Here is a 106,577-nt window from a genome sequence, read left to right on the forward strand (position 1 = left end):
GCAGCAGAAGCAGCAGCATGCTTATATATGCAGCATGCAAGAAAAAAAAACACCTTATCATATTCATCATTTAACGTATGTCTCACAGGAACAGACAGAAAATGCTAAACTTCGGTGTTGGAGGTAAAAAGGAGCCTTTGACTCACATAAATCTTAAACGAGAGAAGAAAATGCATGACAATTAAAGGGACAATTCACAAAAAAGATGCTGGTGCTTGCATGATGGGAAGAAGATGTTTTACTTTCACTCAGATGGAAGAAACTGCAGCATTTCTTTGGCAGATTTTAACAGTTAATTTGAGTCACTGTACCTGCAATGGTTAGATCTGACTGAAGTGTAGATGTTTAAGGATAACCAGGACTTTAAATGGTTGTGTTCAAATTTCATTTAATGCTGGTTCGATGCCCTTCTTTATCTTTTCACCATTTTAACTCATGTTGTATTTGCAGTTTTGTAAATCTTAATGTCCGTCTGTGTTACTCCCTACTCTTGTTGGACCGCCCTGTAGGAAGGTTGAATAGATTAATCAGTGAAAAAAGTATTCCATGTTTTTGGAGCTTTAGTCAAACTAGGAACTTGAAGTCAGGATAATTCAGCATCTGTTGTTTCAGTTTTTACCATTCTTTGAACAAAAGAAATGTAAAATTAAATCACTGGAGAAAAAAAACACTAAAACAAAACGGCAGAGTTCTTACAACTGAAAGTACAGATAATGACAGCAGCTTTGTGGATGTTTGGCAGCCTTTGATAAGACACTTGTTTAGTGATCTAGTGCAAAGTGGCACATTGGACTACAAGCCACTGCATTTGCTTACACACCACAGTATACAATAGGGTAGTGTAGACATGTGCATTATACAGTATGTGTCCTCTTGGTAGTAGTGAAAGAAACACTCATCTTATTTGGTGTTTAGATGTATTTTTCTTTCTTTCCCTTACTTTTTAAAGCCCAGGGACTGTATTCATTAAACTACTACCAAAGAGGAGCTTTTCAGTGCCTTAGATGGCTGCAACGCAGAGATAGAGGTGAGCATGCACCTTCTGAGACACATTTTGACTGTACAACTTTTTTTTTTTTTTTTGAACAGGATCTCTGAAGCATGAATCAGAATACAGTAGTGGTAGCTCACTATTTGCAGCTGCTGCTTTCCTGTAAGCTGTTCTCCAAATGCACATTTTATGGGATGTTATGGCACTTTTTGTCTTTTCTTCCTTTGCTCATTCCTCAGGGGTGCAAGCAGAAAGAATGAAACTGGTACCGATTTAGTAAATTTCTTGTTTCATCTATATTTATGTATCAATTATGTTAGATTGTTGTTAGCAAGTGTTAGCCATTACTAAAGATGTTTAAAACTTTACACAAATGATGTTTATATTTTCTGAAAATTCAAACAATAGTGATACTGTAGGCAGTAAAAGATATCACTCAGTGGGGCAGATATGTGTAGATGGTGCAGTCACAACAGATACAAAAGAGTCGCACTGGTTATATTTCTGTAGTTTTATTACAACATTTGTTTTCATGTCTCAAACAACACAAAATTTTATCTACAAAAATGCACAGAACTGTGCTAGTTTAATATACCACAGACTCACAGTGGCAATGAGACAAATTTACATGACCATACACAACATAATGTGCCAGTACCGTGTGTATGCATTTACAGATCAGGGTGCTTCCAACAGCCCACCAGTGTGTAACTCATTTAAAATGGATTACCTCTTTGTGAGACCTTATGAGAAAAATAAGGCTTAAAACAGAGGCAAAATCTCAGCATTCAGAACAGCTTATTTCCACATTTCACTTTCCAAATGAAGAAACAGTCTTTTGTGCATTCTCAATGCTTTATACACAGGTGAGTGTTGGAGGCCTCCCTATGGATATTTGTACAAAAAAGAGACAAAAGACAGAGATAGACTGCAGTTGCCAAAGGTGGTCCTCTCAGAGAGACAGAGAGGACAGCAGTCACCAAACCGCTGCCAGTCTGAGGCAGAGATTCTGTACAAGCCCATCACTCATCGGAATCACATAAGTGTCTGACCACTCTGTCCATTGCGCTTCGCCCACATACATACACATGCTGTGCTGGTTAATCACTGCTTACAGTAACAAGACCTGGTATTTTTAAGAGGTAGGGTCTGTCCCCAATGACACTCAAAAGCTCTTACTTTCTTCAACAAATAAAATAAAACACACAGAACAGAAAAACAGAAAAATATAATATAAAAACTTCTGACAAATAAACAAGAGATTTAAAAAAAAAAAAAGAAAGAAAGAAAAGAAAATCATGAAAACAAACTAAGCCAGTGAGATGCTCTTGGTCCAGTCTGTGTTACATTCACACTCCCTGCCCCAACAGTTTCTGTGCCATAGCACCTGAGTTGTTCCCAGTTCTCACATGGTTTACCTCACCTAAACAGCCGATGTGGATCACAGTTTCCTCAATACCTCATGTTAGATGATGAGGGGCATACATGGCTGCCTGTGTACAATGAATGTATGTCACAATTTGTTGTCTAACAGTTTTCTATAGAAGGTTACTCAGGCAACAAGGTCCCCATATTAGCTACAATTTTCATCCTATATTCCCACCATTTCGGAGATTTCAGTGATGCTCAGTTATGACCTCTGATGCAAAAACAGTGTCATACATCGCTCTAACCAAAAGCTTTCACTGTCCTTGAGGATCAGTACTGCAGCCAACTTCTGATGGTGTCTGAGACATGGTAGTACTATAAAAACATACAGTATCTCAGTGCTGAAAAGCAGCTCAGGCAGAGATAGCTTAATTTTGAAATCTAGAATGAGATGAGAAAATGAGCGATGCGCATCTGTTTAAATTCTGATGTTATTTGTTCTAAAAATGACATTTTGTAGTCAAGCTGCACCATACTGACGGAAAATTGTATTACTGACAAAATGTATCACTTAAAGATACAAATTGGAGGTGAAAACAAAACATTAAAGGGGACCTATTATGCTTTTTTTAATGTTCAGTCATATAATGTATATAGTGTTACAATTCCGGATGTTCATACTAAACATGGTCAAAGTGTCAAATAACGAGGTGAACATATGTAGAAGTGATCCCTGTGAGCAAAAAGCACAGGCTTCAGACTGCTCTGAACACTTGGTTTCAAACGGTTTTTTCTACTTGACTCCATTCTACCATGACTCGAGTCGAGCTGGCACGCTGATAGTGTTTTTCCATTACACAGCACTGCAAAGCACTGTGGCTATTTCTGCTTGTGCTATTCCTCCCTGCATTATTTCTAACCGATCCCCTGAACAAAGACTGACGACTGGATTTTAGTGCTGCTAACGAAGCTCTGCTAATTCGGTGAGGAACAAGTTTAATTTCCTGTAAAATCTTGACAACAAAAGTCTCCCATTATTTAGTCATTTCAACGCTTTTAATATGAAGCAGTAAAGCGGGAAATGTTGGGTTTGCATCAGCAGTAACTTAACACAACTCCAATACAGTCAGCCAATCAGAGCAGAGTGGGCTCGTTGAGGGGCTGCATAAAGGGCCAGTTTAAGATATACAAGGAGTTTTTTAAAGCTACTCCAGTGGAGTTGAAAAATAAAAATATAGAAATGAGCATAATAGGTCCCTTTTAATCCAAAAGGATTTTGTAAGTTTAAATAAATCTTTCTTTTGCTTTGGACTTGATTTGAAGCCTTCAGGAATATTCTCTCACCTATCAATGCATCAAGTATTTCAGCATCTTCTTAATCTATGATGGTGCCCACTTCTTCATAGCACCTGTGCTGATTTGAGGTCAGCAGATACCTATAACACTTGGAGATTATACTGTAAAATAGACAAGCTACATGTAGCTCCAGTTTTTAGCTCTCAGACTTCCTGTAGAGTTTATTGTCAAACACATGTAAACAGTTAATATATGAGTTCTGTCTTTAAGGTGAATGGATTTGGCTTCATTTTAAAAGAAGTCTAAACTAAATACATTATCTGGTAGAAAATAAATATGATAGTTAAATTAATATCTTGCACTTGGGAAAGTTACAATCAGCCTACATGTATCTCCACTGCTGATGCCTGGATACTGAGAATACTCAGGTACAAGGAGAGAAGTGAGACTAAAAACTCAAGACAAAAAATTGGGAGCCCCTGCCCTTTGACCCCAGCCTACATCATCCAGTGAGCACCACAACTATTCTCCATAGAGGAATCCAACCAGGGGAATCCTGGGATTTGTAGGGCTTGAATGGGACCATGTGGCAAACACAAACATGATGTCTGGCAGCAGTCTTTTTTAACAGCAATGCTGTGTTGCTTGATGATAGAAGTTTGTTAATCATTTAATGACCGTTCTTTAGTCAAAATAGAAAAAAAACTTTTTTTTCAAATATAGTTAGATATTTATTAGATGGCCATGAACTACATGCCATTTTTGAAATAATGTTGCTGTAAAGCTCTGAGTGACAAAGAGGATGGGAAACAATTAAATAAAAAAATATTTTATATCTTGGACGTCATCAACCATGCAGGCTGGGCCCAGATCATTTCAGAGATATTGTGTGTGTGTGTTTGTGTGAGAGCTGGCAAAAGTACTACATGAGGGTCATGCATACAAAGACCTCCATAAAGCACTATTGCCCCCTGTGTGGGCGCATTGAGAACTGCATTTCAGCAGCAGTCCTACACCCAACACACACACATACGAACCCACCAGCGGCACACATCCTCATAACCACCACAATGGCAACAGAGAGTTCTGCTTGAGTTTATGTTGTGTGTGTGAGGTTTATGAGGATGGTCAGGCACACAGCTGTTCTGTCTCACATCCACAACGTGTGTGCATCATGAGGGTCCATGACTATTCGAATGTTTCCCCTGCTGGTGGGATGTGTTCAGGAGCCAGAGTCCGGTTGAGGCCGTGTCTCCTCTGATTGGCTCTGAGTGTTCTGTCCTTCTTGTCTCAGCTCCTCCCCCAGCTCACCCATGTCCATTTCTGGCAGGTTCTCCTCGATGGGGGCTGCCGCTGCGTCCTCACAGTACACACACTCCTGAACACACAGACAGACAGACAGACACAAGCTGTTAGTAACTATCTCTGCTACTATAGCCTCAAGCTCACATTTTTCTCCATGGTTCAACCAGTACAGGCTTGGAAGGATGACTGCTGCAGCCAATATTGAACATCTTTAAATTTGACCATTTTCATACTTTTTTTTTCATTAACTAAGAATGTTGTTCTCGTCATCACTACAAATGGGAACCACTGGTTTAGTCTATACTGATTCAGCAAAAAACTATCCCTTGTGCCTTTAAATTACAGTGCCTTAAAAAGTATGTCTTTGAAGCCAAATATAGAAACTTAAACTTTTAGAAAGCGGTTGTCAATTACTCCTGTTATGTGTAACAATAGTGAATAATAGTGAATAAGAAAGGTTAGACTGGGTGAGATCTGTGTTGATGTTTAAGACATCTAAATGATCTCTTCTCACTGCTGCAGATCTACAGCCCTGTTTACATCTGGTATTAACATCCGTCTCAGGTGATCCGATCACAAGTGGACAGCTCTAAATACAGGTGTAAACGCACCAAAGACGCATTGAGGACGGATTGAGATCCGATCACTCAGACCACATTCGGAGGTGGTCTGGGCCACATGTGGCCACATTCTTTTAGTAGTGTAAATGCAATGCGTCCTGGGCCACATTGAAGGACCGCCTACTCAATTGACATCCTCTATTTTCCGGCAGACTAGACACAGGACCCTCTGTCCAAAGCTGCTCAACTTGTTTGATAAGAAAACAAATAATTTTGTTTTTCATGTGAATTGAAAACGTAACCCACATCCCGTTTTTTGCTGTTTTTCCCGGATCCCTAACCGGTTTCCCTCTTCAAATCGACAATTAGAATAGAAATTAAACCATTTATTTTTTGCTTGTCTGTCTAAAAAAATATTTCAGAGGCGAAACGTAGCTGGATAGTTTCTTCTGTCCTGTCAAGTTGATAACAACAGTTTTTAGTTTTACTGCGCTGCTCAACATAATGGAGCTCAGGATTTATCAGGACGGCTGCTTTGGATGTGTAAAAGAACATGAATTAATATTAGATCCTGACCGATGCTGATGGAGATTTAAATAATCAATGAAGTTATGCTGTTGTGTCTTGTGTGTAAGTGCACACAGTGTCTCTGAATGGAGAGCTGCGGAGAGATCGCTGCATAACTCGGTTCGGTTAATAACGATCGAATTTTTAGTTTATTTGCATATAGAGAGGGGAAGTGAGATCCGATCACATGTGGTCACTCAGGACGCATGTGGAGACGCATGTTAATACCAGGTGTAAACAGGGCCTATGAGACACAATGTGTGTGTTTGTGTGTGTGGTTCTCACCTTCACATTGATAGCAGAAGGTAGACCCCCCCTTCTCATCCAGGGGTGTTCCTCCACTAGCTCTCGTCGCTGGTCGGAGGAGAAGTGAGGCTGGCTCTTCTGCATTTGCCTTAGCCTCTCCTTGTCTTCCCGCAGGACCTTCTGAATGTCCCTGTGGGTCAGAAAACACAGATACAGTTGACCAACAAGACTGACACATTCATTACATAGTTAAAATAGAGCATATAAACAGGAACAAATCTGCACACTATCAGTATGAATGAAGAAAATCTAAACAAGGGTTTAAGACACAAAAAATCTACAGAAGAAAAAAAGGCTTTATATGCTGTTGTGTTGTGTTTCCTGCTAAAATAAAACTTAATTCCACTCATAGACTCACCTTGATGGCATTTGATACGTCATCATGACCTTGTTGTCAGCATTGGCCATCAGTAGCCAGAGGGGCTTCTGGAGGACGTATTTGATGAAATGCTCTCCCTCTTGTGTTGAGACCTTGGCCTGCGACTGGCCATCTTCACAGTCTCCTTCGCCTCTTGTCTTGGCTTTGGCCTTGGTCTTTGGGTCGTGTTCTAGGGAGTCAACACTGCCGAAGTACTTGCTGGTGTTGCTGCTCCCTGTATGGAGATTAAGAGAGACAGAGAAACAGTCAAAAGCAAAGTAGTTTCTTGTGCATGTGTATCAAATAACAGAGTAAATGATAAAAAAAGTTGTAGGAGCTTGGGAGTAAAGATGTAGAAAATGTTTATCACATCAATCAATCAGAAACTAGTGGCATCACGCATAAACAATCCAAGTTAACTGAGAGGAAAGAAGCCAGGATGTTCCTCTACTGACCTGTTCTGCTGCCCGAGGCTCCACTAGCTGAGGTACCACAGCCATTACAGCCTGAGCCGGATCCTGAGCCAGATCCAGAGCCAGACCCTGAGCCCATGGAGCCAGAGGTGGCTGATCCAGTGCCAGAATGGGAATCCTCCTGCTCCTGCAGCAGAATGTCAAGCAGGTCACAGGAAGAGGAGTTACCATCACTGTGAGCCCCATCTCCTGGAGACGCAACCTAAAAGACAAGGCAGCAACCCATCAGAGATAACGCCACACACATCTCTAACACACTGTGGCAGGCTTTATGTAGAAGCGGTGGTGTGTGTATACTGTATCAGTGTGCAAACAGCTGTATAAAGCTCTGATATTACATCCCATTAAACTCTGATCAACTTCTGTAAAACTATGAACTCACAGATACTGTCTCCCTCCATCAGTCGGTTTCTTGGTTTGTGTCTCTCACCTGTTGGTGACTTTCAGGTTTGGCTGTGGTTCCGTTCTTCTCCCCTGCTGCTCCCACTGCTGTTGTGCTGTTCCCTTGGGCTACAGCAGGGGGCGCTGTGCTGTCCTGACGTTCCACTGAGCGCTGTCCCTCCTCCATGCTCAGCAGATTGAGCTGCAAGGGCGAGCTGCACCGCGACTCAAACAGTGGTGGTGATGTCGTGGGCTCCCGCGCCCCAGAGGCTGGAGTGGAGGAGCGGGACGCCGCCCCCTCTCGGGGCTCTATGGCCGAGGTTTTGGGGGGCTCAGAAGTTAGGCTGTAGGGGAAGGGCTGAGCTGGATAAGGGGCTTGAGTCACAAACTGAGTCTGCACTGGGAAAGAAGGCTGAGCAGCGAAGGGCTGCTGAGTAGTGTAGGCAGTCTGTGTGGCCTGGAAAGGCTGCTGGGTAGTAAAGGGGGTCTGGGCAGCCTGGAAAGGCTGCTGGGTAGTAAAGGGCGTCTGGGCAGCCTGGAAAGGCTGCTGGGTAGTGAAGGGTGCCTGAGCGGCTTGGAATGGCTGCTGGGATGGAAAGGCAGTCTGCACAGGGAACGGCTGTTGGCTGGTGAAGGGAGGTTGTGTTTGCATGGTGTAGGCCGGCTGCTGGGGCTGAAACGGCTGCTGGGTAGTGTATGCAGGTTGTGTCTGGGTCTGCTCAGGGAAAAATGTAGGTCTAGGAGCAGCCCCCAGCTGGCCTATCTGACTTAACTGTCCTATTTGGGGGAAGAGGTAATTTGGCAGCACTAAAGCCACCACAGGTGTAACAATGGGGGCGGGGAATGGAGTGGCGTTGGGCGGGGCTTGTGTGCTCTGTCCCTCTCCAAAGCCTGTGGAAAGGGAGGGGTCAGGGCGGGGGGCCTGAGCCTGGGCGGCAGGTGCTGGGGGGTAGAGCGGGTATGCAGGCACCATGGCTGGGTAGGACACGTTAAAAGCTGACATGGATGCTTCGGACGGGGACCACGAGGTTTGGTTGAGACCCTGGAGAGGGGGCCGGGGTTTGCGGTTAGACACAGCACTGTCCGACGACTCAGGATGCTTCATGCGTGGCTTCTTGGACTTCCTGTTGCGGCTGCCCTTCTTGGCAGTAGTCTCTGGCCTGGTAGCACCCTGTTTGGCAGCACCTCGCTGTCCAGATGATTCTAAGATGACACATGTCAAACAGGTCAGAGGGTTTGTTGTTCAGCATTGACAGTTTTTAAAATAAACTAAAAGGAACATACCTGGTTATAATTATTTTTAAATAACCACTAATTTAATTACAGTAAATTCACAGTAGAGGACATTCAAGTATGGAAACAGATACAGCATGAAACCTTCAAATTGTCTTGCTTTTTATCTTGACATTGCTGGTGGCCTAAACTTTTACACCTGTATACTCCCCATTTGTAAAGAAGGAGTTTTAATTTTTGATAAACTACCATCTATAATCGTCTGTACCTTCAGCATGGGCTGGCCCTCTATGCTTGTGCAGATATGTGGAACAGTCCTTCTGTAAGGTCCTGGCGCTGTGGAGCTCTCTGCAGCGGTTGAGGAAGGCCTGCTCTTCTTTCTGGGTGTGTGCTGCCAGCACCTGCTTGGTCAGTCCCAGCCTCTTATAGGCCTCCTTTTCCTGGCTGGGCGGAGACACCACGCTAATGGGCAAAGGTGGGGGTGCCGGGCTCCCTGCCACATCCTCGATAATCTCTGTCAGATGGATCGGAGCAATAATAAGTCTAACAGAATTTATATTGCAACAGCTGGATTAAAACACACCTTGTGCCATTCCAGCTGTGTGTCTGTATGAAGGGTTTCAAGATGACTTCTATAAAAAGAAAATTGGACATAAAAACTCACCAGACTCTGGCTGAGGCTTCTTGTCTCCCACATGGACGATGGTGCTGCTGTAGCTGCATTGCGAGGTGATGGACACGACACTCTCAGCCTTGCTGGGCAGCGTGAGTGGTGCCAGGGGGCCTCCCACCACAGCAGCTGCCCCAGATGGAGGCTTCTTAGGTGCTTTCATGTTTGACAGGCCTGGCTGGGCATCTAGCATCAAAGGATCTGGATGGGGAGGGAGAGATCCTCTGTTAGCTCCTAGCCACAGATGACCACAGCTCAAACATCCTAGATTGTGTGTGACATGTGGGGCACTAACAAATGATGTGCACATGCCTGTGTTTGCATCCGGAGTCACTTGCAAGCCGTCCACTGAGCCCTTCTTGTCATCATCAGAGTTGGAGGAAGTGGTGTTGGAGGAGAACTGGTACTTTCTCTTCACTGTGATGGGGATGTTACAACTCTCCAGGTATCTGAGAGATAGAAAGAAGGGTTGAATCAGAGAGTGCATGTTTAGTATGCGTTCATGTGCACAAGTTTTAACCATTATTATTCATGTATACACACACAAACTTACCTGATGACACTGTCGAGGCAGCTGATCTGCTGGTAGGAGCAGACAGTCTGGTCTTTGCAGGAGAAGTCCTCCATGCTGGCTGCAGTACCGTCTCTGGCCTGCGGAGGGGGTGCTGAGTCCTTCAGACGCACTGCTGGACTCCTCTGAGCTGCTGCAGCTGCTGCTGAAGACAGCCACCAAAAAATGCATGTGACTATTTGCACTAACATACGTATGTGTGTGTATTCAACTTGAGCTTCTGTACACCCCAAGGTGAAGAGTTTGATTTGACTGATGCTTACAATATACAGTATGTGATCCTGGTTACAAATTCTAACTGAAAGTGACAACAGAATGAAGAAGTTTTGTGTTATGTGATGTTAAATTGAACTCACTGTCAGTAGTCTTCTTTGGTTCGGGCTTGGATGGAGACGGTGAGGGTGAAGGGGGAGGGGAGCGCAGGCTGACCTGGGAGTCTTGGTTCTTCAGCATGTGGACTCCCTTACAAATCTCCTGGAATGTCCTGGGAGGCTTGGCCTTGCCCGTCTCCTCCGCTGTGTTCCCCGTTGTGACGTTCCCGTTGCTCTCACTGGACGAGCTGATGCTCACCAGTTGTTCATGGGAACCATTGCTGCCATGGCTACCATAACCGCTGGAGCCCATGTTGTGGACCGGCTGAGGGAAGAAAGGCTGTTACAGAGACTGACTCATGTGTGTATGAAAGGTGAAAGAGAAAGTCTGGTGTGTGTACATACTTGGAGTAGGAGCCTGTGGATCTGTTCACTAATTTCCTGGATGTCTGAGTCCATGATCTTCCCTCCATGGAAAGCTGGTGCTGCAAACACATCTTCGTTCACAGGACCCCTGAAACACACACACCATGATCATCAGATATGTTTACACAGACAGTAGTCAAGACTAATGACCAGAATTTATATTAATCATAAACATGCTCAGCAGAGATAAACTGTGAGCTTGAAATAAAAACACTTAGATTTATGATTGAGTTAAAGTGAGGGTAAGAGCGGATGTTTAGGAATGAATGTACAAGTGTTTTCAGTTCTTCACAAGTGTTGCAAATATACAGTATGTGTCCAAGTGTATACTCACATGCGGACTTTGTGCCTGCCAATGACAAAGGAGACCTTGCGGCTCCAGGGGTTGACAAAGCTGGACCAGCTGGTGTCGGTGGTGATATACTCCCCATTTCTTGCACAGAAACGGATGGAGGAATGGTCAAATGGCTGACCAGCATACTGCAGGACTGTTGGTAGAAGAAGGCAGAGAGTGTGTGAGAAACAGAGAGCTAAACAACATCAACAGTATGCTACTGATGTCAGTTTAACTAAACAATAACTATTTAACTAATGGTTTTGTAGATATTAGTATTAACTGTAGATACAAAAATGTTTTAATTAAGAAGATCAAGTGATTAAAAATGATTCTTACTCTTGCGATGCACAGCCAACATTAAGGGTCGGTCACTTGGGTGCAGATTGAGCAGCACGGGGGTCCCAATCAGGTCCTGAGGGAGGAAACCCAACAGAGGAACAGCCCTGATAGAGAAACAACAACATGTTATAGATTTAATTCACAGCACATTTAAGACTGACTGCAACTTTCCTGAACTTCATAGTTCCATGAGTTTTCTATGCCATGAAAACTAATTTAAAACTTTTTTGTATTCAACAGAAAGCACAGTCGCACATACTCACATATGAAATAAGACACTTTATTAAGGCTTTTCCACACTTACCTCTCATCCACATCCTGGAACACACAGTTAGGTGTGTGTGTGGTGGTGAAGATACGTTTGTCTGTAGGGATTCTGGGTGCTGTGGACAGACAAAAGAAGACAAAAAAACTCATTATTATAATGGTAATCATTAAAAAAAAAAATCATAAGAACCACTAATGCCTGGACTATGTACACCCAAAGATGTGAAAAATGAAACTTTACCAACTCCAACTAACTACAATTAACAAATTGTGTGAAATGACTGCCATGCAGTGTTTAAAATATTGTCACTGCATGAAAATCTTCTAAACACCTTAATCAAATTCAACTGGTTCATTATAGATTGCCCAAATGACATCTCCAAAGACTAACCAACAGGATACCAAATGTTTAGAGCACCAAATATAAAACATCAATTACCAAGTGTTATATGTGAGACAGTATAAAATGTAAAATGAACACTAAAAATGTGTGTGAAACCATGTATTTGTGGTCACGGGTCTCACCTTCATAACCAGAGTGCACCCTCTCAGCCAGCAGGAGGCAGCAGAACTGTTCCTCAGCCAGCTCAGGATCCTGGACTTTCATCAGGTAGGGAGTCATACGGAAAGGATAGTACTGGAGATCCCCTTCACGCTCCTTACCACCACTACAACACACACAGACACACTATTAATCATTTGTGTTTTTCAGATGAGTTCTGCAATGGTTCCATGCTATTGGAGTATCACTTAAAGAGGCCTTTGCCTGAATCTCTACTTTTATCCATAAGAAACTGCATTTTCTGTTGTTGTAGATATGAACTAAAGCAAAGACACATCAAAACCAGAGATCCAGTGAGTCACCACTATTTCATTTTAATTTTCAATCCAGGGAAATATTTTAAAAGTGATCAAATACTGTGCTTAGGATAAACTCCAGTTTTTAATGTTTCCTTCATGACTTTTAAATATATATCAAAACTGTATACTAATTTATCCAAGCTATACCTGACAAAAACATCCAATATTTAAAAGGCCAACAAAATGCTCTGAGCTAAAACTGTAGCTGTAAGTTCCCATCTGGCCACTAGATGGAGATAAAGGTCAAAAGCTCACAGCTGCGAACTTCCTCACTCTTCTCAGTCATCCTCTCTCCTGCTCATCAACTCTTTGCTGACTCAGAGCTTGTTTGAGCAGGAAACTATGGATCAGAGAAGCTGTTGGCTGCTGCCACTCACCTGATGCGGCAAAAGAAGGATTTCTCCTGCATGCACTCCGTGGGAGAAGACTCTGAATAAGACAGAGAGAGAGAAGGAGGTGGGGAGAAAAAGAGGACAGGATGAATATCTCATCAAATGCATTAGATTAAATGGACTTTTTCCAAAAGGCCATCTGTTAGTCATCTATATTCAACGCTCTGGTGACAGGACCTGAGAAGTTTGTCTATCATCCAAACAGGGAAGAGAGGCAAATACAAGAGTTTTAAAACTCCAACTTTAAGACAGGTTAAAAAATATTTTTACATAAAGATTTTAGTTCAGAGATTGCTGGTACCTGCTCCGGTGCACATGCTCCATGACGGCAGGCGGTAGGGTGTGGTGAAGCTGTAGAACATGCTAACATCCTGAGGTGTCAGGAACTCCACAAACTTGGCATTGTTGAACACTTCAGGCTTGCAGTTCAAGATGGACGCCGCCTGGTCTGAGATGTAAACAATCTTCCCCGTGATGAGGGAGACAGCTACAGCAAATATATCCTGCAGGTAAAAAGATTTTAAAAATTGACAGTTAGGTAATTTTTAATTTCACTGAACATGAAACTGCAAGTAAAAGAAAAAGATAAGCTTGGCTCCTTGAGTGAAGAAAATTATGACTTTTGTCATAAAGTTAAATAATTCAAATAATCTCATGGTATATATGATTTATTTTTACTGCCAAATTGAATTTTAAGGAAATCAAAAATTAATTTGACTTGAATTTTCTAACCTAAGGAGACAAATTAAGATGAGTCAGTTGTGATATACATCACTCATTTTACAGAACGGGTTTAACATCATCAAATTTTAGCTTTTGAGATTTTTTTTTTGCTTTGCTTTTTATTGAGCACAATCTGATTAACACAAGGAACCAAAACAAGACTTATTCGTTCACACATCTCCCACCATTATTCACTTGCAAAAAATGTGTGTTATCACCACAGATGTGTTATTAGATATTTAGGATGCTAATGGTGTTGGAGGTGCATTGTGAGGTGGAGAGCGAAGTACTTACAGTGTTTTTGAGGGTGTATTCAGAGGTGATGCTGTTGATTTCCTCGATGGTGTAGGATGATACGTCAAAACCTGGTGGCTGACTGTCATTAGTCATCAGCATCTGGTAATATTCCTCATTGGCTGAAAATCAAAGAAAGAACGGATTGATGCACAAATCATTTTGCATATGTGGTCAGGGGATATTATACTTTACTAAGCGGCATGCTTCATTTCATAACCAGAAGACCTCATTTGTAAAAATGTTCATACATTATTCACACTTAAAACCGCAGAACATGATTAAGAATGTATGTGTATTTCCCAAGACTGGTTTAAATGTCACAAATATTCTGAATAATCAAAGAAAAATGTATGCATGTATGAGCACGTGCATGAAAAAAAAGGCCAAAAGAAGCAAGTCTTACCTTTCACCTGCTTGACACATCGCAGGGCATATTTGAGCGTGTTGACGGTGCTGGACTTGCCCTTGCTCCTCTTTTCCGACGGCAAGTGCATCTTCAGCTCCTTGAGGGTCTTAAAGAGCTCCTTCTGTGTCTTAGCTTTGGCTGACTGTTCGCTGCTGCAGTGCATGCATGAGACAGATACACATGACGTCAAAATGACAAGGTCTTACTAGTGCTGTCATACTCTCAGAAGCACAGCTTTCCAGCATGGGGGAGCAGAATAGGAGGGGGTAGCTAACGGTATGTAAGGGGATGGGGTATGAAAGGATCAATTGACACTGGGATGCATCTTCTGTGGATCTGACTTCAAGAACTCAGCTTTCTACTGCTGCGTTCAAGTACAAAACTCCCACTGACAACAGATTTGATGTCTATGGAGGAATAAATAAAGAATCTCCTCTTTTGACAGTTTATTATCAGTTGAACTTTATAAAAAGGAAAGGGAGTGTATCAAACCATGGCTCATTAATTGTGAGATGACTGTGAAGTTATACCCCTGACATTAAGACAACTTATCATAAATCACTGCAGTGGGGTTTTTAGGGTGTGTACTAACCTGCAGCCGCTGGTTGAAGGGTTGTCCTGCTCGGAGCTCACCAGACTAAAGGCGTTGGAGCTGCTTGGCGGCGAGGGGCTGTGAGAGTTTGAGCTGTAACCATAAACAACATGTAATGTTATTGAAGAGGGTGTACAGGAAGACCACAAAACTGAGCATTATGAAAGAACAGTTAGAGCTCCAAAACAAAGGTAAGACAAAACACATTAAGTGAGTCAAGGACTTGTTATAGAGTGCCAGACATACCATCTGTATCCCTTTTATAGAGTCTACACAATATGATCAGCAGCTAACAAGGAGCAAACCGGTGGGTCAACAAACATTTCTATTCCTGGATAAAAACAAGTAAGACAGCACAGGTCAGGGACCTGTGGTGCACTGCTACATGTACACAACCCATTTTCTCATAGTGTGCTGTTTCATTACAGAGGATAATTTCACTCAAAGAGAATATTTAGAAGAGAAAATTGTGAGAAGTTCATATTTTTTATTCTATTATTCAGACCATCATGCTAAGTCCCCTCTACTGTCTCCATCTTGCATCTTTCCTCTCCTTCTTACTCCTTATCTCTTGTCTCCTCCTCTCATCATGTATCAGCAGCTCTTCTGTTACAGAGTTTCTGCCAGTGTATTGTAAGCCCGGCGGGCTGCCTGCCCAGAGTTGACCACTCGCTTGGCCTAAGCGTCAGGGAATTTTTTTAGTATGTATTTTAAGACGTTTTCTAAACTTACATGTATTACATAAGTAGCGTAGCAACCTGCCTGCCATCCGGAGAGAGACTCACCGGGAGCAGGCAGAGCAGGCAGAGAGCGGGACAATTTCTGCCGAAAACAAGCACTGAAACCCGGGGAGACAACAGCAGCTGCTCACTAACAACTACGTGTGTTTACAGCAGAGAGCAGGAGGGAGGACAGATCTCTCACTCTGCTACTCTGTGCTGCGACTCTGCTGCTGCTGCAGACGGTCATGGAGCAGACACTTTCATTTTATGATTGTAACATCCGTTGTCTGACTATGTATTGATAACACGCTTAGTATTTTACAAATTAGAGTTTTTTTTTATTTGATAACTGTGGGCACTGCTACGCGAAAATGAAGTAAATGGGTTGTATTTCTATTAAAAAAAAAAGCAAAACGGCAGTGGGCAAGTAGTGTAATGGGTGTATGTCTGAACACTGTGTATTTCCCCCTCCAGCCATCTTTAAGGTGGTATGACTCCCTGTTCATCTTCTTTCCATCACTTGTCTGTCTGCAGTTTTCTCTCTGGTCCAACAATGTGACTGATAGTTTTCATTTTTATTCTCTGAGGGGTTTCCACTCTGAGAAAGAGTCTGAATTTATTGGTGAACAGGACTCAAAGGTCAACTTGATAAACTTTTACTTTACTTATACATAGATCGGGTTGATTTCATCATTAAAAAACTGCAAAAAACTTCTGATGAGACACAGTTCGATTGACTCCCTTTCGACTGTAAAACTGATCCGTTGGTTTTTCCATTCACTTAGCGTGTGTGTGCGTGTTCATACTGCAACAGCATCATGGCTGTGCTGCCTGCTGATCAATGAGATGACCCAACAGAGGTGTAATGTGAATTCATGTATTCAACTATCACTGCCCTTTTTTTCGCTTGAGCACCTGCCTCCCAAAATGTCTGTGCACGGCAATGCTCACGGATATAAATGGAGGTAGGGAAAACATTAGCGCTGGTTATGTAACAGCCGACCTCCAGTTGGTGTTCTGTTTTCTTCAGACTCAGATGAAAATGATCGGCAGACAGATGTAGAAGGGCACGTCCCTCGTATCTTTGAATCTGATATGGTTAATCAACAGAGAGTAAGCCCCAGCTAGCAAGGACCACATTACAGCTAGAACCCAGAAGTCTTAATAAAATGATGCAACTATCATCTCTGTTGGGCTAACTGAGCGTTATTTCAATATTTCGAATATTCCATATGATTTATCTAATAACACCTACAGAACTGACAATTCTTGGATAATCCACTTTGTTAATGAGCCTGCATCATTTGTTCATTATTCCAGCATAGAAATGTTTTTCCTTATTATAATGTAATAGCAAGTTATCTCTAAATGAAACTATGCCAACAGTTATGTTGTTTTCTTCCAGTCTGTTGCATAATCAGGAATAAAATACCTGCTTCGTTCCTCAGTCTGAGACATTCTCAACAAGACTACAACAATGACTCACAGCAACAAATGACTCACACAGGAGAAAATGGCCTTTCTATTACATTTAATGAACCTTACTTCCATGAACCAGATGGTCTGCTCCCCCATGGTGGTGGGAAAAAACTTGATTTACCGTGATTCAGTGCATTTGATGTGCTCTCACCTCTTGTTGCTCCCTGACGACTCCATCAGAGCAGAATCCTTGCCGTTGCCGTTCGAGCTGCCCACAGATTCATTTCCGTGGGACTCATTGCCATGCGACTCGTTGCCATGAGATTCTGTCCCACTCCCACTCGAACCACTGCCACCCATTTCTACATCCTCGTGTAAGGTTGGGCGTGGCCGCTTCCTGTCATCATGCGGGGAGCCCGGTGAGGCTGGGTGCTCATGGCTGCTGTCGCTCCCCTCAGAGGCTAAGCCTAACTCCGGTTCCAGTTCGACCCCGTCCTGCCCGCCACAACCCTCGTTGTAGCCGCTGGCCATGCGGTGCAGCTGGCTGATGGAGCCACAAGGAGAACCTTCTTCTTCCTCCAGCTGGAAGCCGACCCTCTCCCGGTTTCGTTCGTGCCCGTCCAGGGTTGAGTACGGGTAGTGTTTTGGATCGCTGTCCTCAGACATTAGACAGGCCACAGGGCAAAAGCTGGGAGATTAAGTTACCTTCCACATGGTAACGGCAGTAGACACTGGGATGCAAATGGAGTTGATGCCTCAAGAGGGATGATCTAATCTAAAGGAGGGAGAAAAAAAACACAGGTGAAATAACTCAATATACAATACAGTGCACTTCCACAGATAGTAGATCAATAGTAAAGAGACAAGACGAGATCAAAGTATATAGCTGGACCATGTATGAAACGCTAGAGGGCTTTTAATTTCAAACGGATAAGAGAAGTGGCGGCATTCGGCTGACCAATGGTCTAACTTCATCACTCAGTCAGTCGCTTAGTCACGGACCTTCACATTTATAAGGCTGACCCCGCTGTTGCGATCCTACCAACAAGTCCTAAAATTAGAAGCAATCAATGGAGATTAGAAGAAACCATCAAATATACGGTGGCCATCACTTTTATCTGATTACCATTGTAGCCTAAAGAAAAGGGCACAGCAGCACAGATAAATGGATCTTGTTGTGCTACACACACATACACACACCCACACACACCAAGCCTGCTGCCATCCGTCCTTCAAAAGGTGTGCACAGCAAATAGGCCGCCGTTTGCCCTTTCTGGGTGGATTTAAGCCCCACACCAGAATGATCCGGTTCAATTTTTCAAGAGCCTTTTCAGATGAAAGGTGAGTTGACGGATGGAAACACAGCTCTGAAGACATAACACAAATAAAAACCTTCACCTTGCACAAACCAGCAGGACAAATTTTGGAAAAAATCATTTATAGTTTTGACGTTGTTGTGCACCTGTCTGCAGCAGCTGTTCTGCAAACCAACGGCTTTGCCCTTCACAAATAAACTAATAAGCAGGCGGAGGAAAAACTGACAATCAATTCCAGGGGAGAAAATGGCTCCACCTCACAAATAGTAGTACTATCATTATCAATCAATCAAGTGTATTTGTCACATGTAATCATATAAAGCACAATAACAGATGAAATGCCATGGATACGGATCCCACACAAACAGATGATAAACAGATGTGATGATGCATTGTCTATGACCACTTAGGTCTAAATCAAATAAATGTAGCCTTACGTAACAGTGCTGCTGAATTGACAAGCAACATAAAAAAAGATACTTCTGCGTACTTCCTCGAGCAACCTTTACCTCCTTTTCACATCCAGTAATTACACAAGTATCACCTTTAAAGATCTGTGTGTTACATGTCACAGTATCTTGGTAACATGAGCATCCACATTGAGGTTCAATGTTATTTGCTTGGGGCTAAGCACAGTTAAATAAGTCGCTATCACAAACATTTAGGAATGTTAAAAATCTTGTTCTTTAAAGGAAACTTGATATAAATATAACAGAAACAGTTTCCATCAGCTCTACAGCCTCCTCCTCCTCTTCCTACGCCCTCCACAGCCTTGGAGTGTGTAACAGCAGTAGTTGGAGCTATTTATGTCTGTTAAAGCCCTATTAGGAAATATTGGCAACAGACACAGAATCCAAATCCAAACTATTTCACTGTTTTTCAGCTATCCAAGATCAGGTTGCAGCTATTTATGTAAGCATTCAAATTCTGCATATTCTTTGCTCTTTACATAAGCTGTTTTACATAACTTCTCCAAGTTTTAAGGGAAGGTTTTGTCATGTTTAAAGATCTAGCAAAAATGTAGCAGGATTTCCAGCCACACACCCACTGCTACCGTCGGAAATGACCCACTCCCGAGTCAAACTGAGTCAGTAGCCAAGCGCTCAGAGGGGACTTTCTATTGGCTGCTTCAAGTAACCAATCAGGAGAAAGCGGGGAGTGACAACAGGTTAGAATTATGTCAGCCAATCGGGGGCATTCAAGGTTGATCGCAGGTTATAATCATGTCACAGAGTCTTATTATTACCTTTTGCACAGAGAAAAAAAGATGATAACTAAATGAATAGTATGCTTAGACTTCTGACACAGCACTTTATCACACAAAATCCTATCACTGAATTCTTAAACTATCAGTGAGCTTAGATGAAACAGTAGCTGTAAACTGCATGCAGCACGACAGAGTGTTAAGGCCTTGAACAGCCAACAGTAAAACAAAACATTTAAAAACTAGGTTAACATAATAAAACTGTTACCAAACACAAAATATATCAGGGACTGTTGCAGAAGAATTGTTGCAAAACGGTCTATTAGCTCACTTCTAAATCACAAAGCAGCCATGATATCGGCTGGTCTGTAACAGCAATAGAAAACAAACTCAAATCAACAATCATGAATTTACAGCATTTTTAAGAGTTTTCAAACTTTATAGGAACATGCAATAAGGATATGAGCTTACCAGAGAGCCCTTTCTCCATCAACATTACTGAACAGACAAGCAACCGAGATTTAACAAGTGCTAAATATTTTTCCCCCCCAAAAAAATATTTAAAACTCCCCAAGAAACGTGCACATAATCATGTAACTCAGAGCACAGAGCAGAAGACATGACATAATGAAACTGAACTCCCACTGCCTCCAGCTCAGCGCTGTTTCACCCAGAGTGCTGAAACACCCAACACACTAGCACAGATCTCAGGCATTATACAACGCTGCTCCAGTCACATGGATTTGGATAAAGTGCAGCACAAAGCAATTATAGCCTTGTTTCATAAAACCACATGCTTTCAACTGTATCCAGCTACTGTGCTTCTGAAGTCCATTCATCAATGAAATCACACAAGCAAATGCAAAAATAGGAAATCTTACAGTTTATATTAAATAGTTGTCTAATCTTAAAGTTTACACAGTCCAGTGAAACACAGGGGGAAACACATTAGTCTGATGTTATCAGAAGAGAATAACTGCAAATATACTACGCATATGCTGGAATCATTTGTGGGTAGTATTTGAACACCTCATGTTTAGGTTTATTCCGGTATTTCACTGATAAGACATCACAATGAGTGACATCAGATGACTGTCACTATATACTACACAACTTACTACGTTATTACTTATATACCATATGATTGGTGTCAAGAGTAATGACACTTAACAGTCAATCTATTAAGTAACCTCTTAAGTGGTGTGATATAAAGTATCTTCTAGGGAGCTGGAACAATGTTACCAAGAGTTAATCACTATTTTTGCCTTACAAGAAATCTTCTAGTTAACCTTCTGTGGGGTCATATGAAGGCGACCTGTGCTATGTGCACTTTTCAGGAGTCCATATAAGTTCAAGGTACCAGAGGTCTTCCAATGAAGGCTAAATATCAACATGTATATCATCTTAAACTCAACCACCTTGTAGTGAGGTGATCATGTCGACCTAATATTCAGTGTGGCAGGGAGAAAGTCTCCTATGCCTCTAGGGAGACCTTGAATGATGGTAAGCTAGAAATAAACCTATAATATATATATCCTTTACCAAACCAATATTAGTAATATAGTCAGATTCGAACAAAATCTACCTTCAATAGTGAAATACAGCAATTTTCTCAGTTGTACTACTTGTAAGAATAGAGCTGATGTCACAGCTTTCCTTGAGCCTCAAACTAACTACTCATTTTACAAACCAATGATTATATTAAAATGTATATTATGTTTCATACATAGCCTGCACGTGTGTACCTTAGGTAAAAGGATAATTCAATAAAATAAAATAAAACTATATTTGTAATGGGAACAAACATCCCTTCCCCCATCTAACTCCCATTGACCTGCTATTCACAATCCACACACACGTTGACCTGCAATCCACTGCACGGTACACTGACACAGTTATGTAAAAGTAACGTTAGGCGATAAAAAACCTGAAACAAAACACCAGCCGCTTGGCACAGAGATGCCATGTCACAAAAGCGGGCATTTTTCTACCTTTACCGGTGGATAGAAAAACCTGGAACCAGTAAAATTGGTTATAAAAGTAGAAGAAGTAGAGCAATCAGAATTGACGCGCATGCGCAGATCGAGTTAAGTTATGCAACTTATTTTTTTGCGCCCAGCTTTTTCATTCTTACTACAACTAAAAAGGTACAAATTGAGGAGAAAACCAACCTGTGCTGTCGAAATAAAATATCACCTCTCGGGATGTCCTCGGTGTAAAGTAAAAGCAAAGCCGAACAGTGAGTAGAAACATCCAGTAATCGTCAATGGGTGCCTCAGTTCAGTCGGGTTGACACAGTACTGTGCGGTTCCTCCCCGGCTCACTCCGGCATCAACCTACCAGCCAATCGGCGAGCTCGGCGCATGACCTCAATTCAGACCCCACCCACAGCGTTTTTCAATTGGCTGGAAAATACGAGTTACCATGGATAACATGACGTAGTTACAATAACTGGAGCTCATTGGTCCAGAGCGCTGTCCGTCGTTTTATATAAACAAGGCATCCACTGCACGTGGAATCCCATGTTGTGTGTATCGTGCAGTGTGGGGCTGGATAGTTACGACTAAGCGGAGTCCCAAACAACGTATCGAGTGTTGAAATTACATAAATGCAAAAGTCTGAGGAGGAAACAACCAGGAAACGATAAACCACACTAAATATAAGGCTAAGATACGTTTAACTTGCCACGACTTTAACGTATGCGGCGTAAGAAAATTATAAATAAGATGACATAACTCCTCGGCGAGTTATTTGAAGTGAGGGGTTTAACAGACAGACATGGCAACTGAATGACATTTTACAATTAAACACACGCTCTTATGTTTTTTTTCTGTCAAAGACGTCTGCAGAGGAAAACGATGAGCGTACAGAGTATCTCGAAGCGAAGGAGCTACTGTCACGGGTGGTATAGCAATACATGTTTTCCATAGTTATCTGCGTCACATCTCTTATTGCACTGCAGCAGTGATGCCGTCTTTCTTTAAGCACGTATAAAATGTTTGCCGACATTATGGAGGTTTTGCTGTTGGAGAGAAGAAATGAATTAACTATACAAGTGTACATTTGTGATTGTAGTCTACATTCAAAGTAAAAAACAAACAAACGGAAAAGCCATATGTTTATTTGACTTCCGATCCTCCCCCCATCCCCACCCCTCTTGCTTGCATCATCAGGTACTGCCTAACACTTTAGAGGGATGAGATTTTACATCCTCCTCCTATTCCAGATTGAAGCCTTTGTTGGACAGGCTGTTATGTTGAATGGGACTCTTGCTTGTTGCCTGAGTTCGTCATGAGTGGCTGAGCCTGGAGAGCATAAACTGTGTTATTTTCACATGCTGGCATGGCAGCCACAACATCATATTTCCCATTCTCATGCCAAGAGCCTCCATATAATAGCTTCCTGCAGAAATCTGGACTCGGGTTCTCTGAGTAAGTGCCAGTTTCAAGTGGCAGCCACACACCCCCGCTGTCTGCCTTATGATGCTTAGCATCCACTCACCAGAACATGTGAGAACCAAGTCTCTCACATCCATCCTCCCTCTCTCTGCCTGCACTCATCCAGCACTTACAATGGCTTGTATGATATCACACTGAGATCCTAATACTGTATGAGGATCTATCGCTGCCTTTGTCTTGCTTTATTGTGTTTTCCAATATTTCCCAGAGAGCCTTTCAGCAGCCCCCATAGGAGATGGGTGAACTTGGTGCATTCAGTTATGGGTTGAAGTGTAGGTGGACAGATTCAAATCCTCAACAGACATCACAACTAAGAGAGTGAGTGTGGATCTGACACTAAAAAGATTGCTTCCTTCACCATCCTTTTTTTAACCACACACACCCCCCCATTTCATTTGCTGACTGTGAGATCCTCCAGGTGGGTGGAATTCCCCCAACACTTATGAGTAATGATGTGGGTAGCTTATTCTGTGAAGCCCAGGAGCTTTGACTGACAGTCATGATTATCATGATGACCTAACCACAAATCCGTCATTCAAAGCATATACATCCCCACATATGTTACTGCGCATGCATTAAACTGACTTTTCCCTGGTGTTATGGTTGTGCACTATGGAGCTCAGTGTACTGAAGAAGTCACATAGAGTCTGACGGAAATCACTGGATAACATATGATGCAATACTTCATTTCTTTCTGCTGTAAGAATGCTTGTATATCCTACAGAAGGGCCAGAGGTCTACAAAACAGCATCCCTGTGCTGATGGGGATTAACTGGCTAAAGGTATTTACATCAGTTGGATGGCACAAGTAAAAGAAAGCATTAAAAAGGTAAATTTCAATTTGATTAACAAATCTAGAGCCAACAAGTCATATATTTTGGCTTCTGAAAACATGTTTAATGCCATGTTAAATGCTAAAAGATTTGCTTGTGTATTGTTAAAATAGTTTGAGGTTGTTATTTTCATTCATGCAACCTTATATTCTCCTTAATGTTGAACCCCAATGCACTCAATGGAGACTTGAATGTGGGTCCTTCAGTTGAAAGATGTTCATCCTTCATTTCATCACCCTGCTTCCCAGATAAAAAGGTGGTTGAAATTAACAATAGAAATGAATAGAAAGCAAATATTTCAAGTGTTTGTGGCCTGAATTATGTAGTATAGCCGTACTGATGAATCCTGGACTAATCTACTTCATTCATATTGAAGCATTTCTGGAATAATTTGTAGTGGGTATTTCATGGCACTGCTGCTATGCATTAGCATATATTAGTGTCAGCACCATGTGGCTCTTGCTATAATTGTGTAGGTGTGTTCCTGCACATGCAAAAAGACCACTTTTCTAAACAAAACAAAACAAAATAACCCAGCATGTAATGTATGAAATTTCCAAAAGTAGGCCAGCATCAAATATGTGAGTCACTGGAAAATAGTGCCATGGGTGCGTCAGTGGAAGTACACAGCCAGTTAGCTGGTCCGTCCTTCAACACCTGTGTGTTGGATGCAGTTATCGTCTGTAATCATGAATGTTAAAGTCCGGAAACATCAGCCACCTGTTGCAGTCAGTGATGTCAGTGGGTGAGTGTGGAGGGAGCAGTGAGGAAATCACCTGCATACAAACCCATAGTGAAATGAGAGATTTTGATCAACTCATATTCAGATGGTGAATACACACATCCATGTAATTATGTTTAATGCTGTTTTTCATCACTGCCCTTTATTTTCTTTTCAGATTATTTATTTTACTGACATGTAGGACATATTTTATATTCCTTGTTTAAAGGATATCTGCCACTGTGTCTGTGTTCCCTGTGAACAATTCTTCTACCAGGTTACTGTATTATGTAACTACGGTGAACAACACACATATTACAGATGATTCACACTGTGCCATGATTGTGGCTTTGAGTAACAGAGAATCAATAAATGATGACCGCTGAAAGGTAGAGACTTTGTTAACATTCCCCACAGCGTGAAAAGAAATACATTTCCTGAGTCATACAAACAACAGTGGAAAGAGCACTTCTCAGATGCTCCTCAGATGAAAAACAGCCTGCACACAAAGGAGCTTCATGATGAAGAGGTTGGTAATTGCAAACATCCCTTTAATTCTAGTCTAGAGATACAGCAGGTCATGGAGAAGCCAAAAACCCGCCAAAAACCTCTTTGCAGTGGGTCTGGTTGCTTGGAGAATATTGACAATACTGAGTAGCTTTTTCAGCAACTATTGTGTGTCTGTTTTCAGCTTTTTGTACGTGCCTCATGGCAGTAAGCTATATTTTATGTTCTTGGTCAAATAATTTCAAATTATATTCTCATTCTAAAATAACACATGCTTCTGCCTGTCTGTGGTATCGTGGATCCTCTAACTGACCACTGAGGCTGACTGAGGCTGTGTGACCTGAAATAACAAAGCAGATACTGAAGAGGGGGTCAGTACGTGCAGATGCAGTATCATTTATTGACGCTCATTTTTTGCATCTTAAGAATCACAACAAAGTTGTCATTGGACTTCTTGATTTTGTCATTTGGGTAATGTCTTAGCCTCAAAGCAGATAATTGCACAGAGATTTTAATGCGCAATGTGATACTATAATATAGCAAACTTTAAAGTGCTGTCTGAAAAGAGGAGCAATGAAAAGAAGAGCGTATGAACTGGAATGAATCCCTCTATTTGGCAATGATGCTGATTATTCTCTCTTGCGCAGAAAGCAGGCAAGAATAGCAGAATATATTTCTGGCTTTATATCAATAAGAATTCATCGTAGTGCTCAAAACAGAGACAAAATCCATGGTGTTGCCCTGAGTAGGTGCACAGTCACACAACCCACATCTAGAACAAGAAATAGACCACAGGCGGAAATGCAGCGCGGTGGAAAATAACTTTAATAAAACTCCTATGAAAACAAACCAGCAAAACAATAAAAGCCTGTACATTTGACAATATCCAGTGTCTGAGACTTTTGAAGGCTAGTGGTTCTAACTACAGCTGCATCACACATAAACCAACAGAGAAAAACCATTATAGGCTTAGGCTTGAGCCCAAGGTTTTATATAATAAGATATGGTTCATATACTCGTTTACGGATATTGCACAAAAATCAAACACAGATGCAGATGCTGGAGGAGCACCGTATGTCGAAACGAGGAAGTAGCTTTGCATCGCAGTGTAATGTCCCTACTGATAAATTCCCGCCCACACAGGCCCCGAACTCCGCCCACACCTGCTCGTATAAAAACAAATACACTTAAAAAGAGAGCGGCACATATTTGCACATTGAGACATTCAGAGACAGATAATTAAAAATACAGTATAAACAATAAAATAACTAAACATTTGCTTTTTGTTTTGGTCCTAACATGTTAAAAGCATCAGTTATTTCTCAGTGAGTTTATTTGTCATAGTTGCTAGCGTGAGTTGAAGGGCGCTTTAAAAGTCGGACATCCTTTTAGACTTCTCGGGGTTGTGATAACTCACAGATGATAATACTTTGTCCAATAATGCTCTTGATGTGATGTGTTTCAAAGAAACAATGCACATTGTCATCTCAAAATAAAATAAACAGAAAATAAAGTGTTTAGTTAATTAAAAGTCTATTTGAAATTTCTCATATGTCTTTCTTTAAACGTTCCAGTGTTCAATGGTCCAAATGAACTGAGATTCAAACACTGGACCAAAAGGCTCAGGGTATCCTTGACTCTAATCGATCCTTCTCTTTCATCATTATTCCCTCACACAAGTTTGCTTTGTGGACTAATAAAGTAGTCTGGCACATAGAAGTCTCATGATAAATTCTTAAATGGCAAAAGAAAAAGAAAACTCATAAAAAAATACAATCTTCCCGCAGTTTTGAGGCACACTTTGAGGCAGCGGGAGCGAGACTATTAAGTTGCACTTCCTGTGGGCGTTGTGCACATGATGGTGTCGTTTTAAGACATGGGGGTCAGACGTTTTTTTTGTTGTTTTTTTTTGTCCATTGCGCCTTTCCACACCCATCTGTTATCTCCGCTGTTCTTTAAAACAGTTCAGGGGCGTGGGCAAACCATGTGCCCCTTCAGAGTCCATACGAGCCAAGTTTCAAGTCCACTTGACAGAATTCAAGCGCATCAAACAACTACAGCGGTTCAGCCCGCTCTGTGGGGACAGTTCTCCTCTGAAGGTTTAGTGTGGGCAGAGTGGGTGCTTCAGTTCCCTTCCTTTGGCTGTGTGCTCCATCAGCTGTTGTGCCTGTGCAAAACGTGCAACGACTTTACCCACCATGATTCCTCAGAAATGTCACAAGACCATGAATCTGGATTTTCAGGAGGCACCATGCTAGAGTGATGCAAGGTGAGGAGGGGTACAGTAAGTATGTGTGCCGGGTAACTGTTTCAGAGAGTAGATATACTCTGCGTGTACAGTATATGGGGGTGAATCTCCTCATGTTTGCGATATTCTGCTAGATTCCCTTTAAATACGGGTGGCTGTCACCCTGTCTCCATAGCACACCTTGGCCCTCCCACACACTCATACACTCCTCCGCTGTGTCCTCTTGGCCCCTGGCCCCTGGCTTAGAGGGGTCGCAGCTGCTCTAGGAGCGGTTGTCTTTGGCCACATTGTGGGCCATCCAGTTGACTTTGGTTGTCCAGCTCTCTCTCAGGGCCTCATCGAACTTCTGGCGGAACTGCTTCAGCGCCTCGTCATCCGTTTTACCCAGAGCCAGAGAATCCTGAGGAGGGAAGGGATGTGGGAGAGGAAAGGGAGGGTGGAGAAGTGATGAGGAAGTTCATGAAATGGGAAAAGAGGGAGGGGGACATTGGCGATCAAGCGTACACTCAAACCATTTCTGTGTATGTATTCATTTTTTTCTTCCTTCTCTACAAATGAAATAAACTGTCCGTCTGTCTACTCTTGTATTGTCATCTTATTAGGACAGGCTTGTATGGAGATGCATCAAACCTAGTGACCATATGTTTCTACCTTCTAAGACTATTTTCCCCATCATTTTTGAATTTTTTTTTTGAAGTTTTGGAAATCCTCTCAAGAACTGCAAGCCAGAAATGTTGGTTGGCATGTTGTAGCATAATATGCATATTAAGATTTCAAAAAAACAAAGTGACATTATTAGCTTCTTTATTAATATATTTTTTAAACTGTAAAATTATTTTTAAAAATATGTAATTTTAAATTCACTCCTACAGTATCTCCAAAGCAACATGTTGCCATGCTGAGATTGTTGGAAAACACAGATATTTAAACTGTTATAGATACATAAATGTATTTCTATGCTTGCTGGACATTTTCTGCTCTAGGACTCATATCTGCATAATTTCTAACTATCATTTTTGATTGTATAAAAGACACCATTTAACACCAGAATATGACAGATCCATCAACTTAGTATGTCACGACTTAGTGATGGACTACTGGGTTTGTTAAAAAAGTTAATTTTAGTGACTATGCAAAACTACACTGAAAAGCCTATTTTCTATTTAGTCTATTTACACAGAGAAACTTTCCACTTTCAGCAGATGAATAAACTCTGCACAGTGAAGAACAAACCACTTTCTTGAGTGGAGGGGGACTTAAAAAAACATTTTGACACATAAATTTGACAGGTACATCATGTATGTATGTCATGTGACTTTCCGTTTGTTCTTCCCGTCACCTTTTCTCTTTGCAGAATTGAGCTGTCAAATAAATGACGCTAAAGAGATGCACAAAAAACAAACTAACAGATGCTCTGTGATGTGGTTGGCTGGTAGTTTGAAAAAATCTGCAGGAAATTCTAACTTATTGTAGAGAAATCATCACAGTCTACGAGGTGCAGACTGTAAGTGAGGCACTGAATATCATGTTTTCTTTCACATTGAATGTATGAAGGTGGTGTGTGCATGTATGTAATACCTTTAGGTACTGGATGTCTTTGACTGAGGTGAGCTCAGGCAGTCCAGCAGTAAGCATGAGGGCAAACAGTGTGATGAAGAGGTTCCCGTTCTTCCTCAAGATTAGATAGGCCTCCTCACAGTACTGACGGAAACTATTAACACACAGACATATACACAATTTGTTATATTTGATATATACAGTATATTGTCCACAGATATTTGAATTCATGATAACGGTCACAATGTTGTCTTGGTGATGCCTCCTTTTATCAACAGTAAAAGTGTCAAAACATTAATTTGCTTCAAGGGTTCATGTGAAGGTCAACATGTTAAAACTTTTCTTCAAACATATCTGCAGATGTATGACTGAGCTAAACGAGATTACTCACTTACTGTTCGTAATAGATGACATACACTTCCTTTACGCTACTAGGTTACTCATTGCATCTCGACTGTTTGTCAGTGAAATGTTTGCATAGATAAAGGGAGTTTCACAGAATTTGTTACAAGCTGTGACATTTATTATCTGCTGAACTGCATTTTCTTGTCATGCAAGACATACAGAATCACCATGTTTGCTTATTTGGTTTTTGAAATGTTGTTTGATAAGTTTAATAATTTGTATATTATTATTTTAGTTTATTTAAGAGCAGATATTCTTGACTATTTAAATAGTTAATTTGTCTTTGTTCTTGTGCCTTTTTTCCGTTTTTATTATCAGCAGCTGAAATTTCCAGTTTAATACATAATACCAGTCAAGAGTTTAGACACACCTTCCTGAATGAGAAAGTGAATTCTTGAATGAGTTTTGAATGTGCAGTGGGTTAGAGGGTGCGTTTCCACCTGGGTAATCCTGCTGTCATAAAATGATTTTTTTATCTGCATCTGATCTCAAATTGGTACACAATGTACTATTTCTTAGAACCACACATACCACATTTACTGACGCAGTAACAAACCACAAGTGTACTTCCCTTTTTTTACAGATAAACAGTTTTGAGGATGGCGCTCATACACTTATGTCAGACAGTGCATGTCTAAGATAAATCTCCTCCATGCTGCTCTTCACCAACAGCCAGTTGTGAAGCTTAGTGAGTGAGTATTGTAAAGTTACGCAGTCAGTGCAAAAACATATTTAATGTCTTAGTCAGTCCCTTCAGACCCAATCCAGCGCACCTGCATCTTAAATTCAGTGTGTCATGGCTTGGGCAATGCTAACAAAACATTAACTAACATGCTGCTGTGATGTGCAAAAACACAAGAGGGTAGCTATTTCACAATGGATCTGCACCTCTTTACTACAAATCAGTGAATGATGTGGTTGTTTGGATTACTCCTGAATTGTCGTAACTTCAGCTACAGCAGCTGTTGATGCTTCACAGGACTTGTCTCCAGATGTCTACTCTCTTGTGGTACAATTATGAATGTAGGTCATAATAACAGAGTACTATACCACAAGGGTATTTCCACTTTCGTAAAATGATTTTTCTACTTGTTCAATCACTGATCTCTACTTGGTAAACAGTGCACACTGCTGCAGTGCTGCTATGTGAAGCCAGACTTGCACATGCAGCGCAACATGTTGTTGAGGCTTGAATATTTTCAGGCTCGTGATCACTTCAAGAATGATACATCTGAGTTTGGTCAGTTTATCTGTATCAGGGAATGACTGCTATACAATTAGACCAACATCACAACTATGTTGGCATATTTGTAACCTCATTTTATACCTTTTCACATGAGCTATCAGGCAGCATTACACAAGGGTGTTTTACAGGATCATTTTTTTTGTAGAGAAGTGAAACAACAACAAATGTTACATTTTTACATCCAAGGAGACATTACTGTAATTGGTGAGGTTTTGCTTTCTTAAGATAAGGGCCTATCTAGGCTTACAGTATTTATGCTGGTTTAGCACTTAAACGTTTTAAAAAGTGTTTGTACAACACTAAACGAGACTGGTAAGAAAGGATTCAATCTTTTTAAATTGGATTGTCTAAATTTTACATTAAAATTAAGTGGATCAAACCATATCTGACTGATCCAAAATCTACATGGAATTTCTCAACGTACTGTATGTGTTTATATCAGTTCAGATAAAATACAATGTAGAGAAACAGTCTAGGATGCTCAGTTTTACTGCAGTTGTCATTGGTGTTGAATTCTAGCTGGTCACATTTCTCCTTAGTGAGACTTGCTGGCCAGAGCTTAATCAGTGCTTCAGTCTCTACTGCCAACTGCTGGAGGATGAGTGTACTGCACTGACACACATTAAATCATGTCAGATGCATGGACTTCCTGCTCTTTAAGACTGTAATGCTCTTTAAAAAGATCCAAGTCAAAACATTAATTTGCTTCGAGGGTTCATGTGAAGGTCGTGCAGATACAATGCCACTGCAAACAAAAAAGTTTCTGTGAAAGGAAGGCACTGCTAGCTGTAGTCTTTATAAAAACAAACAAACAAAAAAACCCTTTGCTTTCTCTGTCTTGCTAGCTTTGATATCATCTTTGCAGTAGAAGTACTCTTAACCAAGTAACAGACTTAGATCCTGTGTTGTCTACGTCTGGTGGATTTTCTTAGCCGTTATATCCACAATAACACCCTTATTAGTCAGCTGACAGTCAAACCAGTAGTTGATAAGGTGCATTAAATGTTATTGGCATTTTAAAATTATTAAAATTGAATTAAAATTTGAGTGACAGGCCTATTAATAGCAACACAGTCAAATGTGTCAATTGGATGAAACATATGAAACAGGTTGATTTAACTGGATAGAAAAGGGTGCCTATTTTTATAAATCATTACAATGGCTGTAGTTCCAAAGTAGTCGTATTTAAAGAATGGTATATATGCATAGAGAGACAGAGACTTACTGTATGATAAAACAACAAACAAAAAGTGGAACAAACCTGCCAAATTTTTCTGTGTAACCCGTCTTTCCCTGTTGTATGACGTGGATGAAGTCGTGTGTGAGGATAAATGGCACACGCTCCCTCTTGATGCCAAACTTGGACTTGAAGTTGCCAAGGATGTGGCCAAAGTCTATGTGGAAGAGCTGACAGGCAGACACGAAAGCCAAACAGTGAGCATCATGGAAAAAGGAAAAGCAGACTGGAGCAGACTTGTAACAACCCAGTGTGGCAACGTAATGTAAATACTTATAAAATATTTATCTAATCAGATGATTTGTGGGCTTTCTACTGGCCCGTGGATAATTTCAACAGATAAAACATCTGTCCAACCTGTCCAGTACTGCGGACCATGATGTTGTCACTGTGGCGGTCTCCGATGCCCAGGACGTAGGTGGCTACACAGTAGCCTGCACATGACAGAGTGAACTCCTCGATGGCCCGATCAAGAGCATCACTGTCGGTACACAACAAAGAAGAAGGAGGGTTAACTGACTTCACACCTCTTTTGAGCACCTGTAATAGTTGACATATCCTTGCCATTACTTAATGGTTTGTTTAAACACCAGACACCATCATACCCAGAGTTTCTCTCTTTGAGCCAGTTGAGCAAAGCATCCTTGTTGAAAGCGGCAGCTGCTGCCACGTTGCTGCTGGTCAGCTGGATGTTGGCAATCGTGTCTGCCGATGACACTACCTCAATCAGCCCTGCCCGGTCACCTGTCGCTAGGCAACCATACGGTACGATCCTGCATGATATTTAGAGAAGAGAAGCAAAGAGCTTAATGGTATCAAATAACCAACTGTGAACACATTTATCGTGGAGTATGTGGTAGATAGATAAAAGAAAATGCCCAAAGGCAGGAACACAAAAACACATTATTAATTGCCCTTTTTCACATTCACACTAACTGCCACAATTTCTGCTGTTTACAGAGGAGAATATAGTAAATGTTTATATTCACAGTCAGTAAATTACAACTACTAGTTTTGCACAAATGCACCATTTCCAATTGTGTTCACACTTAATACAATCTGCGCATACGTACAGTAAATATCAGATGTAGTAGTGACAGATATCTGATTTTTGTCAATTTATTTCAACACAAATACGCAAAACAGTCCTCAAATCTGTGCCACATACGAGCAGAAATCTAAATTGGGTCAGTGTAAATGTAGCTGTGTGTGTGAGTGTTGCTCTATATCCGATTCCAGTGTTATGCATTTCTGAGATTAAGATATTAGGCTATGGTTAATTTGGAGGCTCATGCAAACAGCACTCCTCCGGGTACAATCCCCTCTGTCAGACAGTAGAGACTATTATACTGTTTACAGTGAGCTGTACAGATGGGGACATACAATGAAGAACTATGGTGATTACATGATGGTATGCACCAATGCAAGATGATGATACATTTTCTATTTCATTCACTTAAACTGAATTTATTAACTGTTTCCACAAGATGGCAGTAGGTCTTCATTTTGCAGGATGGAGAATAACAACTCTTAAAAGATAACTAACATACTGAACATACTGTTCCCCCAGTCTTATACACTAGACAGCCATGACTCAATGCTCAAAGCTGACTCAATTTCTAGATTTTATTTGCAGTTTGACAGAGGTGTAATGGAAACCAAATGCCTTTAGGGCATTTCTTACTCTACTTGACGGGTGTTAAGTTTAAATCAATGAGAAAATGATTAGAGACAGCCAACAGGTATACATGTGGTGAAACATATTATCAAGAAATCCTTGATAGCGGTTTCATTACATTGTCCAAACCTTTATTCTATATATCCCATCACTGTGTCTGAACTCTGAACCCATTTCCCTGTAATCTGAAGCACTGTCCTTGAGCTCAACTGTCAAAACAACCCCCTCCACTGCTCAGCTCCAGATGTGTCAGTGTATGACAAAGGCAGAAAAAAGGTTTGCAAAAGTGCCAACGTGTGGATTTGATTAGGATGTAATGCAGATATTGTATGTGTGTGGGAGAGTGTGGAAGTCTAGGGTGTAAAAGGGCTGGAGGTCAAACTAGCATGAGGTAATTTAGTGTCTCCCCTCCTCTGCTGCTCCCCACCAGAGCTTCCCCTTCCCCACAGAGAACAGGAACAAACAAGCTTGACAAACACTGACTGTTTAACGCACACATACACATGCTCGCGCACAGACATGAGCACAAAAACAAAAACTCACCTGAGATCCAAATTAGCCTCCTTCCATAGCAGATCCATTAACCTCAAAATCTGGAGGGTTAGCATATCTTGTCGTAGATCTAAGAAAAGACAGCGAGGAAGAAAAGGGACAGGGAAGACAAGTTTTTGTAATTTCAAATGAAAATATTTTGCATTTAAAAGCAAAAAAACTTTTGAAAACATGTCAGCAGAGTTGACTTTAAAATTCTGGGAAGTGGTTTAATTGCCTCCTCCTTCATGACCTTGTATCTCTCCCCCTCCTTCCCAAACCACCCTACCCCTTTTTTTTTAATTCCTCCTACCGTCTCCGTTCTTGAAAATGATTCCCAGGGTGTCTCCCCCCAGCAGCTTGTTGTTGTAAACAATCCAGAGTGGCTTCATCTTAGAGTCCATGTACCGACATCTCTCCACACTGATGGGAGAATGCGAGAGATAGACAGGGAGTGAGGCAGAGAAATAGAGGAGAAAAAGTTAAACCTGATCTAAAACCTAGACCTATGTTTGGAATAGAGATTTCCATATAATCTGGCTGAATAGTAGTGTTGTCTTACTTGATGCCGGACAGCAGGACATTGGGGTTTAGAGGGGAGTGCAGGTCCGACAGAGTTTCTGAGTAGCCGCTCTGCCTAAGACAAGTCATCATAGCCTCCTTGGTCAACATTGCCTCCTTGGTCTTACTCCGAGCGTTCTTGATGGTTCCCAGCTTAATTAGCTCATTGACTGACTTTAGCTTACTCAGGGCTTCCACCTGGTTGAGTAAAAAAAATAAATAAATAAATGTAGAAACAATATTTCAGAATTACAATGGTTTAATGTGAAGTGATAATGTGACACTTTATGTTTTCCTGGCAGCAATGAAACATATTATATAATTTACATCATTAATATCCTTATTAATCAGCAAATGTAAACAGCACAGATTCACAATACTGAGAATATGCACACTCTACCCTTATCAAACTGAATCAGTGATGTAGATCTCTGACCTGCTTTTCAAATACAAAGTAAGTGTGCTTCACAATTCATGATTGAAACCAGCTCACAAACCCTAAAAATTATTCATTCTGGTTACTGACAAGTGAGGACATTCTCCTTAAGCACACAATGTCAGCATTACAATCCTAAGCCAGCATGTATGCTCTTCAAAACAGGAAGTGGGCAGATAAATGACTGGGCTGATGAGGAAGTAGGAAGAAGCTCCAGAGGAGTGACTGTCAGAAGCAACAGTGTAAAGGGCAAAGGTCAGAGGGCAGGAAGGTGATGCTGTTGTTGCTGTGACGGGAGTTGACAATAGTTGACTTGTGCTACTTTGGTCCCTGAGCAGGGACTAGTAGGTTTAAAGCCCAAATAAGACATAACCTGTTAAGGCAGGCCAAATTTAGAGAGAAAGGAACTTCTACTTCACAGAAATATATCTACAAGGAATATACTGGAAATAGATTGTGATTTCTTCATTTGTTGGTGAGATTACATGTGCACAAGTGACAAGAAATAAAAAGACATGGTTTGTGGTGTACCTGTTTCTTTAGAACCTCAATATGAGGGATGCTGCCTCTACAGTAAGCTTCTAGGATGAGGGCAAACTGGACTGAAACAGCTGGCATGTGGATCTCTGACCTGTAGGGGGCAGAAGAGAGCAGGCATGGTAAGGAGAAGAAACCCCTCTATAGACTCAAGTTGCTCTTTTTAACAAATGCTTTCCCTTTCTTTCTCCTGTAAAAGTAGACACACAGACACATGTGCTCTCACACACACCGTAAATGCCAGAAGAGGAAGTGTCCTATCTTGCGGTTCCTCTGGGCACGGTCCAGCAGGAAGTGTGTGAGGGCGCAGTCATAGTAGGGCTCATAGCGCAACACCTGCACCAACTGCAGCAAGTACTGCGACAGCTCCTCATTACTGGTGAGAAGAGAGAGGGAAAGAAAACAGGGAGAAGAATGAGATGTCTTTTACCTTTCACTTTCACTCATTTTTTTTAACTTTTGAACTTCAACTATAAAATGATCATAGAATTGGCTGGACTATTTCCTCTCTTCAGGAAAAGACAGATTATCCACTATCCACTGCATGAAAGCAATTAATGTGTTTTCTGATCAAAAAGAAAGAAGCAGGTGTACTGGATTACAGTGGAAGATACACATGCAGACTGGCTTGAATATGAGGCAAAGAAAAACTGAGGAGATGATTATGTATTATATAATATTTATGTGTGGGTGGATACATGTGTTTACCTCATATCACGCAGACAGCGCACAGCATATTCTCTGACATACTGGTCAGGGTAGTTGAAGTCCAGAAGCTCCAGAGCGTCTCTGGGACTCAGTTTGGGCCAAATCTGTAGCAGTGCCTGCAGCTGAGAAACACACACACACACATGCACACATATACTCAAAAACCGATAACTTATGAATATGTGTCAGGTTCAAATTGTCCCTTAAAAGTCAAGATAATATTAAACTTTTGAGAACAGGATCAAATATGAATGGCCTGTCTGTCTCAAATAACCAAATTTAATCCAAATCAGCTACTTGAATGAGAAAACTTCCCTCACATTTGTTGCATCACTCTGAATCTTTGCATGAGAGTGTGCACGTTCACATTGACTAGAAGAGCTTAGACTCTTGGCTTAGACTTGCATGAAGAGGTGGAATTTAGCAATAAAAACGTGTTGATCTCATACAGATAACATTTCACCCACAGCACATCATTATAGTTTGGCACTCAACCAAACTGTAACAAGAAATATGATTTCACTTTTATTTTTTATTCATCTCTAGTGTCAAATAAGGCATTGGCTAACCTGGGCCATGTCGTCATGTTTGCTCCATTTGACGGAGAGTAGCAGCTTAGGCAGTGACTGAGGGAAATTTTCACGACAGTCGTAACGTAGTGTCCAGATCAAATCCTTCTCATTCTCACACAGCTGAGAGAGCGGGTCCCGCTCCATGATCTCCTTTAGCTCTATATGGAACTTCTTACCCCCGCGACCCTGAGAGAAATGATGGGAGGAAGGAGCATCCGTTGGGTTAGGGATTTTGAGAAGGAGAGGATGTAGAGGAGAGATGAGGTGATGAAGAGGAGATGAAGATAAATAGGAAACGGAGCCAAGGAAGTGACAGGACATGAGAGGAGTAACAGCAGTAACTGTACGAGGCCACAAGATGGCAGAAGTGTATCAAAGTATGCCCCAATTTTTTTCAGTAACTGTCTTGAATGTTCCTCTCAATCCATAAACCAAGGACTATTATTGAATTGTCTGTTTATACCGAGTGTCTGCTGTTTGATTCTTAAAAGGACACAGGTGCATTAAAGAGCCAATGATTTAAATGTAAACTTGGTCTTGATATGGTGAGGTAAAACAGATGCCAGGCCAAACTCATTACGGAGGAATAACATTAGTGAAGTTGTGTGGATCTGTAAACTTATGCACAAATTGACATACTGTAAAAAATAAACAGTAACTTGTAGTCAGTGCTAATCCATAGTTTCACATGAGCACCTCACATTAAAAGGCTGCGTTCAGGCATGCCCTCTACATAACACAAGATTATGTAACCGGCTGTAACACGCCCAGGAGTGGGTTTTCAGTTGAGGGGCAGTGAGACAGGAAAACATACAAGTAATCTGATTAGAGTCTCTAGTTTTGAAGGGGATTGGAATATTTTGCTGTTACACCCTGCCAAAGTGATAACAATGGGTTTCCTAGGCAACAAGCAGTGTGTGCCTACTTGAGAGGTTATACTTGGTATGTGTATCTGTGAAGAGAGAGAAATAACACTGCATGCTAATTTGTGTCACCTGACACTGCAGGTTTATTTGTGTCACCTGGTTTTCACCTGCGCTGCACTTGTAGAATGTGACTATTTTGGTATATCTACATAATTATCCCATACTGTTCATCAACTCACCATAGATGCACAGTCACTTGCTCTGGCGATCTCTGCAGCTTTTTCCAGTATCTGCAAGAAAGTAAGTGAGCACTGTATGAGGGAACACTAACTGATACATCACTGCCAGAGCACATTAAGCAGGCTGAGCACGTCCTGATCCTCTCGTGCCAACAGCCACCACTTCATCATAATCACTAGGTACCATTATGAAGAGCACTAAGCCACTGCGATGACAAATTCAACTGCAGTAAAGTCTTTAAAAAAAGGGCCATAGAGGTCCCATCCACTTTTAAGTTCAGACGTAGAGTGAGTATGGCACAATCATAGTCAGCTTTCACACGTTTGTGTGCATGGCTGCAGAAATTATTTTTTCAAGCAAATGAGATATTCAAGATTACTGGCATGTCCAACTGTTAGCAAAAGGTATGTCTCTAGGAGTGGAAGCAAAAGAGCAAACAGTACAATGTCTGACTAATGTCTGACCTTGTCAAAGGGAGGGAAGATGATGGGTTGTGACGAGTACTCTGGGAAATGGATGTGCAGTGCTGTAGCGTTCTCGGTATACGGGTTGGTCTGAATGGTTCCTATGGGGTTCAGCATCTCTTCAAGTTCATCTGTGCAAGACACACACAGATACAAACTTGGTTGACATTCATCTACTGCATGGTGGTAACTCTAGCTTAATTGTATTAGTAGAAATAAGGTAAACATGAGAGTGGTGCGTATACCAGGAAAGGAAGACCAGCAGTGCAGGATAATATCTCCAGTCTTCAGCTGGCCTTTGTAGTCAAACACCATAGTGTTGACCCAGGCTATAGGGTAGTGCTGGTTCACACAGAGAGAGACATTTTTAGTCAATGATACTATAAAAATAGTGTATATATGCACAGTAACTAGGTTTGTGAACGAGCCTGTTTCTTACCACTTTCCCTGCTTTGCGGATGGTCTGGTACTTGTTTAGATGGGCGTTTTTGGTGGACTTCTGCTTCTTCACCTTATCCATGACAGCGTAGATGGCGAAGCAGAGGCGGGTCATACGGGGCAGGTCAGAGACAGAGATGTCAAATTCAAGCGTGCTGTCCTTCCATGTGTGATCTGAGCACTTGCTGCTCTCGCTGCTCACCGCAGGTTTGCACAGCAGCTCTGTGCCATGGAAGAGGCCTGCTCTCACCTGGACCTGGGTGGATGGCAGCACAGGCATAGTGTCATTTTGGTCCTTGAGTTAAACTTTGTCAATAAACTTCAGTTCAACTGGCTTTTGGCAAGGCTTTATGAAAACAAAAAGGAAGATCACAACCTGCGAGAATAAAATAATCGGAAGTATTTCACAGCTGCTTAACACTCAAGCCAAAACATTTTTAAATGAAAATTATTTTTTATGATATAATCTTGTATGAACTCTTAACATTACTTATCTGACTGACAATCTGTAGCTGGTGATGACATGTTTGTGTGTTACTACTGTAAATGCGAAGCCGTGTTGAAGACATGGCACAACTGTGTTTGCAGCTTTTGAGTGTGCACAACAACATGAATGACAGTTTGATGGATGTGTACAAAGCAGTAGTTTACCTTGGCAGTATCCTCCGCGTTCACTTTGCTGCCTTTCACAAGCACTATCTTAAATGGGAAAGACACGTCCCACACATATGTCTGTACTTGCTGCGGAGGGAAAGTGAAAGGAGAGGGAGAGACTTGCAATAAGTGAGCAGTATTTGCATAATGTGCTGTAAAAATATGTACTCCAACACACTGCTTTTTCACAAGCACCCTTTACCGGCACACACTTGCTCATGCACACACACACAAACACACAAACAATGTGGGGGGTCAGGCAGGTCATACTGATGTCAAGCCAAGTGGATTTGCAAGGGTCAGCAGTCAGCAGGACAAACAGCATCACATGACACCTAGAGCCTATGAACATGACTAACTAGCATACTTCCTGCTGTTTGCTGCCTCTGTGTGTGTGCTGATGTGTTTAAATGCTCGTGTGAGTGTGTGTAATTCGCCTCTTGTCAGATAAGACGCTATATTTGTGTCTGTCTCTACTATTACAGGCAGAAACAAGAGCTCAATATATTGTATTGTAAGAAAACACCCTGTCCCTCTCTTCTCTTGCTTTGTTTTGACCAATTATCAGAAAGATTTCCTACAAGAGCCCAAGAGCAGAGAATCCAATAACAGGTTCATTTCCTGAAAATAAATCTCACTTCCTGTCGGCCAATGACACTGACAACAACCTTATTACTGTCTGATGAGAATCCCTGTCCGTTTCTGTTTTTTGTGAAATATCATCTTGTTTTAAATTCCAGTTAAAATCCTGGCAGATAAATTTTGAACAAGCTGTAAACAGGAGAAAGGGTTTTTACTGATACCATAAAGCTGGATGTTGCAGTAGTTCAAAATGATAAGTCAACTGATTGGTTAAGCAACAGAAAATAACTGGCAACAATTTTGATAAGTGATTAATCATTTAAGTCATTTCTTTGTCTTGTAGGACAGTAAATTGAACAATTTGGGGTTTTGGACTATTGAGAAATTTTGATGGACATTTTTCACTATTTTCTGATATTCCACAGACTCATCAATTAATTGAGAGAATAATTAGTTGCAGCGCTAACCCAGTTTATCACCTTATAAGTACCCATGATTTATGCTTTAATATTAATATATATTAATTAATTTATCCAGGGTCATGGGGGGTATTTAGATGCTTTTTAGCCCTAGAAGGTGCCATCTCATATTAGATGGATTTGTAAAATTATTTCATGTTGTTAGCATTTCCATCTTTGCTTGTCAACTTCACCCACTATATCTTGACAAAATGTTTCAGTCATTTTACAGTATGCCTGCATTTATCATATGATGATATACAGTGATTAGGACACTTTGTGTCCTTGAGTCATATTATCCACTGAGTATGAATGTACAGATCAACAAAATGGGGAAGTGAGATGAAACTGCTGGTTGTTTTTACTGTAAATGCACACTTAAATGTTAGATCATAAAGTGGGAACGGTAAGAGCAAGTTGTGAAATAATGGTTCTGACACTATTATGATAATATGTCATAAATGTGATGTGGTTACATTTCATATGATGATTCACACCTGTAATATTTACAGACCCTCTCTCAGCTGCACATCACAAGGTATCAACAGTCAGCGTGGCATCAGACAATTAAAACCACAGGAGACACTCGCTAACGAAACACTTGCTTCAATCTGACAATTAAAATGTGGTTGCACACAACAAGGAATGATGTCACTTTGCACCTGACAGGATCAGCAAGGAGCTAGCGATGTTTTCTGACAATGTGACAAATGCTAAAGAGGTCAAAACTCCAGCAATGCTTGTAGTATATAGAACAACTTAATTGTTAGACCAACGCGTTTTGGCTTGACGCCTCCATCAGGGTCATCGTCAACGTGGCAAATGCTGGCGGAGCTGTGCAGGCTTGTTGCGACACACTCGGAACACTGCCTCATAAAAGACGGATGGCAGCTGCCAAGTACATGTTTACTTGGTAAACCTGCACACCTGCCTTGTTCAGTGCAGGTGAATCAAACAAACTATGGAGCTTTTGCTATTTTGGTGAAACAAGAACACTGCTCAGTAAACACTGGTGGATATTAAGTGACTGTTATCTAGAGTACATAGGAACATTTTAATATGTGCATCTAAACATCAGTTTTAATCAAATGTTATCAAATTTGCACACTTGCATGTATGTTAAATACAACAGTGACTGACAATAAATTTGGCAACATTAATAATAGTATGTGATAAGAATTTGAACAAGTGGACTTCACCTTAGCCACTGAAGACTCAAATCAGTTGACCTGCATATGTGGCTGTTGAACAGACTAAACTACCACAGCAAAGAAGTGAGAGCCACATTCATTCCCAAGGCCACACACTTTATTCTCATACTAACCGTGGGAACCCTTCTCTTGGGAGGTAGTGGTAAAGGTGGGTTGGAGGACTTGCGGCTAACCACAGCTCCGATGGCACAGATTTCCTTTTCAAACATGGCCTTGACGGTGCTGGTGTGGACCAGGGTGAGGTGTGGAGACTCCTTGGCTTGCATGCACGTGCGGATGTACTGCACACAAGACAGGACAGGAACACTTTTTAACTGTGTACATTTTTAAGCCTTTTTTCGTCCTGTGAAAAATATGTTTTGTTCATACTTCTGTTAAAATTAAACTTGCACTAGGTTGATATAAAATCAGGACACTCAGTAACAGTAACACACAGTAGTGTGCAAATGCCTCTCTGTTAGAAATAAAAGTGGAATGGCTTTTCAGAGAGAACCAGCTAAAGTGCTTTAAAGACGACAGGAAAAAAAAAAAATAGGTGAAATTTATGCACAGCTTATAAGCATACTTCATCAAATTAACATGCAAGGCTGCACACAGACAGGACCTGATTCAGCTTAAAATACCTTGGCACTTGACTTAAAATCACTCATTTAAAAAAAGCAAGACAAGTGACTAACCAGAACATAGCTTGCGGAACTTAAGATGCATACATTTACCTACCGAGGCTACAAAACTCTGCCTTCATGTCTAGTTGAACTCATAACAATATTAAGCCTATTGAATCTACAAACAAACACTCTCAATTTGTTGGGCTTTAAACTGAGGAAATCTTAAATTCCACAATACCTCTCTGATAATAAAGTCATCCCTCGTGTATGACTTTCATTCCACATAAAATCCAAAGCAACAGGTTCACTATACTTGCACTGGGACAAAATATCATTGGACAGAGAAGAAGCAGCACTGGTGAAACAGTGAGAGCATGATATACATCACTTTACTGCTTATCATTCATTCTCTCCTAGATCAGAATCTCAGCTCGAAAACAATCACTTTCATCACAATAACTGTTGCCATTAAATGTCTTCATTCTGTATGCTAATGCTATCCTGTCTATATAACTTGGTTTTCTTATCTCTCTTCTTATGACAGTTACTTGCCAGCATACTAATGTATGCTTTAACTGCTTTGGCTCTTTCTATGCTTCTTGTGGTTCAATGCAATCTTGCTGCTCTTTATAAGTGGTGTGTTTGTGTGCTTATTCTTATGACCTTTTCTAAATGTGTCTATATAAATATGTCTATTGTCTGTAAATCTGTTTTTAACAGCTCTCTCCATCACCCCATCATAGTACTGCAACTGAAAACTAGCCAAATGACTGATACTTTCACACTTACAATCTTGACTAATGCATTTTATTCTCCAAGATAATATTGTGATAAAATGTAAAAAAATCAAACGTAGAACTCTAATGGCAAGAGATACAATGGAACAACTGTAGACACTGTCCTAAATTGCAATGGCTAATTTAAGTGAATAATAGAGAAAGAGCCAGCTTCTGGCATGAACAGAAAGTTCTTTTTTTGTGCCTGATTCACATGTAGGCTTATCTGGGATGCTTGAATCTTTTCCAAAACAGCTGAGACAAGTAACGCGTAAACATGCATACTGTAAACACACAATCAACCATCCGAAACCATTACCAAAAACATTTTTGTTGAGCCATCAGCTATGAGGTTCAAGCCCATTAATTCTAGTTTATATCTAAACTTTTCCCAGCCAGACATGACAACGTCGTTGTTGGAATAAAAAAAAAAAGTTTTGATAGCTCAGACTGTTATTGTCAAACTGATATAACATTGTATGACATTTTAAGACTTATTACTATATGATAAGCATAGATATTTTGAATCCAAGGATAGAAGACAAAATGTCAGCCTTTTAAGAGGACTATCTCTCCTCCATCTGGTTATGCCAACAATACTGATACAGTAGATAAAACATCAAAGTGAAGGATTATAGTATTGTCTATAAATCACTGATAAACAATAATCCCCACTGTGTTTACAAGGTCAAGGCACTGAAAACAAATAAAAATGCAATCACCTGTATAAATCAACTTCAATATAATGGTCCATTATCTGGATGTTTTTCAAACTGCTTGTGTAACATTGAATTTCTTACAGTATGCAGAGCAACCTTGCCCACTGTGTAGTCACAGACCTTGTACTGAATGAGAGGTTGGTCTCCACAAAGGAACTCCAGGCAATGGCTGACCCTCAGTACGTACTGTCCCCTCCACGCCTCCTCCTCAGGCCCATGGGTGGTCAGCCACTTCCTAAGGGCCAGCTCCATCAGCTCAGTGGGGGTGCAGGATGATGGCATCTTCAGACTGGCCGAGTCCTGCCAGAGAAGAAAGGAAGACGGAGACAAAGATTGATGATACAGAATTCTAAAAGAAATATAAGCAGCTAAGCAATCTTTTGTGAGAAGTCAAAAGTGGACTAAAGGATGTTAAAAAGCAGATGGGGGGGTAAACATGAGAATGCACAGACTCTTGATGACCCTTGCTGCTGGGTCATATCAGAACGTGTGAGACGTGTTCTCCATTTGTTTACTGATCTTAAGACATATTGTGTGTGCAAACAAGAGGAAACAAGCCATACTGTAGCTAATTAAATATAGGCATATGACATAGGCACAGTGATGTGTGCAAGGAATAAACACACATGCAGTCACTGGGTTCATATACAAGTGATCACTTGGACATGTGTGCATTTGTGGCAGAATGAAATCACACTCCAACAGACTGTGAACTACGGTGCGTGTAAATGCATGTGAGTCCTCCACACATTGCAACAGCCAGTCTAATATGTTCTGAGTGCAAGAGTGAGGCTCACTGTTTCATCCTATTTATAGCTGAGTACTGACCTGATACCTGAGATGGAATTATAATTTCCTGGAGGTTTAATAAAAATGTCATCCATTAATAATTAACGACAGAAAATATTCCATGGCTACATTATGGTGGAACTACAAAACCAGCAGCTCATGCAGGACATATCTTGAGAGCACACATTTTTTTCCTAACTTGTTCAACATTATTTTAAGGTTGAAATTAGATTTCAATGCTAATACAATGAGGGACCAAGTGAACAAGACTAAGTTTAACCAGTGAATAATCCTAAGGATATCGCTTAAAGGAAGGCTCACCATTGAAACTTGGACATATTCACTTTACAACAATAAAAACGCCACCACACTTCCTGTCTATAATGTGGCTTATTGTGTCTGACCTCCCAAATAAGACTTCCTGTCTATGTCCACCTGAGCACAGTGGCACAGATGGCCTGTTTCTGTGTATGTGCATGTGTGCGTCTGTGATGTTGACCAAAGCTTATATACACAGGTCTGCAGGGACATGACCATCTGTTTTATTATTAAATAACATCTATAACAGAGGCAAAGAGAAAGATACAGAGAGACAAAGACAGATGGAAGGAGACAGACAGCGAGTTCACAGAAGGAGAGGGAAAGAGGTTCATTTTAATTAGCGTTTGGGTCCCTTGAGCTGCCATGCTAATGTGTGTGTGTGTGTCCGGGAGGATGGCATAATTTCCCTGATAGTTTTGACCCACTTAGTGTTGTCACATGACTTGCTAGTGGGCTCAGTCACGTGACTATTATGGAGCTGCTAACTGTGAGCAGAAAAAGAGGCTGAGCTACAGTGCATGTGGCTGCGCTGGTGGAGTCACATGGCTGCTTTTGCCACTCACACAAGGTGGTTTTGTCTGCCGTAGTGGTGCCGTAAATCACACTGTTATTCTGAGCTCATTATGTATGCAGAGATGTTGTGCAGTGAGCATGTTATGGTTTGCATTTCCAGTTTCCCTGCATATCATTTTCCCTCATTGAGTAAAGCAACTATGATTTTGAAATGTGTGGTGGTCTCCTTTGTTTCTAACAGAAAAATGATGGCAAGAAAATAGTAGTAATGATTTTAGTAAGAATATAAGTTAGCCATTATTCTCTTGTAACTGCTAGCTGTCTACAGAGAAGAGTCTATATCCCTTACAGCAAAATGTAATCTACATGCTTCTTTCATGGTCCTTTTTATGTTTGATAAAGGCATTTTTAAAACTTAATTGTGTTTGTGCAACTGGGCATTTGGGAATAACCACAGAGCCCTATCATTTTGTAAAATGTATTAGTTATCAATATTAATTTATTACATTTGATATTTATTCATATTGAGTGCTATCTAGTATCAAGGTCTGAAAAAAAAGAAATATTCCTAAATCCCATCCAATCAGTATCTTCCTTCAGTGAGTTACAAGGCACAACAATTGTCCTGCAGTGTTTCCCCTATAATTGTACAGGCCTGGCAGGCCGCCAGGCCAACGAGAACCCCCGCCAGGCCAAAAAAAAATTTTTTTCAATGCCAATAATAACGCCAAATATCCATTCATTCATAAATCAACAGTGTTTGGGAGCCTCTGTCAACCTAGGGGAAACACTGTCCTGGGTGTTTGTGATAGGCAGTGGACTTGTATCTTTCAGAGGCTTGTGAGGCTTGCTAATAAACTACATGGTCCTCATACACAAAGTTAATCACATTTAATGTCTACAAGGGTGGGTTCTTTATGAGATAAAATAAGGATGATTTTCAACACAGAGAGTCTGGCAACTGGTAAGACTGTTTTCACAGAAGACTGCAACAATATTGTTGCTAGCTCATTATCACTAGTTTCAAGGCTGACATTAAATGAAATGACATAGGATGTTTGACAAAGTTGGTGGAGTCAGCTGCAACTGTCAGAATACACTGAATGCAAACAAAAAGAACATAAACCAGGCTCAATGGCCCATCTATCTATTCATCATCAGACATGAGGATAGGGGATGCCCAGCAGTTAAGTATCCGACCATGAACCACGATGTCCCCGGTGTATCCGGTCAGGGACCTTAATTGCGTGTCATTCCCTTTCTCACTATCCTCTTCATCTGTCATCTCTTTACTATGGGCAATCTAATAAAAATAAAATGCTCAAAAAAGAAATAAAGAAAACTCAGGATGGACTTTGTTAAAATAATTTGAACTGACAACGTAAGTAATTTAAACATAGTTGTCTGGTTAAGGCTTACTTGTTTGTGGTACAGAATGTGACCAGAAATACCGTCCCGTGGTTGTATGCCTCCGCCAACCAGTTTACATCCATGTCTGTCCAGGCTCATATAATATTTGTAGTGAAGACTTTGAAGGAATTTAATAAAAAGGTATTAAGTGTATTTTCCTTCTATGATTCTGATAGAACACAAAGTTGTAGCCACGACAGTAGACGATGCTTCAGATATGGATGTTGCTGCAAAGAAGCTACAAATACTAAAACGTGGATACTTCACACACATCTTCAACTTGGCAGCACAGAAGATCTAAACAATCAACAGTTTCAAGGTGGGAACCAAGATTAGTGTCACCCATTCAGTATCCGACCAAATGTGAAATATAGTCACAATCTGCCTTTCTGTTCCTGAGTTATGGTGTTGAATAACGGCCAGAAAAGTGTTTTTGCAGAACATTATGATGTCACAGTGAAGTTGGATATAAAATGTCATCACATCATAATTTTATCCTATTAGACATTTGTGTGCAAATTTATCATAATTAGCGTTGGAATTCTTGAGTTATGGCCAAAAATGTGTTTTGTGAGGTCGTAGTGACCTTTGACCACCAAAATGTAATCAGCTCATCCTTGAGTGCAAGTGGACGTTTGTGTCAAATCTGAATAAATTCCCTCAAGACGTTCCTGAGATATCGTGTTCATGAGAATGGGACATATGGACGTGCATATGGACAGACCAACAACCCGGAAACATTATGCCTCTGGCCACGGCTGTCGCCGGCGTGGAGGCATAATAAAAACGTTGTATACATAATACACTGGGTTGAAATGTTGCTTATGATCATGAGTTTGGTGTTGTGCTCGTACTTCTTGCCAGGTGTGGAGAGGTGATAACAGTTCACAGTTCGCTCATTGCATCATAAAAAAGTCAAACAGTCTTTATTTATAGTTTTAATCTAACTCCTAAATAAACCAAAAACATACTTGGTCTTGATCTCCACTTACTAAGCCACTATAGCATTGGGTGACAGACTCTCACCTGAGACTGGTCAAAGTGGATAATGACTTTCAGGTCTGCAGGCCGATCATTGAGTCCATCGGTGATGGCTGTCCTAGCTGCCGGCTCTAGCTGCGGAGAGAAGCAGGCCTGCAGCCACTCCGCCCATGTCATCATCTGGACACGTTGCATCCTCTCTTCACTGATACGAAACATCTTACTGCGAAAGTCCTTCACCTCCTGGTCATTTATGCCATCGAGTTCATGGAGGCCTAATGGAAGGTTTGAGAACAAAAAAAATAGTTGCTGCATTACTTGAAGTACATCACAATTTAAATTAAATGGACAGATTAGATTACTGAAACTACTTCTAACAGGTAATTTGTCTGATAATGTGCCTTGAGAAAAGACATAACAAAAGTTGTGATTTACAGTACCAATCAAAAGTTTGGACACACTTTCTCAGTCAAGGGAAAGTGTGTCCAAACTTCTACTTATTCAGCGGGTTATTTGTGATCTCATGAAGCTGAACGAGCTCTCAGGTGAGAAAAGGATCCTGTATACACAGGATAACATGCTTTAAAGCACAGGATTAAAGGTTCATGTAAAATGCACAAACACCTGTGGGACACTTGATGTCAGACAGTTGCACCTGGTGGTAATGAATGTGTAAAAAGGATTACAAACAGCACTCTCTCATGGGATTAAACCACAACCTCCTCATATTTACACTGGTACTAAATGCCAGACGTATGAACTGCTGTTTGGCTGATTATATTTTATCTTTTTGCTCCCCGTTGAGCTTTTGTCTCTATTTTTCAAAGGGGTGCTGCACAATACTCTCTTGGTAATGAAAACAACATGTTGACATTTAAAGCCATTTAACATTCATATGACCCTCAGCTTTCAAAGAAGGGCTCTGGACCACATTAGCTGCATTGTGTGAGCTGGTCTGTGTGACTGTATTTCTGGAGGGTAAAAAAACATGGTCCGCCCTGTGAGTGTGTAATTGTTTATTACTGTGCACGGCACGAGGTAGGTGTGTGTGTTTGCGTGGGGCTAGCCAGACGTGCCTGTGGGGTTCCTTTTGAAACGCTACTTTACTCTGACAAAAGCCTTTAAAAGATCATGTCAGACCAAAGTGGAGCCAGGAGGGGAGGATATCAATATCGTCTGAGTCTCCTTCAATTAGACTCAGAGCCCCTTCTCTCCCTCGTTCCCTTTCTCCCTCTGCAGAGGCTTGCTGTGGTTAAAGGACTTCCATAATCCTGACTATCTCAATGAGAAGAGAGATGGTTGTGTGTGTGACTTTTTAGAAAGCAAGAGGAAGTAGGTTGTTCTTTTTAATTGTGTTTTTGCGTAATTGTATGTAACTGTAATACAATATGAATTAAGTGTGCGTATAATGCGTGTGTGTCCCCATGTATATGTATTGATTCAACTACATATCTGCTGTGATCAAAGTCAATGCATTATGATCTTTTGTGTCAAATTGGAAAATGTGTTACAATAAAACATCATTTATAATAAGTTAAGTAAGTGAGTGAGTTTTCGTGCATTAAATGTATCATATATTAAATCTATTCTTCCGAGCCATTGATTGACATTCTGTCAGTGAATCTGACTTTCAACAAATGTTTAATTACTTCACTGGACTGGGCCTTTCTGTAGTAGTGATTGATCACCTGTGATCCTCCTAAAGGCCTAATCTTCACCAGAGATAACACAAAGTGACAGCTGATGGAAGACATATCAGGAAGACGTCCAGTCAATCCTCACGCTTCTCTATCAGACAGCTTGGCCACTGATAGGAGCCAGCTGCAGATGGGCCTCAGCTCTGATGGCTCGGATGAATGTGCTGAGTAGGGAAGCTACTTAGTGTACTGGAGGAGGTGGTTAAGGCTTGTTGTGCCCGGGGAATGATTTACTGTCCCATTTACCAACTCTCAAGTGCTTTTTTTTTTTTTTTATTGGGAATGCCAAACAAGGACAGTAAACCAATCAGTCAGAGAGGGAGTAATGTGTTTGAGAGCTTGCATGATATTCTACCTCTTTCATTTTTTTTTTACACGTGTCACAGCATTTAAATCGCTACAACTGTAAACATGAGCAACAATTTTTGAGAGTGATGCTGCCTCACCCTTGCCAATGAGCACGCCGATTTTGGAGTCCAGCAGGCGCTCTGCTCGGCCACAGTTGCGCGTCACCAGTTTGAGGACCGGCAGGAAAGGGCGAACGTCGCACAGTCTGCGAGTTTCGTCCTCCAGTTCTTCGTGCACGGCTGCCTGGTTGACACACTCGAACATGTGGCTCTCCATCTCGCCCAGGGCGGGAAACAATGGGAACGTCTGAGCCTGCTTCCATAAGAGCTGGAGGGGAGAAGAAGAATTTACTATGTGCGTGCACTTGTTTGAGGTTTCACTGAAATGCTTTTGCACTGCAAAACCACGGGGAGTGTTTTTATTGTCTCCAGTAGACTGAATTAAATAATTCCAACTTTGAGTAAATGCAACTGTAATAAAGCTTTATGGACATGCATATATGAGGTTATCTAATGGTGTTTGACAGGGTTTGACAAAGCAAGGCTTGACAGTCTTCTAACCCTTGCATCAACACTATATGGCTTCATATGGAGCCTAAATAGGGCTTTTGTTCTTTGATATTTAAACAGTATCTTAAAACTAAGAAGAATAACATATAATATGATGGTATATATTGACTTAAGTGTATGTTTCATGATCAGGAACAAATATGACTCATGGCAACATGACACAGCGTCTGAGTGAGCCAATCAGGAAATGAATAATATATCCACCAGCCGATCCTGGCATGATTCATGTCCCTGTGCCCCCACTGCCTGATCACAGGGTTGGATGTCAAGGTATGTGTGCTCATCTGAGGTTATGGAGCTATGCTGCAGCGTACTGGATCAGGACACATTTGCCCTCCCAACAAATACATGTTTCTCTAGGAACACTCGTGATTTTTTTGTTATGTTGATCCCATCTCCTCCAAAAAAGCATGCAGGATGCTTAGATGGCGTTATTATTTGATTGATTATTTAAATTTAATTACCTATTAACATAATTTAGAAAATTATTGCCATAGTTATTTTAATTTTCCACATGTTAACAAGTCAACAGTTTGGAAAATGTAGATTTTCAAATGATAACTCAGTTCCATAAAACATTTAAAAATGTTCTGCTTTCTGGGAAACCTTAGAGTATTTATTAGAATGAATGAAACACTCTCTTTCATAATGCTGCTAATCTTGGCTGTTTGATCACTGATAAAGAGTCTGGTACATAGCTGTTTGGAAGGCCTGCAAAGGTTAAAAGAATCTTCTAACCTTTGGTTAAACTAATACCCTACTTGACAACCTCACCTTTGTCCTTTCTTTCATTTTCTAAAAAAATCTCACTCTCCCCATCTTCTCCCTGTATTTTCTTGCTTCAGTGATATATAATTTGTCAAAGCTTTTATTGGTTCTGTACATGTTTCCCTCAGGGAATAAAGATCTCTCACATGTACATGCCAACAGACATCTTTTATGCATGCACACCCACATATACATTTATTCCAATGAACTTAAAGGCCTGAACATGGCGAAAATTGAGTATCTATGAATGTCAGTGTGTATCTTTGGTCACGTTACAGGGCTGATAAAGCCAGAAGTGATTCCAAGCAAGCGGCAGACAGACCTTACTTACAGATAGACTGACTTGTTTACTTGCTATTCAGAGGAACCTCTTGAGGCTTTCTTGAACAGCGATTGTCTAGGGAAAACATGTTTGAGGTTGCGTGCCCCTATGTGGGTGTTTTCCAAGTTGATCAAAAGAATCTTTAACATCATCTGTGAGAAGGTTGTGCACCGAGTAACCAGAAAATAGTTGGGCGGTACATTGTACTGCAGTTCATTACAACAGCCCTGAAGACGACTGTCAGTAATAAATAATACCTTTGTGAAACCTTAATTATTGTTGACACTCTATCAGAGGTTTGGGGTCCACTCAGAACTAATTTTGAGACTGTAGATTGTAATGTATTGGATCGCATTATATTGTAAGTTTGTTTTTCTGTATATGTAAATGAGATGGACAAAATATTACAAAGCTACTTTCAATATAATGCAGTCTGATACAACACCACCACAAAGTTCAGCCTTAAAGTAAACCTCCAGTAAGGTAGTAGTTATTGCAGGGATATTGTATTTCATTGCTGGGATATTGTATTTCATTGCCTTGCATCGTACAGGTGTTTCCATTTTTCTGGTCACTTGGTGTAAATTGATACCTAAATAACATCACAGGGGCCTCTATTACCCACACACATCAATAGTAAAATTCTTATTTCAAACATCTTCACATTAACATGTAGTTTGTGACACTTTGTAAACAAGTAATTGTTAAGTACAACAATTTCTAAAAAGGCCCATCAAGTCTGTGACTTGTGACCTCTACTTCACAGGATTAGCTGCAGTCATGCATGATGTCATGAGCTATTTGCATCCTGAGAGCAAAAAGTATCTGCAAACAAAAAACACTCATCCAGCCACAGTAGCCACCTATCAAAACAGGCATTAGATAATGTCTAATTGAACAGTTGTGTGACTGCGTCTGTTTACTTGTAAGTATATGTGTGAGGTAGTAGACTGTAGGACAATAGACCTAGAGGTGTGTAAATGTAATCAAGTAACTAAAGGATACACAACAAGCAAATACATTCATCTAATCTCTAAGTTTTTTCAGAACCTATTAATTGTCAGTTGTGTTGTGACAACGTAGCTGAAAACATCTCATTTTGCCAGACGTTGCTAACATATGACTTTCCATAAAACAGATGCTTAGATGCCAAACCTGTGCTGTCACCCATTCAGTGCCACTCACCAGTTTGATGTGTTGAATGGTGGCCTCGCGTGGAACGTCCATCTGGATGTAGATACCGGTGGGCAGCAGAAAGTCCACAGTGATCTGGTCTGGAGCGTGGCCGGCCAGGGGCGAGTGGGCCGCCCATATGTCCAGGAGGTCTGTCATGGCAGGAGGCATGGCAAGGGACACCACACACCACCTCAACCATAAGGACCTGGAGAGTCAGAGGAGAGAAACAACAAAAAATTGTGTATTGTAAAAGACTAAGGAAAAGATTAAGGAAAGATATATTTGTTCTCAATAGGTCATTCTAATGATTGAAGGGTGTAGTTTTGGGGTAAGTTAAATCAGCCTTTAAAAACTTAATTACATAGGAGAAAATGATAACTGAGGTTACAGAGATGACAAAAACAACAACTTCAGAGCTAATAGAAAGTCAATAATACCATGACTCATCCATCGTCTTTACTCACAGTGAGCTCACCCTAAAGGCAAACATGCTACATGTAAACATGTTAGCAATCCAATGTTCTCATGACTCACAAATGACCACCTCAGTGCAGTATTCCAGAAATGCCATGAGGCCATTCCTCAAAACCAGCTCGGAGCAAACATCATTAGGCTAATTCAAGCCTGGTTTAAACAATCACAATAACTGCATGCACATGTCCGGTCTCTTAAACTTATGAGTTTAAGAGACCGGACAAGTCAAACACAGATAACATCAATTCACACTGAAGAGGAGAGATTTACAAAGATAGTTGTGATGTGTGCTGTCACAGAGTAGAACATATTAAACACAAGCTTTTTCAGAAATAAAGATTTTAAATTGAAGATTTGACAAAGCTCAAAGACTGGTGTCATCCTAAAAATGATGTTTCAGCTTCTGTGGTTGTTCAAACAATCCTGGAATATAAAATGCACAATTTAAATATTCATTGTAAAGCTATATCAAAACATCCATCGTGCTGTTGTTGTTTTCCCCACATGCAGGCCTTTTTTCTGTTATTCTTTTAACAACTAGTTGATGGTGCAACTGTGTCCCTATGGGGGCAGCACTGTGCTGAGTCCAGTGGGAGGCTGGTTGGCTTTAACTTGGGTGAGGGCCAATGCTCAGAGGAATGCCCACTAAGCAAACAGAACAAAAGGTCAGCCTTCCCTCCCCTCATCTGACAATCTGGTCCCCCCGGCAGAGAACACACACACACACACACACACAAAGAAAACACTTACACTTATAAACGGACAATGCATGCATAAAAGTACACACTAATAAATAAGTACATCGTCTTCACACACACACACACACACACACACACACACACACACACACACACACACACACACACACACACACACACACACACACACACACACACACAGAGGCTGGTGCCAAGGTAATTATCAAGGAAGGCAGGAGGGGTTTACACTGCCACAGTTCCTCTCTGTGTGTTCCAAAACACCAGAGGAGTAAGGCAACTTCTATCAGCCACTCACAAATGTAGCAGCCTTAAATCTCAAAATCCAGTGTGTACAATGTGACAGTGTAAACATGCAATTCAAGGACAAAAAGCAAATTCACACGTGTGCACATACACACAGGCACGCTGAAGCGAGTTCCATTGAGCTGTAGTAAGTGGCAGGACAGCTGGTGTAAAACAGCCCACAGCCTGGTTTCCATTTGGGCTCCTGCCTCAACCACAGCTGTATCGTCACATCACTTCCACCTGCCTTTTTCTCATTACCTAGTCATCAAGTGGCCTAGTACATTAACTCTTCCACTAGGCCACAGGTCCATCTCCATTTTGTCTCGTTCCACCCATTAAAAATGACAGCCCTGATTGCCTCTAATGGTCTTCCCCCTCTAAGTTAAGTGCTTGAGCTACCAGCAGATGAGCTGCTGTTATGCCACGTGCCTCAGCATGGTGCAATAACTGTGGTGCATTTGGAGCCACGATCTCAGACACTTAACATTATCAGCCATGCAAATGGAAACAATCTTGTGTGTGTTTTTCTGTGTGCCATTACAACTGTAGTTTACTGCCTGAACATCACTTAAAGGGAGTTTTCTATTACTGCCGCATGTGATAAGGGTCGGTGAAGACAAAATCAGTTAAACACAACCACACAAACACTACACTATACAGGAGTGTTTATGTATGAAGTCCCCCCTACATACACAGCACAATGTTTTACTCACTGACACAGACACACACACACTTCCAGGCAGCAACAGGAGAATACACACAACAACACAAGAAGCTACTCAAATGAGCAGTTAGAGGGCAGACAATGGCGAGCCTGTAACGTCACAAAGGTGCAAAGTTACACACATGAAAAGTAACAAGACACCTGGCATGTCTGTGTGACGCACTGACAACATCGGCTGATGAAGGATGGATGAACAAGATGTGCACAAGTACGTGTGAACGCACGTCTATGCATATAAACGTTTGTCTCATTAATTATGGGCTTCAGGAATGACGTTTTCACACCAGACAGCTTGAAAAGTGTCTCATCCTGCTGTGATGCCGGCACTCCGCCTCTCTCTCTCTCCCTCTGCTTCGCTCTCTGTCTCTGTCAAACACACGCACACACACGCTGTATATTCACAGGTGAGCAGGGTTATTGAGGATGTGGTGGCAGACAGCCAGAGGTCTGCTGCTAGGTCAGGTTTCAGCAGCAGGCTCAGTCAGAGGAGAACAAGTGGGTTTGCAAGATCAGGGAGAAAGAGAGAGTTTCATGTGACAACAAACAGCAGAGCCTGAAGGGATCCGTCCAACATTAGCAGAAGTAAACGATGCATCACTACGCTGCCTCCACTCCATGCCTCCCCAGGCACACTTGGATGACCGTCTGTGTTTAAAGGAGCAGAAATATGATCCCATTTATATGTGCTTTGCTTGTTTTTTGTGCAAACTGAGGCTTATTTTATATTTATGTAACAGTTACAAAAACAACAGTAATACAATGCAGAAGCTGAGATTTCATGTCTACGGTTTCTTTATGCAGAAATGTGTCCTCGCTTGATTCCTTTCACAAACTCAAAATACAGCTGCCTGGGATGAAGAAGAGAACTGTTATCTGTTCACATCTTTGAATCTTTATGTCCTCTGATCAAATATCTGCAGATGCACTGGGGATGGGTGTGCCGGTAAATCAAAGGGATAGCTGGGAGATCAGAGGGATGCACACCTGAGAGACATACTGGTTTGATTTGATGAAAATGCCATTGGCTGTCAGTGGTAGAGAAGAACACAGAACAGCATATCCTTCAACACACAAGCCAGCCGTGAAAAATCACACCTCACTTAATTAAGACCAAGCAAATTGTTGCTCGCAATGGAAGAAGTTCCTCTGAACCAGTGACAGGGACATGTTGTGAAAGCTTTCATGCCCAGATGCATTTATGGTTATTTAAACACTGGTGTTACTCAGCACTCTCTTTCTAAAGCTCTCTCTGTCTGACAGTAAGAGGCCTGTGAGGCTCTCCACAATGGAGTGTGTGTCCGCGCGTCTGTCTGTGCGTGTGTGTGACTGATTGAAAGAGAGGGGCTAACATAAATGGTATGTGTGTGTGTCTATGTGTGTGTGTGTGTGTGTGTGTATATATAAAAAGGTCAGGCCTGATGATTAAGGGTCCTGTGACACATTTTCTTCTACACTGTGCTAAAAATAAAGTTCACAAGACCTCTTCACCTCCCCACTACAAACACTGTACTCCTGCAAATGACCATGGAGACATACACACAGGCAATATCTAGACTGCCTGAGTCAGCGTTTCCATGTGTAGGCAAGCAGAGTGTGTGTGAGTGTGTGTGTGTACAGTAAGTGTAGGCAGGAGGTCTATATGCAAAACTGAAAAAAATAGAAGGCTTCAGCTCTTATGGCTTCATCCAGCACATCTTTCTGTATCAAAACAAAGATATGTTGTTAAGAGGATACTTTCACAGTGTCTCAGAACCAAAAAAGAACTGTCTATATTTGTAAGTTTGAAAACAAGTAGTTGATTTATTGATTAATCAATGGACAGAAGTTGTAATCAACAATAATTCTGATAATCTGTTAATCATTTAAATCATTTACCAGGAAAAAAAACTGTCAAAGTTTTAACTTACTTTGTTTTAAACTTTGACAGTTTTCTCTGTTTTATATCATTAAATATCTTTTAGTTTTGGATTGTTGTTTAAACCAAAAAAAAAGCTATTCAAAGATGGTATTCTGGGAAATTGTGATGAAAATTTTTGAGTTTACTGACATTAGACATGACTGACTGATTAATTAACTAGAAATCTCGCATTTTACATCCATGTCTGTCCAGACTCATAATATTTGTAGTGAAGGAATTTAATAAAAGGTATTAAGTGTATTTTCCTTGTATGTGTTCACATGCTTGGCTGATTCTGATAGAACACAAAGTTGTAGCCATGACAGTAGACGATGCTTCAGATATAGATGTTGCTGCAAAGAAGCTACAAATACTAAAACGTGGATACTTCACACACATCTTCAACCTGGCAGCACAGAAGATCTAAACAATCAACACAGTTTCAAGGTGGAGACTGAGATTAGTGTCACCAATTCAGTATCTGACCAGATGTGAATTATGGTCACAATCTCCCCTTCTGTTGCTGAGTAATGGTGTTGAATAACGGCCAGAAAAGTGTTTTTGCAGAACATTATGATGTCACAGTGAAGCTGACCTTTGACCTTTTGGATATAAAATGTCATCACTTCATCATTTTATCCAATTAGACATTTGTGTGAAAATTTGTCATAATTAGCGTTGGAATTCTTGAGTTATGGTCAAAAACGTGTTACCACCAAAATCTAATCAGTTCATCCTTGAGTCCAAGTGGATGTTTGTGTCAGATGTAATGAAATTCCCCTCCGGCGTTCCTGAGATTCTGTTTTCACGAGAACGGGACAGACGGATGTTAGTACGGACAGACAACCCGAAAACATGACGCCTCCGGCCACAGCTGGCGCTAGTGCGGAGGCATAAAAAGGCAACAGATTAATCAATAATGAAAACAATTATTAGTTGCAGCCCTAATTTTATTAATCTATGATATTATAATGGAACAATCAAACCAACAACTGCTAGTGTCACCACAATATATGTTTCACTTTCAGCCACTAACCACAAATATAACACAACAAAGCTAGCAGCAACGGTACTGTACCCACACTAGGGGTATAAATGTTCTGAAACCGAGACCGAAACCGCAACACAAACATCCACGTCTCAAGATGCTGTTTCATCTTCCATGTCGCAGCCCCTCCCCCACCAACCAACCCGATGCCACTGCTGCATCTGCAGCCTGTTGCGCTCTGATTACGTTACTAATGTAACAAATCTTACATAACCTCCACGAAATGACTCATTTCACTATCAGAATTTGATTCATTGGCCTGATAACATTTGGAAAGTCTAAAAAGCTGCACGATTAAATTATTTTATCCCCATTCAAGTTAGCGGAGGGATAACCAGAAGTTAGCCAGCAGAAGTCTCTGGTGTGGATTACTGTAATATAGGTAATGCTGTAACATTACCCCCCCTCCCCCACCGAAAAAAAAAAAAAAAAAAAAAAAAAAAAAAAAAAAAGGGTATGAACCGAACCATGGCTCAAAAATCAAGAACTGAACTGAACCAAACCATGGATTTGGATGATTAATAAAAACACAGCACATAGACTACTTGCTGAGAAGTTTTATCAGTCAGATTAATGACCAGATGTTCATATGTAGCTCTTTTAATTCAGGGTGTTTGTAGCTCCACAATTGTGTTTAAATCTAACTGAATACTGGTGTGTGTTGGCCAGCATGTGTGTGTGTGTGTGTGTGTGTAGGTTAACAGAAAAGCTGTTAAGCTCAACAGTATGTGTTTGTCTAGCTGGTGTGTGGATAAGCGGTCAGCTGGGGTGTGTATCTTTGTACTGTGTGTGTGTGTGTGTGTGTGTGTGTGTGAGTCACCAGTCAAGTAACACTAGCACTTACTGTATTTAGGAGTGGACGTAGGTGGTGGCTGTAGACGGTAAACACACACTCAAGTGTCATCTGTGGCTGGGTCAGTGACTAGACATGTTTGTTTGTGCATGTATGAATGTGTGTTTGTACAAAAAGACTAATACTTGTACATTTACGTCATCATTTGCCAAACCTGCTTAAAAGCTTAAAAAAGAGTCACTGTGAGACATTTTTGCAACTTCTGCTATATTTTGCATTTCCTTCATTTTCATTATGTAATTCACACCTTTTCATGCTTCGATTTTTAGATCTTTGCTGCATCCTCTAACTATATGTTTTTTCAATGCCCCAGTTCCTCCACAGGGATCAGTTTTATCTGATCTTTCAAATCCAATCATCGTCTTCCAAAAACGAGGCTGCATCACGCACAGACTTCCAGCAACTCTGGAACTGGAAATGAGGAAGTGTCTTGAAACTGAATCCACTGCAAAAATATTCTCACAGCCACTAAAGAACAAACCGTCTCCATGCAGACTGTTATCAGAGAGGAAACGTGAATGAGGTGATGAAGTGGGAGTTTGTGTATGTGTGTGTGTGTGTGTGTGTGTGTGTATTTCGATGTTTGTACAGAATTGTGTTTGTGAACCAACTGCGCCTGGACAGCTAACAGCGCTCCACCATACTAACCACCTCCAGGGACACAGTGGCAAACACCTACTTCTCAGACAGCAAGCGATGACACCATGAAAGGAAGTGTGATAAATAACCAGAGCAAAAGTCCCAACCAGTCATTCATAAAAAGGTGATGAACTCTGAATCAGAAGCTGAGCTGTTATTCTAATTCCTGAAGGCTTATATTTTTGGTGTTTACTGTGTTTAAGTCAAATCAACATGATCTTATCAGATGGTGTAGAAAAAGACAAAATATCTTTGCATGGCTTGCGTGCAACATACTGTTTGTTTATGCAAATACACAGTTAAACAGACCTGTTACACACACAGTACCAGTGTGTTTCATGGGATATAAAACTTTATTTCAGCTCATTTTTTTCATTATGGCAGAAAAAGGTTAATGATGGGTGCTGGTATCACAAATCTAAAAGGTGTGATCAAAGTCAATTTCAGAGGCAGCATTACTGAAGCAAAGCCAATTCCTCACTTATCCTGAGCCTTAATGACTCTACTCCATAAACATAAAGAGAAGCAAGTAAAAAGAAGAGAAGCTGGAAGAAAATAAAGTACTGGAGTTCACAGAAACACAGCACAGACACACTGGCGAGTTACAGCTAACGTCAGTACAGTCAGTACTTTGGTTGCTTGAGGGGAATAAACACAGACTGCTGAAACATTCCAGTGGTCAAATTTAAGCAAATTAATGCAAGAAAATTTGCTCTGAACAAACAGAGCAGAGTGTGGATAAGGAGGCGGTACTCTCTCTTTCCATATTCTGATGCCTCATGTGCGTTTCTGGGGACAGCAATGTGTGTCTGTAGGCTAACATGATAAACTAAGATGGTGAACATGATAAACATTAACACTGTTATTGTTAGCGTGCTGATATCAGCATTTAGATCACAGCACCTCTGTGCCTAAGTTCAGCCTCACAGAGCCGCTAGCGTGGCTGTTTTCCAGCAATCTTCTTTGTTCTCCTAACTGGGCTCCAGCTCCATTCTGGGCTGAAGGATGACTCAATACAGCTAGCTAGCCCCCAACCTTACTGTTATTAGGTAGATGGGACGGTGTTTAAGTTTTCACCCAGCATCACTGTGACATCACAGTGATAACTTCATTATGTACAGAAACCTTATATATTGGATGTGACATTTTCACTGACACGTTTTGTGCTGAGCAAAACTAAACGTCCCACCGCATTTACAACAAAGATGTTATAATTCACTCACAATCAAAGTGACATTTGCAGCATCACCATAAATCCACTGTGACGCTGCTCATATCCAAGCCACGGTGGTGTTGTTACATCACAGGCAGGAAAAAAACCCACCACATATCACGAAAGATACATCAAACTACTTCAATAGTCATATCTTGAAAATCTTTTGTGACAACTATGCGCTAAAAGTACCTATCTGTGTCATCATGATGAGTCACTGCCAGATAGATTGTGGCAGTTTGAATGACATTAGTGGGTCTAATGTACGCTCCTTGTCATCCATTTATCCATCTGCATCAGGAGGACCAGGTCATCAGCTGAGTGGAGGAGGGACGCAGTGAGACAGACAGAGAGGGATCAGGAGAGGAAGGGCAACGTTAATAGATCCTTTTCATGTACAACACAGATTGCTCTCACATGTTATCCCTCCAACAATACTCACTAATGGCAATAAAGGAACACTGTTTGTATGTCTGTGAGTATACTGCAGCTGGGACTATTCATTTGTCGAGGTGAGTATAATTCAAGACAAAAATCATGCAATATTTGCATGTCCAGTGTTTACTAGGGCTGCAAATAGCAATTATTTTCATTACGGTTTAATCTGCCAATTATTTTCTTGATTGAAGAAAATAGTGAAAAATGACGTTATTATTTTCATTGTATTCAAATGTCTTGTGTTGCCCGATCAGTCCCAAACTCAAATATATTCAGTTTTGTATCATGTATGACAAAAAAGGGTGAAATCCTCACAGTTGAGAAACTAAAACCAGCTAAATTAATCAACTATCAAAATAGCTGCACAGTTTCTTTTCTGTCGATCGACTAATTGTATATCACTGCTTCACTGGCTGAACCACAAAAGTTGATCAGTGATGCCGCTAAATTTTTTTCTGACAATTGTGCACTTAAATTTATGATACTATTCCAAACATGATAACATCATACGATTGCTGCTGCACAGTTGCAGATCCGCAAACACTTAAGTCACACATCATACTGATGAAAGAAAAAAATAGCTTCCATAAGCATGTAGAAGTTTCAAGGGGTATTTGTGTCTATGTTTACAGGAACTCTGAAAAGAATCCACTGTGGTTATAACTGTGAAGCTTTTGCGTGTTACTGTAGCAAAAAAAGACACTTTTTCTAAAGCCCTGTATTTTTTTATAGTAACTTCCCTAAATGTATGTGTCCTACTGCCCAGAACTACTCTCCATGGCGTGAAACACCTTCCAGTTATGTCATATAAGAAGTTGCGCCTATGACAACTGATGGAAAACACCTGCAGTGACATCACTGTGTGATGCGTGGCCTGAACATGCTTGTGATGGTGCCTTCAACAGCATATTCAAAAGCAGAAAACACAATCATTCACCACTTCTGAAAAGAGGACAGGCAACATTTTGATATTAGCTGCCTCGCAATGGTGTTGTTGAGTTAAACCACTTGAACACTGAGCATGTTACGTTCTCAACTTCCCATGTCGAAAAAGATGATCTCACAAGTCCCATTTACAGGAAGTATCAGTCTGAACCTGCCTAGAACATATCCTCTACACTGACTGCGTTATGCATGAGTGCATGTGTGTGTGGTACTAACAGCAGCGGAATGTCAGACTCATCACACATGGGTTGAGTTGGATAGATAAAATCTTCTAGCATAGTAATTATATATCACCTTAGTCTTAAAGTAAATTATGATATTAATGCAAAAATCCTGTAAATCCAATATTACAACAAATCAATCCTACCCATTGATCATGTAGATATTATACTCATTATGGATGAAACTTCAATTCAGCCCTTCTGGTTCGTCTGTATTTGCTTGTGCTCGATTTTCTGGCATGTGGTGCTCCATGCTCCACGTGCTGATTGGAATTATAGTACTACTAATACAATAACTCCATAATACATTTCCCAAGATCATGATGGTGTCAGGATACAGGCAATTTGTGATACACAATATATTGAACAGCAACTGAAGACATATTAAAATATCTAACTGAAGGAGAACATAACCTCTAAAACGGCAAGAATGAATTCTGCTTCATTTATTCACTGCATCAAGAGGTGCTTTCAGTTTATACACAGATGACAAAGCTTCTCACAAACACAGTCAAATAAACCAGAATTACATTCATATTTTTATTGAGCGTTAAATAATAGTTGCAATGACCAGATGAAAAGTCACCATGGCTCAAAATTATACTTGATGTTCAGTAACACAGTATCTGTACTCATCTGCCTTCAGAATACAGTTACGTGTACACATGAGCCATCTATCAAATGTCAACAGGCGATAAACTGGTAGATCCTGAACTGCCAGAGAGCAGTTCAAATATCTGTAGCAAAGGAAGGATCTCATTATGCCTCAATGTTGCCAGAGATCATATTGGGACATCAAGTGGTGCATCAATTATGTAGCACAAGAGAATATATCACAATATCATGTTGAATGGATTATTTGTCCCAACCGATACATCCTGTGTGCTTTTGGTTTGAGAGATACAAAGTAAGATGAGGTGAGGGCAACGAATACAAGGAGCAAATTGGGAGTGAATGGCTTTATTAGATAATAAGAATAATGATTCATTAGTGACCATGGTAAAATACTTTCTTAGAAAAAATGTCAATTAGCTTACATCTAGAGAAAGCAGCAAAGTAAAATATTACAAGGGTGCAAATTAGCATTAAAGAGTCATAATCACATTGTTGATCATTGAAGAGTAATTTGATATGCAGTGGATACTAATTGTTGTGCAGATAGTCTGCATAATAAAGATGGATTATGAGTTCTCTGTCAGTGTGTGTGTGAAGAGGGGGATGAGAGGACGGTCATTCTTTCTGGGCAAGTGTGATGTCCCACAGAGCCTGATTCACTTCAAAACACAAGTGTGGAGAAGCACACAGGCTACACACAGACATAAATATGAGTAGTGCTAGCATGAATCTCTCCATGACTCGACTGTCAGACTTTTCACGCCTCCCTCAGAGATGAGAGCGAATGAGGGGACGGGGAGGATGATTCAAGATGATTGGAGAAGGAACGTGTCAGGAGGAACGGATGAAAAGATGTTTCAAGTTTTCAGGAAGGGAAGAAGGAAGCAAATGATTAGGTCAGGTGAAGTATGAATGTGAGGTCATGATAATGTCAGAAACTGGAGGCAAAGTTTAAAATAGAGTGGAGGGAAGTGACAGAGAGGAAGAAAAACAGACAGAGACAGCAATTTGTGATAGATATTGAGAGAGAGAGAGGGAGATAAGAGAGGGAGAGAGATGGAAAAGGCAAAGTGTGATACAATGTGTGACTGTAGTGGGTGGACCGAACTGGGCTGGGTGTCCACAATAAGCCTCTGTTTTTGGCAAGTGTGTGTGCATGTTTGTATGTGTACGTGCGTGCCAGCGAGGACAGTCCCGTGCCCTGCACAAACACTGCCCTTGTATTGCCCTTGCCCCCATCAACCCCTCCTTACAACATTTCTCTCTCTCAAACACACACACACACACACACACACACACACACACAGACACATAAAGCCCTACCAGCTTGGCCTCACAGACCAACACACACACATACACACACACACACACACACAGAGCTCCCATAAAAACACTGAGGCTGGAGGGGGCAACGGGGTCACATGGCACTAGTCACACAGTGCCCCCCTACAATAAAGAACTACACTCACATGATTTACTGTATTTTGCGGTGTGAGATCAACCTTCAGGTGGCTTACTCACACCTCCAGTAGCTTCCGTAAACACACACAAGGGTGAAACTCAAGGCACATGTAAATAAGCTGCTTTTTTTAGTCTAAGCACTACTGATGAAAACCAAACACACCAGCGTTCCTGACAGACATGGAAGCAGAGAGATATCCTCGACACCCAAACATGGCTTATATTTACCACACCCTCACTGAAAAGCTAAAGGCTATGCAAACTCTTATCACAACAAAAGGTCTTTATTCAAAGTGACCTCAGATACCCACTCACACCACAGGCTAAAGGAAGCCTTGCAGGTAAAAAAAAAAAAAATAAAAAAAAAAATCACATGCAAAGTTTGCCTTGCCAATCTGATTCTGTGAAACAGGAAATTAAGACGTTGGATGCTCTGGCACATCCACACACAGACGACTAATACTCTCCTTTGTTTTGACTGCTCTTGACAATGAATCAAATACAATGGAGGCGACAACCTGCCAGCCATTGACTGACATCTTTGAAGATTTTCGCAAAACTCCTCTATAAATACACCTGATGTCATCGAAACAAGAACAAAAGCACTATTTTGAATACTATATAATGGGCTACTTCCTTGTTCCTCTCTTTAAAAAAAAGGGATATTTGAATAACTGGAGCATTGGGGTCTGAGCTCCTCCCTCCTTTTGCCTCAGCATCCAGTGATCACAGACGATACGCGCGTTGACAGGAGGTGGCCAATATAGTACTTCCTGTTTTGATGTGGAGTAGGATCGTGCACTAACAGCTGCTGTATGAGGGTGACGTAAGGATTAGCCTTTGTTCCGTTTGACACAACAGCCTCTTTTTGAAAAAAGAACAGAGGAAGCTTTCCTTGGAAACTCTGACAAAAAGGAAACAATGAACAGCTATCATTAGGGGGTGAACATGTTGTGGGCATGTTTTTTTTATTTGTTGAGGTCAATATTTTTCCATTCAAAATAACATTAACCTTTCTTATGACTACCTACTTAACAAGTACTTATGCAACCTATTTTTAATGTCTCAATTCAGTCCCACATTATCAAAAGATACCACCAACACCTAAAAAGCTGACAACACTACAGAAAATATTTATGACTATGGCTGCAATGATTATAGTCTTGATCAATCCACCAATCGCTTGTTCTGTAAAATGTCAGAAAATCACAATTTCCAAAAGCCCAAGTTGACCTGTTTGTATTGTTTGTTTTGTCTAACCAATACTGATATTAGATTGTAGATATCAGATATTTAATTCATTATTGTTTAAGGTGCTGATTATGCTTTCAATTAATCATTTTGTTTGTAAAATTCTGACAAAAGAACCAAAACCCAAAAATGTTCAGTTCACAATCATAGAAGAATTAGAAAACCAGCAAATGTTTACATTTGAGAGACTGGGAGCAGTGAATTTTTGGCATATTTGCTTAAAAAATGCCTTAAATGATGAATTAATTATCAAAATTGTTGTTTATTTTTAGTCAACTAAGTGAATAATCAACTAATTGCTTCAGCTCTGGTTTCAAGTTAAAATGTACAATTGTCAATTTTGGCATTATTATAACCACAGTGTGTATTTTGACCGACCCTCTTCAGCATTGCTACTGCTACACGGGGGCACAACCATAATTCACATCAACAACAGAGGACTCTCATAGAGCGACGTGAAAAACAAGTTGAGCAAAAGAACAACAGAGCTGATTGAGAGGTCTTTTGAGGTCACTGTTAAAAGCACAACACGCTGCAAAAGGATTCTTCAAAAGTGGAAGTTTTAAAATAGATTTAAAGAAAATCCCAGCCTGTCACACAGTCACACAGCCGCTGATTATGTCGTGAAACAGTGGAAAGACTGCGAGAGATGGACAAAAATAACACTGAGCTGCCGTGAATGTAGCGGGGATGGCTCCCACACACACTGCTGATTTTTCAGTATTGGTCTCTCAACATCTTGCCAAGCCACCATTTATCTCCCTCATAAACAAAAGGGCCACACATTGGCCCTGAATGACACACACACACACACACACACACACACAAGCCTAGAAATGGGAGACGTTTCTTGGCTCTGGCCATCATCTCACTATAGGGGTGACTGGGTTGCTAGGAACACTTAGCTGCGGTAAATGCTAGGCTGATGTTCGCCTCTCCAGTTTATACATCCATCCATCTGTCTGTGCTGCTCGCCTCTACACACACGCTGCCCCTGCCGCAGCGTCGCTTTCTGTTAAACTTTTAATACTGTACACACAAGTTACACGCAACAATCAATACCAAATATAACGTCTTATCTTTGTTATCTACTCCATCTAAAGACACACACAAACACATCTCTTGTTACCGAAGACAGGAAATGAGATGTAGCATTTATTGTATTGTATAATTTGTTAATTATAGCAGCGCACGTTCTATTGTCCAGCTGAAAACACAGTCTAATCTAATTTTACATAACCTCTGTAATAACTCTGGTAGCACAAGGATAATGCCCAAACACACTCCTGAGAATGCACCAAAGGGCAGGGCTTCCTAGGATTGTGTGAGTGAGAGAGTTACGGTACACTGCTTAATGTTAATACCAAAACCAAGAAGGAGAATATTCATTTATGGGAAAAAAGAAACTAGTCACACACACACGTTCCTCATTTGGCTTCTTAAGAGAGGCTATGTGATAATCTTGGGAGTGCCATTAGAAATCCCTCTGCTCCGAGGAGATAATACGGTTGTGTTGGTGGGAAGAGTCGGATCACCGGAGACAGAACATAGCATGAGTAATTGAATCAAGCTATTTTTCCAAATTTGTGTAGGAGGTGAAGGAAGAGGGGAAAAAGACAGAGAGATAGAGAGAGAGAGAGAGAGAGAGAGAGAGAGAGAGAAAGAGAGAGCAGGTGGGAGGCATCTGTACCGGTTATGGGTCACCGGTACTGATTGACAGTAGGAAATGTGGTTGTCAGGCTTATAGATGTCAAAGCTGCACCTGTACTGTACTATTGCATTTATAGCGGCATTACATCTGAGAGGAGGCGGAAATAAGACGATGTTTACTCTGTGCCAGTATTTGCTGCAGCTGGCTCACATACCGTTGTGGTGAAGAGAAGCAAAAAAAAACAAAAAACAAACAAAAAAAACAGAAATCAGCAAATCAGAGTCTGATTTTCTCTTTTTTTCTATGCTCATCTAATTATTACAGTTCTGTTGGCATTGCTTAAAAAGACAAAAGGAGAGCATGTGGTGAGTAAGGACACAGAAAAAGACCCACAGCAATGAACAAGCTATCCTGCACTTGTTAGGATACAGTTCTGTTACACAAGAGCAGATTCACACACACACTCAACAACAAATTGGGTCAGTAGTACTGAGAGTGCCACGGTTCAGTGCTTAAATGGTTAATTTTACATTCTTCCAATCACCACATCTGTTCTAAAAAAGGCCATGCTGATCATTTCTCTGGGCAACTACTTACCACAGTGAGGGGAAAAAAGGCAACTATACTTCATATATTGCTGTATATATACATATATACTTTACTGCACTGTTACATAAACCAAAATCTGACTTGAGAGGTGCAATACTTCTGACAAGGAAATGACTGCCAAGTGCACCAAGAGCTGAAATCTGATACAATAAAGCACTTATGACTTTATAATTTTCACTGGAGCCAAGAGCGCTGCAAGAGGAAATACAGGAAGTAAAAGGATGCTGATAATTTTCATAAAACACCTAGCTGTAGAGACATGGGAAAAAAACAACTCACACAACAACACTACACAGGGTCTATTTGGTTGTACTGTCCTGAAACATTTCATAGTAATTCAGCTAATTAGGAGGATATGATACATGAGAAATGATGGTGGGAGTGTACTGAGGTGGTGTAACACTGATCTCTGACGTGAAAGTAAAGCATGTTGGCTGACTTCCACACATTCCCCGCCTGTCAGGACGAGGCCTACTCTCCCAGATTCCAGCCAAGTCAGCGCTCCATTCTTCCTCTCCCACTTTCACACAGAAGCCCACAGCGGTATCACAGGTAAAGTAGGTCAAGATAATTACAAGATACAGCATTCTCTCTCTCTCCCTCTCTCTCTCTCTCACACACACACAATCACACAGGTTTTACCTGTTGTTTCCTTGAGTCTTTTATTTCCTGTGCCTCTGCTCCTCGTTGGGGGTGTCTGGATAGCGGCTGGGACACTGCATCTGATGGATGAGAACAAACTGACTGTTAGGGGAGGGGAAGAAACCATGAAGTGTGGTACATGTCTGAGAGCTGTATCTTTAGTTATATGTATAATAAGGTGACAAAGTTAATGGAGAAGTAAAAAAAAAAAAAAAGAAAGTAAATAAATAGGAAGTGTGTGAGAAATGATTGATTTAATGCAGAGAATGGAAACAAACAAGACAAGTTTTGCTCTAGAGGTGAGAGACTACCAGTGGTGGAAGAAGTATTCAGATCCTTTACTTAAGTAAAAGTAATGTAAATATACTCCATTACAAGTAAAAGTCCTGCATGAAAAATCCTACTTAAGTAAAAGTACATAAGTATTATCAGCAAAACGCACTTGAAGTATTAAAGTACAAGTAGTGGTTTGGTTCCTTTGACTGATACATTATTATATATGACATCATTAGATTATTAATACTGATGCATCAGTGTTAGAGCAGCATGTTACGGATGTAGCTGCTGGAGGTGGAACTAGTTTGAACCACTTTATTTATAGTCAGCTAGTTCAGTCCAGTGGTTCCCAAACTAAGGGTTGGGTCCCTCCTAAGGGTCACCAGATAAATCTGAGGGGTTGTGAGATGAAAAGTAACTAAAGCTGTCAAATAAATGCAGTGGAGTAGAAAGTACAACATTTCCCTCTGAAATGTAGTGGAGTGGAAGTATAAAGTAGCATTAAAAGGAAATACTCAAGTAAAGTATAAGTACTTCAAATTTGAGTAAATGTACTTAGTTACTTTCCACCTCTGGAGATGCACTGAACACTGACACAGGCTACCACATGCTCAAAGGGGCCCCAGCTGCCCCTTCATTTGAGATAAGACAACAGAAAACGCTCTCTCCACTGTTCCTCTGTCTCTCCACTCATCCTCTTTTCTTACAATCTTTTCCCACCATCTCCTTTTTCTGTGATGACTAATCATTCACCTTTAATTCATGGTTATAGTCTAGATCATTTTAGAATCACTTAGAAAGCATATTGCCTGTACAAGAACATTCATCTGCGGAAAAACTGAAAACTAAAAGTCAAGTCATAAAGACACCAAGTGGACGTATTAAATCATGTTCTCCACTCCTAGTAAGTTTCATTATTGCATGTAACAACTGCTGACATGGACAGTAAAGATTTACACAGGCAGGGTTTTCCACTGCAACAATATTATCACAGCAGCTATGAAACTGAGTAGATACTCAAGATAGAAAAACCAAGTAATGAAACATGGTTTTTCAGTGAGAGTGGAAGCAAAAGGCCTCATGTTGAATCACACCTACAAGAAAGTCTGAGTCACATCTACAAGGTGTAGAATCATCTTACAGCATGCAACTAGAGACAATCCAAAGTGCCTGAAGGGTTTCCCTGCAACTAATGTTGCAGTCAAGCGGAAGTCTTCCTCTAAGGGAGCCAAACTATTATGAGCAGCCAGCAGAATGTTTTGTTGATGTATTAACTTTGTGTAGCCGGAACAAAATCTATCAGAACTAGTTATTGCTATTTGTCTGTCAATGTGTACATGTCCTTGTTTTAATCTTTCACTTGATATTACCTTGAAATATTAAGTTCACTCAAGGTTAATACCATGAAACAACTTTCGACTCAGTTTTTTTCCTTTTAATCACTTGAACACATCTTGAAATAGTGATCAAGCGATAGTAATAAGAGCTAGAGATGAAACGATTGGATGATCAACAGAATTGATTAGCATCCATTTTGATAATCTATGAAAGGTTTCAGTCATTTTTTGAGCAAAGATGCCAAACTTTCTCTGGTTTCAGCATCTCCAACGTGAGGATTTGCTGCATTTTTTGGACATATATGATAGAAAACTGAATATCTTTGGGTTTTGGACTGATAGTCACATAACACAAGGAGTGAGAAGATGTCACCTTGGGCTCTGGGAAATGGCTATTGTTCAATATCTTCTGACATTATATAAATGAAATGATTACTCAGGTACTCAAGAAAATAGTCTTCAGATTAATTCATAATGAAAATAAAGCCTTTAGATGAAGTCGTCATAACAGCTTTAATACAGATGTTTTCATCTCAGAATTATTGATTTTAGAGCTGCAACAATTAGTTGATTAACGGTTTAATCAATTGCCAGAAAATGAATCGCCAACTATTTTGACAATCGATTCATTGTTTTAGTAATTTTTTAAACAAAAATGCCAAAAATGATCTGCATTCAGCTTCTCAAATTGGATTCTCTGCTTTTATGTGTCATATATGACAGTTAACTGAATAAGTCATCGCATAAACAATTAATCAAGACACATTAATCAATTGTGAAAATAATGGTTTGTTGGACCCTTTACTGTCTGTGCTGCAAAATGTTCAACTTCTCTGGCACCAGCATTACAAAATAAAAAAAGTACAATGTCAGGTATTCACTTCCATTGTGTAAGTTATAGTGTCTCAGACAGAGTAAATGAAAACAAGACTTGTTGTCTTGAGTCTCACTTCATTCAAATATTCTGAACAGTCTTATCTAGTCAACCTAACATTGAAATATGAAAGAGTTTGAAACATGGAGATGAAGAAAGAGTGAAGGACGTGACCTCTGTATGTGCAGACAGAGTGCCTGAGGCGGTCCATAGGCCTCTCCATCACTACCATCTGCCCACAGTTCAAAGAGCTGCAGCTATAGAAATCAAGATGTGAAGTGAGCGATATGAAAAGCAAATATACTGTGGATAAAAACACACAGTGAAGTCATACGCGTTAATGACACGCAATGCTCTCACCCTGATTGAGGCCAGTAAACTTCCTGTTTTTCCCCAGTGGTTAAGATGCTCTATCTTGTTTACCAGAGCGTGACACAGAGAGGTTCACAAAAACAACTGTGGTGAGTCTTTCTGAGTCTACAGAGATCTTTTATGTACCGACACATGGGATATTTATATGCTTACAGCGGGGTTGAGGATAAATTCATAGAAAGAGGTGAGAATGTGGGTTTCCCCAGAAAATGGAAATAATGTAGCCTCCACACACAGCTACAGTAAAACCACAAATGGGATGACCAGTTCCAGGAAGTGTGCTGTTTAACACAATGATAAAATCTCAGGCAAGAGACAGTCAATGTTTAACTCCCTGACTGGACTCAGCTCAAAGCATCACATGATCTACAGTGCAAGTGTGTGTGTGTGTGTGTGTGTGTGTGTTACAGTCATTTTAGAAGAAACTGAGAGAGCGAGACAGACGGAGGGTTCACTAGAGAGTGGTCCAGTGATGAAACTTTTGCTGAAGGGCAAACCCCAAAGTTAGCTCTGCCACAGTTCAGTGGAAAAATATCCACTATAACGTCAATGGGTTTTTGGGCTGATGCTGAAAATAATCATGGAATGTAAAAACTGTCTGTGACACCCCCACAGAATGGATTTATTTAAAGCCTAAAATTTGGGTTTACTGCTAGCATTTTGTTTTTCTTTTTACATTTTCAGGAATTCACGAATGTCCAAGTATTCTTCTCTTTAAGCTTTAATTTCCTATTAATGGACAATAACTGTTTAAATTCCCAGAAAGAGCAAAACAGCAATTAAGATCCTAATATGATAGAAACAAAATTAAAGTTGGTGGTGTCACCACTGACTTCAATATTTTTTTTTGTATCTACTGGCCTTTATGGAAGTGCATCTTGAAGTATTTATGCAGTAGCTCCAATGTCCAGCCTTTCTGAATGTTTTTATGTATTCATATTTGCTATAACATATATATTATATGGGATTATCTTTACAAATTACAAAAAGCACATTCATATTAGTAAAAGGTGAATGCTATGCTCAACTGCACCAGTGTGTTTAAGCAACTAGTTAGGTTATATTTGTTATTTCTGCAGGATAACAGCACTGGAAAAACAGTTTACAGCACAATGCACAGAGTAGTGGTTAGTGACGTTAGCTCCAAGTTTTCAGTCTATCTACTGTTATGTCTTACGCAAAAGGAATTAGGCTACTGCACATACACATTACCCTGTACTAAAGGAGCGAGTGACCAAACACACACACACACAGGAAGAAAGATTTTCTCATCCTCAGAGCCTCCCTCCAAACTGCTGTCATCCTAATCATTATACAAACACTGCAGTGAGCATCTAACTTTGATATGACTTTCTCTCTCCCCACATAACCACACTCAAACACACACCCTTCCTCTCCTCCACCCATCCTCTGGAAAAGGAATGTAAGGAATGCACAATCCTAAGATGACTGGGGGCTTCACCAGCAACCTCTCGCTCACTCTCTTTCACCTTGGGGCATGTGTATACACACACAAACAAAACACCTTGGTCATGTGAGACAGTCATTGGGGGAGGATGCTCTCACCCTTTATTATACTCATAAATATCCCTAATTTCCATAGGACCTTTAGGCTATTAAGGGGCAGTGAGAGCTGCTATTGTAAACAGATGGTTTTTTGGGCCCTGAAGGGTTGCATATCAAACCAAATCTCCTGAATGGCGCTCCCTCTCCTGGCACAACACCACTTTCTTCTTACTGTACCTGAAAATGACTTAACTCCAGGGCTTAAACATAAGCAACTGAAGCATAAATACAGTACCAGTCAAAAGTATGGGCACACTTTCTCATTCAAGGGAATGAGTGGACACAATAAAAGCAACACCTCTACAGTGAAATACAATAAATCGACTATTACTGGGAGACTGCTAAAACCAATATGGGCATTGTGATGTAGGCTATCACTTCTCTCAACTAAATTTTAAGTCTCTTGAAACTGTTTTTCGTAAGAAATCAACTTAACCTTATGCTATGCTTTGGAAAATGGGTCAGAAATCATGTCAGGTAAAGACAATTTAGCTAATGTGCTCAAGACACGCAAAAGGAATGCAAGAGGAATGCACCAACACACACATTTTATGCACTCCCCAAACAAGTGTAGTCTGAAGGGCCATTGCATTCGACATGCGTCATCATTGCTTCACGGTAAACAAAAGAGCACTGTCTGTCCATTTCTAAAACAATACAAACCCACTTATTATCACAGTGGGATGTTTACAAGCCTCCATGACAGAGAAACACACAGATTAGCGCTACTGTCATCAAAGTAAAGTTTAAAGGTAGATAAAGAACTTTACATTTAGTTTTTCCACTCAGTGCATCTCTTTGTGGTGTCTCACCAGTGGCCTTTACCCACTTCTTCCCCCGACTCCCTTTATTTAGCTACTTGCTTCAATCTCTATTTATAGCTGCTATTGTGAGGCTGCCCTTAGGTAGGTGGAGTGCTTGTGTGTCTGTATTCTCAAAAGTTCCCGTTGGATGCTGTAAATCAGTTACCTTCCGGCTGTCTGGCTGAGCAAAGGTCCGTCTCAGCCTGGGGAACAGCACTGCTGATCGCTCAGAAGACACACACACACACACACACACACACACACACACACACAAAACTGTCACACCATAATTACAATGTAGACACACACACACAATGATGCAGCTGGTTGAGATCAGTAATATAGTCGTCAAGTTTTACAGGAGGAAGGGAAAACAGAAGAGACGAATAGCCTGACAGAGAGAGAAACTGTCCAGACCTGTGGACTTTAAGACACAATGATATCATGAGAGGAGCGTAGCAGAAAGTTGGATGACACTCCTCTAAGACAAATGTGATCATCTCTTTCTCAAAAAAGTAATCTGCGGTAAAATAAAGCCAGAAATAAGGAGAAGACAGTGCGAAACCCTGTGCATAAAGTGAATTTAATCAAAAGTTTTCATACCCTGTGAGACACTTTTCTTACAAAGTACAAATGTGTGTTTTCAGTTTACCCACATGGACACATGGGTGGAGGAATGTTGTAAAGACAGCAGCATGTGAACGCACTACAGTATATAACATGCATGTATGCATATTGACTATCACAAGGCTTGACGTGTGCTCTCAGCAGAGTGTATGTGGGACAGACTGTGCATGTGTCATCCTACGCTGTGAGGAAGCGTTGCCATAGAGATGTGAAGCTGAGGTTTTGCCCTCTCAGGTTTCAGATTGGAAGCTGGAGCTCCCCCCAGGGTGGCAGCATAACCTGACGCTATCTATGCATCTAGGGCTGCCGCGGTTACCGCATCTAGCTACCTGCGAGAAGAAGAACGACGACCACTGAAGGCACAGCTGTTATATCACGGATTTGTTATCTTTTGTTTATTTTAAAAGTTGCCAAATGTTCAGCAATCATAAAAAAATTTCCTGTTTCTCCATTAGCCAAAGGCATCTGCTTCCCATCATAATCTTTACTTCTTAAGTCCATCTTGGCTCAGGTACAGACTGAAAATCCAAATGACTTTTTGCTCTACACACTGGGTTTTGGGGTGTTTATTTGAATATGTAAGCTTGTGTACCGGTATCCAAAAACACGTGTCATTCATACTATTAGTTTCCATTCAGTCACAGCTTATGTCACCAGCAATATTCTGACTATCTGAAGGTGCCAAAAAAAAAAAAAACCCAGAACCCAGCCCTAAAATTTTGTCTACGTGTGATTTAGCTGGATTACACAGACATCATTCAATTTAAATGCTTCCCCTCGATATAAAATCGATTCAGATTGAAGATAAGTAAAATATGACATCTGGTCATCTTTACCATGATCCAGACATTATGTAGTGTCAAATCATAAAATCAATATTATAATCAGCATCCAGGTATACACAGCAGTATGAAATGTAGTAACAGATACTTTAGTGTGTTCATTTCATTAGATGTGCAGTGAATGTAGTAAATGAACTGAATATTGTGTATGAAAAGAAGCCAAGTTAAATTAAGAGTTTGCATTTATCTATTTCAAGTCATCAGTCATTTAAATTCTGTTGACATGATGGTCCTGACTAGCCTGCAGACTACATGAAGTAGATGTCTGAAAATGTTACACTTTAAATGAAATTTAGCTGAGCGACAGTCTAGATGCCCGCTTGTTTTCATACGAGCAGCGTCCAGCCAGGAATGTGCACAGCTATCTGTTGTCAACAGATGACCCCAGACAAGCTTTCATTACACCTCACCCAATATCATCACGCTTGTGTTTGCAGGGAGGTAAGGCGAGTATACAATGAATATAGTGAACTTAAAATTCACTGGTTATAAAAATAATAATTTAATGTTGTTCATTTTGAATAATAGTTTTAATACTGATCTTCTCAGGCACACCCAGTTTTTTGTTTTGTTTTTGTGTATAATTAACCAGCCTACATGTAATCAGATGACTTGTTGCTTCTCCTGCCTGCATGTGTGTCTGTTGTTTTAAGTGGATGTTTAATCTGAAATGCTTCTCTGATATTTGTTCATAATGCTATCATTACATATGCTAATGCTAATACTTTCACTGTCTGACTGCTTCACTCACTTACTTTAATTGACAGACTAAATAATGGGAACAACACCATCAATTCTGGTCATAAAAATGTTCATTATAAAGTGTACACTCATACTAGTGTTTGCAAAGTTGAATTATACACAAAGTCAAGGAAAGGACAGCTAGAAACAAGGAAATAATATAGTACAACTGAGACAGCAGAAGACCTTTTCAACATAAGAAGCTACCAATATACATTATTGCTTTCTCAACATTTCTATTTATAGTTTGCCTTTTAGCTGCTATTCCTTTTAGCAGTCAATTTTCAAGTCAAAGATGTCGTACATTCACACCAGCATACAACCAGAGGAACCTGCCTCATGCAGAACAGCCTGTAGCGGGTCTCATGTGGAGGGAGTCTGCAATGATCTTTGTTTCACTTCTAATTTCATTCACTTAAGAAAGTGACAGTATGATTTCTAAGTACAGCTGCAACGATTAGTCGATTAATTGATAAGTTAACAGACAGAAAATTAATCCGCAACTATTCTGAGAAGCAAATAATCTTTTTAGTCAAAAAAAAAAAAAAAAAAAAGACACAAATTTTCTGGTTGCAGATTCTTAAATGTGAGGATTTTAAGCTTTTTTGTGTCATGCATGGTCATGGATTTTGGACTGTAGATTGGACAAAACAAGCTGAGCTCTAAGAAATTATGACAGGCATTTTTCACTATTTTCTAACACAAGAACAACAACAACACTTGCCTTTGGTGGGGAGGGGAGGATTGTGTCATGCGCTCATGAGTTACTTTTGTGGCATTGACACTTTACAGTAAATGAGGCTAAATGTGTCTCTACCCAAAAATGCAGCTAACCACATCTGTTTTTTTCTGTATTTTAGCTCTAACTGTGTGAAGTTTTAATCAGCCATTACTTCATCATGTTACTGTAGTCACATATCGCATGTTAGATTCCTCTCTCATATATTTCACTGCACCTTCTGTGGCATTTCCCTCTCTTTTCCCTGCATCTCTCTCTATCCCTCTCCTGCTGTCTCCCCTACATTCCTTGGCAGGTCTCGGCCTGCTGTGCAGCAAGTGGAGAATTCCAGCAGGCCGTTCTCATCTCACAGTCACATTTCTTGCTCTGGCAATTTCCATTTCTATGTATAGTTTTATAATAAGCAGTAAGGCACAGCTTGCACTAAGTATAACTGAATACTGAATGTTCCCTTTCCTTGGTCAGTGCTGGTAGTAGATGAGGTTGTGGGGCTTACAAAAAGACTAACTGTGAAAGTCAGCTTGCTCACACTCACACACAAATGACAACAAGATCTACCAACTCCCTGTCATACTACTCTTTGAGAGGATGTTACGCAAGCCTTTCAGTGTAATGAGGGATGATTACATCAAAACTACAGCAGGAAGTGTGAATGAGGAGAGAGAACAGGGGGGGAGGGAGGGGGATACAGGAGCAGAGAGGGAGAGAAGGGGGACAAAACATATTGGTGATGGTATAATAAGTGATAGTTGCAACACACACACACAAATGTTTCACTCCAAAGAAAGACACCGACAATAGAATATACGATTCAGGTTGCAAAAGTGGGTCGTTTGAAAGAATATGTAGGCGTCTCATGTAAGTGTGTCTTATCTTATCTAATCCAGCTCCACTGCTCGGTCTCTAAGCAGTTAAAGACTTCTGCCTTTCAGAGCTCCAGAAAAAGTCTAACAGCATTCTAACTCAGTAAGCAATAAGAGAGAGACAGATACAAAGGTAGGAAAACATACTTCAAGTCAGTCAAAAATCAGCTGGTCAGGGAAAATTGGCTGAAAAAGCACAGAGCATGACTGACACTAAAACACACTGCTAGTATTTATTCTCCATATTAAACCTTCAAAATACACATTTTTGAAATTCATTCTCCTTACTTTGTACTTGGATTTGAACTCTTCTCATATACGACGCAGTCTGTATTTGTGCACTCCAGCACATTGGATTTGAAATGAAATATGACTGAGGTTGTTGACTTTCATCATTCCGATACTGTTCTCCCAGCATGGATGTGAACACCCCCTAACACCCCTGAACTTTAAAGTCAGCATTTTAACTTCGTAGTCATTGTTTCATTTGGAATTAAACATGGTGGAGTAGAGCCAAAGCAATGAAAACATATCACTGTCCAAACACTTACAGGCTGCGCTGTATGTTTAGTTTTACCATGCTGCAATATGCCATTAAGTCTTTAAGTACCCTGGAAAATACAGCAGTAAAATGTATTATTGTTCTGATTACTGGCAGCAAACACACTGCTGGTGTGTAAAGTAACTCGGGCTATATTAGATGCAGGCCTCCTTCCTCTAAGCTTTACCTCATAATTTCACCACACTGTTGGTCACTGAGACCAGAAACACTTTTTCTCCAGTTGCATTCCACTTTTCTCTTTCCCTCACTTAAGCTTGTATCATTCAGGTATCCTAAACCACAATATATGTGAAACGGAAACTTCACATAGAAAACTTTGTTAGGCCAATAATGACGCAGACGATGGATGTCAACACAGTTACACAACTTTTTTTTTTCCCTAGTGAAACACTTATTTAGAACTCTCTTTTCATTTGTGCCCAGTTTCTCGGGAGAGGCCTGCTTTGGGACTAAATCTGGCTTGGAGTAAATAGCTGCATTGTTGGCTGATGTCTACAGAATGACGTCAGTTAGCCTTATCAGTGTTCTCTAACTTTACCTCAGAGGGGGCCTGACAGCAGACCCCGCCCAAAGACGGGGCTGCCAGGACCTTTGCCTGATTAAAATTACATCATCAAATGCACTGATTGGGCAACAATATTTCTAGAAGTGGTAGTGCTGTGCCAACACAAAACAAAATTAACAGCATATTTGGGTTAAAGCTCTCTTTAACCCAACTTCTCTTTTGTAACATGTAGCGTGGCTCTAAGACCTGTGAGGGACAGCACAGGTGCAAGTGTATGTGTGTGTGTGTGTGTTATAAGTGTTTGTTGTGAATCACTGTGACAAAAGGCCATAACTTTGGAGATCAAACTACTAAAAAGGTCAAATTATCTTTAAGGTTATGTTTGCTTGGGAGTGTTTTAGGTTTATAGACAAACAATTGTGGACAGTCAGAACAAGTCTCACGTGACATAAAACACTACAGCCACCTGGAACACATGTACTTCAGGACAAGTTAGGTGTGGCTGGTGCAGATAAAATCCTCAATCATGATACTGTGTAAATTATTTTATGTCATGACTGGGACATGTACTGTGAAGTAAATTTTCTGAAAATGTGAGAAACAGAAAAATAACCACTAAGAACATCTGTTTTTGGTTGATCTGGTGAATTAAATCCTATAAATCCAATACTGCCATGAAACAGTACTGGTCATTGACTTGAAACATTGCCTGAAATGGCCTTCAGACATTAAGGATATTAAAAGGATAGTAACCAGAGGAGAAACACTAAAGCAAAAATCACTACTGGTTGAAAAATCTCTAACGTGATGCAACACAATGCTCCATCCTCAGGCTAGTCGCTGAAGACATGCTGTAAGTACACACGAGGGCACCACTCTATACACACACACCTGCCAGCACACCAGCACATCTTCCCCATGTTGTATTGTGGCCTGCAACATTATCATTCCACTTACTGAATTCTTCCACTGTCAGAAAGAGATTGAGCTCAAACTATACTCTGATTCACAAATATCTCTTGTTGGCTTATAGTAAATACAGAGCAGAATGGAGCCTTTAGGAAAACTCAGCCTTAAGATATGTTAGGCTATCGCTTGCTAAACACAAACATGCAAGCACGCCAGTCACAATTTTCCACATACACAGGTATGAAACGTGCAATACAGTTGGTATTGGTCTTATACATTTACTGACAGAGTCCGACATGCTAAAACCCGCATCAAAATCACAACAATTCTTGAGAAGTATCAACTGTCCAGTCACTCATTATTTGTCATACACTTAAAAACAGCCGACTTCAAAACCTTTGCGGTATGACCTATTGCCCGTTTCAACCTCGCCTACAACATTTGAAGTGCATATGACATATGGGCTTAGTCGTAAACTGTCGATTCATGAAGGTTTATGAATCAGCTTGAGTAATCAGGAGGGTCACATAAGCTAACCTAGCAGCTAAACTCTACCACAGCTGTTTAGCCACTGCTGACTTCTGTTTTTGAATGAAATAAAACCAAAAGGTGGTTCTTACACATATGACAGAATAGCTGACTAGATAAATTAATGTTAAAGTTTCACATCCTCTTTATTTGACTGTGTTGTCTATTTCTCAACATTAAAACAGACACAACTGTCATCAGCGACACACTGCCTAAACTAAGTCGTCCCAATGATCCCTTAACAATACTACTGGTTTTATAGACTAGTATTTCTTGAGATGGGGATCATGACCCAGGGGTCCCTGATGAAGACCATCAGGATCTCAAAGAAAAATAACTACAACAATTCAAAACAAATGATCCCAGAAAGAGAATGCAGACTACCTAATTGTAAGTAGGACTCTGTCACGTGAATATTTTTTTTAGAGGAGACATAAAACTGTACTAACTTGACTAGTGTATAAGAAAAACAGCAAAGCCCAAGTTTAGAGGCTGGACGAAGACAGTTAAGAAAGTGCTTCTTTCATTGTTGTCTGATTGTGCAATTTAAAAACGCATGATCTCCAAGGCCAAACACGCAACTGTACAGTAACAATACAGGCACTTATCAGATTCACCTCGGTTGAGACATAAGCCAATCACACACACACACAATAAAAATAAGCAAGAAGAGACCTTTAATCAAACTCAGCTTGAAAATGTTGTTTGTTGTTGTTGTCAGGGTTATCAGTACAAGTCATCGACTCTCTAATCGTGTACTGAATTCTTCATAAATCCACAAAGTCTCTTGGTATTTTACATATAACAGTGAGCAACACTTTAGTTTAATAAAAGCCCAACTTAAAAACTGTTGTCGCTACTGCCACCCACACAGTCCATTTAACTGAATGTCTTGATTATAGAAATCACTAATAAAACAATTCTAACAGTTTCGTGAGACCGAAATGTGTCTTAAACTAGTATGTTGGATAAATGTCGAATTAAAAGCTGGGTGTTATGCATTCGCAGAAGTTGGCAGAGTTATGTTTTTTTTTTTATGGTAGCTAAGCAATGGACAGCTTAATGAACGGAGTTTAGCGTGACGTGCTCACTAGTGAACGTCTACGGGGCTCAAATGAGTGGCGTAATAAGAAGTGAGGGACTTACCTTTAGGCACTCTGTCGTGTGGTCGTTTAAAAATGTAGGCTAGCGGACGAACAAACAGCTGACAGTTACTATTGCGGTTATGTAGTTTCACATGCAAAAAGTCGGAGTGACAGACGACTCGCGTAGCCCGGCTGTGCCTCCGACGCGGAGCATAGATGTCTCAGGTGGACAGGAGAGCGCGCGCGGTCTCGCTTCCTGTTTGTTTGAGAAGGTGAAGCGGCCGCCGCTGCTTTTCCCTCCGCTCCCTCCGCTCCCTCCTCCCACCGCCGTCAAGTCCCAGAGACTCACAGACAAACAGGACCTCCGCTCAGGATGTTCAAAATAAAACTCTGTCCGATGATCGTAGCCTACAGGACTGCAGCGGTTATTTATTTAAAGATCCCCTCCACACATGTTTGATATGTATACAAAATACTCTGCTTTGAATAATGATTAGTGTCTGATATAAGAATAAGAATAAGAAATACATTATTAATCCCGAAAGAAATTTAATTGTCACAATAGCACTGTCCAGCACACATCACGCACCATAGAATAAAATAGATACATGTTAAAATAGAAAAGGTTATTATTATATATTATGCAGTAATTATATACGCAGTATATAATAAAATGGGTAGTGAGGTAGATTTTAAAAAAAGTTTTTAATCCATTGTGCAATGATTATATACATAGTATACAAAGAAATATTATGTATGTAAATATGTATGTTTTTTTCGCCAAAAAAGTTAATTATCTTGTTAAAATACCTAAAATTGCGTCTATTCTTTCTCCCTTACTAAAAATTCAGAATCTATAAATATGCAAATATTGTTCATTTCAAGTTTTACTACTAAGTTCAGACATCTTGTAGTTTAACTGCAAGATGTCTCCTACCTCACTGTAAAGTCCAGTCTCAGTGTTTGTGCACTGGAGGCTTCAAGTTTCCACATCACACTTGTGTAAGTTCAACATTGGACCAGAATTGGCTTCCAAACTATTTGCGATGTCATAAATCATGCTCATAGACCCATCCCTTAAAATTAGATTTTCATTGAGCACAGAGAAACTTTCCACTCTCAGCAGATAAATGTGAAAACAGCCTTCTAGTGTCAAACTCTGCACATGCAGTAGTTGCCTAACTGACATTGCACATGGCCTATTATTTGGAGTGATAGTTTTAGTTTAGTTTAATTAGCAGCATGCCAAGAATACATATAGACAATAGCCTACAACACTAAAACATAGAGCTGCAAGTCTTTTATACTTCTTCTCCTTTCTCAAAAAAAAGTTTTCATCTCATTTCGCCTGACCATATCTCTTAGAAGAAGAGATGCATTTCTCTGCCCCTGTATACACAATAAACATTTCAGCATATAAATCACAAATCCTGTCATACTGACTCTAGCACTATATTAATACATATTCTACATTAGAAAAACGACTTTAGATATTGTGGGTGCCTTCAGTTAATTATTTTGAGGACCATGTGTGATCTCGTCTCCTCTGCAGAGCTTTGGCAAAATATCTATTTTTAGCCTGTTTGTCTTTATTCCTGTGTTCAGTGTTTTCCCTGCACAAATTAGTAATCCATATTCTTTAAAATACAACATCCATGTACATTCACAGTGAAATAACACATGCTGCATTTGTAACTGTTTATTGTAATGCACAACACTTGACTGAGACCATGCCTGAACTGTTTCCTAAGAAACCCATCAAGGTCTTTTTATTGTGAAAGCCAACTTCCCTGTCTTCTATTTTTATTCTTTGCACTTTATCTGTGCGGTGTGGCAGACTGCATGCAGCTCTCCAGCTGAGGCATGGAGGGCAGCCGGCTTCCTTCTGACCACCACTCACCACCGGCACAAAACTAACTTGTCAGCTGTGTTTCACCCGGAAACGCAACATTTTCTCTCATTAACCTCCAGTTTAAGAACACTCTAATGGCTGTCGGATTACACACCAGTAGATTAACATCTGTTTGGCAGTTTTTAATGATTTATGTAGGCCTACCGCTTAAGCACCGAGTTGAGGCATTAAACATCTTCATGAAGTAACTGTCATGTGTCATTGTCATAACGTTTTATCTTCATGAAACGTGTAGCCTGAAACCTTGTAAAAACGTGAGTTGCCTTTAAAATGGGCTTTGCTGCCCTCTGGTGATCAAATGAGTTTTATTACCTACTCATCTCAAATAATGACTTCATATATAGGTACACCGGGCTGATATGTGGGCATGATACACATGTTAGAGGTTTGACAAGTGCCTTTACATTTTATATACATTGGTGAACTCATCAGTCAAAAACTATAGTAAAGTCCAGTCTATAATTACTAAATATATGGGTATACCTGCTCCTTACAGCAATACCCAGCTACAAGGAGCACTGTTTTATCAAATTCATATGCTGAAATCCTAATACATGCCTCCATAACATCTAAAATAGACTACTGTAATGCACTTTTCTCTTGCCTACATAAGACAGCAACAAAAGGTCTTCAACTGATCCAGAACGCAGCTGCCAGAGTCCTCACAAACTATAAAAAGTTGGATCATATATGTCTCTGCTGTGGTTACTGGTTCATGCAAAATGACTTTAAATGGATTGGCTCCTTCATATATCTCCAGCCTAATTGCTCCGTATACTCCATCATGTCTTTTACATTCCCTTGATGCTGGTTTTAATTGTTCCTCAGTTCAATAAGAACTCTTTTGGTGGTTGAGGCTTTGCCCACCAAGGTCCACTACTCAGGAATAATCTACCACTGCACATTCAGGAGGCAAGCTCTGTTGATACTTTCAAATCCAGGCTGAAAACATATTTTTTCTGTTTACTATGACATTTCCTAATTTCATCTGCCGGGAATCCAAATCACTGACTGTTTTCCTCCTTGACATGTAGCTATCCCAACCCTGTTAGCGTTATGTGATCTCTGCTTTGAAATTGCTAACCTAAACCTTGTTGTAATATTAACATTACTACCTGTGTATGTGTGTGTGAGTAATATTACATAAACATGTAATATTGTGTGCTTTTTTTGTTGTTGTTGTTGTTTTCATTGACTTGTAAAGTGTACAGAGACTCTCTGTGTGATGTGCACTTTAAATAAACTGAAGTTGAAGTTGAAGTTACACACATTCACACCTAGAAGTTAACCAATGCAACCACAGTCTGATCTGTTGGCCGCTCAGCATTATCAGCATTATTGTAGCAATAGGCCTTTTTCACAGTAGACTTTTTGGCTTTTCATAGTGGGACAAGCACAGGTGTAGCTAATAACATTACTGGTAGCTCTGTTCTATTCAAGTGTCCCAGTAAGCTATTAGGGATGTGCAGGGGGCCCAGTATTTGTATTTGTATCTGTATTTGTTGAGGCTGCAAAATTATTTGTATTTGTATTTGAATAAAAGTGGAAAAAGGCTTAAAAATCCTGTTTTTTTTAATTACGCTTTTAATTTTAGAAAATCAAAGTGTTACAATAAGTGTTAATGAATAAACTACTTTACAATGGAGGTCCCCGCACTGGGTGTTGAACTGGAGTCTCCCAGATCATAGACGACTGCACTGATTACTGAGCTAAAACTTTACTATTTGCCTCATTGCAGACAGACCTCTACTTATTTATACACCCATAAAACAGAGACAGCACATCATGTAACATGTAGGGAAGAACTTCAAAGGCGATTCTTGCTTTGCACTTTTCATTTGTTGCCTATTTTTTACAACCTAACTTTTTGGAAAGGGGAAGGGGAACAACAGGTTATGGACTCCAAGAGTTATGTCCAAATTAGGAAATGTGCATCATGTAGAAGGTGGAAGTGACTCCCCTCGTTGAGATCTGCTGATAGACGTAACAGCGGAGCAGAGGAGAGAGACTGAGATAGTGATGTAACCAATCTGTGCGCTGCTATTTGACATGTTTTTTTTTCTTCCTGAAAACGAATGATTTTTGAAATATTTGTATGAAACAAATATTCATAAAAACAACCCCACTATTTGTGTTTTGCCGAATAATGTATTTGTATTTGGGCACATCCCTATAAGCCATGACAGTGTGACAGTGAGCCAGCATGCACAACACCAGGACCCACACAAACTGAAGCAGCTAAATGGAATTCAGCTGCTCTTAAAACACTGACTTACCCTAAGTTCCCTTCTCTTACTGCTCTGTTTATCAGTGTCTGTGTGCGTGCCTGTGTGTGTGTTCCTGTTAGAAGTATGTTGGTTACATCCCCTTGTTGTGTAAAAGAGGATCCTTTTATAACAACACCTGTCATAGACATAGGAGGATACTATCTGTAGCTATTACTGGTATATTTAAGGGACATTTATCTTGATATACATATAACTCTTTTGTTTCTTTTTGAAAATATTCAACACATAAATTCCAGCACAATACTATTTGTTAAAAAGAGGAACCTGAAGAATTTCTTAAGTTGTAGACTTTATTCTCTCCTCATTTCATACTTTCTCTAAGATTAGTAGCATGACATACAGTACTTAGAGCTGGGAGAGGTGAGTCACAACACAAAATGATAACTTTTCTCATATCACAAGGGGGCAGCAAAGATCCACGGAACACACTGTTCTATCAGCCGGGAGTCCTTCACAAGAGAGAACAAATGATTACTCTTTATGAGTGAGCACATTTGGGTGACTTCTGCAAAAAATTAGCCTCCCTATGTGACTGCTTTCAATAAACATTGAATAATGGTATTCAGTGTCATTACCGCACGTGGATATTTGCCTGGTTACTGTGTCATGGACACAGCTGCCTTAAGAAGTTCTACAGGATGACCAGATCACACCATGATCAAAACCACACTATCAATTATAGCTGCTTTTGCCAGAGATATGGACACGTAAACAATGTCCTTATGCCACAAGTATGTCCTGGTGCACCTCATCAGCGGTGTGGAAGTTAGTTGGTGTCATGTGCCACGTGTTTGACCTGCTGGTGGGCAGGGGTTAAAGGCGCTCCCTCAGAGTTCCCCTCATAACGTTCTCATTGTCTGAAATTTGCCAAACATAAGCTGGGCTCAAAGGGAGCAGCCTATGCAGTATAGTTCTGGGTCCAGCATGCTTCCATTACTGAGTTACTCTCCTCTTATTCGATTAAATGTACCCTAACTCATTCCAAACCCACACTGTGCATAATCTCATCACAGATGATAAGCGTGTAATAAAAAGCATATTTAACTTGAAAGGGTACCTTATGTGAATGCGTATAATTATGGATATCAAAATATAATCATTTGTTTAATTGTGAGGCCTTGCCAAGAGGTATGTAATTGCTTGAAAGAAATATGGCTGAAATTGGATTGCAGTGTCTGAGAGCTGACCTGGGACTGGGTTGGCATGTAGGCTTGATGGGAGAGGCGGGGCGAGGGTCAGGCCTGAGGCAAACTTCCTGTTTTCCATGTGTATATTATAGCTGATACAGAGAGAGACGGACTTCACAAAGCTTATCATGTAAAGAAAACGCTGTATTAGAATATTGTACTGGAAAACACATTTGATGGAGGACTACAATAACAGCCTAACTGACTGAATCATCACTTAATTTAATTGAATGTGTCATTAAGTTTGAGTATTACCTCTTTTGCAATTTGTATCCTAATAGGGCTGCACTGCACTGTTATGAAATTTAAGAAAATCTTGGTAGTTTAACTTAGGAGGAATTTTGGAATTGTTTTGGTTGTGGAAAAAGATCACTGGCTGTTTGGCATTCAAATCTGTTTTAAAGGTTATATTTCTATTACTGATAGTGGGTTGATGCAAAATTGGCTTGCAGTGACACTCAATCCCCGGAGGTCAGCTGTCTGACCATGAAGTTGTACCAGTTTATTATATGGCCTACAGTGGTAGTAGTAGTAGTATCAGAAGAACAGGTGCTGACCCTTAATGATCCCTGTGGGAATTTGGTTTCATCTTTGATTAATTGGAATGTTAACAGGAGAAAAGTTATCCTAATAGCTTCTTGTTGCCAACCCTGCGGAAGTTTTTAGGGGGGCGAGAAAGGAAAGGGGTTTAAAAATAGACTCCATCAATGCACGATGGGAAAAGACCTGCCATTTAAATCCCGACAAAGCAATTTGCAGCTCATAATCAAGAGAACGGAAACATTTTATCGCACTTCCCTTTACAGTATAAGCTAGTCAGTTCCGCCACATCCACAGCAGAAATTAACATCGGCCAAAATGCTGCTAAATGTTGGCTGGCGCGTTTTTAAGATTCGTACAGGTCCGTTAGCAGTTATTGCTTGGAGGTGAGATCTCATTAGGAAAACCAGTTTGTTTGGTGAAGTGAGTAAATGCGTTTTTTCCTGATCCATACAGAAAAATCAAAGAAAACAAAATTTTATTTGCATTTTAAAAAATCTCAAATGTGTAATATTTTATGTAGCCAAATCTAATTCACAAATCCTCTTTATCAGCGTCCCACCGCTTCCTCTCTGAGCGTCAGTGAGGCCAGTTTAGCGATGGCGCATTGCAGTGGCCCGGTGGTGGCTGAGGGTGAGGAGAGGTCAGTGCGTGATGATTTTTTTTTCTTTTTGAATAGATGACAGTCCATCTTTTCCTTGAATAGATGACACTCGCGTGTATTTATAGAGCTGGTATTTCTAGACATTTGATGAACCTCTGTTGACCAGAGGTCCAGTTAACAAACGCACAGTTCCTATTTATAAACTGTGGCGGGTATATCAACACACTCTATTGTAATTATTTTGGCTTAATAAAGAGTTATTGCATGTTATCTATTGTTTCGCGGGATTGTCATGGAGATAGACATCAGCAGTCACTGAAAACATCACGTAGATCACCGTGACAAGTTGATAAGTTTGGAGATTCACCAGAAGACGCGTTTAGAAAATAAACAGCTCCATGTTGAGCAATGCGACAGAAACAGATATACAGCGGACAGAATGAAACTTGTAGTATTTCTGGTCCAAGAAGAGAGACAGAAAAGAAAACTCGTGCTGATTTGAACAATTGCCGGATTTTCTGCGAATCAAATCTTTGCATATTTTCCTGTTTGGAGCAGATGTATACCAAACAGTGGTGACCCTCACTCTCCTTTTCAATGGGTTTGGGGTGATGTGCGCCGCTTCTAAGTGGAAACGGTTGCTCTTCAATCTCAAACATTAGCGAGAATGCCAGGAATTCAATTGTGTGCAGGCATTGGGAAACCTGCAACCTGCGTGTGACTTGACCGGCCGGGTCGCATCGCCGGTGCCCCGCAGAGCATGCAAGCTGTCATACCCGGAACGCGTCCAGGTACGCTCTCTATGTGTGTGTGTGTGTGTCTCTCTCTCTCTATATTTGTGTATGTGTATGACGAAGAAGAAGCGAGGGTCAAATGTGTTGCTTCTACAATGAGTTGACCTCATTCGTCTTGTTGATTATAATCTGTCATCTCAGGGAGCACAACAAAGGATACAATCACGGTTATTCACTACGAGCTCAGCGGAAAAGACGCATGAAAACAAAACTACACTCTGCTCAAAACCTTTTCACCTCGCGGAGAAATAATTTAGGATTAATGGAAACAGCTATTCATCACCTACAGCTATGTGCCTCATTCATACACATACATTTTTGTACGTGTCTGTAAGTGTGATAAGTTATGCAGTTGTTGCGTAAAATCCCCTAATCCCTTACGGTCAATATATATGGAAATTATGGAAATAATTTCCTCTTTATGGTTAAGTTTTTGTTTGTTTTAAGGTACGCCTAACAATAACGTCCTAATAAACTCGATATATATTCATACCAGCTGAATCATATTCTCCTATACTTGCATTGTGACGAGTTATGACTATTTTCTATAAAAGGGAGCAGTTTGTAATGGAAAAGTGAAATGATCTGGCGCAAGGTAGATTTGTGCAGGAAAAAATATATTCAGAATATTTTAAAATATACATGATTACAACTTTAATATTAGAAATCAGTGAATGACTTTTGTCAGTAGTAAATATTCTAAACAGCCATGGTTCAAAAATAATAAATTATTATTCATACACCAAACAACACATCCAGGCTGCTGCAGCCATAAATGTGGATCTGCTGGCTTTCTAAACAGTGTAAAAAAAATATTTTTAGAAGCATATATTCTAAAGCAGGCCTGTGTCGGAGCCATGAACCTCGGCTGGCCTCATCTCTCTCAGCCCCTGAGACATCCTGTATGCAGGCCCATTGTTCCCGGCCGCCCGGCTGAACTGTCAACCTTTCTGCGCAAATGCACACCTGCCGTACGCGAGTACCCAGGGATATATGCAGTTTATTCCTTTTACACAGGGGATGTGAGGCTCAGCGTTCGTTGTTTTATCTGTGTTGCAGAGGTTGGCTACTGTAGTGGGTAACATTTTATTTTATGCAGAGCCGGTTAAGAAAGAGGTGACTCACTGTTACCTAATTTCATGACAGACGTGCGTAACGCAAAATATACAAGCAGACTGCATGATCAACCACAATTATGTTATATATATTTAACAACTATACTGTGATATCAGTTAGGCTAATAATGACAGCTTATATACACTGTATCAGTAAGGGTAGAAACTTTCTTTTCTTTGCCTTGACACACATAAAAAACTATAATTTAACTATTAATGAACTGATCTATTACAGCTCTTAACCTTAAATCAGGACGAACTGTAAAATCATTAAATCCATCTATGCCCGTATATTTTGTGTAAAGGATAGTTACACTCGCCGAAACATAATTTCGTGTAAAACACTTGTATTTATTATTTTTAGGAGGGTGTTTAGAATACACTTGCCTTTCAAACGCGCCCTTATCTCCTTATTGTTTACAAAACATTAATGTGAGGAAGCAGAGAATGTACACAGCTACATTTCAGGCTCTCCCGACGCTCCCCTGCACACAGGAGGATGGAGACGTGTCAGAGTGTCCGAGTGGGCCCGCGGCTGTGATGGGATCATCATGTTATGTTCCGTTCAATGCAGTTGCACCACTACAGACTTATTAGACCAACGACGACGTTAAAATGCTATTTAACCCGACGGCTGGTTGATGTAGACATATTTATTATCTCTAACGCGATGCTTTGTTTCCTCCTGCAGCCCATATATGGTTGATTATTTAGCCCAGCAGTAGAATTCAAACTTCCCGTTTCTGCAGTATCATTATGACTTTATGCATAATGAGTTCCAGTAGCACAGCTCTTACTTAACTTTTTAAAAATAAATGTCACTTACAAGCCGGTCAGCTGAGCATCATGCGCATCTATCATACATCATTTGGACTTTATCAGCAACGAACAAAACATGTCAAAAATAAATAAATAAATAATGCAGGGTTTATTTATTTGATCTAAAATTAGAACGGAAGAAAGAAGGGGGAATGAGCCATTCAAGGGTACATAATGATTTGTCAGTATTTTGTTTGCTGAAACAAATGTTTAGACTATGTGACTTTTTGGCATTTTTTTTCTCCCAGTTAAACTACTTAAATAAAATAAAATAAAATTGTAGTTTATCAACATATTAGTGTGTTATCAAAATTGTAGGTAAGGTTACACAAAAGAAAAAAATGTACCAAACATAATAACTGTGTTTTAATAAATAAAATAAAAACCCGCATTGTTAATTAATGTAGTGTTGATCTGCAGTTTTGATAACTGTAGAATCTTCTTCGTCTATATGTTTCCTTACGATATATTGCTTTATTATTGAACTAGGCTATTATTACTGTTTATATTTATTCTTCCCCATGTAACTCGAGGCGTTTCAAAATCTGCAGGCTGATATATTGTTCACAAATAGAGAAACTCATCCAAATAAGGTGCCCAAAAAGCCCGCAGCTGATTCAAATATCAACGCACATAAACAAATCAACCTAGATCCTGTTTCCTGTATGGTGGTATCTGCATGAGTTGATTATGAAAATAATAATTCTAAAAGCCCATCATTAATAGGCCATTAGCGTCGCTACACATGCTTTGTGGTTTTAATGTGTTGGGCCGCTGATTTGTCTTGCAGCACAAGACACATCGGAGAGTGTGTGGGCCTGCACGATGTTTTCTGTTTTGTTTCGTTGGATGATGAGTCTGTGTTTGACAGCCGCTGCAGAGCAGAGAGGGTGGATCAAGGTGAATGTGTGGATACACCTCTAGACGGGAGACTCAAGACTATGCTGGACTTCAGCGTCAACTCGGGCGCCAAATACGCGTGATCTTTGAAGGGTGAGCCCATAACCTAATTTACATCGGGCTATTAGATGTGAAGAAATAATATCCTAGAATTGTTCAGTTTTTAAGAAAATAATAATGAACTGCGCATGATGGCTGCGATGTGCTGTCAAAACAGTAAATGTATTGTAGTGGTACACCCTTGAAAGTCAAAGTCAAAACCAGATGGCTGTAGCTGTGAGATCCTGGTGCGCTGTGATACTAGGAGGGACGGAGCTGAGATCAGTCGGTGTATTTATAAGGCGTTTCACTCGTCAACATGTCTCTTTTAGCAAGAGGCTAGCTGGCCCTCAGGGCGGCGGGATGGTCCTCTGGGGTCCGCGGGAAAGTATCTAACCTACGTAATTCAACAGTCTGCTTCACAATAAAACGTAACCAAGACGGAGGAGCTGTCTGTCATATTTCTGTAAATGAGTTTGTGATATGAAGGCATGGGATGGATGAATCCACCGTCGTGTATGATTTTCCAACCCTAGAAAGGGTTATTGTGGCTGGCTGTAAGACTCATTTGCATTACCTATTTTTATGACACTTCCTGTCTTTGTTGGCCTTATTTCCTCAATCATCCTGTAATATTTAGTCAACAGGTTAACTGCATTAGCATTATTGTCTTTGTGGTTGGCAGACCTCAGGTTACATACAAAGAGGGAAAATAAATCTATTCTTATATAGCTTATAGGTATATCTTCACAATGATACTGAAGGTTACTATTATTATCATTATTATTATTATTATTATTATTATTATTATTATTATTATTATTATTATTATTATTATTATTATTATTATTATCGACGTCGTTGTTTTGTTGTTTTTATTTAGACTAGAACTAAAAGTAGGCTACATTTTGGGGACAGTTGTGTTAATATTCTACTTTTATATTCTTCATAATATCACATCCAACGCAACAGATAAATCAAATTTAAAGTGGAAAACTTTGCACTTGGTTCAACAGTTGTTTTTCTTTTCTTTTTTTTTTTTTTTATCGCGCTTTGGCTTGAGTCGTAAAATCAAATGAAAGCTGACGGTCATATTCTCTTGAAATATGTAAATAAATGAACTACTGTATGTTACTGTATAGCGGACTAGCAGGGAACACGAAATACTCAAGTTACATTTGATGCATGATGCAAATTTTTGTAAAGCAGTTCTGCAGTAACAGCCTGAAGACATTTACACGGAAAATATTAAATACGCTGTGACATAAATTATCAATGGCATTGTAAATGTCTATTATTATTATTGTTGTTATTATTATTATTATTACTACTACTGTTGTTATTATTGTTGCTGTTGTGATTATGATTGTTATTATTAGAGATGAAAAGTTATCATTTTTTACACACACTGGGGTAAATCGGCCCCTAATATCTGAGCAACTGACAATTTATACATTTAATTTTCAAAGAGACGTGCGCCTAAATATCAGTCTGGACTCATTTCACGCCGTTTAACAGTTGAATGACAGCAGAGTCGAACCTCACCTACCCCTGCACTCTGTTAAATATTATATCCTCGGTGTTTTCTGTAAAAACTAGTGCATGTTAGCAAGACTACATACTTTCACAGAGCTGTTTGATGCTGTTTGCCTTTTGATAATAGCTTGCCAACAGTGGTTATCACTGCCTAAAGTACAAAACAGATTACTTCATGACCACTGTATTACTTTAAGAAATACAAGTTTATTAAGAAATTCACAAACCTAGAAAAAGAGTGAAAAGTGCTAATTAAAATGAAACATGGCCCCAACATGAATGAGACGATATAGCTAATCACGTTTATAAAAAAAAAAAAAAAATTAGAAAGATAAACAAAACCTGTCACTGGCTGATGTCATATTGGAAATTATATCATACATACATATGGGATCAAGAAATATGAAAAACCCTGAATTGTATTTTTGGCAGTTTGAAGGATCTATATACCACACTTTCACCTTTTTAACTGAACAAGGTTCACAACCATGACAGGAGGTGAAGTTTGCAGGCCTTGCTCAGTGCAAGTTTCTTAGCTCAATTACATATTTAAAGCACTGATTTAATTAGGGCAACTTGTTTTCACGTTTCATTTTGCAAAAATAAGGATAAGCCGTGCGTAAAGTTGAGAGAAAACATTACGCATACCAATAACACACAACTGAAGCAATGTCAGCAATGTCTATCCCCGTGAGAATGAAAAGTTTTTTCATAAGCACAGTTTCGACTACAATACCAAGTTATAGCCATCAGTCCAAGTGTAATACAGGCGCACGAAATGGCTCCCAGAGGTTGTGCTACCTGATGTGTCCCGGTGACTCCTTTACCTCCAGTTTCCATTTTGTAAAACTTTCTCAACATCAACTCGCGCATACTTCTCCACTGGCATTTATGGATGTCAGCTGGACCCAAACAGCTCGTCAGAATGGTCTCTTCAAAAATACTCTTGGTTCTGTTTTGAAATCACAGGAATTAACTCTCACTCTCATTCAAGTGTCCTCATTTTACGCAAACCGTTTGGTAAACTTTAAATATCAATCCTCGTGTGTAACGCTGAGTGTTTGGTCTCGTGTTCCCAGTAAGAGCAGTGCATCATGGAGAGCTCCGCGGGCTGGCGGGAGCAAGCGAACTGAAGGCCCGCTCCGTTGCTGGAGGAGACCGGAGGCGGTGCCGCGGTGGCCGGGCTCAGCTGCTGGGCATGGTGGGGATGCGCGGGATGGTGATGGTGACTCATGCCGTTGTAAGAGTTCACCATGCTGGGGAGCGCCATGCTCTGCACCCGGGAGTAGGGGTTATAAGATGAGGGGGCTGACAGCCCCTTCACGTTCACTGGACTCACGTTGCCGCTGGCCATCTGACAGGACGTGTAGGACATCGGGGTGGGTGGCTGGCCTAGCGACCAGGAGTTATTCATGAAGCTAGACTGCAGGTACTTGGGTGGGGACAGGTATCCATAGCCGTCGCCTCCGAACAAGGACTTCCCAGGCTGGAAGTGAGTCGGTGGGGGTCTGAACGGCCGCTTCATCCTGCGGCGTCTCCTGTAGTTCCCCTTTTCAAACATGTCCTCACAGGCTGGGTCGAGTGTCCAGTAATTCCCTTTTCTCTCCCCGCCGCCCTCCCGCGGAACCTTGATGAAGCATTCGTTGAGACTCAGGTTGTGCCTGATACTGTTCTGCCAACCCTTTTTATTTTTCTCATAGAAGGGGAATTTACTGATTATATATTGGTAAATACCCGACAGAGTGAGGCGCTTCTCTGAGCTCTCCCGAATGGCCATTGCAATGAGAGCGACATAGGAGTACGGTGGTTTCTGGGACGGATCCGGCTTCTCCGCCACTTTGTCCTGGATCGGCTCCTCTTTGGGCCGCTCTTTCTCCTTGGTAGTATTGGTGTCGTGGATCATTAAGGCCATTGCGTCATCCTCCGGGTTTTGGTAAGTGGCCATCATTGCGCACACCAAAACAAAAAACAAGTCCAGTCCAAATGTTGAAAAAACAAAACTTTTTGGGTGCTTGCAACCTCGATGAGCGAAATGATGCGTTGCAGGACCCGAGGACGCGCCGCGGATGAAAACTTGTCTTCTAAAGTGCGCACAGAGAAATCTTTATTTTGCACCTCAGTAGGTGACATGCACCAGACCTTCTTCTTTCTTCAACGATGGTTTTTCTAAACTGGTTTCTGATGGAGGCGCAACCCAAGTTGTGGTTTGTGACTCTGTAAGCCCAGCCCTTTCCTCTTTTTTCAGGTCCACTGACAGGCTGCTTTTGCTCCAATGAGACGTAGTGGCTGGTGATTTGTGAGCATCTGAGTTCCGCCTCCGGTGGTTACAGTGAATGAAATAATAATCAGCTTCTTGTAACATGTTGAAAATGCGTTTTTATCTCACTCAGGTCAAAATAACACACTATAGACATTAAGCATCTATTTGCATTTAATTACTGAATTAATGAGAAACATCCAATGCAGTAAATGATGATAAATGATACGGATTTATAATTTCAACAAATTGTATGATTTTTTAAAGCACATATCCAATTTCTTTATACTGTATATTACAAGCCTAGACACTGAATTCATTTCAATTGCATAAAGGGCTATAAAGCATTTTTTTTATTTATGGTTTGCGGGTTTGACAGCAAGAAAGCACAAAGTAAACAACAGAAAAGGGAAAGAAAGACAGGTCACATCAATGTGTGATATGACTGCATCACACGTAAGGCTTCAGTTCAAAATGAAATATTTGGAGCAACCTCTGGGGAATAAAATGAAAGTCGTCATTTAAAATCATTTTCATTTATTTTACTATCTATTTATTTATTCAAATATATTTGTTTCCCATTGTGCATGCCAGGAACTTATTTTTCACGCATATGAAAAGTGAAGTACAGCATGCTACCTGCCGTCATATAGTCTAGCCTGGACAAGAAGTTGTTTAAACAAAACCCGTTCCAAACAACTTTAGTCAAATATATCTGACTAAGCTTCTCCAAATGGAGGCTCCCACATCCTCATCTCAGTCCAAAGACATGCACATTTGCAGACGGCTGCATGCCCACAGCTCTAAGAAAATCCGGACAGATAGTGCTGCTTAATTAGCTCACATTGAGAGGGAAGTGCATGGAGAGGTGTACATTTCCCTGGCCACCCATGAGGGTCCCCTCGGCTTTCTCTGGGAGTGTATTTCCGTGCTTTGGGAGTCTGTGCAGGTGGAGCAGCATTGGCATGTGTGTCATCACCCTGCACCCAGTCTGCAGGCTGGCCGCAGCAGCTGAACCGCGCTGAGAGCCAACCATCTCTCAACGTGCAATTACCGCACACTCACAGTTTCAAGCGTTACAACGCCATGTTATTTCTTGTTTCAATGTCTTTTTCACATGTTTAAGACGAAGAGCATTTCCCGATAATCTCAACACCACCATTAGGATCCCTTTGCTTAGCTTTGTAAGTATTTGGCTTTGTTAAAACGTTACATCATTCAATATATGCATTTATACAGCTATCAAATTACACGAGTTAAAAGAAATCCAGCTATCAATTTAGAAATCAATAAAATGATTTTAAAAATTGTCTTGGACCAAAAATATATAATAATATTTATAAAAATGGATATTACTAGCCTGTTGCATTAATACTGCTTGAAATGACAGTGAGAAAATGACTGGTATCCTATTAACTTTCTTACACTATAGAACCTTTTTCTTTTTCTTTTTTTTTTTTATTAATGTTGGTATTAAATAAAGGCTTTCACTGTTCATTTACATGAAACACAACCATCAAAAATATGGTGGAGTGGTTTGTAAGTTTGTAAAAATAAAGTAGAAACCACAAAATAGACCCCCTTTGTCCTAGCCCGCTATGTGTTTGTTTTACCTCATGATTTCGGGAGTTGTTTAGTCTTCTTTTATTGTTCCAGAGAAAGTCTGTGGTCTTCTCGTCTTCCCTGGTTCCGCACACACATAAATAGAAGTAGAGGAATCACCCAACAAACTTTGGAGGGAAGACCTTTCATTTTGTTTTAATTAGTCGCATCGGTCTGTTATCACATATGTATAGTATATGTATAGTATATGTATAGTATATGATTTTGTCATTATTTTTACTATTCGCATTGGATTTATAAAACCCTTTAAAGAAAGAGTTATAAAAATGACTATTAAAATAAAGTCAAATTGTCCCCTTGTTTATGGCAGCTTGTATAAAGCCTCATTTAGTAGTCATTCAAAAAAAGAACCTTCATAGACATATCCAATAATTTCCTATTATAAGACTTTTATAAGTGAAAATACGCTGTTTCACATTCTGCAGAGGACCCCTTAACCCCTTCAAAGACCCCCGGTGGCCTCCGTACATCACAATTAAAATACCATACAGGCTAAATGCTAAGATGTCGCCACAGACATGCAAATGAAAACATATCCCTGTGAAAGAGGCTACTCTGTCAGATTATCACTGTAGTCAGATATTTTGTTGGAGCCAGGAAATGCTCACTTAACCTATTGTGATAAAGTGTAGGCCTATAGACAGCCTGTCCTCTCAGATATGAACATTCATTTCACCTGAGCGACCCATTTGAGCACTAGCCTTATCATTTCTAGCCTAGTTTGATTATGCATATTTTTGCAAACTGACTTACTTGGCTACTGACGTTATCTTTCCAGGTAAAAGCTGTTGGTTTTGGTTTTCCCTCCTCCATCAGGCTACCTGTAACGTTCCCGGGTTTGAACTGCACGCCGCGTCACGCGAGTTACTTCACAAAGAAACTGTAAACTAGCATGTCCGCAATCCGCAAACAAAACAAGGATCCTGAAACTTGAACTGCCTGTACGCTTCAGTGAGGCGGTGAGGAATGTTCCTTTGATAGTATAGTTTGTTTTCGTAGGAAAACGGATTTGATGTCCAATAAATAAAAAAAATATTTAACAGTAAAAAAGAATATGGGGACTGTGTGTTAAAATAACAACTGATATGGGCCTGGATGGAAATGTTTTGATACGTGATTTCTCAATACATTTCTGGCAATTTCTGATTTATTTTCGCCATAATAACTTAATGACTGGTCAAATCTGCAGTGACATCTTCCCATTGACTTGACATGAAAAAAACGGACTAAAAAAACGTCCTGAACTTAGCTTGAGGTTCATCTATAGATAAGGCCTCCAAGAGAGATTAGGCTACATTTAAAAAATGCAAACACAAATGTGAGCTAAACCATACGTCGTTAAAACGCGTCTTTGATGAATTTATTTTGATGTAACTGTGACAGGTGGCCATACCGCGCCCTAATAAAATGCACTGTTAATCATGCGTAATGTGGATATTCTGGGCTGCATGAGATGAGTCAGACAGCGGCAGACTCTCCGGTGACTGAGAAAGCTACTGATATCACAGACAGAGAAGAGTCAATATTTTTTTCTTAGATAAATATACATCCGCTAAAAGTCTTTCTCAAGTTATCACTTGATCCAGAACACTCTTCGAATAACCACACACACCTATACACACACACACACCCACTTCCACAACTTTTGAAACACCTGTAAAAATGAATTAATTTGCATTCATGTCGCATCATATGTCCGCATGAAATAATACTTATTTTAGTAATAACCATAATTGTCAAAGTCAAGTCAAAGTTGGTCAAGTACACAAAGCATAAAATACAATGTGCAGTGAAATGCACTTAAGCTCCTCTTAGATTACTTTATAACTGCTAAGATTAAAGAATAAAAAATAAAATAGTAATAAAGATACAAATATATATATATACACATACATACATATATATATATATATATATATGTACATGTATACACACACACACACACATATATATATACATACATACATACATATACATATGTGTGTGTGTGTGTGTGTGTGTGTGTGTATACATACATACATACATATACAGACATATATATAACATACACACATATACAATACAAATAGAGATTACAGAGGTTTCAGAGGTTACAGAGGTAATTCTTCCTAACCTATATATAAATACCATAATACTATAAATACTATGAGCTGATGGCTTGTAGACATCACAATAATTCTATAATATTCTAGTGACTCTAAGTAGCTCACGTCATATATGCAACTTATTGCATATAGCTACATATTGCCATTAATGTCATAAAGTTACAGAACCTAAAGCTTTGCTGTGGGATCCTTTATTTGTCATATAGGCCGACTAGTCTTTTTTCATACACGCGGTGTGCGTGTGGTAGGCCTACAATCATTGCAACGGGCCGTAATGTCATTTGAAAGGGTTGAATTCCTGTCCTCGCGCACTTCCTGCCCTTGCAGGTCTGGGACTAGGATGTTTATGATAGCGCGTGCTTGTGGAATGCGGCGGACGGATCCGCCGGGTCAGGTCGGGACCGGAGAAAAACCACCCGGGTTCTTCAGTCATGCTCTGACGGCAAGGCAGGACCATGTCAGTAAGAGAATGTTACCATTTCTCATAAAAATATATTATTATTGTTGAATGTGTTATATGTAATGAGATGTTAATGTGCAGAATATAATAGTGTCACGGAAATGGTGATGATTGTATAAGTATTTATATTGGTCACAAATACATGCAATTTTAGTAAAATAATAATAATAACAAGATTAACAACAACATTAATAATGTTATATATGCTGTACATCTAAAGGTATAATTATTATTGAAGAATTCTGTGTTTTCAAATGTCCCGCTTGTCTGTCTTTATCATGACAATTTAATATTTTTCACTGAGTTAGTCTACACTGGCTTTTATGTGTGAGACAACCTCTGCTGTTTAAAGATAATGTATGTATAAACAAGTTTCATTGAGCTGAACTGTCTTTTGTAATAACACATACAGACACACATCAGAAATCTAAATTAAGTTAACAGAATCTAATTTAAGTTTTTGGAAATTAATTGGCATTAATTACTAAATTCCAGATTTTAGACTATTTATCAACTGAATGATATTGTGAGAAAATGTTAATATATGGAAATGAAGGTGTTGCAAATCATTTTTGTGGCTCATGAGGTGGAACCTCTTCCTTGATGTGAGATTAACTTTTAGATTAATTCTTCCTTGAGGTGAGATTAATTTAACAGCTATATAGAATAAATATTCTCATCAAAATTTATATTAACAGTAAAGTTACGCAGGCTGCTTGAGGAGATCTGTCATGAACATCTATGAAAGGGCATACCCTTTCATAGGTGTTTTCCTTACAGGTATGCTACAAGTGTAGCATAAAGATAGATTGATATGTGTGAGTTAACATACTGATTGAAACATTACATGTATAAGTGTTATAAAACATGCTTTATTGTCTAATATTGACTCATAGGGGAGTTGTGCATGTGTCCTGGACATGCTGCTGGGAGAGACATCTCTCACTGGTTGTCCCAGTTTGATCTCACTGGGTCGGTCTCTGGTTCATTAGCATCTGGCTCGCCTGCACAATTAAACATCAACAAGACATTGCCTCTCCTCAATGGAATCCTTATGAGGTGCAGGAAAGGGATGGGAGAAGGATGGATGGATGAATGGAGAGATGAGGTGAAGAGGAAGAAGAGGGATGTACCCTTAGCCCTCATGCGGCGCCTCCAACACGGCTCTTGTTCCTCTCGGAGAGAAGAGAGGAGATAGAGCAAATAAACAGCGACCACCAGTTTCCCTCCATCTCCTTTACATCCCCACCCGCATGGATTAAGGTTAAGGGAGGGACGGGGGTGGTGGTGGGGGTGGTGGAGGGGGGGGTACACACGGACATTAACACATGTGCATATGCACACCTGGTCTCACTTTTGAGATGTTGTGTGTATGAGCATGTGCTTCCATAATGAAAATGTCTTATTAAGGGGGATGTTCGGCGGGTGGTGTGTGAGAGACACTTCCTCACTTTGTACAGTCCATCCCCTCTCCATCAAACACTCAGATCATTGTATGAGAGTATATCCCTCCTCCCATCAACCCTCATTAGCTGCAGTGTGGAGGGTGATGTGTATTTTGGTGGCTCAGTGTGTTTATGCTTCTTATCGGCTGCAGGAAGCCTATGGGAAGCTCTATGGATTTCCACAGTGTAATCCTGTGACATGGAAATCATCCATCAAAAATTCAAAGAAAACTGCATTCAGTGTAAAAAACAGAGGAAAACACTATTTCACTTTATTGCTATTTTCCCCTTAAGTTTAGTTAAAAACAAATATAGTCTGAACCTTGATCCTGGACCAAATTCTTTGAATACTGTTTTGCATTAAGTGTAAAATGGAAATATACTATTTAAATGTATGTGGGTGCTTTGGTAAACACCTGAATAGATGTCAAATACAATGGTTTCTCTACGTGCAACAACAGAAACATTGAAAACCTATTAAAAGTAATGAATGAAATGAAGGTAGAAGAGAAGAACGATTGCAAAGGAAGAGTTAAAGAGGGAGGTGAGGAGAGAGGTGAAAACAGAGGACAGAGCAGAGGAGAGCCACATTGTGTTCTTGCTAACCTTTACTGAGAGGTGAAGTGCTGCAGCCTCCTGCCAACAAGATTCTCTTTGAGGTTTTCTTGAACCAGTGCCAGGGCTTAAATGATTCACAGGAGTACAAGTATGTGCGTACTGCATGTGTGTTTGAGCCAAGGGAGAACTTTTGAGTCAACACGTGTTTAGATTCTTTTTGTGTCTGTGCATACACTTTATATTAACGTGAGAGGTGTAGAGAGGGATAGGAGGGGAGGAAATGAAGGATGTGTGAATGAGAAAAAGAAGGTGAGCTGGGCAGTAACAGTGATTATCAAAACTTTGGGTGGATGTGAATAAAAGAACAGTAACAAGCCAAACTCACACTGAGCCAAAAACCTTCCTCCTCGCAATGTAAACTTCCTCAAAGCTCACCGGACGAACCTTTTTCACCCCTGAAACAGCTTAACTAGTCACAGCCACAGCCGAACTCACACTTGAAAATCCCCAAGTAACCTCAAAAACCCATTTCCACATCTTCATCCCGGCTGGGGATTAGATTTCAGGCCAAATCAAAACAAGTCACTTCGTTAGAAGTAATTACACAGGTAGGCTACCTCGCTGGGCAAACAAACATGGCTGCCAGCTGACACCCTGAAGACAGATCAAAGCCCCGGGCCTGACAAGGAGCGGGAGGAGGACGCTCAAACCACTCACATATTCTCATTTTTTTTCTTTACGTGTGCACGACTAGCTGTGTGAACATGTTTATAGGAGCATGTATACGGACGTGTGCACATCACACACACACCATCTTCTTCACACACTGTCTTACTGTGGGCAGGGGATTCAGCAGTTGAAAGATGAATCAGAAGTGAATAGAGTGACCTTTACAGTTGAGCTGCATGTGAGAACAGTATGTGTTAATGGTGCAGAACAGCAGAGATATATTGTGCTGGGGGTGCTACTCTGCTTTGGTGGTCTGTGTGTTAGCCTGGTGAGGAATGATATCGGACATGGTAGATGTGTTACCTGTCAATGTGGCTCTTTTCTATAACGAGCCTATTATAATAGCCTCTTCTTACTCCAAGTTTTATGTCATCTTAACCTTTTCAACTTTGGGCATCCTTTTAAGAACGATAACGCTTCTTGACAGCCGCGCTCGACAAAAAAAACACCACTTTTTTTGTCAGGAATACTTTTAAATGAAGATTATTAGTGTATTCCAATTTTCTCTTACTAATTGAAGCCCATTCTGCATCATAGCTGCTGTCAAATTTCAATTCAAGAAATATTCATGTTTCTCTTACTGTTTGTCTTTCTCACACACCCTGTAGCCTACAGTTAAAACACAGCGTTGTTATGGCAACCAGGCAAGGTGATTCTTCCTTTCCCTGAAATGCCAGCCCTACCGGTGTACAATAGAGCAGAGTGTATGTGGGTTTCAGTGAATAAGGGAAAAAGATGTTATCTAATCACCACATGGAAAGAGAGCAAGGGGAAGCCAGGCAGTCTCTACTGAACACCAGCTGTCCATTATGGTCTTTCTACCTGTTGTTTCTGCCTCATCAGTGTTCTATATTGTTCTAGCGTTGCTCCGTTATCTCTCCATCTCTTAATTATTCATTAAGTATATATGTAGCTCGGGCTCCGTGCTATGCTACTTTGCTAAATGACAGTCTTCTCCATTGGTGCGACGGAAGCCACTGCACGAGATGTCTCCCATGCATTACAGCTTGATGTGCTGCTACATGTACACATGTTAGTCACACAAGAGAGAGATGGAGATAAAAAGAAAAAAGAACTGTGAAAGGATATGGGCTAAAATGAGACAGACTACAGTATTACAGACGTAATGAAACAATGCAAGAAATATATTTCAGCCTCTAAGATTTAAGTGTTTAAGTGATGAAGTGTAGGGTTTTGACTTTATGCTTTGATGATGGCAAATATCAGGGCAGAAATAGTAGGCTACTGTTCTTTTATTTGTAATGAAGTACCACACAAACAACAAAGCAATTGGCCAATCGAGTATCTTCAAGTGACTTACAAACACTAAAGTTGATCACAGACTCTTCATTTTGGATTTGGCCATCATTTTCTTTTGGCATATGATATTGCAAATGCTGAGAGATGATGTTCGAGGCCACCGCTGCAGACTTCAAACAGATCCTACAGACTGAGTAAATATAGGATAAAGATGAGATCTCAAAACCACATGCACCACTAAAACACACTGTGCTTGGCCAACAGAGTGTCATTCTCTGTAGGATTCGCTTCCACACAGCGCCACCACACAAACCTCCTCAATTCCAGCTCTCCTGCCTCCGTCATGACCACAATAACAAACAGGAAAACCAGGCAATGGAACACACTCGCATGAAGAGACAAAAACACACGCACACACACACTCGCTCACACAAACAGCACATACAGGGGCTGTGGTAACCTTGACGATGGTTAAAGAGTGGGCTAGCTGGGAGCACTGGATGAGAGACAGTTTAGGGTTACTGTTTCCAACTGGAACACTACAGAATCCCCTCTGGCTCCACTTGGACCAGTCATAATCACCTAATTACTGATGGAAAACGCAGAAAAATGTCCACAAAAATAACAGATGCAGGTAATAGGAGTATTGATCCATTTAAGTTCAGTACTGCAAGATATTTATCCATCCCAGTTAACTCTTTAACAGCATATTTATAAAGTCCCCCTCCACTCAAAAATGTGTTTTGCTTATAGCTCCTTCACTTTAATGTTTGAGCTTCATTGTGTAAGTTTGTCACTAGAAAGCTGTTTTCACATGAAGGGGAAGTTTCTCTGCGCTGACCTTAAATTTGAATTTGAAGTGTGTACACACAAGCAGGATTTTTGTGACATCAAAATCCTGCTTGTGCATAAACACCTTGAAAGCCAGTTGTGATCCAGTATACTGTTTACACCTATGTGATTTGGAAACTTGAAAGTTCCAGTGCACATACACTGAAGATTGACTTTTCAGTGAAGTGGGACACATCTTGTGTTGAGCAGTTCCACTTTGGAAACGGAAAATATTTGCATATTCATATAATCTGGATTTTCCTATGAAGGAGAAGGAGTAGATATCATTTAAAGAATTGTTAACTGAACTTTTTGTGGAAGAAAAACGCATAAATTATTAACTATTTTGAGTGTTCTTTTTGAAAATAACTACATTTACTGAAAACAGTCTAATCTATTGATATTTATTTTACACATTATATTTATGTAACTTTTCATCGTATTGGCTGTCTGTGAAAATTGTACAGAGCTCTAACAGTGAGCAGTAAAATGTAAAGCACAAGAGAAAATTCACTTTATGAAGTGAGAGGTAACAATATCCTCTTTGCAAAAAGAAGCTATAGTGTTTAGGGGAAAAAATCTTAATTTTGAGAAACAAAGATAATAATGATATTATCATTATTATTATTATTATTATTATTATTATTATTATTATTATTATTATTATTATTATTATTATTATTATTATTATTATTAATAATAATAATAATAATAACAATAAAGTTTCTTTATATAGCACTTATTGAAATTAACAAGTTACAACAAGCTCTACAAAAAAACAAGACAATAAAAAACAATAGAAATCATCAAGTGAAGATTTTAAGTCAAATAGTATGAACAAAATCAAGAAAAAAAGATTGATAAAAACACAATATGCACATATAGATATACACAAAAATACATACATACATATAATATAACTAACAAAACAATTGCAAACAAAACAACAATAATATACAATATATACTGTAAGTAAGCAATAGTGCTATTCACTGTGATGTAAAACATGATTATACTGTTTTCAAACACTATATGAATTCTAACAGAAAATATTACTCCAGTGATGAAGAATTACGCTGAGAAACAAGTGGCTGCCAGAACTGCAGATCATGCAAGGTGACATCTATCACTGTATGATTCAGACTCCCGGAGAGAAAGAGGAGTATCAGAAGGGAGAGCATGTCCCAGAGAGAGAGTGGAGCAGGGCAAGGGCAGAAAAGGGGGGATAAAAGGAGGGAGAGAGCGCTTCCTTTGGTGCGTTGTCCCCTGAGGGCAGAGAGGAGGAGAGGGGCTGCTCCCCTGACAGATCTGAAGATGTCCTGTTTTGCTTTTCCTCTGCTCTCCCTCTTCCTGCAGGAAGCAACATCACGCTGGGCACCAAAGCCTTGGCAAGCTATGGCTATTCAGATCTGGTACTGATGTGTGCTGTCTACAAATGTAATGGAACAATAATGGACAGATATACAGATGGGCAACAAGTCAAATGTAATTGACGTGAGACGCTGAAGAAGCACTGCACATGCTGGAGCCACTGTATGTTTTGGTAGAATAGTTGAATTTATAACATGTCACTTTAGGAAATAGTCTTCAAGATGAATTGCCTGGAGAATCTGCAGCTATGTAACAGACAGGACAATAGACAAAGAACTGCATATACTGTATGTGTTTTTCAAAATGACAAGTGGAAAAAATCAAGCCAATAAATTGGTTAAAAAAATCTAGTTTAATGTATGTGATGTGCCATATTCTACTTAATATTAAATATTGACGCCCCAAAACTCCCAGAAACTTCCAAAGACAAAGACAAATGCATTGAAAACAGATTTTCTGAAGAAAAGCAAAGTATTCTCCCAATGGAAAATTTGCAGTACAAACAGTGGAAATACTCCAAGAGGTTAAAGGGGCAGTTACAACTGAATCGCCCAAAAAGTGAAAGTTTCAGTGTAAACACCGAAAGGAGTTGAAGCGTTAATTTAAATGTAAGCGCTCAGTGAAACTGAAGATTCAACTGAAGTTCAGTCGAACTGTGATAAATTCAGCAGGAAGTGCCGACTGAAGTGTAATAACTGCAACTAGATGAGCGCTCACCAAACAATTAGTGATAAAATCACTGGAGCCGTCAGTTGATGTGTAGGCACCGAAAGCAGTTAAAATGAAAGCTGTATGCAAAATTCATAGTCAACAAATGAGATTATTCCTCCTTAATAACAGAATCCAAAACTTGTCATGGGAGAATTTTTTTATTTTTTTAAAGCTGAACATAAGATTAAACACTTAATATTCTTAAAACAGTGGAATACAACACTATTTGCATGCACCCATGTCTATAATACAGTACACACACACACACACACACACACACACACACACACACACACACACACAGATGTCACATTCATTCATAAAATTTGGTAATTTAAAATAA

The 106,577-nt window shown here is 40.2% G+C and overlaps 3 protein-coding genes across 4 annotated transcripts; all 3 read right to left on the minus strand.

Moving 5' to 3' along the window:
• Window positions 1-4,361: 4,361 nt before the first annotated feature.
• On the minus strand, window positions 4,362-22,004 carry LOC122983581 (period circadian protein homolog 2-like). Of its 2 annotated transcripts, none has more exons than XM_044353455.1 (22): window positions 21,863-22,004; window positions 17,383-17,946; window positions 15,031-15,123; window positions 14,436-14,590; window positions 14,030-14,151; window positions 13,314-13,515; window positions 12,998-13,049; window positions 12,285-12,427; window positions 11,797-11,875; window positions 11,490-11,596; window positions 11,151-11,304; window positions 10,796-10,904; window positions 10,436-10,715; window positions 10,062-10,221; window positions 9,821-9,957; window positions 9,503-9,709; window positions 9,107-9,352; window positions 7,655-8,808; window positions 7,207-7,426; window positions 6,752-6,986; window positions 6,373-6,523; window positions 4,362-5,033 (listed from the first exon to the last, which is right to left on the minus strand). In XM_044353455.1, the coding sequence occupies exons 2-22, from the start codon at window positions 17,835-17,837 to the stop codon at window positions 4,878-4,880; spliced, it is 4,617 nt and encodes a 1,538-aa protein (XP_044209390.1). In that variant the 5' UTR covers window positions 17,838-17,946; window positions 21,863-22,004; the 3' UTR covers window positions 4,362-4,877. The 2 variants fall into 2 exon arrangements, with proteins under 2 accessions (XP_044209390.1, XP_044209389.1); XM_044353454.1 differs by having other exon boundaries at window positions 10,062-10,224.
• Window positions 22,005-26,012: 4,008 nt separating this feature from the next.
• pik3cb (phosphatidylinositol-4,5-bisphosphate 3-kinase, catalytic subunit beta) lies at window positions 26,013-81,451 on the minus strand. Its single transcript, XM_044353649.1, has 24 exons — window positions 81,212-81,451; window positions 68,522-68,601; window positions 52,846-53,041; window positions 50,100-50,328; window positions 48,002-48,231; window positions 44,063-44,242; window positions 41,953-42,120; window positions 39,586-39,675; window positions 38,936-39,190; window positions 38,742-38,838; window positions 38,497-38,627; window positions 38,032-38,082; window positions 36,924-37,112; window positions 36,355-36,476; window positions 35,879-36,022; window positions 35,641-35,740; window positions 34,675-34,871; window positions 34,426-34,535; window positions 34,125-34,203; window positions 32,509-32,676; window positions 32,261-32,384; window positions 31,928-32,073; window positions 29,037-29,169; window positions 26,013-27,858 (listed from the first exon to the last, which is right to left on the minus strand). Exons 3-24 carry the CDS (start codon window positions 53,002-53,004, stop codon window positions 27,721-27,723), a joined length of 3,240 nt encoding a protein of 1,079 aa, XP_044209584.1. The 5' UTR covers window positions 53,005-53,041; window positions 68,522-68,601; window positions 81,212-81,451; the 3' UTR covers window positions 26,013-27,720.
• An 11,620-nt stretch (window positions 81,452-93,071) lies between these two features.
• foxl2a (forkhead box L2a) lies at window positions 93,072-95,078 on the minus strand. Its single transcript, XM_044355386.1, has one exon. The coding sequence runs from the start codon at window positions 94,830-94,832 to the stop codon at window positions 93,912-93,914; it is 921 nt and encodes a 306-aa protein (XP_044211321.1). The 5' UTR covers window positions 94,833-95,078; the 3' UTR covers window positions 93,072-93,911.
• Between the last annotated feature and the right edge of the window lie 11,499 nt (window positions 95,079-106,577).

Source organism: Thunnus albacares, chromosome 6 (genome assembly GCF_914725855.1).
Source record: "Thunnus albacares chromosome 6, fThuAlb1.1, whole genome shotgun sequence".
Lineage (NCBI taxonomy): Eukaryota > Metazoa > Chordata > Actinopteri > Scombriformes > Scombridae > Thunnus > Thunnus albacares.

Bases quoted from the DNA above. Each gene is read 5' to 3' on its own strand.
- pik3cb (XM_044353649.1), bottom strand. From the start codon at position 53,004: ATGCCTCCTGCCATGACAGACCTCCTGGACATATGGGCGGCCCACTCG. The intron at 50,329-52,845 runs GTGAGTGGCACT...TCTCCCCTCCAG, and splicing joins CCATTCAACACATCAAACTG to CTCTTATGGAAGCAGGCTCA. The intron at 48,232-50,099 runs GTGAGGCAGCAT...ACCTTCCATTAG, and splicing joins CGGCGTGCTCATTGGCAAGG to GCCTCCATGAACTCGATGGC.
- foxl2a (XM_044355386.1), bottom strand. From the start codon at position 94,832: ATGATGGCCACTTACCAAAACCCGGAGGATGACGCAATGGCCTTAATG.
- LOC122983581 (XM_044353454.1), bottom strand. From the start codon at position 17,837: ATGTCTGAGGACAGCGATCCAAAACACTACCCGTACTCAACCCTGGAC. The intron at 14,591-15,030 runs GTTAGTACACAC...CATGCACTGCAG, and splicing joins CCTTCAACCAGCGGCTGCAG to CAGCGAACAGTCAGCCAAAG. The intron at 10,905-11,150 runs GTGAGTATACAC...TGTGTGTTTCAG, and splicing joins GGCAGGCACAAAGTCCGCAT to GGGTCCTGTGAACGAAGATG.